The 144,179-nt window shown below is 35.7% G+C and overlaps 1 protein-coding gene and 1 non-coding gene across 2 annotated transcripts; both read right to left on the bottom strand.

Moving 5' to 3' along the window:
* Positions 1-10,952: 10,952 nt before the first annotated feature.
* HGF (hepatocyte growth factor) lies at positions 10,953-106,230 on the bottom strand. Its single transcript, XM_043968974.1, is given in 20 exon segments — positions 10,953-15,751; positions 16,476-16,621; positions 16,740-16,846; positions 16,990-17,136; positions 18,447-18,521; positions 19,964-20,060; positions 26,528-26,566; positions 32,848-32,981; positions 35,985-36,087; positions 40,180-40,307; positions 45,316-45,490; positions 65,008-65,126; positions 66,803-66,842; positions 66,845-66,922; positions 73,299-73,441; positions 83,242-83,356; positions 85,984-86,096; positions 95,966-96,128; positions 105,738-105,879; positions 106,118-106,230. Coding segments are annotated over 19 exon segments (2,187 nt in total). The 5' UTR covers positions 105,826-105,879; positions 106,118-106,230; the 3' UTR covers positions 10,953-15,574.
* On the bottom strand, positions 36,913-37,016 carry LOC122730180. The gene has a single exon (XR_006353394.1). It is a non-coding gene; the product is annotated as a U6 spliceosomal RNA (small nuclear RNA).
* Positions 106,231-144,179: the final 37,949 nt, after the last annotated feature.

A 144,179-nucleotide genomic window follows, 5' to 3' on the forward strand; every position in this document is an offset into this window, starting at 1 on the left:
CTAAATTAGCTATGGCAGCAGCAGATTCTGGAGTTCTCAGCCCACAGACAGTAAGGGAGTCAAATAACTGGTAAGAAGGAAATTGCAGGAGTCCCTTTGCTGGCACTTGGTTCAGGACTTTGTTGCATGACCCATACAAGCATCTAAGTCACAGTCCTGGGTCATGGTCCCAGGGCAAGGAGGAGTACTAAAACACCAGACTATGAGGATACAGGAGAGTGGAGACCCTGGACACAGTTCAAGGATGGAAAAGAGTCCTTGCGGTCCCTCACAGACCAGAGCAAAGGCCAGGAAAGTAGTAAACACACCTCTACTTAGAATATACCAGCTTAGAAGAACTGAAAATTTACATACCACCCCCACAGAACTACCTCTGAAAATAGCTGCACAAAAAACCTGAAGTTTGTGACAGTTCCCCCTCTACCCTAGAGTTCCCTGGTCAAGGAGAAACTATTGCAGTTGACCAGAAATAGTTCAAATATAATGGAGGAACATTCAGGATAACACGATTTAGTGGCCTCCACATTAAAGGATTGAGATGCCTTGGAAAATAATATTCTAGAGGGCAAAACAACTAGGATTACAACCAAGAATCACCTACCCAGCAAAACTGAGTATATGCTTCAGGGGGAAAATGGTTATTTAATGAAATAGAGGACTTCCAAGCATTGTTGATGAAAAGAGCAGAGCTGAATAGAAATTTTGACTTTCATATACAAGACTCAAGGGAAACATTTAAAAGGTAAACAGGAAAGATAAAACATGAGGGATTTAATAAGGTTAAACTGTTTATATTTCTACATGGAAAAATGATTCTTAGAACTCCTAAGAACTTTCTCATTATAAACACAGTTAAGAGTGTACATAGACAAAGAGCATGAATGAATAGGATGATATATATTTAAAAAATTAAGGGGTAACAAAGAGGAATGCACTGGGAGAAGGGGAAAGGGGAGTGGTAGAATGGGGTAGATTATTTCACATGAAAGGGCTTTTACAGTGGAAGGGAAGATGGGGGAGGTGAAGGGGAGTTCTTGCACCTTACCCTCATTATCACTGGCTCAACAAGGGAATAGCATACACAATCAGTTGGGTATAGAAATATATCTTATCCTATAGGAAAGTAGGAGAAGGGAATAAAAGAAGGGGAACTTATAAAAGGGAGAGTAGATGAGGGGAGGAAGTAGTCAGAAACAAAATACTTTTGAGGATGAAGAGGGTGAAAAGAGGAGAGAAGGAAAGGGAGAGGAGAGGGAGTGAGGGAGGAAGAGAGAGAAGGATAAATGGTGGGAAATAGGGTGGAGGGAAGTACACAGTAATAACTGAAAAAAATTAAGCAAGTTACTCTGATAGAGGCCTTATTTCTCAAATATATGGAGAACTGCATCAAATTCATAAAAATAGAGCCACTTCCCAAATGTTAAATACTTAAAGAATATGAATAGGCAGTTTTCAGAAGAAGTAATCAAAGCTATCTATAGTTATATTTTTAATGGTCTAAATCACTATTGATTAGAGAAATGCAAATTAAAACAACTCTAAGCTTCTACCACATACCTATCAGATAGGCTAATATGACAGTAAAGGAAAATGACAAATGTTGGAAGAGATGTGGAAAAATTGAGACACACTGCACTGTTAGTGGAGCTGTGAATTGATTCATGCATTCTGTTGAGCAATTTGGAACTATACCTAAAGGACTATAAAACCATGCATGTACCCTCTGATGAAGCAATACTACTAGTAGGTCTGTATCCCAAAGATATAAAAAGGAAAAGGAACTGTATGTACAAAACGATTTATAGCAACTCTTTTATTGGTTGAATAGAATTGGAGTTTAAGGGAATGCCCATCAACTTGGGAATGACAAGAAGTTGTGGTATTTGACTGTGATGGAATGCTGTTTTGCTATAAGGAATAATGAGGGGGCAGCTAGGTGGCGCAATGGATAGAGCACTGGCCCTGGAGTCAGGAGGACCTGAGTTCAAATCCATCCTCAGACAGTTGACACTTAGTAGCTGTGTGACCCTGGGCAAGTCACTTAACCCCAATTGCCTCACCAAAAACAACAAAAAAATGTGATTTAGGAATAATGAGTAGGATGCTCTCAAAAACAGCAACTAGAAAGACTTAAATGAACTGATTTGAAATGATCAAGACCAGGATAACATTGTACACAGTAACAGCATTATACAATGATCAACTCAGACTGAGTTGGTTATTCTCAGAAAGGACTTATGATAAAAAGAAAATGTTGTCCATCTCCTGAGAGAAAACTTATGAAGTCTGAATGAAGATCAAAGCATACTTTATTTTTTTCTTTATTTTTCTTGTGAGTTTTTTGGTTTGTGTTTTCTTTCAATTATAAAAATAAGTTTTTCATAACTGCACATGTATAACCTATGTCAAATTGCTTGCTTTCACAATGAGGGGAGAGGGAAGGCTGTCTTGGTTCAGTTCACTTTATTTTGCACCAGTTCATGTAAATCTTTCAAGGTTTTTCTGAAGCCATCCTGCTCATCATTTCTTAAAGTACAATAGTATTCCATCACAATCATATGCCACAACTTGTTTAGCCATTTCCCAATTGATAGGCATTCCTTCAATTTCTAAATTTTTTCCATCACAAAAAGAGCTGCTATAAATGTTTTTGTATATATACCCCTTCTCCCTCTTTATTTCTTTGAGATATAGCTCTAATAGTGGCATTTCTGGATCAAAGGGTATGCACAGTTTTATAGCCCTTTGGGCATAGTTCTAAATTGGCATCCAGAACACTTGGACCAGTTCAAACTCCACCAACAGTGAATTAAATTACTATCCCAATTTTTCCACAACCCCTCCAACATTTATCATTTTCCTTTTCTGTCATGTTAGCCAATCTGGTACCTCAGAGTTGCTTTAATTTGCACTTCTCTAATCAGTAAATTTAGAGCATTTTTCCATATAACTATTGATGGCTTTGATTTCTTCTTCTGAAAGCTTCCTCTCCCTATCCTTTGACCATTTATCAATTGGTGAATAGCTTGTGGTTTTACAAATTTGGCTCAGTTACCTATCTATTTGAGAAATAAGGCCTTTGTCAAAGAAACTTGCTAGAAAAAGTTCCCCCAGTTTCCTGCATTACATATAATTTTGGCTGCAATGCTTTTGTTTGTCCAACTCCTTTTTAATTTCATGAAATCAAAATTATCCATTTTTCTTCCTTGAATACTCTATGTCTCTTATTTGGTCATAAACTCTTCCCTTATTTGTAGATGACAGGTCAATTTTTCCATACTCCCACAATTACTTATGTTATCACCATTTATGTCTAAATCATGTACCCATTTTGACCTTATCTTGGTATACAATGTGAGATGTTGGTCTATCCCTAGTTACTGCCAAATTGCTTTCTAGTTTCCTCAGCAATTTTTGTCAAATGATGAGATATGCCTCCAAACATCAAATCTTTGGATTTATCAAACAATACATTTGTGGTCATTTGCTAATGTGAATTAGGTACCTCAGAATCCCAGGTTTTCTCTTTTAATTGTGTCTGTTTTGGCGTTTGGTTTGTCTGAGATCATGATTGCCTCTTTTACCTTAACTGAAACATAATACACTCTGCTCCAGACCCTTATTTTAAGTCTGTATGTGTCTCTCTATTTCAAGTGTGTTTCTTGTAAATAACATATTGTTGTATTCTGGTTTCTAATCAATTCTGCTATTCACTTCTGTTTTATGGGTAAGTTTATCATCCCTTTCACATTCACAGTTATGATTTTTATTGCATATTTCCCTCCACGCTATTTTCTTCTGTTTATTCTTCTCTCTTTTTACTCTGTCCCTCCTCAGAAGTATGTTTTGCTTCTGACCAGTCTCTACTTTTATCCACCCTCTATAATAATTTCCTCATTTCTTTTTTTCCTCTTCCCCATCTACTTCCATATTGGGTAATATAGATTTGTGTATATGTATACAGACACACACATGCACACACACACACACACATTCTTTCCTCTTTGAACAAGTTCAGATGAAAGTGATGTTTGAGTATTCCCTTAACCGCCTTCTATTTTCTTTTTCAATGTAAAAATTCTTTCTTATGCCCCTACTTTATGTGAGATAACTTTCCCCATTCTTACTCTCCCTTTCTCCTCCTCTCAGTGCATCCTTCTTTCTGGTCCATCCTGTGTGTGTGTGTGTGTGTGTGTGTGAGAGAGAAAGAGAGAGAGATCATCCCCATATTATAAACTCACTCACATGCCTTCTATGTAGAATACTAACAGCATTAATAATGATAGAATTCTTTAGAGTTACATATATCATCTTCCCATATAAGATTGTAAACAGTTTAACCTTATTGAGTCCCTTATAATTTCTCTTTCATATTTATCTTTTTATGCTTCTTTTGAGGCTTATATTTGAATGACAGATTTCCTATTCAATTCTGGTCTTTTCATCTAGAATTCTTGAAAGTCTTCTATTTTATTACCTTTCCATTTTTTACCCTGAAAGATTATACACAGTTTTGATAGGTAGGTTATTCTTGGTTGTAATCCTAACTCCTTTATTTTCTGAAATGCCATATTCCAAGCCTTCTGCTCCTTTAACGTGGTAGCTGCTAAATTGTATATGATCCTGACTGTGGCTCCACAATATTTGAATAGTTCCTTTCTGTAATCTTGAAGTATTTTCATTTTGACTTGGGAGCTCTGGAATTTGGCTGTAATACTCTTGGGCATTTTTCTTCTTGAGATCTCTTTCAGTAACTGATTGGTAGATTCTTTTAGCTTAATTTTTACCCTTTATTCTCAGATATTAGGGAAGCCTTCCTTTATAATTCTTTGAAATATGATGCTGTGGCTCTTTCTTTGCTCATGGCTTTCAGGCAGCCCAATAATTATAAATCATTTTTCTTTGATCTATTATCCAGACCAGTTGTTTTCTTTTATGAGATATTTCACTCTTCCATTTTTTTTCATTCTTTTACTTTGTTTTATTGTTTCTTGATGTCTCATGGAGTTGTTAGCTTCCACTGCCCAATTATAATTTATAAGGAATTATTTTCTTAGGTGAGCTTTTGTACCTTTTTTCCATATGGCCTTTTTTTTTTTTTTTTTGCAGAGCAATGAGTGACTTGCCCAGGGTCACACACAGCTAATTCTTTTTTTTTAAGAAATTGTGTTCATTATTGAAATTTTCTACATCTTTTACCATTTGGTCAGTTCTGTTTTATAACGTAATATTTTCGGAAGTATTTTTGTGCCTCTTTTAGCAACCTTTTAATTATCTTCTCACAATTACTTCCCTTGCTCTCATTTGTATTTTGCGACTTTCCCACTACCACTCTGATTTTGAAAATCATTTTATAGCTCTTCCAAGAAATGTTATTGGGTCTTTGTCCTATTCACATTTTTCTCTGAGGCTTTTCTTTTAGTTATTTTGATATCATTGTTCTCTTCTGCGATTTTATCTCAATCTTCTTTGTCACCATATTAGATTTTTATCATCAGGTTCTTTTTTTGTGGGTGGTTGCTCATTTTTCCAGCCTATTTCTTGACTTTGAATTTTATGCTAAAATTGGGCTCTGTTCCAGGAGTAGAGTTGGAGGGATAATGTCTCAAGCTTCAGGATTTCTTTTTCTTCCATTATTGTTTTTAGGCCTAGTTCTGGGGCTTTGGAAGTTTTTGGTACTTCTAAGGTGGTGTGACACAGGGAGTGATGTGGTTACTGCTTCCCTATTCGGTATTCAGTTCCTTACCTATAAAGGGCCCCTGATCCCTTGTGATTATAAATTATATTGGACCTCAGGGCCCCTCCTCCCCTGGGATCAAAAGCATTCCTCTCTGTCCTGGAACTGTGTCCCATAAGTAAGTATATGCAATGGAATTACCCAACTGTGTCCTGTCCTAAACCCAGTGCTAGGTTAGGGTATACTATAATCTTTTTTTGATGAGTTTTCCAATCCTGTTATCATCTCTGGCTTGAGAGTCCCTGGAGTTGCTGTTGCTGCTGCTGTTTTTGCTGTCTCCTAGGCCTACAGTTGGTATTACTGCCCTGTGGACACTCGGCCAACCTGCATCCTAGTATCATAGATCTCTTCTTCCAACCTGCTAAGTTGTCTTGGTCTGGAAAAATGTCTTGCCCTGATGTTTTATTGGCTATTTCACTCAAGAATTCAGTTTTAGGCATTATTTTAAAGTTATTTGAAGGGGAATGTTGGGAGAGCTAAGCAACTTTCTCTACTCTCTCATTTTGGCTTTTCTCTTAGAAGTCTAAATTCATTTCAATTGTGCAGATATTTATTAAGTGCCTACGATGTACAAAGTACTTTTCTAGATATTAGGTATGCAAATAATAAAATGAAACAGTCTTTACCTTCCAGGAGCACACATTCTCCTTACATATATATGTTAGTAAACATAAGGTAACTTGAAAAAAATAGGAAGAATTAGCTGGGGATATCAGGGAAGGCTTCATGTAGGAGGTGTCACATCAATTGATTTTTGAAAATAAGGATTTTGAGAGGCAGGGATGATGTTAGAGTGCTTTCCAGGTATTGTGAATGGCTTGTAGGAATGCAGGGGATGGGGTATCAAGTTTGGGGAACAACTTTAGTCCAGTTTAATTAAAACATAAAATTCATGAAAGGGATTATGATGAATTAGCCTGAAAGGGTCAACAGGAGACAAAATGTGGAAAGCCTAAATGTCAAGCTAAGGAATTTGTATTCTTATAATATAAATGATCGATAGCCATTGAAGGGACATTTAAACCTTTAAATCTTTAAACCTTTGTCTAATGAACACTATTTTTACCACTTTCTGGAAGTTGGGTTGGAGATTAGAAGCAAGAACACCAAATAGGAATCTGTTATAGCAGTCTAGCTGAGAGGTGGTTAGGACTTGAGATGAGATTGTGTCTGAGTTAGTGGAAAGAAGGAGACATATTCAAACTGTGTCATAAAGGTAAAATTGAAAAGATGTGGATTAATATTTGGTGGATGAGGGAAAGAAAATCAAGAATTACTCTGAGGTTATCAGTTTGAACTGAGGAGATTATGGTGCCTTTAATGGAAATAAGGAATTTGTCAGAAAAATGGCATGGGAGTGGGGGCAGTGATAAGGAGCTAAATTTTAGATATGACAAGTTTGAGTTTGAGATTCCTATGGAACATTGAGTTCATGCTGCAGATCAGGTACAAAAAGAGAGAATACTTACATTTGGGAATTAGCTGCATGGAGATAATACTCGAACCATCGAAGTTGACAAACTCTCCAAGGCAGCACATTTAAAGAGAGAAGAGAGCTCAGGACAGAACATTGACAATATCTATGGTAAGAAGGCAGGATGTAGAATATTTCATTTCTGGAATTTTAATCTATACCAAGCTGGTCACCAAATTTGTATGTGAAGTAAAATCTCAATAAATAGTGGTTAACTGACTATGTGTTATTGAATTTTTCAAAATGCATATAAAACATGAAATCCAATCTCTTTTCTATCACCACAAATTGCAACATACTTCCAATGTTTTCCCTTTTAGTAAAAAAAGGAAAAATCCTTTTAACCAATGTATTGAGCAACAATATTGTGCAATTCCTCAATGCACAGCAGATGGCACATTTGCACATAAGTAATGAGTGTCCTGCTGTTGACGCATGATGTTTTAGCAAGAGTTGATGTGATACTTTTTTTTTCTTCCTTTCAGTGTTATGACATCAGTTCTCTAGGAAAGAAAGCCAGCTGGGAAAATGTTCAACTAGCATGAACTAAACTATATTAGGTTCCATAATCTAAATTCCCTCATCTTTAGTAACTAAAAGCACAGTTTTGCTTTAAAAAAAATCTTTTGAATATCCATAATCAACCATGTAAATTTACTAACACTTTAAACTTCACATTTCCTATCTTATCCAGCTGCATGGTCTATGTGTACCCTATAAAGAATCTCAAAATAACTACATCCACTAATTCAGACTTAAGCAACAAAATAAAAGAAAGCTCCAAACTCGTCAACTTTTCATAAGAGATGCTCATACACACCAAAATTGTATCTTATAGCACAAGTACTCTACTCTGAACAGGCTTTCAAATTCTCAGCGAACTATAAAATCATATTTTAATTTAATTAATATTTATCACTAAAATTTCTATAATTATTTATAAGCCAAATCTTTTAAAAATAAAAAATATATGAAACAATTACATTTTGCTACCAACAGCGTTTTATAATGAGCCATTTTTAAATGATTCTACTATATTGGCATATAGTTCTACTCAAAGGTATGATATTGACATAATATAGCCTGGATCTTTCCAAACCTCAAAAGGTCAGGACTTCAGTATTGTACCCCCCCCCCCAATTCTCCAGCTTTGAGTATTTAAAATATTATATTCAGTGGTCAGCAGTGGAAAGTATATTATACTTGAAGTTGAAAGAGTGATGGGTTTAAAATCTACCTCTAACACTTATTGGTTCTGTAACATTTAACTTCTTTGTAGCCCCTTCCCTTTCTTTATCTGTAAAAGGAGAATGAGATGAACTATACCTACTTCATTGGGTAATTAGGTGGATCAAGTGAAATGTATGTTTATAAGCAGTTCAGAAAACTGTTAAGTCCTAAAGTAAATGCCAGGTATTATTATTATTAACAGTAAATTAAAATGTAAGTGCAAAGGCAGTCAATCAATATTTGCACAATTAAATCACTCCACCCAATTAATAATAAAATGCTCAATTAATCAATCAGCTGTCAGCTTTAGATTGTGTCAAAAGTCTTTCAAACTGGAGGCTAAGTAACCTTGGCCATGCACAAGGAATCATCTAAAAACTATCAAGTTAGTTAAGACTGGATACAATAAAGAAGATAGAGCAAGTATGATATTCCAGTGAACCCTCTGAAAAGGAACTAATTAGTGGAGTCAGGAGTGGTGAAAGGAGGAGAGGCCTTGTCTCTGGTTTCCTTTCTTTCTACTCTCTTTTCTCAAAGGAGGACCTAATAAGCTTCAAAGGATCCAAAGGATTTTGGACTTCACATCTTCCCATCAGCATCCTAGCATCACCTCCCCTCCCCCAAGACAACAGCCTGGCAGTAGTGTCAGCATCAGAAGCCAAAGAAAGATTGGATACAGATTCCCCATGCTTAAGGGTAACTTCTTGAAAACCTCACAAATTATAGAAAAAGGCTTCCAGAAACCAGGAACTATGAATTATCTCTTTGCCACTTGTGTTCTCTAAGCTTATACCAACTTAGAGCAAGCATTTTTAACCTTTTGTTAATATCGTTTTTATTTGCTTTGTTTTGGCTTTGAGAAGCCAATAGTATGCACTGAGTGAGGGAACAGAGCATCGCAAATAGTAAACATTTTAAGAAGCTGGCTCCCCAAGACTCCACATCAGTATTCAGTAGGCAGAACACTCTCCATGCTCCAAAGACTAGAGTCCCCATTGGTCAGTCCTCCACTACATTCCAACCAATGCAAGCATGTCCATATAAATCCCTTCTGGCAAAGAATGGGTGGAGCTCCCAGAAAGATAAGATTTGCACTGAATTGTACATCAGAGGGAGGCTGTTTGGTGAATGTGAAATAGGAATCTCTTTGAGATATATATCTATGATAACACATGACGTGTATGGGAGAGTAACAAAGCAGACTAAGAAGGGAAGTTTATACTGAGATAAAAAAATGAAAGACTCAAAAATGTAGTAGCATAGATTTTCTTAAAAAATTATATGTGTATACACATACTCATATATGTGTCGATTAGACCACCCTGAGGGACAAAAAAAAAAAATACACAGTACAGTGTTCCTAGAAGTATTCAGGACTTTTCTGATATGTTGGAATCATGTAGTTTGAACCAGGGATTTGGATCTGGGGTTGAAAACAAATGAAGCTTCAGAAAACCTGAAAGAGAATTTGAAGAAAATTTATGTACATATATTTCTATTCATGACAAGAGTGGACAATGAGAGATGGATAGCCAGAGTGTTGCAATGTTGGGAAAAATTAAATAAGATTTCTAGCACACTGGTTAAACCCTCGGTGGCAAACTTTTGGGAAGATATGTTTCATTAGCCAAAGGAATGGAGAGGGATAGATGAATTTCAATCTGTATTGCTGGAGGAAAAGTCCCTAAAACAATGAAGTAAACATCTATTCCAGTAAATTTTTTTTGGATTTTGAGGCAAATTATTAAATGGTACAATGACAAATGCAAGATTGTAAACTTCCTTTTATTAATAAATATTACTAAGTTCAGATTAATTATTATATTTAAACATAAAATTAGATATGTTATGTGCCACCTGTGATCAAAATATAAATTTGAAATGACAAACATTTTTTTCAGAATATAATCTAAAATTGAAATAGTTCTTTGTTATTGAAATGGCTGGGCATTAATAGTTTAGGCAATATTAGTGCTCCCAATTTCCAAATTGTAGAAAATTGACTTTCATTTAGATTTTTCATTAATTTTTTTTCATTGAATCTTTTAAGAAATTCATAAAGTACAATTATATATTTATTTTGTGTGGAAATTTGATTGATGACTTATTACCAATATCTTGGCAACAATTTTAAAATATCAACTAAATAAAACACAAAAATCTTAAGAAGTAGTGAGCATGAATATCTTTTACACATTTACAGAGAAAGAAACTGAAATCCAGAATGTTAATGACTTGCCCAGGGCAATAGATTGTGCTGAGGAGAATAGGAAGATAGTAAAATTTCTGTATTGAAGCTCTAGATGAAGATCACATTACTTTATAATTATGTAGTATTCAAAGTATGATGTTTATCAGTGTCTGATCACAGGTGAGAATTTGGCCTCAATAGATTTTTTTTTCTAGAATTAGAAGCCAAATGTCCAAATACTGTGACTTATTAAAACAAAAGACATAAAGCATCTAGATAAAATATTTTATTATTAATTATAATAATATAATAAACAAGGTTACAAAAATAACTTTATTAACTAATAATGATGCCATTAATTACAGAAAATTTATAATACAAGTTATAACCACAGTGTTCCCTTGTTTGGGTAAGCTTCTAGCTACACCCATTCAATAGGCAGCATTATTATTTTCCTATTTACATACAAGACAAATGGTCATAACATCCACAGTATTCCACTTACGGGTTCCCAAAGACAAACACTTTCTGTGCAAATGTAAATAAGCCTATTTAAAAGGCACACTGTCAAAGCTTAGTTCTAATGTCCAAAAGGTTTCCCATGGCTTATATTTCCTTCTTGAAATTCCAAGAGTTATACCCATTTTAAAAGACTGAAAATTGACTTTGGTTTTGGACTTTCTCATGGAAATATATACAAAGGCACAAGAATTGTTTCTTTGAAATGAAACTCCCCTTTTCTCAAATAAGCTTATTTACAAGATATACTGAATAATTAATTTATCTTCAAAATGGCTACCTTCACAAAATACAGAGACCTGCAGAAGGATTTTTTTTTAGCTGCATCCTATCATAGGTTGTATATTATTATAGTATCACGTATTCTCTCTGATACATCATTTATTCATCATGAATATAATGATTCTCTAAAAGTAAATTGCACAGAAATATTAGGAAAGTGCTGGATGCAGACCTAATTTTTAACAGATAAAATGTTTTCATTTCTTGACAGTGTTCCTTTTAAAGAAAAAGCTGTGGCTATAACATTCACTTTGTACAGTACCATTGGTACCAACAGGAAATATTCACAGGAATAAGTGAAATACAACTTTGCTATCACATCATTATTCATCTCTTTTCTTGCCCTCCAGTGTCTCATGTTCCTCCTTCTATCTTGAAATCACTTGAACACTTGGATAGCAAGCCCTAGCCTGTTATAGAGATTTGACTCCATATAAACCATTTTACTGAGGCACTGCCACAGAAAACAGGTAAAAAAAAACCCTACACATCATATAATAACACCTCCCCCCAATAAAAGTATATAAAAGGTTGTATGCCTTCTGCCCAGCAGAGGGATAATAACATATTTTAGTTTTTTATCATTATTCTCAGAAGAACAGAATACCTACAAATATATCTAGGAAATATCCACTTTAAAAAATTTTCAAAACAGAAATCGATTGCAACCTTTTCATCTATTCTTGATAAAGATTCTTTTAATCTTTCTTGATAGCTCAAAATAGTTTCATCCTAATTAACTGTTCATTTGGTTTTCCCCCAAAAGTCTTAGAGTTGCAAGGAAGATATATACATTTTTAGTGTTTTGCTTTATTCAAGATAAAGAATATTAATCAAAATAGATTTTTATGTATTTTACCCAAAACTATCAAACTGTCAATGTGATTACACATTATCATAATCTCTCTCTCTTCCTATTATACCTTCCAGAGTTTACTTTAAACCAAATGGAAGTGGGGACAGCTAGGTGGCACAGTGGATACAGCACCAGCCTTGGATTCAGGAGGACCTGAGTTCAAATCCAGCCACAGACACTTTATACTTACTAGCTGTGTGACCCTGAGCAAATCACTTAAACCTCATTGTCCAACAAACAAAAACAAAAAACAAATGGAAGTTTTCTAAGAATTAGACTGAGGGAGCAAATAATTCCAATTTTTGTTGGGGGGAGGTCAGTTTTAAGAATAAAGAATACAGATTTTTAAAGAGATATAGAGTTGTGTCGTGTCTCAAGGTACATCTGCTTTACCCATCTATTCTTCCCATTCATGGGAATGTATAATAATTGACAGTGAAATGTTTGGGGGTTTTTCCTAAATATAGGGGAAAGGATTTTTAAAATATCTAGTTATTGTATAATTTATAAAAATATTTTTAATATGTGAGCTACAGATGATACCGAGGCCATGACTATCTAAATGAAATGCATTTAAGCATATATTATGTATTCTTTCCCACACACTCCACTTTGCCTGACTAAAATGGCGATCAGGAAAAGTGAATGAAGCCAAACCAAGAGATTTGGGATGGATTCATCCTGCTTTACAGATAAATCATTGACAAGTACTAAATCTGCTGGTTCTTATCTTGAAGGATCTCAACTAGCATATCTCTCTGGGTTCTAGCATCCTTTGCTGAATGGGTTATCAAACAACCAGTTTTCTTTCTTTCTTTCTCAGTCCTATCCCAAACATTTCAATATCATTTCAAAGTTGTTTGTCCTTCATTCTCAAAAAGGACCATGACATTGGGGTGATGTCATGACTTCCACTGAATTAGAAGGAATGAGGAACGGCGGTGTAAGGTCACCAACCTCAGTCTCCTCCAAAACCATCTGGGTCCAGGATGGGTCAGGATGACTGGAGATAACCCTGAATGTTTAAGGCAATTGTGGTTAAGTGACTTGCCCAGGGTCACATAGCTAGTAAGTATCTAAGGTGAAATTTGTACTCAGGTCCTCCTGATACCAGGGCCAGTGCTTTACTCACTGCACCATCTAGCTGCCCCAATAGTTTCAAATAAGGTTAAGTTAAAGATTTAAAATTGCAAAAACTATCTATAATCTAGTTGTGGTTCAAGGTTTTAAGAGAGAGAGAGAGAGAGAGAGAGAGAGAGAGACATAGACAGACACACATACCGCACACGCGCGCACACACACACACACACACACACACACACACACACACACAGAGTGCAGTAAAATTTCATAGGGACTATAGTTTGCCAGAACCAAATGAGCAAATTAGTATAGCTCCCTATGATCTCAAATTCTGAAGGATTATTTGGTTTTTTGAGAGAAATTTGCCACATTGCTCATTAACAGAATATACTGCAATCAATAAGACAGAACTCAGATGCTGAGTTTCTAAGCAAAATTTATAAATGAACATCCAGGTCAAAATACCTCATTGGTCTTTATTAAAAACTAACAAAAATGTTCATCAAAAACCTCTTGTAGGGCACCTAAGTGTGCAGTGGATAAAGCACCATCCCTGGATTCAGGAGCACCTAAGTTCAAATCCGACCTCAGACACTTTACACTTACTAGCTGTGTGACCCTGGGCAGGTCACTTAACCCTCATTGCCCTGCCAAAAAACAAACAAAAACAAAACCAAAAACCTCTTGTAATTTTTGAATAGATCACTTCAAAGTAAGCAATTCAATGCTGTAATATATTGATCCTGTTTCATTAAAGGTGGCTTTCTGTATAATTTTGTTATAGGATCATAGTCTTAGAGCTAGGAAGGACAAAGAGGTCAGCTTATCCAACTCTATTATCTTACAAATCAGGCACTGAAACCCAGAGAGATTAAGAGCGTCACCCTTAACACACATTTTATAAATGGCAGAAACAGAATTTGAACGAAGGCCTTCTGCCTTAAAATCTATCTCTTCATCCCCCAAAGCGTATTGGATCAGGAGAGGGATTTGCCATCCAATTTCAATAAGTCCATATTGTGTGGTGACTTGTAAAATTGAGTTACATGATGAAAATAATATTTTTCAATACCAATCAAATCATTTCCATTATTGTTCTTCAGGTAATCTTGTTATTCATCTGACACTATAACTCATCTGACACTTGTTTTATTGCTTAAATGTAAGAAAAGGAATGATTTATTTAGAGTTTCTTTTTAGTGAAAGAAATAATAACTTTTTCCCTCTTATATACCTACGTAGAATCTGAAAGATTCTTTAGGTAAAGAGATATGAATAATTTGCATAAATAAATGGGCATAAATTTAGTAGGGAAAGATTATATGGATGTCCCTTCTACCCTCCCTTTGTGAAAAGAAACAAAAAGCACTAACAAAGCACCTAACATACTAGGAGTTTGCAAATGCCTAGAATAGGGCTTCTTAATCTTCAGTAGGTTATGGTTGCAAGGATACCAATCAACTTTTGGTAGCGGCATCACACTGCATTATTTGAACAAAAGCTAAGTTAATTTCTTTTATTTCTGGAACTTTTCTGTATTCCTTCTCTAGCCTTCAGATCCTGCTATACTGCCTGACAAGAGACCAGAATTACATGGTTCCAAAATGATGGCTATCATAAAGCACATGCCATGACTCTGTGTGTGGGTGTGGGTGTGGGGGTGTGTGAGCATGTATATGCACATGCACACATAAGGGTGTTAGAGGGTATGGAATGAAAAAAATAAATGAGAATGGTTATCTTAAATGACACAATGGAATGTAATTTAATTTAAAGGAACTGATTAAAGACAGAGGATAATATATAATGGTGATGAGTTTGAGATAATATTTTTAAATTATGGTTTATTATTAAGGTACTAAGCTTGGAAGGTGGCATATTAAATTTAGCTGATCCTTAAAAAAACCTTTTATCATCTACCAATAGTAACTTAAATTTTTTTTTAACCCATTCAAGTATCTTCAGGAGATATGTTACTATACTTGCATATACCTTAATTCACTTCAACATTTACAAAGTAACACTGACAGACAGAATGATAAAAAACACTCATAAATATCAATGAGTATCTTAATAAACTTGACAATCAAGTAGGTGGTATTTTGTTTTGTTTTGTTTAAGATTTTTATATGTGATATTTTAGTTTCATGCGCTCTGTAAGAGGAGCTATAGTGGTGGGGACTTCAGCCATACTTCTTTCAGCTATGACTGAGGTACTTTGTATGTCAATATAATTTTGTGAATCCACTTTGCATAATAAGCTACTCGAACAAAAATTCCAGGGCGGTTTGGAATGGCACATCCACGACCAGGCACAATAACACCAATGACCATTCTCATTTTATGTTGTTCACAAACCAGTGGGCCACCGTAATCTCCCTAGGAAAAGGACACGTATAGCAAAAAGCATTATTTTAGAGACAAGAAGATAATTCTTTATAGTTTAATAAAGTCCATTATAGTCATACGAGGTTATACACAAGCATTTATTCTTAATCCCATACAAACAAAAATAATTCTATCCTCTAACAGGAGGGTATGTGCTGAATAGAGGTTTGGAAAGCAGGAGAATAATCTAATTTGTGGAATATCTCATACATTTGTGGGGGATGGGTTAGGGGAGAGGTAAGATATTAGAATTTGCCTAACCTTAGTTTTAAGTTTTCTTCCAGGTTAAGATGACATTCTTTTTACTTGCCAAATATTTATAAGATTTCTACTAATGTGATCAGTCATAGTTTATCTCTTGTTTTATGGTTGGGGAAAGGGGATAAAGCATGCAAACAATTACTATGAATAACACCATTTCACAAAGCCTCCAATACCATAAAATCACTGCATACCATAACCTTGCAAAGTCTGTAGAAAGGACATTCAGTCACACACACACACACACACACACACACATTTCCCTTTGTAACTTAGTTTAATAATGTCATGTTTTTATGGAGTCATTTAATGAAATGGGATGGATTATTTTAGTACAATAATATAGTATATTTACACAAACTTTTGGGGTTTTTTTAGTACAAGAAAAATACAAAGGAAATACAGCAGAGAACATAATTCCTATTAGACATTCTAGTGTTATCAGTCTTTTTACCTCACATGGTCCTGTTCCTATTTTTTCAGTCCCAGCACAGATTTCAGACTCATTCAGAGTAATCTTTCCTTGGTGATAATGACTACATTTCTCATTTCCCATGATAAACAAGTGTGCTACACGAAGGAGACCATCAAAGTTGATTACTTAAATGAAAAAGAAATTCAAATCAAAGTTATAAGTAGAGAAATAATAGAAAAATAAAAATAGAAATCCTCTTTAAAAAAGCAACATAGCATTTTTATTGAAAATGAAATATCTTACATCCAGTGTATCCCCATCCATATACACTACAAGTAGTCTTTTCAGGAATTGTGCAGCCATAATTAGGTAAATCAATTGTACTAACAAAGTCATCCAGTACTGCAGGCCTGAAAAAAAAGAACACGCTTGATTTTATTCAACATATTTATAAGTTTTACTGCAGAGGAAGGCAAAGGTATACATTTGCATTATGAACCATCAGCTTCTTTCTAAATTAAGAAAACATAATCTTCAAATTTTAAGTGCTAACCTTGCAAGCTTTAGTAAAACTAGGTCTGATCCTTCAGGTCCATATACTAATTGAGAGATATTTAGAACTTGTCTGTGTTTTTCTTCTCCTCTTCCATGGACATCATGAATTCCAAGCCAAGCTTCATAGTCTTTCAAATCCTTAGTTCTAAATAAAATATTGAAATGTAATATATAATTTTAGTATGTCTTTTACTTTACATGTGTGTTCTTCTTGGTCTATTTGCATAAAAAGTGAAAATCAAATGAAATTCAAAATAACTATAATCTACAACACAACAATGTGGGGGACAATACATTTGTGGGTGGAGATTCTGATAAACCACGTTTATGTAAAGACAATTCATAAAATAATTATATGTTTCCCACAAATCCCTGTACCCTGTAGGGTAATGAAAGGAGCACTGAAATTTAAATTCAGGATCTATCGGCTATTTCGTCTAGTCAGTTTCCCTCTCTGGGCCTCAGCTTCCACTTTTGTCAGATTAGGAGCCTGGACAAAATTATAGGTAAGGTCTCTTCCAGCTGTACATCTTATGTTCTAGGTGTCCCACTTATGCACCACAGTGGACTTTGAAGGGCTATGTGAATTCTGTATCTCTAGAAGACCTGGTTTCAAATCCCCACACCTCTGACACAACCAAGTCCTGTGACTCTGAGCAAATCACCAAAACCCTCAGTGCTCCAAGCAGCTTTTTAAGTTTCAGATATGCATTAGTCTAAGAATTTTTCTCACCATAGCTAACCTCCATCTTTTTTTTTTTTTACATTGCGTGATTTTTTATATAAGTTTTAAGTTAGCTTACTTTAACAACTTGAAATTGCACAATTCTTTTGCCAGTATAAAAAGAGTTTTAACACAAGTCTGAATAAAGAAAAATCAGTGCATACATAATTTTGATATATTTAAATTTGCAATGAAAATAAACACTGACAAAGAAGTTTACTAGTTTAAAGAAAAGATAAAGGATCATATCTACTAAGAGCTGGGTGAGGTAGAAGATTTCTTAGCATATAAAATACTGTATCTCTGCCTTTCCTAAGGTTGATTTTTTTTTTTTTGCAGGCTATGGGGGTTAAGTGACTTACCCAGGGTCACACAGCTAGTAAGTGTCAAGTGTCTGAGGCCGGATTTGAACTCAGGTACTCCTGAATTCAGAGCCAGTGCTTTAACCACTGCGCCATCTAGCTGCCCCCACCTAAGGTTGATTTTAATAGGAATTTGTTTGAAGGATAATGCATATGCAGGCTTACAAATGCCAAGTGAAATGAGGCCAAGAGTAAAGTCAATGGATTAAGATATAAATAAGAGCAGTAAATCATGTATTGTCTCCTTGATTTATATCTCCAAACAATAAATAGAAATGAATGGAATTAATAACAAAACAAAACAGCAAAACAAAAACTAACAAAATTGAAATTATGCTAAATTAATACTTTATTTTATAGATATCTTACCGAGAAGGGAAACATTGTCTTGCAGTTAAAATCCAACTTTCTTTTATTAATGAACCTCCACAGATATGCCTGTTTCTGTGAGGAAAGCAATAAGAAAATGTAACAAGTAATATAACAAGTTTGATTCAACTCGCATTTATTAAAGCACATGCTAAAAGCTGTCAATTGTCACAATCTTTACAGTAGCAATGAGAGTACTGATATGTTTATTACACCCCATGCAAGAGAAGAGGTGGAAAGCCAGGTGAAAAGGAAAAGAGGGCAAGGTGCCTCCTAGTGCCTTGGTGGATGGCAGGATGGACTATGAAGTATGGTCTATGACAGGTTGGATATAAAAGGTTGAGGTGAAGTTGTACTCAACCACCAATCTGATGACTTCAGACTATATTTATTTCCATATAGACATTTCTTAGTAACAAAATTTGTAGATGTAAGAATTATGGATGGATGGATGGATGTGCATGTTACATAGCTGTAACATACAATGCAATTTAAACACTATGTACTAGGGCAGGGGCTGTTTTTAGGGTTTTAAAAAAAATATTGATTTTTTTCTTTTACAACACCATTATATCCAAATGTATCCATTTTCTTCCCCTACTTAGGTTAGAAAGGAGGAAAGCAATTCAGTAAAACTACCAAACATATTAATCTATTCTGACAATAAATGTAAAATTCTCCCTACATAATCCTGCAACTCTGTTTTTTTTTTTTTAAAAAAGGAAACAGAAATACATTTTCTCAGCTTTTCTTCAGGAACAGTCTTGATCATTATAAATGTAAAGTACTCAGTGTTTGTGGTGGTTGTGCTGGTCTACATTTACATTATTGTAGGCACATTGTATAATGCAGAGACTGTTTTCCATTATGTCTTCATATCTCCTCACCTAGCCCAATGCTTTGGCTTGTATTGGGCTTTTAATAAATATCTGCTTAATGTACTTAAACGAATAATACATAAAAAAAGAATGTAGTCTGCAAGTAAAAATACATCTCCCCTGGAAAGTTACACAGCACCTGCAGTTCCCTCTCCTTCTAATTTTGAATGTTAGATTCTGATGGCTATTGTTTTTTCTCAACCAGTTTGATTTCTATAATTTTATGAAAATATGAACAAAACAGATTCTCTACTCATTTTACTTTATAAGATTAGCCTTCCACAGAATCATGTTATGCCATTCATTTTCTAGAGATAAATCCCTACAACCAAAAATATTTTAAACACTGGATATGATAGCTGACATAAATGGATTTATAATGATAAAATTGATGTGCTCTAGAATGAGCAATTGTGTAGATCATTTTTATGAAAGGTTCTATATAGAGAATACACAAATATATAAACATATATATATATTCATACATATAAAGAGAAAAATGGCTATTCTTGGCATATATACATAAATGTATTTATTTTATATACGTTTGTATATAATAGAAAGGGAAGTTAGAGTACCTTTTAAAAATTCATAAACTGAACACATATTTAGACATTCTGTTTAAAATATAATAATTACCTGTATTTCAAACTAACCATCCAGCCCACATTTGTTTGTGTTGGAATTCCATTTACTACTCGTAACTGTTTTGTTTTTGCACAGGAAATGACAGGATCTGAAAATAGTCCCAAATATAGCATTAAAAAACAAAACATGAATGAAGTCCAAATATATCCAGAGGTTATGTTCCAAAGTATGATTTATAAATTGATTACTTAAAGCTGGGTATGAATTTTTTTCATTGAAAAATAAAAGTTTACCAAATTGTGACTTATAATCTATAAGGCAGAAACCTACTATTAATAATATAATGGAACCTTTTCACCATATGCAATACTGTTTTTAAATGAATAAAATTAAATACCTGGGATTACAAAGGAAGCAAATTATATTGCAATAGTTAACAAAATGTTTAAAAAAACCCAACAAGTTATGGGGGCAGGTATGTGGCACAGTAGATAAAGCGCTGGCCCTGAATTCAGGAGAACCTGAGTTCAAATCTGGCTTCAGACACTTGACATACTAGCTGTATGACCCTGGGAAAGTCACTTAACCCTCGCTGCCCTGCGAAAAAACAAAAAACAAAACAAAACAAAATAAAACCAAAAAAACCAAGTCATATTGTTGTGCATATATGAGTTATTTAGGTCTTATTTGTATTGTAATTATATTTAAACAAATTTGTCATATATATTATTTATATAAATTGATATGTGTATGTTATTTATAAAACAGCTATTTACTCATATAAAAAAAGAAAACTGCCTGTTTATAAAAAAAGGAAGAGGAAGGATGTAAAATACTAAGTTATATGTACTAGAATATATGTAGATATATTTAAATGTAATACATTATATGCATCATATATGTATATGTATATTATATCTATGTTTGATATAGGGATAAAATTTAATTATATCACAAATAAAATTAAAAAATAAAAAACCATCTAATTGTGTGGTGGGGGAATAAAATAAATACTTTTAAAAAGGAAAAAAAAAAGAACAAGTCATGGACCCCAAGTTAAGATAGCCTTTGCTCTAAGACACATCAGATAACCTCTAAAGGATTTAATTATTGATGGGTTGATTTTTGGTTACTCTAGGGCTAGGAACATGCTGATGAGACCAATTCTGGGGCTGAGGGACTGGTATTTCATTTAGTAACTCTAGAATTGGTGTTGGGTATAGGGGAGGGTTCAGAAGAACAGAAATGGGTGCAGTTAGAGTGGCCTAAATTCTATTCCTTCCTTCCCTTCCCTCTGGTGAGTATCAGTCCTGTTTCTCATGCTCTTATTCATCACCAGTCTTAGAGTGAGGTAAGAAATAAGGGTGGGGGTGCAGAGGAAGGGGATGTCCCAACTAATAGTAAATGATAAAGGAGAGGGTAAAATGGAAATAAATCCTAGACATAGACTGTGGGGAAACAGAGTTATTCTGTACTCTTCTCTGGGACAGCTATTCATGAAAATCTGTTTGCCCAAAAAGGGCAAAAATGTGTTTAGATTATGCAAATTAGTAACAATTAATCCAGTAATTACAAAGCAAATAGGTGAATATGGAATGTAGGGTTCATGAATGATGATCCACAGTGCCAAGAAATTTGATACCAAATCCCCAAGAATTTCATGTTGTCCTCCCCCTCTCACTGTTATGTAGGGACTGGGAGAGGGCAAAAGGTGTGAAAAGCTAGTTTATTACTTGGATCATAATCTGTTTCAATTGTAGTAGAAACTGATTGTTTTGGCATTTGCTCTAAATTCAAGGTCCATCAGGATTTCATAGCATGATAAATGCAAACTTGGAAATGGTCTGGGTGGTTACAGAATCTTACTCCCTCATTTTAGAAACATGGAAAATGGAACAGAGAAAAGTTAAGTGACTTGCTCAGGTTAACACATCTAATGAGTATCTGAGATAGGCCATGAACCCAGCACTGTCCTGATTCCATGTCAGTGTCCCCTCCCCTATACCATGCTGGCTCCCACACATGTAAACTCCCAAAGACTTATTTTGAATATTACTGATAATTAAGTGATTGGAAATATATTTCCCTAGAGATATAGTATGATACCCCCCCCAGATCATTGCCTTATCATGGTAGAGGGGCTTGTGTAGCTCAATGAAACTATGAGCCATGCTATTCAGGGTTACCCAAGATGGACAGGTCATAGTGGAGAGTTCTGACAAAAGATGATCCACTGGAGAAGGAAATGGCAAACCACTCCAGTATCATTGCCAAGAAAGCCCCATGGATAGTACTGAAATGATAAAAGATATGATACTGGAAGATGAGCCTCTCAGGTTGGAAGCTGTCCAATCACTACTGGGAAAAAGTGGAAGATGACTACAAGTAGCTCTAGCATTAATGAAGCAGCTGGGCCAAAGCTAAAAGGAAGCTCATCATGAATGTGCCTGGTGATGAAAGGGAAGTCTGATATTGTAAAGATCAATATTGAATAGGAACCTGGAATGTAAGACCTATGAACCAAGGTAAGCTGGTTGTGATCAAACATGAGATGGAAAGATTGAACATTGACATCTTGGGTGGCGGTAAACTAAAATTATTGGAATGGGTCAATTTAATTCAGCTGAACACTCCATATACTACTATGAGCAAGAATCCCTCAGAAGAAATGGAATAGCTCTCATAGTCATGAGTCATATCATATGATAGTGAGAAAAGCAGTACTGGGGTAAAATCTCAAAAATGACAGAATACCCGTTTGAATCCAAGGTGAAGCATTCAATATCACAGTAACACAAGTCTATGATCCAACAACTAATGCCAAAGAGGCCAAAATTGATCAGTTCTATGAAGACCTACAATATCTTCTAGAAATAACATCAAAAAAGATGGCATAGGGGCAACTAAGTGGCGCAGTGGATAAAGCACCAGCCCTGGATTCAGGAGTACCTGAGTTCAAATCTGACCTCAGACACTTAACACTTAGTAGCTGTGTGACCCTGGGCAAGTCACTTAACCCCCATTGCCCCGCCAAAAAAAAATAAGATGGCACATTCATCACAGGAGACTGGAAGGCTAAAGCAGGAAATCAAAAGATAATTGGAATAACAGGAAAGTTTGGCCTTGGAGTACAAAATAATTCAAGGCAGATACTAATAGAGTTTTGTCAAGATAATTTGCTTGCCATAGCAAACACTCCTGTTCAGCAACCCAAAAGGCACATGGACATCATCAAATGTTCAATATTGAAATCAGACTGATTATATACTTTGCAGCCAAAAGTGAAGAAGTAATATACAGTCGGTTAAAATAAGACCTGGACCTGACTGTGACTCAGATCATGAGCTTCTTACAAAATTCAGACTTAAATGAAGGAAAGTAGGGAAAAACATAAGACCAAATAGCTATAACCTAAATAATGTTCCTTTTGAATAGAAAGTGGAGGTGATGAATAGATTTAAGGGATTAGATCTGAAAAACTACAGACAGAGTTTGGCAATATTTTCCAGGAGGCAGGAATAAAAAAAAATCCAAAGCAAAGGAAGAGCAAGAAAACAAAATGGCTGTCTGATGAGACTTTACAAATAGCTGAGGAAAGAAGGAAAACAAAAATAAAGGAGAAAGGGAAAGATACACCCAACTGAATGCAGAATTTCAGTGAATGGCAGAAAGATAAGAAGGTTTTCCTAAATAAGCAATGCAAAGGAATAGAAAAAAATAATAGAATGGGAAAGACAAGTTATCTCTTCAAGAAAATTAGAGATATAAACGGAATGGTTCATGCAAAAATGAGCATGTTAAAAAACAAAAATGGTAGGGACTTAACAGAAGCCAAAGAGACTAAGTGGTGAAAATAACTATATGAGGAAGATCTTGATATCACTAATAATCACAATGGTGTGTTTATTGATCTACAGCCAGACATCCTGGAGAATGAAATCAGGTGGACCTTAGGAAGCATTGCTAACAAGAAGGCTAGTGGAGGTGATGGAATTCCAGCTGAGCTATATAAAATCATAAAAAGTGATGTTGATAAAGTGCTGCACTCAGTATGCCAGCAAATTTGGAAAACTCAATAGGGACCACTGTATCAGAAAAGATTACTTTATACCCCAGTCCTAAAGAGGGGCAATGTAAAATAATGATTAAATTATCAAATAAATGCATTCATATCACATGCCAGCAAGGTTGTACTCAAGATTCTGCAAGATAGACTTCAGCAATATGTGAACTGAGAAAAGCTGGCTTCAAGCTTAACATCAAAAACACTAAAATCTTGGCAACTGGTTTCATCACTGCCTGACAAATAGAGAGAGAAGAAATGAAAACAGCATCAGATTTTATATTCTTGGGCTCAAAGATTACTGCAGATGGTGACTGTAGCCATGAAATTAAAAGACATTTGCTCTTTGGAAGGAAAACTATGGCAAATCTATACTGCATACTGAAAAGCTGAAATAGCCTCTTGTAGACAAAGGTCCATATAGTCAAAGCTATGATTTTTCCAGTAGCAATTTATGGCTGTGAGAGTAGGATTATGAGGAAAGCTAAGCACCACAGAATCAAGACTTTTAAACTGTGGTGCTGGAGAAGACTTTTGAGAATCCCTTAGACAGCAAGAAGATCAAATCAGTCAATACTTAAAGAAATTCATGTTATTCACTGGAAGGCCAAATACTGAAGCTACTCTGGCCACATGAGAAGATGGGATTCATGGAAAAAGACCCTGATATTGGGAAATATAGAAGACAAAAGGAAAAGCAGATAGCAGAAGAGAAGATGGATAGAAATTGTCATGAAATGATGAACATGAACTTGGACAGAACTTCAGAGATAGTGGAGGATAAAAGGTCCTGGTGTGCTATGTATGGTGCCTAGGGTCATGAAGAGTTGGACACAACTGAATGACTGAACAACAACATAGTAAAATAACTATCTTTGAGAGACTATTTTTTCTCAAACATTGAAAAGACCAAGTGCTTTATTCCAGTGGTTGATCACTGGAACACTGTGTCCATTTTGGGGCACCATATGTTATGAAGGACAGCCACAAAATAAGCAGTTCCAGAGGACCAAGTCAAAGATGATGAAGAGACTTGAAACAATATCACTTTATGACTGCTTAATGGAACTGGACATTTTATCCTGGGTAAGAGAAAACAATTACAAAGGCCATGCTTTCTATCTTTAAACTTCAGAGCCTGTTACATTGGAGAGAGTTTAAATCAATCAAATTATATTCAACAGCCAGGCATTATGTCAGAGCCCAACAGAGATAACTCTCAAAAGAGCATCACCTCCTTCATAAGATGAAAAGCAGAGAATAATTCTGAAGAGGATACATATATTTGGTTCATCTAATAATTCTTTAGGTGAATTTTCATAATGTAGCATTAGGTTATATGACTTCTGAGATCCATTTCAATTCTAAGATTCTTGTTATTGTAGGGTGAGCACTTAAAAGTTCAATTCAAGAAACATTTATCAACTGCCTACTGTGTGCCAGGCACTGTGCTAAGCACTGCGGATACAAAATGAAGCAAAAGACCATCCCTGACCTCAAGGAGCTTACGATCTGTATTCATAATGCACTTATAAATTAAAGATCTTAAATGGTGTTAGCCTTTTACCTCAACCTCTATTGTTTCTAGTTGACCTCTGTATTAATTTTTGTTTTTATGTTTATCATACATGTCCAGTGACCCAAGTATTTAAGTTATTTTCCCATGTACTTTGGCATGGCTCACTTGATTTGTGAAATCAAAATAATCCTTTACCTCCTTCAACCTAAAGAAAATGTAAAACTGTATAAGTTTTTATCCATTTTTCTGTACTTGGTGCTTAGTAGACTCCTTTAAATGATTTAAATAATCTTGAATAGAGTAGGAAACAGGTGAGGATAATATTTTGAACATGAGAGATTAGCCACTGAATAATTTTAAATTATTTTTTTTCTCAGGGCAGTTAGGTGGCACAGTGGATAAAACACCGACCCTAGATTCAGGAGGACCTGAGTTCAAATGTGACCTCAAACACTTGACACTTACTAGCTGTGTGACCCTGGGCAAGTTACTTAACTTTCATTGCCCCACAAAAAAAAATAAATTAAATTTTTTAAAAATTATTTTTTTATGCTTCCATGAAGTCAAATTTCCATAAGTTCAGTTATACTTACAACTAAATCAACTCAACAAGCATCTGTTAAATGCCTATTATGACAAGAATATTATGCTGGTTGCATTAGTTTATATCTCCAAAATGAGATATAAACTAAGATAGATGCTGGCTCTTGTGAATCTAGTACTCATTCAAATTAAAATACAGAAACACACATCCAGAATGGAATAATACCTACTTTACATGATCTTATTTTACATGTCCTCCTCTCTTTCTCTTTCCTTTACATACACATATAATAATACTCTAATAAAATAAACAAGTACATTCGGAAGAGATATTATTTATCTCCCTATTACATGAAATTAAAGAATTTTAAATACTTGATCATAATAAAAGTCTTAGGAGGAAAACTTGTGCCTGATACAGGCACAAAGAAAATAAAAATGTATGTATGTATGTTTGTATACATATATTTTAAATGCTTATATTACTTACGGTCTAAATTGACTATCGTAGGTGTAGTATCACCTTCACCTGTAAAAGTAAACAAAACATTTTAAAATTGATGAGAAAGTCCTAAAATAAGTAGCTTTGTAAAGGAAACAAAATACTTCAAGATGCTGCATATTACTGTAATTACCTTCCCTCCCCCCCCTTTATACATACACACAGATCTATCTATCTATATGTGTGTGTGTGTGTATGAATGGATGTACATAACATACATATGTATGTATATATGAAAATGCATATATGTAGCAGAAAGGTGTGTGTATGTATAATACCTCCAAAGTTTAAGAACTAAGGTAGAATTCTTCAAGGTAATTATAAACTGCTTACATTGGTAGAAATTAGATTGCTGTGCATATTGGTACTAGATAAAAGAAACAATGAAAGGATATATATATATGTATATATATATGTGTGTGTATATATATATGTATATATATATATACACACGCACACATATACATATATGGAAAAGAAACAAAACATATGTACACACACATATATACATATATAGAAAAGAAAAAATATATATGCTTTCATAGTTTCTTTTATAATTCTTTGGTAGGCTATCAGATTTGGGTTTTTATGCCAGTTGGAAACTAAATTGATGGCAGTTTCAGTTATATTACTAACATTAAATTAATGGTAATTTCTATTGAGATGCCAAAAATTTCCCAGTAATGGAAAACACATTATCTTGAATGGGACTACGTTATCTTAGAAGAAAACTATAGATAATACTGAACTACTCCTTCCTGCCTTGGTTTCAGTTATTTAGATAAACTATTTTAATCTCATGGCTCATAATTTTTCCTTGAAAAAACTTTCTTATTTAGCCTGAATTTTAAACTAAGAAAGGTGAAAAACCATAGGAAATTAATATACCACATATATGTATATAGGAAACTCTAGTGGTTCTGAATCTGAGCTACTACTATTGTAGGTATTTTGTTGCTGAGTGGAAATTTAAATTTTCATTTCATGTTTCTAGGATGGAATGCTACAAAATGGTGAGAAGTTAAAGGTGGGGATTTCTCTGGTAGCAGTGTAGAACATTAATTTCAATTTCAAAAGGCACTCCTTTTCACAAACCCCCTACCGGGGTTAAGTGCAGCAATAGAGATAGGCCAGGAAGATGCTTGGGATAGGGAATAATTAAGCAGTAATGAATGAGGCACAAGACATTTCCTGGAGCTAAATGACTAGCTGTTCAGAATTGATGGCCTATAGTGCAGTCAGGCACAATTAACACAAGCTGGCTGTTAATCCCAGGAATTGCCCTGAACTCAAATAAAAGCAATTTGGGGGGGGGGAGAAGGCAGGGAGACATAAAGATTTCTTTTTCAGGGATGCAAATTTGGCAGTTATTTATTTTAAGGTATTTCTAGGCAATTCGTTTTTATAAAGGACTTATTCTCTAACATTTAATTTAGAAACATAGGAAAGATTGGTAAAAGGGTAGGAATATGAATTTCATCATTCCCCTTCTCTCCCCCCATCCAGTTTCCCATTAGCTTATTTTGAGGTGGATTTTGTCTTTGAGTCAGCTGCTGACAGCTTATTAGTTGGTATGGATAGGATTTCTACAAATTGGGAGAGGTGCAGACTAGGGAAATTAAAACATCAAGGTTATTGGTTTCTCCGCCCAAGTCAATTACTTGCAATTTTTAAAATGAATAGCTTTGTGCTCCCTTGGTTGCTTTGATGTGAAAGACTGCAAGACAACAGAATGCTATAGCTAGCATCTTGTGAAGAAGGCATGATTTGCAAGGCCTGTGGTTCATTATTGGGGTTGGAAAAGATATTTTATAATGTGGAAAGAAGCTTTTGTTGATTTAACTTTTTTATTTGATTAACACTAATAAACAAGGTACATTTTTTTCATGCTCTTTACCTCTTGAAAAAAACTTTTGTGTTATTAAGGGTTAGACTACTTTTCTTAAAGAAAAGGACTGAAAATATATAATAACCAATTTCTTTCTTAATGATGAAGATATCACATGTCAGTTTCTTAAAATGTCCAAGTAAAATCTAAGCAAGTAAGGCAGACAGACATTTGAACAACCTTGTTTTTAAATGACCCTCAAGTATGCATTGACATTGGAATAAAACTTAGCATTTAATAATGCTTTAAAAACATTCCTCCCACTTCCCCACCCCAACCCTGTCAGGTCATATAATCTAAGAAATATTATTCTACGTATATGATTTCTTTTACTTTTTGATAGTTTAAAAGCTACATGTAATATGTTTTGGAGGCCAATTAGGAAATGAAAGTCAAAAGCTTGTCTTCATATTACAGTAGAAATTCTAAAATTAATTACATATTCTCAATTCCTTGTTAGGCCATGCAGAGTCATCTTCAACTGGATGTCTTTCCTGTCATTTCTGATCCTACCTCTTCCCACCTTGTTCCATCCCCAAACAAGACCAAAAAAGACCATGCCAGGGAGGAGGAAAGTCACTAGGTTCTTAAATTATTGAAACCATGAAACCTCATCTTCATGCTGGCCAGCATCTATCTTGCCCTCTAAGGATGTGCTGGTAAATGTTTAACAACTGGTTCTTCAAATACATGCATATGTATATGTAAGTATACAAACATGTTCATTTAATCTACATTGTTTATATTTTTCCAATGCTTTATTAAAGTAGACAATAAACAAACAAAAAAAATCAAGCCTTGATCTGTAGTTTTTGCCAATTTCTAGGATGTAAATAAATACACAGACTGCAAACTGTAGCTAGCACCCCATCTCTACCCCACTTTCCACCTTTTGCTTGAGAACTATAATGAAATCATGAAAACCATTGTCCCTGGACAGTTCTTCCACTTAACCACAGTATTATTCTAAATGTTTTAGGCACTTAGTATCCAATACAAAAAGTATTTTTTGGGAGAAAACATACAAATGTAAATATATACAGAATAAATCTATACAAAACAAATACAAGGGAGGGAGGGAAGGCAACTGGAGTAGAGGAGAAGGGCTAGAAATGCCTCATATAGGAATTGGTTCTTGAGCCATATATTGAAGAGAGAAAGGGATTCTACAAGGCAGAGATGGATCCAGAGTGCATTCAAGAGATAGAGGATTTCCAGTGCCAAGGTTTGTAGATGAGTGATGGAGGACCCGTGTGTGAGGAAGAGAAAGAATCCAAACAGAAAGTCTGGCTTAATTGTAGAGTGTAGGGAGGGGAGTAATGTATAATGAGCCTAGGAAAAATAGGCTGAGGGCAGGTTGAGAAGTGATCTGAAATCCAAAGAGATGAAATTATAATTTTTTCCCAGAGACAAAAAAGAGGTGTTTTTTTTTTATCAAGCAGAGGACTTGCATGGTCAGATCTATATTCAAGGGAATTCACTTTAGTAGCTTTGTGGGAGATGGGTGAGAGAAGGGGAGACTTGAAAGAGAGTACAATTAGGAAGCCATTGCAATAATCCAGACGAGAGGTGATGAGAGCATGACCTAAGGTAGTGGCTCTGTGAGTAGGGAGAATGGGCCAGATGTGAGAAGTAATTTAGAGGTAGAAATGCTAAGATTTGTCAACCAGGATTTATAGACATTGTCTCCATTCCTATGACCATGAAGGTATCTAAATACCGTATGTTTTGTTCATTCATCTGATCACTGACATATACACACACACACACACACACACACACACACACACACATATATATGTATATATGTGTGTGTGTGTATATATAAGTTTGGCAGATTTCTTTAAGCTTTTGCTTGGAAATTAATCTGAAACTTCTGGGCTGCTATTAAAGTTTGCTTTGCAAACCTTAAAGTTCTATATAAAATGTTCTATAAGTTATTCTTACTCCTCTACTTTTTGCAGTCTGTCTTTTGACCTCATTACTCAACTGAAATTGTTCTCTCCAGGGTTACCAGTGATCTCTTAGTTGACATATTTGATAGATTTTTCTCATATATAATCTCATTTTAACTTCACACGTTAAACCTGGGAACTAGATGGTGACAAGCATTCTGGCACCATTGCCCTGTGCTGCACAATCACTTCATCTCTCATTACTCTAGACAGCTCTCTAAGACTGATTGTTGCAAAATAATACTGATCTGAACTAGTAGAAAGTTGCCTTCCTTGCTTATTCTCTATATCAGTGAAATCACAGGTGTAGTCCCCATCCTCTATCCAGACAGAGGTGGTACAAAGTATGGGCAAAATAGAGGACTGCCCAGGGTACATACAACAAGCAAGGAAATACAATAAAATATACTTAAATATTACTTTTATGGGTGAAGATATTTTTTCCTATCTAAAAAAGCACAAACAATTTTCCTTGATACACACAGGCTTTATTTTATGATTTCATGTTGCATGTTTTACAATGAAGGATATACAAAATCCTCCAGGGGATAACAAAGCAGAGGAGGACAGCACACATGAGTAACTACAATACCTAGGAAACACAAATGCCTTTTAGAAAGATCTGAGATTCTGAATCTTACTAAAACATGAGAGGACCCCTGAAATTGAGTGGCAATAGTGTATGTCTGTGATATTTGTGTCCATGGGAATACATCTGGGTAATTCTTCTGTAGCTATAGAAGACTGTGTTATATTTTTGTTGTTGTTGTTCTTTAGATGTTTTCCAACTCTTCATAACATCTTTTGGGGTTTTCTTGGCAAATATATTGGAGTGGTTTGTCATTTCCTTCTCCAGCTCATTTTACCAATGAGGAAACTGAAGCAAACAAGGTTAAGTGACTTGCACAGTCACACAGTTATCAAGTGTCTGAAGCTGGATTTTAACACATCTTCTTGACTCTAGGTCTGGCATACTATCCACTGTTACCATCTATCTGCCCTGTGTTATAGAGATGTCACATTCAGGCCACGTATGAAAGAAGAAAAGAAAAAAAAAACGGAATGAGGACAGGGAGATAGAGAAAACTATATTAGAAGGAAGGACAAAAGAAAAAGAGAGATGGAAACAAGTTCTGGTTTTAAACTTATAAATTTCATTAGAAAGTCATTTTTTATTGATACCAACATAAAGAATTTTGATTCTTTTTGCAAACACAAGATACTTTGTTCAATAAGAATTAAACTGACTCCTGAAGATAGAATTTATAGAAGATATGCTACTGGGGGCAGCTAGATGGCTCAGTGGATAGAGCACCGGCCCTGGAGTCAGGAGTACCTGAGTTCAAATCCAGCCTCAGACACTTAACACTTACTAGCTGTGTGACCCTGGGCAAGTCACTTAACCCCAATTGCCTCACTTAAAAAAAACAAGAAGAAGATATGCTACTAAAAATGGGTTATCAAATTTACAAGTAATTTTCATTTTCTTTAGAATTTCTATTAACCTATATTTTAAAACATATCCCACAAACCTGAAGCTTATGAAGTTGGTCTGTTTTTTTGTCTGTTTAAGCTTCCTTTCTTTTTTAACCACAAGGTTGTGAAATATAGAACATTTTGTTTTGTTGGATTATTTAAAATGCATCTGGCCTCTCTTGATATCCCCAGCACTTAGCCAGAGCCCAGCAAGCAGTAGGCACTTAAAAAATTATTCTTGACTAGACTACCATGATGTGTGATCTCATCCATGTGCATAAGTCAACAATATGCAAACTGTAACCTATCCACAGTCACCTGTCCTATAAGACTCTTCACAGCATCATAAAAAAGTCCTTAGGACATGAAAATGATCCTGCTTTATTGAAAGCTATCCCAGTACAACCCAAGCTTTGGAAAGTTCTTTTGTTGCTGTTCAGTTATTTCAGTCATGTCCTACTCTTCATGACCCTATTTGGAGTCTTCTTGGCAAAGATACTAGAGTAGTTTGCCATTTCCTTCTTCAGCTCATTTTACAGATGAAGAACTGAGGCAAACAGGGTTAAGTGACTGACCCAGGTCACATAGCTAGTAAGTGTCTGAGGTCAGATTTGAACTCAGAAACTTAGTCTTCTTACTGACTCTAGTCCCAGCTCTCTATCTACTGCACCACTTACCTGTCCTGGAAAGTTCTACTATGATGGAAAGTTTTCAGGTATATTCCTAGCAAGAGACTTTTTTCCAAGGAACAACCTAGTTAAGTATTCATAGCCTGACCACTTGGTGATGAACTTTTGTGCCATGGAAATTAATGAGGAAGAAAACTCCAAAATGGCCCCCAGTACTATACATTTCCCCTTCTACTTCTGCAACACAGTGGTAGAGTGATGGAACAAATGTGAAAAATTACACCTATAAATATTACTACAATGGACACAGTATAGTTAAAATAGTTCAACTGGAAAAACATTAGAAGCAAGCACACTTACAGCGAGAGATTGGGCAGTAATCCCAAGGAACTAGTGGATTGCCTGTGTAACACCAGGGCCCATGGGCATCATCATCAGGATTACGGCAGTAATTCTTATTTAGTTTACTAGCATCTGGTTCCCAGAAAGTATGCCTGCATCAAAACATGTTACAAACATCATAAGCTGTTCACTCTAAGAAAACAAAATGTTACAAAGAAGACGGCCCATAGTTTGCATTATAGCTCTTATGCTCTCACCACTTCTATAAAAGTGTATGTATGTTTCAATGAACCCTTCTTTAGAACCTTCCAACTTAAATTAGGGACATAAAGAATTCATAAACTTTCATTTTATATGACTGGAGGACTGAAGGGCTCTTCTCTTCCACTGAAATATTTAGTCAGAAATGGAAAAAATGTAGGACAGATATGTAACTTTTTCTTTGATTATTTTGTTATCTATTCCATAAGTGCTTCTCTGAAGTGAAGGGAGAAAGGTAAGGCATTCCAAATGCAGAACAAGAAAGGGGGGGGGCAGCTAGGTGGTGCAGTGGATAAAGCACTAGCCCTGGATTCAGGAGGACCAGAGTTCAAACCTGGCCTCAAACACTTGACACTTACTAGTTGTGTGACCCTGGGCAAGTCACTTAACCTCATTGCCTCACCAAAAAAAAAAAAGATGGAAAGAAGGGGGGGTTTATGTTTAAATCCACATATGGATGTATGTTTATCTATATGCCAGTGTTTGTAGATTTTGCATCATTTGGAGTTATCAAAAAATATGAGCCTAAGTAATAATGGAAACTGAGCTCCAGCCCTCAAATTAGAAAAAGTAAGTGATATAAAAATGGAAAATATAATCAAAATATAATAGTTATATCCTACTTTTTTTTTTAGTGAGGCAATTGGGGTTAAGTGACTTGCCCAGGGTCACACAGCTAGTAAGTGTTATGTGTCTGAGGCTGGATTTAAACTCAGGTACTCCTGACTCCAGGGCCAGTGCTCTATCCACTGCACCACCTAGCTGCCCCCTATATCATACTTCTTAATGTTCATGTGTATTATTACTGAGAAGCAGAAGAAGACCTACTGCAAAGTGTTGACAAAGACATGTAGAGAGGCTTATTTCTAGTGGTGTCTTTAGTTTAAGGCCATTATTGGGCGGGGGGGAAGATACATATGTTTTCCAATAGCTTGCCTCTAAGCATTACCTCTCTCCTAAATTTTCATCCTTTCCTTATCCACTACCTCCTTCCCTGATATGAACAAACATGCCCATTGTCTTCCTGGCCCTTAAAACTTTTACTGGATTATACCAACCCCTAAATATATCCTGTAAATCTGTCTTTTTCCAAACAAAAGAGACTCTATGCTCATTGTCTCTATTTTATCACCTCCTACTTCTCAATTCCACTGAAACTTCTCTTTTCAAGGTCACTAGTGAAAGAAGGAAAGAAGTATTAAATGTATAGACTTAAAAAACAAAAACAAACAAAAAAAACTAGGAGTTATCGTCAGCTCTTTCCTCTTTTTACTGGTCCCCTTAGATCCAGTCAGGGTCTGGATCTTGTTAATTTTACCTCCACAATATCCCATCTTCTTCACTTGTGTGTCTACCATATGAATTCAGGTCTTTATTTCTCATCTAGACTACTGAAAATAGTCTCCGAATTGATCTCCTTACCAGACTCTCCTCTCTCCAATCTATTTTCAACATAGCTGCCAAACTAATATTTCTAAAGTCATTAAAAAATTATTAATTATCCTCTTATTATGTGTTAGGTACTTTGCTGGGAATACAAAGAAAGTAAAAAATATCGCCTCTGCTTTCAAGGAGCGCTTGTTCTAATAGAAGAAATGATATGCAAAAAATCTGTGCATACAAGATATAGACAGTGCAAAGGAAAAATAATCTCAAAGGAAAAGCACCAGCAGTGAGGTAAGGAAGGAAGGATTGGGGAAGAAGGGTTCCTGTAGAAGTTAATATCTGAACTGAGTCTTAAAGGAAGCCAGGGGGTGGAGGTGAGGGAGGAGAGCATTCCAAGCATGGGAGACAGCCAGCGAAAAGGCATGTAATGGTTCCCTATTGTCTTTAGGGTTGGGCAACTAGGTGGCACAATGGATAGAGTGCTGGGCCTGGAGTCAGGGAGGCTCATCTTCCTGAGTTCAAATCTGGCCTCAGACACTTACTAGCTGTGTGACCCTGGGCAAGTCATTTAACCCTGTTGGTGTCAGTTTCCTTATTTCCTTCTCCAGAAGGAAATGGCAACCCATTCCAGTATCCTTGCCAAGAAAACCCCAAACGGGGTCACAGAGAGTCTGACACAACAGAAATGACTGAACAACAAAAATTGTCTTTAGGCTAAAATACAAATTCATTTGTTTTGCCATTTAAAGTTCTACACGGTCTAGCTTCGGCTAGACCAAGTTCCCCATCAATCCCCCTAATTTACTCTATGTTCCAGACAAATTGTTTTGGTGGGTGCTCCTTAATATAGCATTCTGCCATCTTCATTCCTTTATACAAGTTTTTCTGTGCCTGGAATGCTTTCCCTTATCAATTGCATCTCTTGGAATATCTAACTACATTAACAACTGAACCAATGTGTCAGTTCCTACAGAAGGTCTTTCCTAATTCATCCCAGGTGTTAGCACTTTTTCACCTCCTCCCCCCTCTAAAATGTAAACTCTCTGAAGGCAGTCTCCATTTTCATTGTTGTCCTTTTATTCTTAGTGCCTAGAACTGTAGTTGGCATGTCATAGGTACTGAACAATATCTCCTGATTTGAATGTAAATGGCCACACAAAGTCTTAAATTCTATATATCTTGCCAGAATCCTTTCCCTTCTCCCATTCCTGATGTTCATATACCATGGTATTCTTTTATGTGTAGTCTCTGTCCTATGTACCCAGGGATGTCACTTACTAAATTTCTTGATAATGGGAAAATATCAGTCACCTACATATAAATAGCAGAACTAGCATCCAAACCTAAGCCTCTCTGACTCCAAACACAGTCCTTCTTTTCACCTTATCAAACCAGCTCTACATTTATACTTTTCACATTTCAAAGCACAGAATCACTCACACTATATATTTAATACATGTTTGTGTTGTTACCATATGGTGGTTACTCCATAAATAAAATTTACTCACCTGTGTAAGTCTTCCATATTCTTGTCCCACATGGAACAAGTCATCCCAGATCTTGTTTTGGATAAATTTCCCATGTAATTCTTTCCATTTCCACGATAACAGTCTAAATTTTAAAAAACATAAAAAGTATGGGGAGATAATCATTGAAGAAATTTATGGCAGGATGTAAGGGAAATTGTTCCTTTACAAACACTAAGCCGAAATCAACAAAATAAAATAAAAACTATTTAGAAATAAACTGTTTACAATATAAATGACTCAAAATATAAAATTTCTACTCAAAGCCCAAGTTCTTTAAATGGGAAAGATTGTGTGCTTCTTTCTTTTTTTAAAAAGCTAAATTGAGGGCCTAAACAAGTTCACTGATTTCCTGTATTAAAAATAAATAAGGGGGCAGCTAGATAGCGCAGTGGTAAAGCATCGGCCCTGGATTCAGGAGTACCTGAGTTCAAGTCCAGCCTCAGACACTTGAAACTTACTAGCTGTGTGACCCTGGGCAAGTCACTTAATTAACCCTCATTGCCCTGCAAAAAAAAAAAAAAACAACAAATAAAAAAATATAATTATCATTAAAAAATAAATAAATAAGGGGCAGCTAGGTGGTGCAGTGGATAGAGCACTGGCCCTGGATTCAGGAGGACCTGAGTTCAAATCCGACCTCGGACCCTTGACACTTACTAGCTGTGTGACCCTCGGCAAGTCACTTACCCTCATTCCCCCACAAAAACAAAAACTAAAAAATAAAGAACAAAAAAACATTGTAGCAATAAAAAATAAAAGTTTCTAGCATAAATTTTTAAAAATATAATTATTTTAAGAACTGGAAAACCTATAGTAGAAAGAGCTCTAGACAAGGAATCTGGACAACAGGCTTCTAGTCCCCTCTTTGTCATTAGTTTTTGTTATTTTTTAATTTAGAATTTTATTTAACAATACGTAATGCTTCATAAATTTTGCGTGTCATCCTTGCACAGGGGCCATGCTAATCTACTCTGTATCATTCCAGTTTTAGTATATTTGCTGCAGAAGCGAGCACTTGTCATTAGTTCCTTGGGCATATTTGGGCAGGTCACTCTATCTCTCTGGGTCTTAGTTCCTGCATCTCTAAAATTTCCAGATTCTTCTAAGCCATCGATTCTTAAATCTTTTTTCTGTGTATCATGGACCCCTTTAGCTCTCTGGTGACACTTATGTTCTCTTCAGAGGAATGCTTTCAAGGAAAAAAAAGCATAATTGAAGGAAATGATAAGGTAGGTATATATATATATGGGATGTGGGTGGGGGTAGGTACGGGTGGATATGGGTGTGGGTGTGTATATAATACATATACACATACACATACACATACATATATTTCCTATCCAAGTTCATTGATAAGCGCACACACACACACACACATACACACTTTGCCCCCACAAAATTCATTTTATATATCCTGGGGGTATGGAGTAGAATCAGGGTTAAGAACCTCTGATCTAGTTAATCTCTAATATCTTCTAGGGCATTCTAAAGCATTTTTCTAACATTTTTAGTTGTGGTCAAATGAGTGGTATGTTCAACTTCAATATTTGTCTGGACATTTTTCTGAATGCCACTTATTAACTTTTTTATGTATGTATCTGCAACTAAATTGTAAGCTCCTTGGGAAGAGGGAATATGTCTTCTATGTTTTTTTATCTTACACTTTACTTATCATAGTAATTTGGCCCATGTGCTTAATGCAAATTTTATGACTATTTTATTATTATTATTAATAATAATAAAAATAATAGCTAACATTTCTGTAGTGCCTACTATGTGACAGGCACTGTGCTAAGTGCTTCACAGATATTTCATTTCATCCTCACAACAACCTTGGGAAGTAGGTGCTGTTATACCCATTTTGCAGATGAGGAAACAGAAAAAAATGGACAGTTAAGTAACCTTCCCAGAGTTACCCAGACAGTATCTAGTCCAAATTCAAATTCAGGTATATGAATATGTCAGACTCAACACTCTGTGTACTGAGCCACCTAAAATAAATTCTTTATCTTATATTTACTTACTGTGTACTTCTCTGTGTATCCATCCTACCTTCCTGTGTAGGAAGAAGGCCAGGACTGTTTAATTTTTTTATCTCCAACATCTAGCACAGTGCTTTGTATGCAGTGGGTCCTTAATTAATATTTGCTGAATATAATATTTTCTACAACTTGATCTCTCCATCTTTAATATCCTTTTCTGTTTTTCTTGAAGCATTTCTTAGATCATTAACTTGTAAAGGACAAAGATTTTATACGTCTAGATCTCTTCGGGGGGCAACTAGGTGGCATAGTGGATAAAGCACCAGCCCTGGATTCAGGAGGACCTGAGTTCAAATCCGGCCTCAGACACTTGACACTTACTAGCTTTGTGACCCTGGGCAAGTCACTTAACCCTCGTTGTCCTGCCCCCCCCCCCCAAAAAAAAGACAGCTAGGTCTCTTTGTCCCATTTCTAACAGTCCACACATTATACTTAGACATTCAATATCAGAAAAATTTAATTCTGACTGTTACAGGAAATCGGGTTCCATTTAACTGAATTTTAATTGGAAAATTTTTCCAATATTATTGCCGAATTTTTTTCTTAAATATACTGTTAAAACTAATGGAATATATAAAAATAATCTAATCTTAAAATTAAATTATCTTAGAGTGATTTAGAATTATCATTAGAAAATGAACTATCATTACTTATGTTACAGAATCAGAAACCATGAAATTGGTCTCTACAAACCCTAGGACATATAATTTAAATAAAAAATCAAGGATACCAACTTGTTTTATTATAAATGAATATAATTTAAAGGCATTTTGATGACAATTAGATATTAATTTATAGGAGATAAGTACTTCTAAACTTTGCATTTAGTCACAGAGGTTTTCTTTCACCTTTATTTTTCCCTATAGAGGTCTACTAAGAAAGGTTAAGTGTGTGAACTTGGCTCACTGATAATTATAATGAAGCTTTTTATGAAAATTTCCCTTCAATGTGACAGAAATTTGGAAAATCAATGCTTTTCCTTCCCTAGCAGAAAACTGTTTTGCTACTGTTTAAACAGTTCCTGAGTGAAAAATAAATATTTGGTACAAATCTTATTTGGGGATATCCCAAATAATTCAAAAATAATAATAATTTCAACATTGAATCATAATATTTTATATAATATAACATGATTTTATATTTTAATAAAATGTAAGTTCTAATTATGATAATGAGAAGAAAAATGTATATCTCTAGCACCTCCATACAGATCTTATTTTCCAAATCTATTTTCCCAACTTCTTCCTAGAATTCCATTCAGTTATTTATTTACTCAATCAACAAGAATCTATTAAATACTTACTATGTACCTGACACTGGGGATATAAAGCATAAGCAAAAAAGAGTCAAAGAAGTCAGACCATATCTAAATGAGACCTTTTAAGATGAGTGCTGATGGAAAGTAGTAACTCATGTTTTCAGTTGCCTGTTGAATGCTTTCTCCTGAATGTCATATTCCCCCATGCCCATTTCATTACACTGTATAAACTCCCTGAAAGCAGTGTCATTCTTCTCTTTGTATTCCCAGTGCCTAGCACAGTGCCTTGAGAGCAGTAAAGGCTTAATAAATGTTAGTCACATTGAATTGAATATACTGCATATGTTCCTGAAAGCAGCTTAAAGCAAATCCAAGACTCATACAGGAATAATACAAATTTCACCTTAGCTACCAGCCCCACTTTCAAAATCAATCTATGTGAATAACACAGATGTTTCTAAAGCTCCTTTTAGTAACTAGTTTTAACTTCTTGTTCTGACCTAAAAAGGGAGAAACCCCTCTGCCAGTGTATATTGGTATCTTTTCTGTAATTATAGTCTTAGAGAGTTGCCTAGAATATTAAGAGTTTTGCCTAAGACCACACCACCAATATGTATTGAAGATGGAACTTGAACCTAGAATCTTCTTGGCTTCTAAACTGCCTCTCTATGCACTCTGCCATCCTGTAGATAGACAGATAGCTACAGATGTATAGATTGATGGTAGGTGTATAAGGAGACAGATCAATATAAAAATATAGACATACACTTTTTTGAATAGACAGATATATTGAAGCTCCTGTCATCAATCTTGTACTTAATTTACTAGCTCTTCCCTAAGTTAGTTATGCACAGAATATGTAATAATCCTGTACCTTGTTGACTTGAAACATCACACTTTGGAATCTGGGAACAATAACCAATCCGAATGTTTGGGTCTGTTGTAAAACACCAGGGTGATTCAGCCCCGTCTGGATTTCGACAATAATTTTCTCGAAGGTCTCTATGAAAAAAAAATCATGTCAATGTAAACTGGAAGTTTCATGTTCAAGAAATCAATACTATACATAATACTTCTAAAAATACAAATGTATATAATAGACAAATCCAATGTGTTTCAATTCATGAGATATCATTTATAGTATTTTTAAGACAAGTATAATTCCGTGTCAAATATAGCTTTATTTACTTTATGGTAAGCTAAGGAGGGCCATAACATTAATGGTGATAATGGATTTGATGGGTAAGGCATATTATTCCTTTAAGCATGTTTTAAGAAGCAGTACAATATAGAAAGAGAATTGAATTTGGAGTCTGCATATAGTTTCAAAGTAGGTTGTAATAGAATATCTTCAAAAGTTCCTTCTAACTGTACACCTATGACAAAAGAACACTTACATTATTCATATGGATACTTCATCTACTGATACAGATCAAAAATCTTACATGTATTAGTGAATGAATTGTGGACTAAAAAAAAAGTCATCACCAGTCATCAATCTTCTGTGATGAGCCTCTTCAAACTTAACTAGATTAAGTCTCCAAAATACAGCAACAGGGATCCATCTTTGAAATCTTTACAGACTGGTAGAACTTGCCAGAGTTTGTGTTCCACAGGTATAATTCATAAAAATTCAGGGTGAAATTCATACCATGATGAAGCATTGAATTATCCTTAGTAGATGAAGCTAAACTATATTCTGCATAAATAAGGGGTTACTTTCTTGGATTTCTTGCCTATCTTAATTTTGCTATAGAGCTTCCATCCAGTTACACAATTAATTGTTCCATTCTTGAATCAATAGATAGGTTTGAAATTATTAGGAATGTTTTAAAAATGGACATCTAAATATAACTCAGTAAATTGAACAAATATATAATTGAGCTTACATAATTCTACCCTTTCAACTTCTGTACATTTTCACAGATAGCATTCCATACCTAGAAGAGACTCCTTCCATATCTATATCAGTAGCCTTCCTTTCCTTCAAATCTTAGTTCATGTGCCACCTCTTCCATGAAGTCTTTCAGATTCTTTGAATTAGAAGTAATTCTTTCTTTTTGAAACCCACATGCATCTTTTCTTTACTTTATCTACAAATTTGTCAAAGTTTAATTTGTTTTATAATTTTGTGCATGTCTTAATCTCCCATTAGACTATTAGTTTCTTGAAGGCAGGTGCTATCTTTTGTTTTATTTCTATTTCCAATGCTTTATGTATACTTATATTTTGATGGATCTATGAAAACATTAGAATCACTTATATCACTCCTTTAAAAGCTCTGTATATGATCTAGCCAATAGACTGCATGACTTCCTTATTTTTGTTAATATTAATGGAAGCCAATATAGCATTTGCACTGTCCATCTTTTGACTGTAATTCTCACCTACTACCTTTTCTGGTCATACATATCCTTGATGGCATTTTTATATCACATATACCATATACAAGCTATTGTTAGTAATATTCCTGCTACCAGGTATCTATTCACTGTTCTTTGGGACTCCTGAAATGTTGATTTTTCTCAGATTATGGTTTTCTATAATTTGTAGAAATAAAGGGATTCTTAGTCTGATAAGGATTGAACTAGATGGCCTTCACATTACCTTTCAACATTTATATACTGTGATATTGGTGGTGGTACAATATATAAAACACTAGGCCTAGAATCAGGAAGAACTGAGTTCAGATATGGTCTCAGAGACATACTAGATGTGTTACCATGGGCACATCCTTCTGACTCAGTTTCCTCAACTGTAAAATGTGACTCATAATAGTAGCTGCCTTTAGCAGTGTTGTTTTGAAAATCAAATGAGGTAACATATGTGCTTCATATAGTGATTGGCACACAGCAGATGTTTAAAAATGCTTATTCCTATTACCACGGCACAATGGGCTTCAACAGCAAAGAGTAGCTTGGCATTACTAAAAATGTAACCCTCTCCCATTTATGAAATATAATCCAGCTTCCTCTCTTCTGCCTATCCAAATCTGGGGCCAACTCATGGTCCATCTCTAGAGTCTCTTCAACATATACATCCATATACATTTCCCTATGAATGTTATAAGCTGAACAATATTTTCATCTAGTTTGGTTTTTGTCTTCTAGTAAGGATGGCTAGGCCATTTCTTTTAAGTGAGTGTTGAACTCATTTATGAGAACCTTGAGTGTTTCAGAGCTCTGTGGAATCACTGAAAGGTCATCCGTGATCAGTAGCATCTAGAGAACCTCATAATCAATGTGGAATTACTATTTTGTCTCGGCTTTGTGTACAGACTCCTCCATGGCGGATGGTGAATGCCTTTAGAGAACAGATTCATCCCTGTTACCTCTCTAATGGTAGCTACTTTAAAAATGTTTTTTAATATACTGTTCTCTTTATTTTATCAGTGATTTAAATAGGAAAACAGATATTGTAATAAATATAGAAAAGATGCTGAAATCCTAAATGGGTGAATATACTTTTAGATAATTTTTCTAAAAAATTATTTTCAAAATTATTTTCAAAATTGTCATTAAACGCTCAGCAACCAAATGTGGTTTTGAAAATGTATACTTCTGGGAATTTTTGCCTATTTCTTTGTTTTCTTAAACATCATAAATCAGTGATAACTAATTTTATTATAAGATTTCATATGTTCTTATTAGAAAAGGAAATAATTAAGAAGTACTTCAAAGTTTATTGCAAAATAAGATTTTTTTAAATTTTGGTGATTTTTTTGTTGTATAATCACTCATTTACACCTAAGAGGCCTACTTTTAAAGGAAAGAACATGCAGCTGGCTACAATACACAACAGGGAAGCTACCATATCATCAACCCAGTCTCAGGTTGGCAACCACTACTATTACATCTCTCATTTCATTTCTCTGACTGCCTTAAGTCTTCTAACAGACTGTTTCATTTAAGTATGTAAGAACATTGATTGCCAAAGTTTCAAACTCATTGAATGGCATGTGTTCATAATTTGAGACCAAATTCAAACCTTTGGCTGCTTGAGCCCTTATGAAAAAGCCAATTATTAAGAAAAAATTAATAAGAGTGAAAGTCTCTTTCTCTGTGACACCACATACTTACATTTTGATAAATTATGTGTGAGCATGAAATGTGTATATTAAATTTCACATAAAATGTGCTTAGTTTACAATTTTAAACAAATAAGTATTTGGTAAAATAAGATTTGTTTTTTTTTTTCCAATTTGACCCAAAATAACTAAATGAAAGCATGAGGTACACAGTAACCCTACATATCAGCCAATGCCAAATTTTGAATACTGTCTGAGGTGAGTGTCTAAATCCGGAAACACCTCATTAATCTGGTTGAACTAGAAAAGAAGACTAGACTCACCCTAATGTTCTTACTGAATTCTTTCCTCTCTATTGAAACTGAATTGTTTACAATTGCTAATGAAGTGGGAATAAAAGGAAGAGGTAATTATGTGATTCATATTGCTTTATCTCAGTCGGTATCATTAAATAATATACCTTGGCAAAGCTCTCATTTAGAAAAAAAAGATTCAGCATCTGGAAGAGTGTTTTAATGGCACTGAAATTTGATGTAAAGTATTTCAAAAGTAATAAGAACGTTACCAATGTGCCATATTCTGCCAGGTAAACACACAACTAACAAATGAACTCATGAATACTCCATGGCAAAATCTTAGGCTAGACAATATGGTTTTCATTCTTTATTTTAATTTTTTTTTGCATTTGTCTTAGTAAATTAAAGGATAATTCTTCATGAAATAATAGTTCAAAGGAAAAGAGTCTGACTTGAATTTCTTAGACCCCAATTACTACTTTGGCCTTCATAATTCACATGGATATGAAATATATGCATTCAGTTCATATGCTCGTTCTATTTCCTCTGAAGGTAAAGTTAGGTGTTTATCACAAAGTCTAAACAATAATCTCATATATAAACATGTATATATGTGTATATACATACATACATTTTATATATATATCATAATCTAACATTTATCTGGCATAATTTAAAGTATTTTTCCCTCTTCCCTTTTGATAAGTATATTTTTTTCTTTCCATTTTGACTTTAACTTCTAATTTTGTGACATCTTGATCAATTATAATGTATTATTCATTATGAAGACATGGAGTGGGGAAAAGATTGTAGGGAGAGGAATAACAAGTCAACAATAACAAAATAATAAGCTTAGTATGAGCTCTCTACTCTACATAGGCAAATTGTCTTTAAATATATATATATAATGTGTATGTAACATGTGACATCTCTACTACTTAAACCTTCCAGTTTAAGCTCAAAGATCTATTTCTTGAAATACTAGAGTTGAAAATGTGTCCAAAACATTTAAGTTTAAGGCAAAAAAAAAAGATCAAAAGTATCCTTAATGAAAATTTAATTACAAAAAAGTCAAAGAATTACTTACTGACATTATATTTAATAAAAAGCAAGACAGTATTAGTAATATATTACATTATCAAAAGTAGTCATTTTATTTTCCAGTAACTAAGTGATCAGTTTAAAGATACAAGCATTATGGTATATCTCATAAGAAAAGGGAAGTGGAATATAATTTCATTTAACATTATATCCATATCATAGCAATTAATACTAAAACTAGGTTTCTTAGCTTAAATTGTTCAGATAATTACTTTAGTTTCCCACTTTAACATGGCTTGCTTGGATTTACTCTGAGAAATTTATTTGGGCTTTAGATAAATTTGTATATACTTAATTTTTAGCATGGTAAATGCTTCCCATGCTACAAATTTACATCTGAAAAAAAGAAGTCCCACTCTCTTTTGTGAAAACAACAACAACAACAATACTCTCTTCCAAAATCCATTTGCAAATTCAAGAAAACATCTTTAAAATATCATTCTTGACATCCTTTCATTATTATCGAAATGTGTATACAGGGGATAAAAAAGTTTATCAGCAGAGATGTTAAAATTGACTACCTTGTCTCTTCCTGTTCAAAGGACAAAGTGGCATGACTAATATTGTTTCATCAAATTATACATACTTGCACTTGAAGTTCTCAGGAGTTATATCATGCTGATGAGGATATTGGGAGTCCCAGTGCTGGCATGGAATTCCATTCCATATTGTGTTCACAGTACCTCGATAACCTTCTCCTTGACCTCTGACACAGTGGGTTGTTTCCATAGGAATATCACTGTTATTCATAGTACTATGAGCTATTTAAAACAAAGGGGTGGAGGGAGTATGCTTGTTACACAGCATTGCCTTAGTTGCTATTTCAAATTCTATTTATATTTTTGGAGTATTCTTATAATTTTAGAAAGTTCTTAAAGTGTTTGATTTTATTCATGATACCAAATAACAGTTATAGAGAGTATCCTGCATTCGTGTTTTCCCATGAATCCAAATCCTGGAAGGCCTACCTAAAGTTCCATGGTAGGAAAAAAAAACCAAAACAGTTGGCAACTAATAATTTAAAACAACACTTGGTAGATCAGTCTTGGCTCCAGACTCCTCAGTGAGGGACAAGGATAAGAAGAGAAAAAGCATTCTCACCTGAGATACCCTGAAACTTACTTTTAACCTCTCTTTAGGGATCCCATTACTCATCTTATTAGTATGTATAATAGGAACATTTGCCAAGTACCACCCAATGCCATGCAAAATGAACCATTGCAAGGTAATTCTGTGGTGAGCATGGGCTGTAAAATTGGTACAAGATTCCAGATATCAAAGGAGGTAAAGAAAGGGTCTCCTCCATATATAGGGTATCTATTCTGGTGATCACAAAAATGTAAATCAACACGCACATACAAATTCAAAAGTATTACTTTCATATATCCTGATTTTACCTTCGTAAGATTTCTCTTGTATGCCCCCATCTCCCCTCTGCCACTGCTACTAGCCTGGTGCTGGTCCTCATTAGCTCAAATCTAGACGACTGCAATATCATTCTGCCAGGTCCCTCTGCCTTTAATTTATATCCATTCCAGTCCAAGCTTCACATTCAGCTCTCAAAATTCTCTTTTTAAAACATGAATCTGACCCTCTCAACCCATATCAGTATCAATTCAATAAACTACAGTGACTCTCTTATCACCTCCAGAAACAATTTTTGAAAAATTATCTGGTTGGCTTTTCAAGCCCTTCATCATCTGACCCCTTCCTACCTTTCCAATCTTCTTATCTCTTATTCTCCTCCATGTATTCTGCAATCCAATGACATTGACCTCCTTGCTGTTCCTTGAACAAGAAAGCCCATTTTCACTGGCTGTTCCCCAGACCTGGAATGCTCTGTCACCTGGATTCCTTAACTTCCTTCAAGCTCCAACTTCTTTTTCCCCTACCCTTTTATTTTTAGTGTCTTCCCTCTGTTAATGATTTCCTACTTAACTTATATATATCTTCTTTTATTATAGTTTCCCATGCATTCCTTCCCCTGTTAGACTGTGGACAGCTTGAAAGCAGGTACTGTGTTTTGTCTTTGTATCCCCAGTGCTTTGTAGAGTGTCTGGCTCATACTAAGTACTTGATAAATGTTTATTAACCAACCTGACCAATGGTAGATATTCAAAATAGCTTTATATCTTAATGATTAGGAACCAGATGTGTGATTTCATTGGTAGAGGGAATAGGATGTTTTCTGCAACATATAATCTTAGAATGTTGGTAGACCACTGAACAATTAAGTAATTTGCCAAATTTACAGAGTTTACATGGCAAAGGCAAGGCCTGATCCTAGGTGTTCCAATCAACTCTATTTCGCTGTCTCTTAAAATTGCATATTATTATTACCTAAAAGCATATAATTTTTTAAAATCCTGAAAAACTTTCTCTCTCAAATTCACGTCTGGTTAGTAAAAATACAATGAGAAAATAAATGAGGCCGTATGAAGGGAAATCAGAAAATTCAAATATTAATGTTGGGTGACATTTTCCATATGTTAACTACAATGGTTCTCTTTTTAAAGTACAAATGGGTAAAAATAAACCATACATATTACTTACATCTTAAGTTGAAGAATAACCATTCGTATTAAAAAAAGAAAAGTTGAAGAAAGTGCTCCAGAGCGAGGTGCTTTACCCATCCATATTAAATATGTGACCTGTAAAGTGCTGACAAGGTCAATACTAAGCACTAGGGAATGAAAACTAAATGCTGATTATAGCATTGAGATGATCCAGGGCAGATTTAAATCATGAAACACATATATTTTAAATGTTTCAGGAATCTTGATGAGATAATAATTTGGGTCATTTACTTCACTTTCTTTTGACTTAATTGCTTCTTTTCAGTATGTGTGTTTTTCTTAAACTTTTCACAGTGCTTGTTGAGACAGCCACTGAATCCTTCAGGGGAAAAAAATAACAAAAATACAAAAACAAAAGCAAAAATCCCTAAACCACACAAATGTAAACAAAAGAAAAAATAAAACTAACCCTCATATTTCCAATTTACTCAATGGTTCCTTGCTAGTGCAAAAGGTACAGAAGAAAAAAGTTTATACAAACTCTTTGGATTCAAAAAATTTAGAACAGCATAAACGTAACTAAAATATAGTGATATGCATTTTGTATGAGGAAATATCAGGGTCTTATTGGGCTTCATCTGAATATACAGTTAACTCAAATATTTAACAGTATTTTCCTACTGACAATTGATATAAGCATCCTAAGCCACTAGACAATTTTACTTATTTCTTATTTACTTATTTCCGTGTTTAGTTCAATGAAACTGCTTCTCCTTATATAGACCCACAAGCTATCAGTATTTTAGCCAGATTCTTTCTATATAAAACAAAGGGAAAAAAACCTGAAGTTGACTAATTTATATATGTGCTTTTTGGTCCTCAGTTCCTAGGAATGACACTCATAATTAAATGCTCCCAAACACATAATTCTATTGTTTATTTATAAGGAGAGGAGTTTAGCCAAGAACATATTTATTTGTAAGAGAAATAAATGGCTATTAAAATTATTTTTCTAACAATGAAGGTTTTCCAAGTGGTGTGCTAGAGCCAGCTCAAGATAGCTGATTATTAAATTTTCAGTGTGAGCATTTACCACTCAGAAACTGGCAAATGCTACAAATAAGGGTTTGATTTATTGTTTTGATTGTCTAGGCTTAAGAAAATGATGGATAAAAATGTGGGTATGAAGATGTACATACATATTCATATATATGTAAATATATATCACATTATTTGTTGTTGTTTCTAGAGAGCAAGTTGTTAAAAATTTATCAGGTTGTCCCTGAACAAAACCTTAAAAAATGTATCCAGTAAGTATCAATTCATTGTAATGATAATGAGTGATCAGCCTACTAACCATTGAAGGGTAGGGTAGCATGTTACTGTTGCTAATAAATTATTTGTTATTAAAATAGAATTACTTCTTCCTGAAGTATAAAAAATAGACCTATTCCGCTGTCTTAATACAAGTTGCCAACTATATCCCAGAGGCTTGGTGCAAAAAGAAAACAAATGTTTCACGCCAGTCAACTTGGGAGGGGATATAAAATGTTGGGAACGTTGCTTCTTTGGAGAACTTCATTGAATTAGTGAACTAAAAGAGCGACTCATTGTCCTTAGCTGCCAAGCAAATATCCCTGAAAATCAGCTGAAGCTGAACAACTTTAGCCAAGTAAGCATGTTTATAAAACACTGCCTCGCCACATGCAAAGAGAGTTTTTGAAGATATGTGCACTAAGCCCACACTGAAAATAATGGGCATTCTTTTGAGAGTTTCTCACAAATAGCAAAGTATGATGAGGGGGGTGTCAATGTCAGCCACTCTTGAAACAAATGCAAAGGCATTATTACATGATACTCACTGGCCTAAGAGCTAAGGAATGTTTTCCTCTGATGATTCAAACAAACTTTTGTGTTTGGAAATGCTTTTAGGAAAACAACATTTGCTATTGAGATCTCTCCCCAGGCTATTAAAACATGATCAAGTAAGTACTTCTTGGAACATCAATTTAATTTTATTTAGATGTGTCCTCTTGCAAAGACCAAAGATAGTATTTGGAAGTCAGGTCAAAGGCTTGTGAAGGAGGAAATATTAATACCAGGGGAAGGGGCATTAAGTAAATCTGAATTCTTGAAACAATCACTCCAGGCCCATTGGTTTACAGAGAAAACAGTAGAAGAAGCTGGACCTTCAAAACTTTCCAACTTCTGTTAATAAGACCACCACCCTCCTAGACACCTAGGCTCAAAACCTTGGTGTGGCATTTAATTGTTCTCCTTCTCTCATTCTTCACATCCATTCAGTTGCCAAGATACAACCTCTTAAGTATCTTTCACATCTCTCCCCAGATCTTTACTCAGACAGCACCACACAGGGCCTTATCATTTCTCTCCTGGACTTTTGTAAAGGGCTCCTACCTAGTCCCACTGCCTCTAGCTTTTCATCTTCTCCAGTCTAACCTTCAAACTGCTGCCACCTCCCAAAGTACATCTCTGATTACATCATTCTTCTCCTTAAAATTTTTCCTAGGCCCTCTATTACCTAATAATTAAAATGCAAACTCTTAAGCTATCATTCAAGGCTCCACACGTTGTGGCTCCAATCAATTTTTTCAGCCTTATTTTAAACTGCCCCTTCCTCACACACTCTATGTTCCAGCCCAATTGGTCTTATTACTTGCTATTTCCCAGTATTCTCCTACCCACTCCTGCTTTTGTGGCTCTATTCATATTGTCTCCATTGTCTAGAAAGGACTCCACTATTTTAAAATTTTTGAAATTCTTACTTCAAATTCCAGAAATTCCAAAACCCATATCAAGTGCCATCTCCACAAAGCTTCTAGCTAGAAGAGATAGCTCAAATCATTCATATTAATTTGTTTTGAACTCTCTTTTGCACTTCTCATGCTTTGGCTTGTTTTACAGTTATCTGTATGGCTCTCTCTCCTGATAGACTTCATACTTCTTAAGGAAAGGAATTTATAAAAAACTTTATTAAAAACTCTTTGTATATTAAACACAGCACAGTGTCTTGTACATAGTATTTAATATTTCTTGAATGAAAGATTAGACAGTTGTCCTGCATGAAAGGTAACTGAAGGAGACAGGTTAAGTGACTTGACTAAGGTTACATAGCTAGTAAATTTTTGAGATTATATTTGAACTCATAATGAAACCACAAGGCTTAGGGAAGTTGGAGCTAAATGGAAATAAATATAGTAGTTGGTGGACTTCATTTCATTATATGTACAAGGGCAATAATAAATGTCATTTTCAGATGAGATGATATCTCAATCTGAGATATTTGATCATCTCATAGGAGGATTCATGGTATTTGCAACAACATTTTTATGAAAATAATTACAGATTATACATTAATATCTATTGCAGAGGTTAAGAGGCAGAGAAATTCTATGAAGAATTCAATGGCACCCTCCAAATTAAGTCAACATACGCTTTCATGCTTGATGGATTTTAACATAGAAGGTTATATCCTAGAAATATTCTGCAAACTATGGATCAGGCCTAAGGAATGAGAAAAGCTAAAGATTTGTAAGTTACATAGGATACTAACACCAACTAATCATGTCTAAATGATAAATATTAGTAAAATGTCATGTGAGTATCCCTCCAGCAGTGTCTACTCACATCTTTATCAAAAAAAAAAAAAAACAACTGTTTCCTTATTGAGCTAGTTCATTGATAAGCATAGTTCTCTGATAAGGGCTACTCATGTTTGTGACTCTCAACCTGAGTCATCCTCAGGGTTGAATAAGCTTCTTAAAATAAATCACTCAAACCAGCTAAGCAGACTTTTTAGGTATTAAAGTCACTTTCCACTCCCTTTCCACCCAGAAAATTACAGATTACTCCATAGATCACTGGGCAAATGCTTGATTGTCTTATGAGTATAGTCTAGCTCTTACTTTCAGCCATAGCATAGCAATAAAACCTTGATCTTTCTCAGTTGTAATTTCTGGAGAAGTACAGGACAGTGAAGCTTTTCTCCTGTGAGCTTTATGAGTAACCTCCTGCTAACAAAGGGCAGAAAAGAGCTTCATTATAAATTTAAAATGCCTCTCTCTATAAACTGACATGGGAAAGTAGTAACAGCTTCTAATGTACAAACCTCAAATTGCTTGCACGTTTGCTTTGGATATGAAGCCAAGATTCATATCTGAATTGTTCACTGGACTCTATCCAAGCTTGTATGGGAAGCTCTACAAGACTGTCCTAAAACGTCTTCAAAATTATTGGTTTATTATTTGGTACATTGTTTTGATAGGACCTCTCAATATATTCTCAGTCCCTTGGGGGTCTGTGTGGGTGTGGGGGCACAAGGCTAACATTGTATTTCTCTGAGTTAGAATACAAGTAGACAACTGATGTAGTATCTCTGTCCTTTGTTGAATTTATGAAATGAATAAATGTAATCAACATACTTCAAATATGAAAACATCATTAAACTTACCTTTCCTAATCACATAGAACAAACTATTTTAAAAATTTAAATATTATATTGATATTTAGTTTTTACATATAGAATTTTAATATTAAAATGCTGCATAATATTTACAAATGACAAAATTTACCCTAAAAAGGAAGCTTGACAACTCTAAAGAAAAAAAAAACTCAACTATCTAGACACCTGCCTTTTGGAAACTTCAATTTTTCCAAAAAACTTATTGATTTGAAAGTAGATGGGGGTAAAGAGCCCAAAGAAACAAAATCTTCTTTTGCAGCAAAAAAGCATTCAATGAGAACTCAGAAACATTGAGTCCTTGACATTGTCCATAAAAAACCAGCCTTTCTGGACAGAAAAAGGGAAGAAGGTATTAGAGAAGTGATGGGAGACAGAAGAGACAAAAAGAAAGAAAAGCAGGGAGAAGAGGAGGAAAGCAAACAGCCGTGAAGATCAGCAGCAGCCCTGTACAGGTGGTGGCAATTAGAAGCCACAATGCCAACAACAATCAGAAAACATGTTGAAAGGAGAGAAGAAAGCCAGAGGTAAGGAGACAAAAGATAGAAAAGCTCTGCTTACAGCCTGAGGGGAGAGGAGAGGCTAAGCAAGTATTCATCTAGGCTTTAGCAGCCTGAAAAGGTCAGTCCTTTGACATGCTAGAGGCACATCAGACATGGAACAGCTATTCTATTGCTAGATAATTGTAGGGCTCACCCTGGGGGAACAAGGTTAGCGTCTGGTAATATGTTCACCATCTTTAATGAGAATAACTGACATGTATAGTGCTTTAAGGTTTGCACAGCACTTTGGCCACTTTATTCTCATTGAGACTCAACCCAATTCCATAATATTGATCCCTTTTCCAGAAACTGACATGTAGAGAGATCAAATAAATTACCTTTGCTCACATAGCTAATAAGTATCATAGGCAGGGTATGAATCCAGGTACTCTGACTCAAAGTCTAGCACTCAACACTATGCTGTGTTACTCATTGATCCACTTTAGAGACCATGGAAAGAGCACTGACCCTGGAGTCAGAAGTGGGGTCAAATCTTGGCTCTACTACTTACTAGTTGTGTGAACTTGCACAAATAATTCCCCAAACCACATTACACCTCAGTTTTCTCATCTGTAGAAAAAACAATAATAATGTTTGCTCTACCTATTTTTCATGATTGTTCTAAGGAAACTTTTATAAAGTGCTCCATAACTAGGATAGGGATATATATCATTGTTATTATTCAGAATATGAAATGTAATAAAAGAGATTAACTGAGACAATTGATCCATCCTGAAGTCATTATATATTACAAAATTTGATCTAATAACCATATCAAAACACAGTTTTAGTGTTGCCGAATTCTGTTTAAAATCAAGTAAGAAGGACTTTAAGAATACCATCGCCTAGTGTCACATCTATAGAAATGTCATTTTCTGCTGATAATTAGTTTATAGGCTTTGGAATAAGCCTTTACAAAAATGTCCTAGAACAAATTCAAGTAACCCCAAATATTGAGGTTTGATGGGTCATTAGAGGTCATTTAGCTTAATACATAGCTAAAAAAAAATAATCTGGTCTCCAAATTTTAGACAAATTATACAACTTCTTATGGATTCTCTCCAGTGACAGGGAGCTGATGACCTTACGAGGCAGTTGATTCCGTTTTTATACTTCTTTAATTCTTAAGAAGTTCTCTTTTATCTTGAGTCAAAACCTGCCTCCCTGGCAAAATTTCCCAACTCCTAGTCCTACTTCTACCCTTTGAGAATAAACAGAATATGTCTAATGCTACTTCCAAGTAATATGAAAATCCTTCAGACATTTCAAGCCATTGGTTCTATCTCCAATGAGACTTTTTTCTGAAGGGAATTCTTACTGGTGTCTGAAGCTTGGACTATGGATTAATAATAATAGCTAGCATTTGTATAGCACTCGAAGGTTTTCAGAGGATTTTACATGCTGTCTTATCTGATGCTCCCAATAGTTCTGTGAAGTAGGTGCTATTATCTCCATTTTATTTGAAGATAGGAAGTTTACCTCAGTCTACATCACACTGCGCCACCTGGCTACCCTAGCTGTAGTATGTGAAACAGAGAAGCAAGGACAGAAAGAAGACTGGACATGGTCACATCTGACATATGTGCCTAATATCAAGCCCTTCCCATAGAGGGTAAAGTTAACCCAATGAAGAAGAAATAGCTGTTCATCGGAAAAAAGAGACACATATGGGCAAGTGGTGATTCCCTGCTGGGTAGTACCAACATAGCTATTAATCAAACTTATATAAATATGATTAGCGAGATGCTATCTTCCCATGCTCTATATCTGACATATGCTAGAGAGTCCCTGAGGATCATAAAACCTAAAGTACATGCTGATTAATGAGAAGGCAAATTCTATGTTCTGAAGAAAATAGAATATTTGGGACTAAATCCTGGGCAAAGAATTAAAATCTTTAGGTGTATTTGTAGGGACTTCAAGTGAGGTAGACTGATTTTCCCTATTAGATACCACTGAGATATAATGGAATATGATCCAGGGTTGGAATATGACTCTAGAAGCATAGAGCATGGTCAAATGGAACATAATCCACAAAAGAAGGTGAAGTAGAATTGTACATTTAGAAGATCAATATTTCATGTAAGAAAACTAAGGAATCAGATGGGGAACATATGGTAGAGGGTTCTAAGTGAAGCTCAATGGGGGAAGAAAAAAGAAAGGCTTAATATATATACTGATGATATATAACCTTTTCCTATGACTTTCCTTATTGTCTTTTTAATTTTATCTTACTCTGAGCCTAGATTGAGGGTAATTTGGGGAGAAACTAGCAGAGTGGTTTGGGATAATAAGGCAGCCATGAGAAGATGACTGCTATCCCCCTTTATTAGGAGTTTTTAGAGACATTCTCAAAAGAGAAGTAAGGGAAGATTTTATGGCACATTCCTAGAATTCAAGGTATAGGGGGTGTCTGAGGTTTGTGTATCTCTTTAAGAGAGCTCAAGAGTGGGGCAGGTAGGTGGTGCAGTGGATAGAGCACCGGCCCTGGATTCAGGGGGACCTGAGTTCAAATGCGGCTTCAGACCCTTGACACTTACTAGCTGTGTGACCCTGGGCAAGTCACTTAACCCCAATTGCCTCACCAAAAAAAAAAAAAGAGAGAGAGAGCTCAGGAGTTTTGAGCTGCACTGAGGTAAGCCAAACAGTTGTCCACACTAAGTCCAGAATGATTACAATGAACCCCTGGGAGCAGAGAACCACCAGTTCGCTAAAGGAGGGGTGAACCAACCCTCATCAGAAATGGAACAGGTGAAAACTCCAAAATTGATCAGTAGTGAGATTGGTCCTATGAATAGCCCTTATATTCCAGCCATGGTAAGATAGGGCCATCCATTAGAGAGAGAGAGAGGATCTTTAATTTCAATACTGAAAGCTATTTTGATGCCTGGTAGGCTGGAAGTGAAAACTGATTTCTTTCATTGTTGTTCTTCTGTTTTCTCCTGTGATACTGATGTAAAATCCTTGATTCACTCCCTTCTCTTGTACCACAAGCTTTGGGTTCAGGGAGTCCCATGACCCCATAAAATACCCTGGGAAGGCAGTAAGAGGGGTTTTAGGAGACAGCTAGAGAAAAATTGTTATGTATAGGAGCACTTGACCTATTTCATTCCATTTTTGTTATGTAAACTATATGATTATACTGTTAATTAAGTCTTATGAATGTGGAGGAAGACAACAGCAATGGAGAAGACAGCACAAAGATAGTAGGGAATTTAGAGCTATATAAGTACTGTATATTTTATATTTTTGGTATTTTGAATAGTTTTGTTTTATCTCCTGTAGCTGGACCCACCTATTATCACTGCTAAAGCCCCAGTGTAGGTCTCTGAAATCAGAGAGGGCCATTTGGTATAAAGTAGCATTTTAGGAAAGCACATGAGCCAGTGAAACTCTAATAAAACCACTGGATTAGTAGCTCAAGTGGTCTATCAATTGGTAGGCAACTAAAATTGGACTTCCTTGCCAGATAATTAATACAATGACATCCTGCCTCCCTTTAGGATAAAGAAGGGTGGTAAGGTTATAAACACTTCAATCCAATGACCCAAAGATACTTGGTTGGCTATACTAGGTCAAAGATATAGTAATAATAATATGACAAGGAGAGGAAATATGGTATGGTAGATAAGAAAAACAGCTTCAACATTGGGAAGATCTGGTTTAAGTCCTGTCACTGACACATACTAGCAATGTTACCACAAGCAAGTCACTTAACCTCAGGGTTCCAGGCAAATCTCTGAAACATAAATAATATAAACATATAGATCAATTCATATATCAATATAATCCACAAATATAACTGTAATATATTTCAGCTACCTAGATATCTAGCACATACTCTCAGAAAAAAACAGAGCAGTAGATAAGAGTTTTAATTTTGCTTAATGATAGTTTTCATTTTTCAAAGAATGAAGAAGGCAAATTGAACTGCTATTCTAAATTTAATCTGGACTGACAAAGATGAAATAGCTACAAAAGTGGAAATGATAGAAACCTTGGTAAGAAGCAACCACTCTATTTTGAAATTCTTGACAGAAGAGATGAAAGCCAGACATGCACAAGAGATTTGGGAAGAAAGGATTTCAAAGAACTAGGAGAAAATATAGATAGAGTTTTATGGCCTAAAATGCCAAATACTAAGGCAACTCAAGAAGTAGTGGAAGCTCTCAAGAATAAAATACGTATGGCACAAAAACAAACAGTTACCATCTGGAGGGGGTGTATGGTTGAAGGTAACAATGCATATGCATAGGCGACTCATCAAAAAGTTGTATTTGTATTTTGTATTTTCAAGACATACATGCATACACATATATGGAAACAAAGGCAATTAATGGAGTATGAATACAAAATAATGTGATGGTCCTATAAGAATTATGACAGTGATGATAAGGCACAAAATGGGCATAGATTGGGTAGAATGATTACAATGAACCCCTGGGAGCAGAGCCACCAGTTTGCTGAAGGAGGGATTAACCAAGCCTCATCAGAAATGGAACAGGTGAAAACTCCAAAATTGATCAATAGTGAGGTTGGTCCTATGAATAACCCTTATATTCTAGCCATGGTAAGATAGGACCACCCGAGAGACAGAGAGAGAGAGAGAGAGAATATGAACTGTTATGAGACCTATACACTGCCAAAAAGGATTAGCTTATTTTAATTTGTTTAAATAAATATAAATAAATAAATGAGAAAAAAGGATTTCTAACTATTTCAAAAACTAGAGGAAGATCAAGGAAGAGGTTCTCATGTTTGAACTGGAAATGATAAAATTAAAGGTAGTGTAAAAGGGCTGAAACTCAAGAGAAGTGGGGAAATTGCAAGAGAGCACCTAACTACCTTTAATGAGTTCAAGTCATCAGGCCCAGATGAATTATATGTCAGGATAAAGACACATATGATTCCTGTACAGCTTTCGGTGAAATTTGAAAAATCTAGGAGAACAGAAGACATGGCATAGGTCTATAGAGGAGTATATTTTGTCTAGATCTTCAAGGAAAAGAAGAAAGTCAATTTCAACAAACTATAGGCTTGTTGTTGATTTTCTAATATCTTACAAAATCCTACAATGTAATATTTAGAGTTCTGTGAACATGTAGAAAGGAAAGCAATGATCACTGAGAGCCAGAATGGTTTTATCAGAAACAAGTCATGCCAGACTAATAACATTTTCCTTTTTGGCAGGAACACTAGTCGAAGCTTGATAAGTAGATTGGGAAAAAGTGTCGATATAATACATATGAATTTCAGCAAAGTGTTGAAGGTTTCTCAGACTGATCTTGTAGACAAGAAATGGAGGTGTGAACCTGAGAGTTGTGTGGTTGCTGGTATTATATGGATTTGGAACGTTATTGAATGCGTTCATTTATGGGTCAGTGTCAGTTTGGAGCAAAACCTCTAATGGAGTATTCCAAGGGTACTTTGACCTTGTTCTGATGAATATTTTCATCAATAGCTAGAATAAAGTAATTTTGTCAGTAATTTGGCTAAATACAGCTATCTTGTTTAGCAAGTTTCGAGAAGAAACAAAACAGCAAAGGTTAGCAAATTTATTGGGTGAGGAAATAAAGATCCCTTCCCCCCCCAAAAAAAAAAATTTACCAAGTTAAAATGACAGGCCAAATTGAAATAGAATTTAACAGAGATGAATAGAAAATCTGACACTTGGGCTAAAAGAATCAACCACACACACATAGGGTTAAGGCTATGTGGCCAGATGAGTTTTTGGAAAAAAACATCAAACCTTTGGGTTTTATTGGAATTGCAAGCTAAGTATGAATCAAAAGAATGATGTCAGCCTAAGAAGCTAACACAACTTTGTGATGCATTAATAAAAAGAACAATAACAACAGCCACAATAATAACAATTATATAATGTCATTAGGTTTGCAATATGCTTTACATATGTTATCTCATTTGATCCTTACAACAGCTTGGTAAGGTAGATATTATTGATATTGATATTGTATAGATAAAGACTCAGAGGCAGACAGAGGTTAAGTGATTTGCCCAGGATCACACAGTTATTAAGTATCTGAGGAGAGATTTAGATTCTATACTGTTCTTGAGTTCAAATCCAGTACTCTATCCAATGAAACACCTTACTGCCGCATTTAGAGAAACACAGCATCTAGAAGTAGGAAGTATGCTCTAATTCAGGGATTTTAATCTTCCCTGGACCCCTTTCTCAGTCTAGTCAATCCTCTAGAGGTCTTTTCAGAAAAAAAAAAAGTTTTTAAATGCACAAAATAAGATATATAGATTTATAAAAGAAACTCATTACATTAAAATACAGTTATCAACATTTTTTAAAATAACAAGCCCATAAAGCCCAGCTTAAGCACTCCTATCTAAACCATTAAGAAAATCTTAAATTAAATAATATATACCGTATTTTTAAAAACTGTAATGAACTTTAGAATATTTCCATTAAACTAATAAAAATATGGGACAATCATCAGATTATTAGAAAACTTAGCTTTCCAAAACAAGTCATTGCTTGAAGAGTGGAGTATGGATGTAGATACCTAAGCTTTTGTTACGTTTATAATATTTGCCTTAAGAAAGGTCTACTCTGATGCCTAGTTGTGGCATAGAGATGAATCTAGGTTCTTCAAGAGGAGTCCAATACAACCTAGTTGGAAAGGTTTTAAGTATAGGCCTGGCAACAGATTAGATGTCTGTTGTCCAAGGATAAGTTGTATTAAGTATGGCGAAATAAAATGGTGTAGCAAAAAAAAAGAACAGAACATGGAGTTAGAAAAGACCTGGGTATAAATCCTACCACTAAAACTTACTAGTCATGTGACATCATGAAAAAGTCATCTAACTTTACTCTTCTTTTCCCAAATATGTTTTTTTTTTAAGTCAATGTCCTTCCTACATAAATTATAAAAAATACACAATAGGAGCAGCTAGATAGAGCACCGGCCCTGGAATCAGGAAGACCTAAGTTCAAATCTGACCTCAGACACTTGACACTTAGTAGCTGTGTGACCCTAGGCAAGTCACTTAACCCCAACTGCCTCACCAAAAAAATTAAAGAAACAAATACTCAATAGCCATCAGATTAAAGAGGTCATCCCTGTTTATAATTTTTAAATAATTATTATTCACATACTTTTTTGTCTTCTTCCATCAGAATATAAAGTCCTTGTGATTGGGAATTGTTCCATTCTTTGTATTTTTGTATCTCCAGTGCCTAGAACAATGACTAGAATATCGTATTCATTTAATAAATGCTTGTTGACTGATTGGTTGACATATCCTAGTCTTCTCTATTATTATTGGTTCAACAAAATGCTGCTTCTCCATGATTTGTCTTTTCTTCCTCTGGCCTCTACTTGGATAATCTCTCACCTGATGGTGCTGTAGAGCCACTTTATTATTCATTAGATGAAAAGGAGCAACTCCCTGTTTAGTGAGAAGGGCCCATGTCTTTACTTAATTCAAAGCTTTCAGTAATTCTTCTTCCCTTTCAGAAATCCTCTCTTAATCTTCATTTCTGTTTTCTTCTTTGTTTACACACTGAAGTTCTTCTGCTTCTTAAGGAATATTTCATTCTCCCTGCTAACTTGGAGAACAAAAAGGTGTTCTGCCTATTCCTTTAAACTGTCTTGTAGGAGGGACACTTGAATGAACTTTGGACATCAAGAGATTTTCAGCCTCAGTTTCCTCATCTCAAAAATGGGGATTGTAACACCTTCCTCACAGGGCTGTTTCCATGATCAACTGGAATAATATATGTAAAGCACTCTACAAGTCCAAAAGCACAATATTAATACTAGCTAGCGTTATTGCTATAATTACTATTATCATTGTTGTTGCTACTATATCATTGTAAATTTTTCCCTATTCTCCACATTTGCTTGAAGTAAGGTTTTCAAATACCTTTGTCTTATTTGCTGGAGTAGGTCTTATGGCCTGCTTCCATGGAAAATTGGTGAGGCCGACTCTCTGTGGTAGTCTTCAACTCTGGAGTCTTTTTATCATTTAGTTAACACTTTACCTTTTGAGTATCTTGATAGGCACATTCATTTTCTCTTCCCATTCTTTCCATATTTTCCCCTTCTTCCTTTATCTTTTGCTTTGAAACCTTCTTAAGTCATTTTTTCTTAATCTTGAGTGAATCCCTCTTGGTCTCACCCAGATTTCTTCCACCAAACTCAGAAGTCAAAATATCTCTTCCATGTTAGTTGCATAACTCTGAATTTCGAGTCAAATATTAGTACAATGACTGAAAGATATCTAAAACTTTTTTTTTCTAAAAGAAAATCTAGGTCTTATTCAGAACCACTTCTCAAATCTACTTTGATATGGCAATGGATGAGCCTTTATCTGGGTAAGAACATGTCAGGTATCTAAATTATCACAGTATACACAGCTCTATAGGGTCTTCTGGAAGAGATCTCTAATCATTCAAAGGAGTTTGGCCTGACAGTACACAGAGGGAAAACTAAAGGAATGAAGAATGTTGGTTGACCAGATTTCAACATGCATTTAGATGAACATACTATATAGAACTTGTCCTTCAATATATTTACCTGGAATAGACAATACAGATAGCCAACACAAAAGCTGGGCACAAACTTGAAAAGGAAGAATAGAGTTCCATTGGGAACTACAGATTTCTTTTAATGATCCCCTTCTTTTCATGAAAGAAAAGACCCATCTTTTCAATGCTAACATTTTACTGGTGTTAAATGGCAGGGTACACCATTACCTGCGAGGAACTAAAAATAAACATATTCAAAGAGCAATAGATCAATGGTAAATGTGAGAAGGCTGCAAAATATGATCAATGAAGAACTCTGAAGGACAGAAGTAAAGGATGCCATAAGATATTGTATAATACAAAGAAAAGATGGGATGGTTTCATGAGTAAGGGATGAAAGGTAGAGTACACCATTGGTATGGTCAAGATATTGGGAGAAAGTCAGGGACCCCACATACTGAAGTTTTAGGAGAACAGACAAGTTACCCAGGTTGAGAATAGGCATAGATAGGTTGTGATTTGCTTTTTAAAGGAATGCCCTGATGGATGAGATCTCAAGAACATTTAAATATCAATTATTGTTGACTTTGAAGAGAGAAGTTTCAGTGGAGTGATGAGGCTGAAACCAGATTACAAAGGAAGTAAGGAATGGATAAAAGGATAAGTAGAAGCAACAAACATAGACAGCATTTTCTCAAAAGGGAGGTAGAGGTATAAGAGAGCAGCCCATGATGATGGCAAAATCTAGGGTGTTCCTTATTTTAAGAATCAGAGAGACGGGCATGTTTGTAGGTAGCAAGGAAGGAGCCAGTAGATAAAGAGTGCAAATTAGCAAAAAGGAAAGGATAGTAGTGGGGGCAGTCTGATGGAGAAGACATGGATGAGGTCAAGGGCACATGTAGAGGAATTAATCTTGCAAAGGAGGAGGGCCACCTCATTAAGAAACTGATGAAAATGGAGGAGTGAGAGATGTTGGCAGGGATTTCTGTTTAAAGAGAACAGACAAGGGAGCTCACAGAAAATAGCTTAAATTTTCTCAATAAAATAAAAGCAATGTTTTCAGATAAGAAGGTATGAGGAGGCTTGTGGAGGGAAGTTAAGGTTTGGAATATCTCCTGTGGGGAGGGAAATAGGGAATCAGGGAGGAATAAAATTATTGCCTTGCTACGATGACGGCACAGTTGTTAGATGACATAAATTTGTACTGTACTGAGTCACCTTAATTACATGCCTTTCTACAGGATTTATTAGTAACATGTAAATAGTAATCCAGGAATAAAGTACATATGGTAGGACAAGGGAGGAAAGGATTCAAAGTAGCAGATGGAGTGGCATTGAATTAGTTAACTATAGGAATGAAATTGAGAAAGGAGGAAATGGAAATCAAAGCATTGGTAGAAGCCAACAAAATTAGGAAGGGAGTCAGTCAGTCAGTCAGTCATCCAGTCAGTTAACATTTATTATGTTCTTGCGGTATGCCCAGGGATTCTGCTAAGCATCTGGAAATATAAAGAAAAGCAAAAACACCATTGTTGCTCTCAAAGGGGTCCCCATGCTAATGGAGGACACAACATACAAAAAGATATGTACATACCTACATATATAAACATGTTCATATATGTGTGCTTATGTGTATATGTATCTAGTATACACATATTGTATAATCTTAGGGGAAAGGTACTACTTGCAAGAACAGAGAAAGGCCTCCTGTAGAAGTTGGGACTAGAGGTTGAAATAAGGACAAAGAAAAATTGAAAAAGAATTAAGGCATAGGGAGACAAGGAGGTTCTGGTCATAGAGCAGGGCTTCTTAAACTTTTTACACTTGCAACCTAGGGTATCTAGGTATACATCAATAAGCTTTTACTGTTGCCAAATTTGTCACAACCCCCACATTCAGTTATGTGACCCTATATGGAGTCGTGACCCATAGTTTAAGAAGCATTGATACAGAGGAATGTCATTTTATTATAGAAGTGGAATGTTTGTGTGTAATGGTGAGGTGTAAGGCATGATCATTCTGTGTAAATATGAGGTGAAATAGAGTAGTCACTGGATTTGAGGAAATCGAGAAAACCATTGGACTAAGGTTACCAACAGCTCATTGACATGACTGTTGAAGTACTCTAGTAAAAGGGTGGGAGTTGGAAAGGTAATGAAGAGAGTCATTCAGTTAATAGATTTATTGTGAAAGAGGAGAGAATTATAATGGGGCATGTAGACAAAATTATTTTTTTCTGAAATAGGTTAAGAACTCAGGGTAATTTGTTCAATATAAATCAGCTTAAGTAGTATAGTAGATAGAGTGCCAGGCCTAAAGTCATGAAAATTCCACTTTGTAAGTTCAAATCCAGCTTCAGACATATACAAGCTGTGTGACCATGGACAAGTCACTTAATTCCATTTTCCTCAGTCTGTAGTCATCTGTAAAATGAGCTGGAGAAGGAAATGGCAAACCATTATTATGCCATGAAAATCCCAAATGGGATCACAAAGAGTTGGGCACGACCCAAAAAAAGACTGAACAATTTGGGACAGCTAGGTGACATAGGGCTAGCTAGGTGGCACAGTGGATAGAGTGCTGGCCTGGAGTCAAAAAGACTAATCTTTGTGAGTTCAAATCCAGATTCAGATATTTACTAGCTGTGTGACCCTGGGCAAGTCTCTTAACCCTGTTTGCCTCAGTTTCCTCATCTGTAAAATGAAGTGGAGAAGTAAATGGCAAACCATTTGAGTATCTTTGCCAAGAAAACCCCAAATGGGGTCACAAACAATTGAACATGACTGAAAAATGACTCAATGTAGATCATTAATCCCACAGTGCAAAAAGAGATGAGTTAGAATGAGACATGGGAGAGGAAGGGTTAAGGTGTATGAAAGTTAATAGGTTCAGGGTCATTAATTCTTAGCCTCTCACTAACTCCAGTAGTATTTGTGGTGTGTGTGTGTGTGTGTGTGTGTGTGTGTGTGTGTGTGTGTGTGTGTGTGTGTGTGAATGTATACATGTATGTATTCACATGTGTATGTCCACAATGCCTAGTGGGGGAGGGAGGAGGGGGCCATGTCAGAGTAGGTAGTAAGAAGCATCTAGATATGTGCTTTCATCCATGTTGGAATCTCCATGATAGGGAAACTCCCTCCACTAATGTAGATAGGTAACTCCTATGTGAATAATCATCTTGAGATAATTGAAAGTTGTGACTTACTCATGACTATTATGTATCATAGAGTTTTAACTGAGATCCTCTGACTTTAAGGCTGGCCTTCTATTTAGTATAGCATACTGCCTCTCACCTTGTACATAGCAGACATTTAATCTTTTAAAATTGGCAGAGTTAATCAGAGAAAGTCAGACATAGCCAAGAACTGTGATTTCAAGAAAGAAAAAAGAAGGGAGTTTTTTACATAAATTCTCCATCTTAAAATTATATTTTATTCTACTTTCCAGCACAAATAACACAGCTCCCCTCTTCCCCCTCAGTCCTCCCAACCTTAAGGACAGAAACTTACTTAAATCTTTCTGTTTCCAGTGTTTATCACAGCACTTTGTTAACAGTAAGTACTTAATGAATGCTTTTTTAAGAAATTGAATTGAGTTATAAAACACCCTGTTTAAACTTATATAAGCAAAGGAAAGGGTATACTGAAGGCAAGAGAGCTGCAAAATGGCAGACTGAACTGGAATTGTCTGGTATAAACCACATATGAGAGCAGACAGCTAGGCTAGGATTAGCTAGTGGTATATTGAAGGTGTTAGAAGTTTCTATTATGCTTATTATCCTTAATTCCTATATATGTCATTCATCAGAGTGAGCCCAAGGTGCACTGGCAACATACAGATTTTCTCTGGGGAGAAAATGTTCTCTAACAGAAAGAGTGCAGGACCAGAACTAGAGAAACAGAGGTCTCAGTTTTCACTTCCCCATTGACTCTGAGACCTTGTACATGTCTGTTAACCTCAATTTCTGTCCATATGTTCTTCCTCTTGATACCATGAAGAACATTACCTGTCTCTGTACTTTGCTTATGAAATTATATGTATAAAGTACTTTGAAAAGAATGATACTATGTGAATATAAAAGAGTGAATACTATAATGACAACTTTTTAAAATATATATAAAAAAACCTGCAAAATTCAAAGAATGGGTGGAATGAGCTGTTAACCTATCTCATGGATAATTGTCCATTTAGACCCAGCCCTCAAGAGGAAAAGGAAGCAATAAATTTGTCTCTAACTCACCACATGTTTTAATTGCACAGTACTCCCAAGGGGTGTCAGGGTCAAGAGTATAGCACCATGGCCTCGGCTTGCCATCAGGATTGCGGCAATAATTATCATCAAAGCCCTTGTCAGGATATCTGCAAACCACACCAAGAAACGTGTCATGTAAATCTGCCTGGAATCACCACCCAGCCCTCTGTTTAAGGAGTGCTTTTCGACTAAGCACAGATCCTGTGAGCCAAGAAAAGAGAACTTTCAATGAGGTTGTGCCTTTTTAGAATTTGTCACCTACCAACCATGAGTTTGACATGCATGTGCTATCGAGTGTGGGGTGCCAGATAGGGTTAACTCTGCTAATTATTTAAGGCCTTTATGGTGGCCCAGAACCAGAGACAAAACTGAATCTCTACCTCATAGAACCCAATTAAAAATGGATTATATAAACATGATCTGCCATAGAATGCTCTTTAAGAAAACTGGTTGTTTTTTAGGACAGCTTTCTAAGTTTAAAATGAAAATTATGTTTCAATAGCTCCATTATTAATGACAGCTCTATTCTGCTAATAGAGTATTTCTAGGTCATGCCTTCACCATTCCACTAGTTAGAAAGAAAAAAAGAAAAGTCTGAAATTGTTGCTTCATTTTAATTATTACCATATTCCCTGTGATATTGCCTCAGAGAGGTGCCATTTTTTTTAAAAGCAGAGGTTTAATTAGAAAAGAACCAAACAAATATCCTTATAAATGCCAAACAAAAAGGGGGGGTGGGAAGGATAAGGTTTCTCTACAATTATTTGCTTGCATTTTTTCTTCACATATTTAAAATTGAAGAAACTTATTTTTTTTAAAAAACATAAAATTTCAAGACAAAGTGAAATGGATAATGGAGACAATTATTGGAATAATTCAGGCCCAAACTGACTCTTAGGGGGGAAAAAAACAGATTGGGAGTTTGGATGTCTCTACATTCACTGTACAATTTCCATATAAATGTTGACCTGGCTGATTCATGTGAACGACACTATGCTTTAGTTTTAATTCTCTACTTCTCATCACCTACAGAGATGTAGCCTATGTTAAAATATATGTGACTCAGAAAAGGCACATGTCACTAAAAAGGAAGGATCTTATTTCAAGGGATGCATAAATTTAGAGCTATAAGCTACATAGAAATCATTAAAGTCCAGACCTCTCAGTTTATAGATAAGGAAACCTAACCCCAAGAGAATGTAGCTCGCCCAAGATCACATAGGTAATAAGTTGAAAAATTGTGATTTAAACTCAATTCCTCTAACTCTAAATTTAGCATCCTTTTCACTGTACAACACTGCTCTAGAAAGGAGTAAAGGCCAATAATTAGCACTATTAGCCTATTTCTTCTCGGCTTTTATAGTTCAAACCTGCAGTACTATTAGGAATCTTCCTCTTCTGCACTCAGCCTCTCCCGCAAAGACTTGCAAGAGCTAGAGAAATGAGTCATGCAAATAAATATTCTATCGTACCCTGTCTGATACCTTGTCCTCAGAACTATCCTGATGGCGAGAATTCCAACCACTGGGGGCTTGATTAGTGCCAGATGGAGCTTTAACTGTAATTATATCTTCATCATGAACTTCTTTTCCCAGAACTGCTGATGGTCCTGAGAACTGTGTCAAAAGTATCATACATATTAAGGGGAGGTTTCTAACTCTATGTTTATTGGCCCTTCGTACAGTCAATATCATCCCAAAGTGGGGCTTGAATTGGGGATGTGAGAAGAACTTTCAAAAGTTCGTCTTTCAAAAGCCAGCACAAAAATCAGAGACATCTTTACCTCTCTGGCAAGAATTTGTGTCGGTGTGGTGTCTGATGATCCAGCGCTGACATATCTTGCCTGATTCAGTATGATCCATGGGACCTCGGTAACTTTCCCCATTGCAAGTCATACATTCAACTACCAAAAAAAATAAATATTAGCATGTTAGTAGCCTAAGATAGCACAAACAGGGACATCCACTGCTGTATTAAAACATCAGTCTTTTCAACCATGAAATTTTTTAAAATTATACTTGTATACAGTACCCTAGATTATGGTGTTATAAAAATGGTTGTTTGGTTTTTTAGGGTTAATGTAAAAATCTCCTTCAGTCAGGTTGGAATAGTGTAATAGTAGATGGTGTATTGTGAAATCATATTTAAAACCTTAAATTTGAAACATATTTAGAATGGCGTCAGGTTACTCTGAATATGAAGCTATCTACAATTTGGTTGTTTCAACCAGATCAAGAACAAAATCAGAACTTATTCACCATGCAAAAAGCATGTAGAAGCTTGAGTATTTCAGCCTCTTCCAGGGCTACTTTTCCCGTAGTAGTCCTAAAGCCACTGGTTTTCAGTACCATCTCAATTATTGACAGAGCAAGTTATTCACCCTAAAATGATCCAATAGGTTATAGGTAGAGTAAAAGACAAGACACCCAGGGAGAGGTCACAGGAAGGTGACCAGCCAATCTAGGAAGTGGAAATACTGTCTTCTATCAGGAACTATGAATTATCCGATTGATATATTTTTTAAGCATCCCATTGATCAATGTTAACCAAAATGGTATTTCTCTGAAATTTTTCTTGTATGTAGATATTGTATTTAATTGTTATTACAAAATCACATAATAGAAACTGCCCTTTGTTTAATTCATGGTACTTCCTCCTCTTAAAAGGTATAAATTGAACCTGTGAGCTAGCCAGCATCTATTAAGAACTTGCTATATTGCAGATGTTGTGCTAGGTGCTGGTGACACAAAAGACCAATGATGAAATAATCCCTGCTTATAAAGAGGTTGCCTAGCAAACGAACATATCTGCTTTGAACAATGGAGTTGCTTCATAAAAGTTATGCTGAGAACTCTAAATTCTGGCCTTCAGTCTTGATCATTACTTACTGAACATGGAAATCTTCAAATGATTAAATGATGCTGTGGTATACTATGCATACGGAATAAAAACCTCAATTTTTATCTTTCCTGAAAATTAGATTGTAACTATTACATAACTTGCTTGGGGTCTGCTGATATTATTTCAGGTGAATTTGTTGTCATTTGATATTAGGCTGAAGAGACCATCTTCAAATTTAATCTGCCCCAGTGATTAACTAGTAAAGCAAGGAGGTTAGAGGCAGCAACATAGGAGCTTTTATTGAGCATTGTATTAAATAGTGTTTCAGGTATAAACACATAACCACTTTGTTTCCCCTCTCTGCTTCCTTTCATTGTTGACTAATCTGTACACCAAGACAAAGCATTGATTCAGTGTTTCCTTCACCCTTACATTCTGTAAGCACCTACTATGCAAATGGAAGGGGGGCTAATAGTGCACTACTGGAGGCATTTGGATTAACCTAAGTCCTTTATGTGGTTCATTTTCATACTGATACTGCTCAGATAGGTCAGGTGTCAGCACATTTCAGCTTTCCATATGAATGGTTCACACAGTTGTTTGTTCCAATCCTATACTTCACTGGGAATTTTTAAACAAAATAAAATTTAAAATGAAATTCTCTTTGTTCCCTCCTTTTCTTAGACTAGACTATTAGAAAGTTCCATCATCACATGTAAGTGATATGTATATAATACTCAAATATAAGTGTCTCCTCTCTCTTCCTCCTACAGTTGTAACTTTTCCATAATAACACATTTTAACACAGTAACAAGAATTGACCTTTACATTATAATTGTGATGATCAAAAATGATTATAAGTATAATGCAAACTCTAAAGCACTACATGCAAGTTGGCTATTACTATCAATCTCATTATTATTTATTGAGTATGTGCTTTGTACAAAGCACTATAGTTAAGTGCTGTGGGAAATGGAGAAGAGGTATGGGGAAAGGGTACAAAAATAGATACAAACATAGGCTCCTATGTTTATAGAGCCTATAACCTAGTTGGAGGAGCAAGATAGACAAACATAACAAGAGATATGTGATTGCTTGTCATGATAGTTTATGATTACATGCCAGAAGATGTTAGACAGGTAAGTTCTGCAAGACAAAATGGCCAACTGACATCCGGAAAGGTATACTAGTGGAGGTAAGACATAAGATGTGTCTTAGAATATGGACAGGAAGAGAGGAGTCAGAAAAACAGGAGAGGGAGGGAAGCAAGGAGGGGGCTGGGGGAAACAATATGATCAAAGGTGCTGAGAGGGAAACAACCTAAGTAAATGGAGCAAACCTACCGAAAGAACAGACAGGATTAATGACTATGGGTTCTAAGGGGGAAAGAGCGAGAGATGTGATTCTTTGGGTAGGGTAGCATCAGATTAAAAAATTAAAAGTCTTAAAAGTCATACTAAGGAATTTGGTCGGTACCCCTGAGATCTAAGACCTAACTGCAAATTCACATACATGTATATTTACATATGTTACATATAAACATACATACAAAAATGTGTGTGTATATATATATATATATATACACACACACACACACACAATCAGAATATAATATTCATACCTTTCAGCATTTCCCTCTCTTCTTCCCTTTCTAAGTAATGATAAGGGCCCTCTACTAGATACTTACCTGGCTGATTCAAGAGGAAGAATAGGAGGGATAAAGGGAAAATGGCTTGATCATTTACCCAAGGTAAGTAGCTTGGATTATTTGGCGCTTTAGGAATCTTTCCCCCTAACCCATGTTTCTAGTCAGGCACAGGACCTTCAGTAATCCAATGCATGGCAAAAAAAATGAGAGAAGAATAAACCCAAGGAGTATCTTCTATTCCCCATTCCAAATTCACACACACTTTTCAAAACTTCAGAATTCCAAGTCCTCAATCAAATTTGGCCATAACGGCATGGCCCAGGCAGCAAAAATTTTGTTCTGAAAGGACTTACTGCTAAAGGACCCAGCAGATGGCAATAGTTCTGTAACACTGAGAAGGATAATAAGTATGGGCCAGACACTTGCTACTAGTCCTGCTCCAATTATTTTAGTAGCCTCCTTAAAGGTGTGGATAAAATCTTTATTTCCATAGCAGCTACAATGAATCCTTCACTTTAAAAGATTGAAATAAAATATAGTACTCAGCCACATAGACACAAGCCAAATAAAGTGTTCTATTTTTAAGTAGCCTTCTTTTGGTAAGAAAAGACATGCCCTAAATGATGGGCATAAAGTACAGGAAAAAAAAAAGACCATAAAGACTGATGCAACTTTAACATCTTTCTGATGGCAGCAATAAACAAAAAATAAACTGATTTGTTTCGTGTTTTGATTTTTTTACTGTTTAGTTTTGTAACTATGCCTATGGGATTTTTTTAATCCCTTTACTCAGGTTTATTATATTGTGCTAGGAAAGAACATCTTCAGGTAAATAAAATCATTCTGATGTTTATTTGTGTAAAGCTCATGCCAGTTTCTCTCAACTTGTTCTGAGTTAACATCATTTTAAAAACTTCATACATAAACATAGAGTTAACTTATTTATTTCCTTAAATGGACTACCCAATTGAATAGGGAATATATACATACATACATATATATATATATATATATATATATATATATATATATATATAAATGAGGAGCATTAGTAGGAATTCATGGGAGGAGGGGGGAGGCGGTACAACAGATAATGTTGGAACTCTTTCTTTTGGAAAACTTTTTAAAAATACATTCTAATCATGCTTGTGATTTTATTTTTAGTGCTTAATTATTTTCTAAATCAAGTTTTCTGCATAAAATTTTGTCTATTAAATAAAAGTTGTGGGTTTTTACATCATGTGGAACTTAGTTCTTAATGCTCAGAGAGAACATTTGTCATTTCAATTAATAGAATTTATGTGTTAAAGATTCAAATTTGAAAGAAAACAATAATTGACACCTAATGTTAAATATTTAGTTTATAACAGATTTCGCTTAAATTTCAAACAACTTTTAGCTGACTATTTAGTAAGTTAGTCACTACCATCTTAGAAGTTAAAATCGCAAAAGCTATATAAAATCATTTGTCCCAGAAGAGTTTAGTAGAAAGTGATGCCTCATGACACAAAAGTCACTTTGTATATTAAAAGGCTATACTATCCAAAAATAAGCTTAGGCAGGACTTAATAAGTTGGAAAGGTTTCAAGTGTAGTCCCAGTGACAGATTGTATTTGCTATGGGGACTAGGCTTGCTGAATTCCATGAGGTTAGGTCAAGAGTATTTTGGTGATAGTGGCCAATCCATGAATCAGAAACATAAATACAAACCTTGTATTTTAAATGGTAAAACAACTATCCTGCAAATTTCAACAATGATTAACAGGTATCTTTGGATTGGTCCTATTTTGTTGTATTTATAAAAATAATAATAATAACAGTAATGATATTCATACCTGTGTAGAAGACTTTCACCACAGGTTCTAGTTAAAGATTTTTTATTTGGAGCTTTTCTTCCCAGATACTAAATAAATCTATAATGTCCTCTATTTGGGGGTTTTTCCACAGAAATAAACTAGAATATCCTTTTGTAATTGGAACTGCGCCACCACCTTCTTAATGCATGGTTTATTATAGCAATAATTCAAATAGCACAGGTTCTTCAAGTCACATGATTAGTCTATAAAGATAGTCCAAGCTCCCAAATATTCTATTGTATTTCCATTTCATAGTTATAATAATTTCCAAATAGAGTGATTGTAAGCTGTAGTGCTATGGAGAAGGGGTATGGGGGGCAGGAGACAAGTAGGGTCATCTCTTAGTGTTCTCTTTAGTCTTATTTCTAATTTTAAGCCTTCTTTTCCGAGTGGGTAGGAATAAATGCAAACAATTCAGAGACCAAAAGTTCATAGGCTAATAAGATAAAGGAAGCTGGAAAAGTGTTCTTTGCTTTCACTTCCCTTCCAACGCTCTGTGTTAGTCAGTCAGTCAAGCAGCCAGCCAGTCAGTCATCTGACTGAAGTCAGTAGATTTGGGGGACAGTTCAGAACTTTCCCACAAAAACTGTAGCAAGTAGAGACCCTCTAAAAATAGGAACTTCTGTCCCATGTGTAAATTTACTTCAAATGCTTCGTTATACCCTTGTTCATACAAAACAGACTTGTTCATAGTTACCATAGATAAGTTTATTATTTAAAAAAAAAAAAAAGAAAACATGGAGAAAGTTATAATGAACAGAATGTGATACGGAATGGAAAGTGATACTTTACAAAGCAAAGATGGGACTGGCTCTAGCACAAAGTTAAATTAACTTTAAATCAATGAACAATAAAAAAATTAGTCTATAACAATTATCCAACAATGATAGTGATGAAAATTATCCTAATATGAAATGAATGCACGTAGAGGAAGATTGTCAAACGAAGCCTTTGGTTCACAGCAAACTAATGAGACATCTTGCTAGAAAACATGGGCACCATTCCAGTAAACCCCTGAGTACTTTTTAAAAAACAACACTGAATTCCTAACACAACAGAATTCATGTTTTGAACGCACGTTTTTTTTAAATGTTGAATTTCTGACAAAACTCAAGGTTCTAGCTATTTAACAGCTGGATTCACCTAAGTAAATAAAACCACAGACAATGCTGAAAGGCTTATTCTTCCATCTTGTGAGTCATTCAGTTTTCCACTGCAATAGTACGGACAATGCCCATTTATGCTGCAGGGGGGAGGTAAAAAAATGGATCTAGGGTGCCTTCAATCAAGAAAGCTTGGGAACCACTGCTGTAACCTCTCAGTAATATTCTGTGTTGTGCTCATGTAGCCCATGTGTCCAGTAAAGCACAAGCACCGTGTCCTCCAAAGCACACAGAGTAAAAAGGTTTGCATTGTCCCAATCCTATATTCTTCTCCGGTGTCTTCCAGGACAAAGCTTCCACAGAAGCAGCTGTCTGGTGAGTGGAACCGATACGTGACTAACAGGTCTACTCCCTAACCTGCCCCTTTGGGAGTTGTAAGGAAGGGGCCGAAGCGAGGAGAAACAATGTGTATGTGCACACACGTGCATGCCCCTGAATGAGAGAGTTTCTCTCTCTCCTGTCCTCCCCCTGAAGGGATTCCTGAAGCTACCTCAAGGCTCTCTCTGTGGGGTTTAACTCAGCCAGCTCCTATTGCCACCTGCAGGAGAGAACCACGTTCATTATTTTGCATTCGAACTAGAATATATTCCCTCCATAGTTAACAATCCTTTTAAAGATTAATCTCCAAATCAATCACATAGAACAGGACTCCACTTCTAATGCCCATTTTCATTGGTCATTTGATTAGTTACTATTAACAGTCACAAGGGTTAGACTTCCACATTAAAGGGAAACATCATGTCCCACCATGCGTTAATGTTGTTAATTTACCTTCTGAACACTGAGGAATGTCACAGACTTCATGGCGTACCTCTGGATTGCTTGTGAAACACCAAGGTCCCCCTTCTTCCCCTCGAGGATTTCGACAGTAATTTTCCTGTAGGTCTTTCCCCCGATAGCTCGAAGGCAAAAAGCTAGTTTTAAAATGATAATCATTACAGTATAAGAGCATGCAAATCTTATTGTAAATGTTGCTTTATTATTCACTAGGTGCAGGGGTATATCTTATGCACTCACCCAGACTCATCCATTTGAAGAGAAATATAACATTCTTACCCTTCCTTCTTTTGTTTTAATCAAATCAGAAAAATGCTTAACCTTCATTTTTTTACTACACTGCTGTCACATTATACACATATAAAACTTTAATGATTTGAATTACAAGCTCAGCGATATTACTAAAATGTGTGTGTGTCTGTGTGTGTGTGTGTGTGTGTGTGAGAGAGAGAGAGAGAGAGAGAGAGAGAGGTGGGGGAGGGAGAGAGGGCAAAGTAATACTTTAAATAATAGAAAGAATCCTAAATTCTATTTAATAGGCTCAAAATAGATGAACTGTATTGCTGTCCCTGTGCTGAATCGAATTCATGTTCTTGTCTAATTCAGAGTTGTTGTTTAGCTTTTTCAGTCATGTCCAACTCTTCATGACCCCATTTGGAGTTTTCTTGGCAAAGATACTAGAATGGTTTGCCATTTACATCTTCTCCAGATCTTTTTACAGATGAGGAAACTGAAGCAAACAATTAAGTGACTTGCTCAGGGTCACACAGCTAAAAAAGAGTCTGAGGCCACATTTGGACTCATGTACTCTGGACTCCAAACCTGGCACTCTATCTACTGTGCCACCTAGCTGCCCTCTACTTAGAGTAGAGCAGCTAATAAGAAGGCTAGCCTTCTTTGTTAGTCTTTTTTCATAAGCTAGAATGCCACTGTGGTGTTGCTTTGATTTCCTAGAGGGCTCTCTCTCTCTCATAGTGAAGCACCAAAGCAGCAAAAGTTCTGTGGATGAGATGCCAATCTCATAGATGTGTAAAGTACCTAAGATCGGTAGCATATATGTAGAACTCTTTCAAGTATTTCCCCCTAAATAATTTTCCTGACAGTAAAGTCTTTTACCTTTTTTTCCCCCTTCTCCTTAAAGAATTGATTCTTCTACCTTGATCAATAGCTTAACTGGGTTTAGTGAAAAATATAATTTATATTCAGTTTCTATAACAAACAACTCAGGTATTTGGTTCTCTGATACAAATTACCTTCCTTTAAAGAGATTTCAGCTCCTTTTCAACTATAACTTTATATATATATATATAATGTTATAAATTATTACAGGTGACTTAAAGGATTTCCAAGGATAATTTTAACTATATCTGGTTTTCACTTTATTTTCACTTTTGGAACCTCAGTGCCATAATATGTGGCTACATTGGTTTTTCAAAAATCTTCATATATTATGGAATTCACTTTTAAATGATTTTTCCATAAAAGAAAACAACTTATATTTTATTAACCTGATCCTTCAATATTAGATTTTAATTCATACTTTTTTTTTTTTAGTGAGGCAATTAGGGTTAAATGACTTGCCCAGGGTCACACAGCTAGTAAGTGTTAAGTTGGTGGGTTTTTTGCGGGACAATGAGGGTTAAGTGACTTGCCCAGAGTCACAGCTAGTAAGTGTTAAGTGCCTGAGGCTGGATTTGAACTCAGGTCCTCCTGAATCCAGGGCTGGTGCTTTATCCATAGCGCCACCTAGCTGCCCCCCAGAAGATTCATTATTTACTAATTTGTCCAATTCTATTAAGTATATCACAGAATGAATCTGAAATGAATCCATTATAACAAAATTGTAAGTTCTGCACAAGAAATCTTTTTAATGTTAAACATTTTAAATATTTTCACCATTTATGTATAATGAGCCATTTAATAGCTGTATGACTTTGAGCAAGACATTGAACTTCTCCAGGCCTTCATTTTCTTGTGTGTAAAATAAAAGGGTTGAACTAGAAAACCTTTAAAGTCCCTGTCAGCTCTAAATCTGATTTTGGGAGCCTCTATGTGTCACAGGGCTTTTGTGAGGAAAATACTTTTTAAAATGTTAAAGCTTTCTATGCATGCAAATTGTTACTATTATTATTGTTGAAATAATAATTACTCATTGCCTATGACAAAAAGATTTTGTTTCTTTGAAACATTAGCCAATTTCTCTTTTAGTTGCAAATAATCCCCCATAGTATGTTCCTTTTTGATTAGGTCATGGCAAAAAGAGAAGTTTCCTTTTTTTAAAAGAACAGTTCCCAGTCATTTTTCCCTATTTTGGGAAATTGGTCACTGAATAATACCTGCTTAATCAGATTTCTCATGATGAAAAGTCAGAAGACTGTGGCACTCTAGAATAATGGAAAGAAATCCTGTGTAGGTTCAAGTTCCTCCTTTGATGTATGTGACTCTCTTACCCTCAGCAAGTCATTTAAACATGCAGTTCCACAGGAACTTCATTAAGAATATACATTGATGACCCTTTATCAGTTTCACTCCTTATTCTATGGCCATTTCTTCAATACCCTCCCCAACCGCCTTGAAGCCACAGCAAAGATATTGCCCTGGGATCTTTCCCCTGGGGCCTCACTGTCCAGGTTGGTTACTACTTTTCCTTGCTTACTAGTTTTATGAAAGCCTATGCTTTCACTTCATTCCCTATTCTCCACCCATTTCCTTCTGAGCCTTGCCACTTTCTTTATTGCCTTCTCTTTACCACCATCCTCTCATCTCCAGTTCTGTAAACATGATTAAATCAATGCTATAATTGTTCCTGGGTGGGGTGGATCAGTTTCATCCCTTGTGGTCCCAGCAACATCTGTAACTTTCAGTGACAAAGTGACTGGCTCTGGCCATCACTGTCCTAAGCCTTATTTCCCCCATTGTGAGTTCTTTACTTGGCATTGTTGAAGTGGGGTGGGAAGGAAGGTAAGGAGGGAGGGAGAGACAGAGGCACAGAGAGAGGGGGGGGGTGGAGACAGAGAATGAGAACTATGTTTCACTGCCATTGATTTCCTTTGTAACCCTACAGATTTTTATGCATTTTAAAACATTATTCTGAGAAAGGGTCCTTAGGCTTCACCAGTCTGCTATCACAAAATAGGTTAAGAATTCTTGCTGCATCAAAAAATAGAAACTGTGAGGTCAGGGACTGGCTTTACTTTTGTATTTTTATCCCCAGAACTTAGCATATTACTTGGAGCATAGTAAGCACTTAATGTATTTTTTTCTCTTCCCCATGCATGCACAATCATTCATTGTTAGAATTTTTTGTTTGTTTGTTTATTTTTCCTTCCTGGAAGGAAAAGAAATACAAGAATTAATGCCATTAGAGTTTGGGGGGGGGAAATGAGGGAAAAAGGGAAGGAGAAAGAAGGAGGAAAGGAGAGATAATGAAAGGGAAAAAGAAGGAAAGAGAGTGAGAGCAAGAGAGAAACAGCAGGAAACCTCAGGGAAATTTTTGTGGCAAACATTGTGCAGCCAGGAAGTTTTAAAATTCCATTTTGGTTATCCTTGTGAAGCACTTTCAAAACACAAACTAATGTGTATTTTTATATTTCTTTTCAAATTAGTTATATTTTTCTTAGTATGTTAGAACTGAAAATGCATAAATAATACATTCACAGAATGTATCAACCAGTGCTGTAAGAAAAGACAGCTATATTATTAAAATCAAATGTATATTTATCTAATAATGATTATTTCTATCAATGCTGTTTTATGAAAATGAGTTGTTTTTTGAGATAAGACCTAGGGATCTGTTTCCTACTAATGGAAAAAAAATTTAAATGTCCTGGTATTTTTTAGTTCTTTGCCCACTCAAGAATGAGCTCATAATTCTTTCCTCTGTTATTAAACCAATGAACATATCATTATTTCACTTACTAAATGACCTTTTATAATGTGAAAGTTTGCATCAGAGCATGAAATAGGTCATCAATTAAACGTGTACCTTCAGAAAACTGTATGAGTCAAGATCTAAGCCATTCATTCCAATCAACTTACTTGTTCATCTTTATGGAAAATCTGTCTTTTAAAAACAGTATGTGCCAAATATCTTTATACATGAGTTCACATCCTTATATCATCTTTATTTTAAATATGGAAAAACAAAAAAAAAATGTGGTGATGATAACGTAAATTTAGCAAACTAATGTGTTTCATTTATTAGAAATTTTGAGTCTATGACAAATGTACAGTTTTAACTTCTATTACTTGATAATGGAGTTTTGCAGTGTGTTGTATCAGTGTGTGCATATACACACATCATACATACATGCAGCTATATAACCTTTAACCTTCCTTGGTTTTGTTCTCCTCACTGGTAAAATGAAGGATTGAGTTCTAAATCCATGTTCCTATGAGTCTAGGCATCTCTCATGGCTGCTGTGAGGAAAGTATTTATAAGCATGTATGAAAAATTAATCTTTTTAAACTAATAATAATACCCATTTCATTGGTACAGGGAAATCCAAATAAGGAAACTCTCTACCAACGAATTCAGGAATACAAGGAATTAAATACTTTAGTGGATAAAGTGGTGGACACGGAGTCAGGAAGACCTAAGTTTGAATAATGTCAAGTGCTTACTAGCAGTGTGACCCTGAGCAAGTCACTTATCCTCACTCAGTTTAAGTTTCTTCATTTGTAAAATGGGGATAAGAATAATTCCTACTCCATAAAGTTGTGGCAAAGATCAGTGAAAAATACTTGGCAAACCTTAAAGTCCTTGGGAGCGGCTAGGTGGCGCAGTGGATAAAGCACCAGCCCTGGATTCAGGAGTTCCTGAGTTCAAATTCGGCCTCAGACACTTGACACTTACTGGCTGTGTGACCCTGGGCAAGTCACTTAACCCCCATTGCCCCCCCACACACACAAAAAAACAAAAAAGGAAAAAAAAAACTTAAAGCCCTCTGTAAATGCTAACTATCATAATCATTATTATTATACATTACTGACTGTATACATGTATACACTTCATAATTATATATATGTATATGTGTATGTGTGTGTATGCATATACATCACATACAGTGATATATATAACTAGATTTTTGTAAAAGACATACCTGCTGGGTCACAAAATAGAAGTTAAAAGGGACCCAAGCATTCATTTAGTCTCCCTGTTCCCTAATGGAAGAAATCCCTGTCAAAAGGCTGACTCAGAACCTTTTAAGATACTTGCTGCTTCTCCAGGTTAAATAGACTTTTAGACTTTCCTCACAGGTCCTGTTTTCCAAGATTTTTTTTCCTTTTTGTATTCTAAACTCCTTCATTTTCAGTTTTTGGAATTCACAGTTCATCATAGGGTTCTTATTCTCCAGCAAATTTCATACTAACAGAATAATTCACATTCCTTATATGTTATACTTGCAAATTGTGGGCCGGAGGGTGGGGGAAGGGGGAATGCAAAGAGAGATAGGAACTGAACCTTTGATTTCAATGGTGGATAAGGAAACACCCTCTACAGGTGAAGGTTGGTGTCTCCTCTGTCAAGTTTTAGGGAGTTACGGATACCACTGAGAAGCTGTGACTTGCCTAAAGTTAAACAGCCATTATATGTCAAAGGTAAGAGTTGAATCTAGAACTTCCTGGCCCCCAGCCAGGCTCTTTATCCTCTATACCCCACTGCCTCTTACCCTGGTAAGTTTCCTGTTACCATTGTGAGAAAATAATTTCACAGTTTCTATATAATATACTTTTGAATCTTCATATGATTTGTTTTTATTTTGTTTTGCTTTATTTTCTATTTTTTATACCGTTGCCTAAAAGTTAGTTCCATCCTAAACTGTTTTAGGCTATTCTTTAAAAAAAAACACAAAACGGTATTTTCCCATTTTATGCATTGCTGGACTGGAACCACAAATGTGTCTTTCTGACCACTCTTCCACGTTTTCATTATGACAATAGCCTCCACAAACATTTACCAATGTACATACACACCATATGTATGAATGTTATAATAGAAGAAAAGGCAAGTCGCTTTTCTCATGCAGAGTGCATTCTAAAGTGGACATGTTAACGGGCTTCTAAAAAAGCAGGGCAATAAGTGGGTTTACATGTTGGTATACTTCCTTTTGGATTGGAACTACTGTGTATTCTAAAAGACATGTAGAAACATTTTTAAAAGTTTTAGTAGAGCTTTCCATTTCAAGAAATACAGGGTATCCCAAAAGTCCTAGTGCAGCTTTAAACTTTAGCAGATTAAAACTCCACTAAGACTGTTGGAACCCATATATTGTGATTCTTTCTGAAAGTAATGGATGGGCCACCTTTGATATGGCAAATTGACTGTACAGATAAGAGTGATGGAGTCCAGGGATCTAGTCCTGTCTCCTCTGCTGCTAACTTATAATATGTAGGTATGTTGCCTAATGTCTCTGGGCACCACTTTCCTTATCAGTAAAATTATGCAGTTAGGCTAATCTACAAGATCATATCCAGCTCTTTAATTCTGTGGACCAGGTTTGCTTAAAACAAGGTGCATCTTATCAAATGCTGAACAGAGGCAAATAAATAAATAAAGACTAGTATTTAAAGAGCATTTTTGTTCCACCTTGTCATCCCACCCTAATATATGTAGATTTGGAGGGAAAGATCATTACAAGTATAGATGTAAATAGGCAAAGGTGTAGAAGGGAGAGTTTACATAGTGAAAAAAGAAATAGAATAAATTCTCCTGGATGTAAAAAATGAGGAGAAAATGAAAAGTCAGCTTATTAGTAGTATTGACCTTAATATAGTAGAGTAGCAGTTTTCATGTGCAGTCATCTTTTCTATTGTACTACATTATGGAAATGCTTGCTTTGTTCCATAAATTAGAAATAATTAAAAAAAATATTCTATAACAAGTTTTCCAGGAAACCAAGATCAAAAGATTATTTTTATTTCCCCTTTTGTCTTTCTGGTGTATCCAGTCTTCAAGGTTGCTCAGTGGTATAGTTAATAGAGCACTGGATCTGGAGTCAGGAAGACCTGAGTTCAAATCCTACTTCAGCTATAATAGTAGTGTGCACCTGAGCAAACCACTTAATGTCTATCTACCACAGTTTCCTCTTATGTAAAACAAGGATAACAACAGCTTGTAACTCCCAACTTCAGTTGCTTTTTGTTTTTTGTTTTTATCTTTGTTTTTGATCGTGTTGTAGCCAGTCAGGTGGCCCAGTGGATATAGTGTTGAGCCTGGAGTCAGTAAGACCTGAATTCACATGTGGCCTCAGACAATGAGCAAGTAATTTAACAGCATGTACTTCACAGGGTTGTGAGGATCAAATCAGATAACTGTAAAGTGCTTAGCACAATGCTGGGCACAAAGTAGGTACTATATAAATCCTTATTCCCTCTCCTTCCCCATTATGTTGTAGTCAGTTTGTTCACTTTGTGAACTTCTGAATATAGGATAAAGGCTAACCGACCCTAGTGTTTTTCTTTGATCCACTCATTCGTTCGTTCATTCGTTCATTCATTCATTCATTCATCCATTCATTCATTCATTCTATATTTATGGAGCACTTCCTATGTGTGAGGCTTCTCTTATGGATGATAGCTTTCTGCTTCTGTTCATGGAGTTTCAGAGCATAGATTTTGACATACAAAGGACAATGACATTATCTAATCCATACCCCTTTACAGATAAGGAAAATGAGGCAGAGTTGAAGAGACTTCACACAGGTGCTTAAGAATAGAGACAGGATTTAAACAGGTGCTCTGACTCATCCTATCAAAACTTTTAAGGGGATGAAAAGGGGCACTAGAAAAATATCTGAAACAGAATCCTCAAATTTGTTTTTAAATTTAGGTCAGACCTTCAAAATGCTACCCTTACTTTTCTTCCTGACTATCTTATGTGGATGCAGAAAAAAGGCATGATTTTTATTCATTAACCTCATTAATGAAAATGTTGAACAGCAAGTAAAGAAACTTGACCTATATCCTGAGGTCACCTGATTTTCTGGTTTATCTTTTCTATTCATTTTACCATCCATCATCATGAAGCCATTAAGTCTATTTATAAAGTATTTCAATTTAAGGAGTCAACAATAGATCATTACTTGAACCAAGGACAAATTTCTTACTCCATCACCCCTGAAGTAAGGTCCAAGAATCAAGCACTTTACTTTAAAGTGTTTGTATATACCAGACTCTAAAAGGACAACTAGTGGATGAAGGTCATTTCTTCCTAAAATAGTGTAAGCATGAAGAGCTTGCAAAAACTGAATATGAAAATCTCTCTGTAGTAAGGCTTTCTATCACAATGAAAATTTAGTTGATATAAGCAGCCAATTGGATTTGACAGTAAGTTCCCAGGAAGATCTATTACAAATTGATCTCCTTGAGTTCTGTGATGCTTCACTATCAAAGAATTTTGGAGTTGAAATAAGATCTCTGTTGGGTCCAATGCACATCCTGGCACTGTGGATGGATCAATTTCAATTGTTATTCCTTTGTTCATGGAAAACTTACATCACTTTCTGTAAGGGCAGGATCTATCTATTTAAATGTAATTTTATCCTCCTAATGTAGGTAGTGAAACCAAGCTAAACTCTGATAGAAGACAAAGCCAAATTATTTTCTCTTTATTTTAATTCAAGGAAAACCAAATATCATTTTTATTTTGAAAATTACTTAGTTGGAAAATCAGTTGTAAATCTCTGGCACTGAAATGTTTGCAGCTGCTTAACTCAATTGCATAACTTACTATGTTAATGAGAACAAGGTCATGAGTACTATTCTTGTGTTGGTCACCAGTTACCTTCCCTCTCTTCTTTGGTCAGAACCTATACTCCTAATCCAAATTAAGTATCTTGAAAAAAGAGGCCGTTGAATATAACATGAAAGTATGAAAGTATGAAAGTATGGATGGATTAGTACAAATGTGTTACCACAACTGAGGGTGGAGGGAAGGGAATAGGATAGACCATTAATATTGCCATTTTTTGATGGTTAAGCATTGATGGCATTTTATATTACAATAAGTCTGATTCTTAAATTTCCATTATATTTCAAAGAGATATACTATATGCTAGTTGCTCATTCAATGAAATTAATATCTGACATTAATCTTGGAAAATAATGTGATTTCCCCTCCAAATCTTGGGAGTTATTAGCTATTTAAGAGTGAGCAGGGACTTATGTCTCATCCTTTAACCACACAATCTAATAAATCTCTCCTTAAATCTCATTCATCTTTAAACGGAAGTAATCACTCAGTGTAATCCTAAAAAATAATAAATAGTATTTCCATTAAGGGGGAGATTTTTTTTCCTCCTTGCATTTGATGGCTGCCATGACTAAGGACAGCATCAGTGAGGAAGGAACAATAAACACTTGCTCAGTAATCCACAGAGCATGTTCATTAGACTCCCTGAACCTATCTGAATCTAAACATGTCTCCTATTGCTATTTATATTCCAAAAAAGGACTATCACAGATAGACAGTTTTTGCATGCTTTGGAGTCAGTAGGCCACTGGCACAAACAGAAAAGGGACTCAGTGGTAAAAAATCATTTCAGCTAACTCTCCAACATATATACATTATACTATGTCCTCATGAGTTTATAGGGATAGTTTGTATCAGTTATATTTCATAATTATGAAGTCATAAACAATCAATATTTTAATTGAACAATTGAGTAAAAGCAATTATAAAATAACAAGACCAATGACATTATTATGCCAAATCTTTAAGGATAAATTGGCTTATCCTTTGTCAAATATCCCATATTTGCTAACTACATACACACACACACACACACGCATACACATGTACAAACTAATGTGATGTATTTTATTGAATGATTTACAGTATGGTAGAAGTATACTAAAATCTGGTTAAGTAGCTTATTGTCTTAAATTATATATTTTTTTAAAAGTCTAGATTGTTTTTTCTTCATACTATTCTTACCCGTGTTCATGTGGTATCATTGAATTCCATGGCTGACATTTGATACCACTTTTAGTTACAGATATGGTTCCCTTGTAGCTTCCCCCTTTACCAATGATACAGTTCCTAATGTAGTCTATTGGAAGAAAAGAGAGAAAATATTAAAAGCATTTGAGACACATGCTTTACTTTTTAAAGATAGAAATAAAAATTCAATTCAAACCTGTAAGTAATTAGCTCAGTCTTATATATTATTTTAATTAACAGAAAAAGTTCTACTCTAAGGACTTCACAAAAGCATTGAGAACATTTATGACCTAGAAGATTCTGAGGTAGTTAAAAAAGCAATGATATTGGTTAAACCTTTTAAAAACATGTTAAATAAAGCAACAAAAGAGCTTCTTATTTAGATAAATGAATATGATATTTGTGAATATATGTTTTACTGTCATCTAGATTGTTTTATAAATGTTGACTTGAGATTTTCCCTATTCTTATGTGGGTTTTACTTGCCAAATCAAAGCTAAGATAGCCAGAATTCATTATGAATGCACAAGTATGTATGTGTCTTTGGAGAACCAATCTCATCTTCTGTTAAATGCATAAGACAGTGAGGCCAAATTCAAATAGAAAAAGGGACCACTAATAACCCTACCCAATATGTGGTTGTCAGTTGGCCACATATTGACTTAGAAAACCACATACTAACATTATCTAGGTTCCACTGTATTTTTATTTACTTTGTTAAATATTTCCTATTTATATTTTAATATGCTTCAGCCATATTCAGAGGTACATGATTTGACACCTCTTATGAAAGATACTTATTCTTCCTATTTTATGGAGACAATATATACAAAATTACTCTATAACCATGAAATATTTTATAAATATAAATTCAGCATAGTTGTCTTAGAGCGTCTAGCCTATGATCAGGGAAATAATTGAAGTGCATATACAATTTACACACACAATCCTTGTGCCTAAAAAAATAACAGTTCAATGTCCTAACAGGTTTTATTAAGCATATCTTGAAAGTTCTAAAAGTAAATGTGCACTATTCATTGTCATTAAAAGAGGCTAAAAATAACATACTTATATTTTATAAACTTTAGCTCTGATGATTTCAACCAATTTGAAATATTATTATAATTAATATTCTTTGGCTATTTACAATTTAAGTCATATTTTGGACATAAATAACTTTAAAAACTTCATGTTTAGGGGCGGCTAGGTGGCGCAGTGGATAGAGCACCAGCCCTGGAATCAGGAGTACCTGAGTTCAAATCCAGCCTCAGACACTTAACACTTACTAGCTGTGTGACCCTGGGCAAGTCACTTAATCCCAACTGCCTCACTAAAAAAACAAAAAAACTTCATGTTTGGTGATTTCAATCCCAAGTTAAAATTCAAAATTTACATATGGAACAGAATATCTTTGTGCTCTTCTTGGAAAACATGCCAAAAAATCAACCTCATAATGTGGATTTTTTTAATCATATGTAGTTATGTTTCAGGGATATAATTTAACCCATTTGAATCTACTTAATAAAGAAGCATGGTTATAACAGTATTTAACACTCTTTATATTAGTCTTATAAAACATTTTGAAATAAAAAATGAATGTCATCTATACTAGCTTTCAGTACATTTCAAACTTGGCACAAGAGAAAAGGAGCTTTCCTAAAATTTCTGACATCTTTTCCCAGGAGCTGATGTTCATTTTACTAATGAGCTTTTGAGGGTTATGTTATGCTGCTGTTCTGTGAGGTGTCTACCCAGTGTGGTCAGGGCATGCCAGATGTAAAAACCAATTCTGTCGTTTGAGGAAAGATTGCTAGCTTCACTTTTAGGAATGTTCTTCAAATACTTAGCACCTGTGGCTGTATGTATTTTACCAAACCAAAAGTCTTTCATGAAAAAATTGTTCAGTGTAGAACCAATGGCCATCATGGAAAGGACTGTTGTGCTGCATCTGAATAAAATGGATTAGCCACAGCAAAACTGTTTTCTTTAATTCTGCTATATCAGGTCAGGGACTTTTTTACCTTGAGATGTAGAGATTTACAATGAATCTTCACAACTGAAATGGTTATGAATGTTTTTTGTGTGTCTTTATTAGTTATTGAGTCATTGTTCAGTCATCTCCAACTCTTCGTGACCCCATTTAGGGTTTTCTTGGCAAAGATATGAAGTAGTTTGCCATTTCCTTCTTCAGCTCATTTTACAGATGAAGAACCAAGACAAACTGGGTTAAGTGACTTGCCCAGGGCCACACAGCTAGTAAGTGTCTAAGGTCAGATTTGGACTGAGGAAGCTAAGTCTTCCTGACTTCATGCCTGGCACTCTATCCACTGTGCCACTTAGCTGACGCTCTCAATTAATTAACTGACTACATAATGAATCCAATCAACTGTAAAAATCAGTTTTTAAGTTATTCTGGTGGAGGGAGTACTAATGAAGCACTGATTTGTTGGTAATATATTAACACAGCCTTAGTAATTTTTAAAGGAAGTTTTTAATCCAATTGTTGCCCTTCTGAGAGGTAACTGGGGCACAGAAGAAGGTACACTGGACAGGGAATCAGGACACCTGAGTCTCCCACTGACCAATAAGCAGTGAGGACTCAGACACATCTCATGACCTCTCTGGACAGGCTTTCCCATCTGTAAGATGATGATATTAGACTAGATGATCTCTCAGGTTGATTAAAGTTCTTAAAGTGTTTGATTTGGGAATAAAATTTAAGGAGATTCAAGTTACCTTTGTTTTCATAGAGATCAAATTCATGGTCATGCTTCTTTCTCACTCCATTTGACATGCTATTGAAAGGGAACCAATGACATCGTTTTTTTGCTTTGTCAAAAGCAAAGGCCCTGAAAAAAACATCTGAATGAAAAAAGGAATACCACTTTTTATATAGCATTTACAGTGGGAGCATATGGTATACCAAGGAAAAAATGACAGTAAATACATCATTACATAGGCACAAAAGAAAATCTAATGACATTCAAACCCTCTCATGTGATCTTTACAATAAAGAGAGAATAAAATTAACTTTCTGTGGTCTTGGCTTAAAATACCAATTTTCTCACTCATGCATTTTCACTTTTAGTTTTACATTTTTCATGCAAAAATTTTAAAAAGAACATTAAGCCATTGTGTGAAAGCACCAATCTAATCTTGTTTATTTTCTAAAATCACCCTTCTTTCAACAACAGAACTCAACTAATAGGAATAATATTTAGAGAAGAATGATCATTTATATGCTATCATATTGCATTATATTATAAAGTTTTCAGGAGAAAAAAATTAATGAAAATGCTAATGAAAAACATTACTAAGATATCTGTGTAGTCACTGTTATTCTAGAAAAGACTACAAGTGAGATTTTGTTCACTATTGTTCTTCCAAGACAAACCTCTAGCAACCTAAGTACAGTGATATACACACAAACATCATTTTAATAAAACAATTAATTTTTATTTACTTTGATCATATGTAGATATTAATATTCCTTAAGTTAGCCTCATTACCAAATTGAATTTTTCTCCCTTTTGATTCTTCAAAATTGTTAAAATTCTTCTAAATGGACTTTCATGAATATTTGCCTATTTCTATAGGTAGGTATGCAGATATACAACCAATCTAAATTTCTATTCCATAAGACTTTCCCTTTTAATTCTCCAAATGTGTACTTTAAGTAACTTTGGGGGGGGGTGAGGCAATTGGGGTTAAGTGACTTGCCCAGGGTCACACAGCTAATAAGTGTCAAGTGTCTGGGGCCGGATTTGAACTCAAGTCCTTCTGACTCCAGGGCCAGTACTCTATCCATTGCGCCACTTAGCTGCCCCTTAAGTAACTCCTGATACCCAGTTTTGTGCATTATTGATCTAACCACTTTCAAGTGAATTAATTATAAAAATCTTGAAAGATAGCTAAATGGATTTTGAAGAAGTTGATGAAAGAAAGCCTCACATGGCATCCACTTGCCCAAAATTGATTTAGAGTCTTTCATGACTATTTAATAAGTATGTTATTTTATTATATATCTATATTTTCTCAAAATATGGCATTTGTTTATTATTGCTGTGTGCATTATGCATATAAGTATTTTTGAATCTATTTCCCATTTGAGAAAGTAATAATGGGAAATAAAGTTCTTGATTTTAGAACTTCAGACATTGAACTGAAAAAAAAAACACTAAAACTGATTTTTTTTGTACTTGTCAGAAAATTACATAAGAGAATAATATATAGAGAAAGACTTTTAATCAATTAGAAGTTAAGAGTATATAAAATATTGCATAATGAATTATAGTTAGTGACAGTAGTTTCATCAGGTAGGTCTAGCATAACAACATTAATTTTTAATTAATTACATTAAAACCACTCCATCATTCTTCCTCTTACTGCATCTAATTAGGATTTTTTTTCCTTCTTCTCAAGATAATGTTAACAAACTGGCATTGTTATCCCTCTACAAAACTCCCTTTTAGTTCCCCAGTCAATTAAAATGTCTTGTAAAGGCCATCTATTCTGATGTTGTCATTGTTATCTTAATTTTTCTCATCTTCATTCCTTTCCATTTATTATATAACCTCCAACTACGTGCCTTGGTTATCTCTTATAATATCTGCTCTATGTAATCCTCCAGTGCTGAGGGGTGATGTGGAAAGAGCAATGGTCTTCAAATAAAATTATCTGAGCTAAAATTACAGTCATCCTTGTGACAATGGATAAGAGATATGATCTCTCAGTGCCTAATGTAATGGGAGACAGGCTGATGAGGTCCTAGTCCTTAGAGTCTACATGGCTATGTCTTGCCTGGTGGATTGTATAGATCCCATGCACTATTACTTCCCTGGCTCTAATCCAAAACATAGAGCAGTGAACCTGCTTTTAAGCTTGTATATTGGAGAGACTCTTTGCCTTAATTCAGAGCAATCACAGGTATAGTTTCTTTCCTGTCAGGTCACTGCATAATTATAAGACTTTTCATTCAATTTAATAAACATTTATTAAGCACCTAATATGTGCCAGGCACTGTGCTAAGAAGTAGAGGTACTAATAAAATAAGAGATTGTCCAGAAGCTTATAATCTAATGGGGGAAGACAATACACAAAAGGAAGATGAAAAGGGGGTGGTGGTTGGGATGGGTTACCAGCCAGGGATGGGGAGGGCTGAGTGGGGGTGGAATGGAATTCTGTGAAGTTAATGCCAAACAGAATTGCTGTTGGAAACTGGCTGCTGAGATGAAACTGAGTATACATTTAGTAGGTTAGAGGAAACTCACTCAAGAAACTCTCGTCCCTGTTAACATTTAAGTGAAGAGGAAGAAATGCTCTGGGCCCCAACATGGGGAAAGAGGTAGCAACGTCAGTGGAATGTCACAGCTGCCTTATCTTCACTCTTGGGCACCACGTGGCTTTGAATGCACAGTCTCTCTATTTCCTTTGCTTCTTAATGATTATTCTTTTGATTTTATTTCATCTTGGGTAAATGAGTATCAGAAAGGGAAGGGATCAGGTTATGACAATGTGAGTTTTTCAAAAATGTTTGAAGAACTATCAAAAGTCCCCTCAGCAACAGCATCCAATACAATTAATAGTTGAATTCAGTGAGAAGACAGCCCTGACAAGTGATCTACTTAACTCATCCCAGCAATGAATTGACTAAGAATCCAAGATACCATGTCTTGTAAGTAAGAGATTAACTCATCCAATTCCACAACAACAAAAGATGAACGTGTTGGGGACATCTTGATGGAAGAAAAAGATTTCCAGAGCAATCAAATGACTTTTGCCCTAGTAGGTGATAAGGATATGTGCTAATTTCAATTTGGGTTAGTTCTCCTGTTGCTATACTTCAATCACTGCTATACTTTCTCAGTAAATAATGCTTGGCAAAAGCTAATTGATATTTATTGATTAATTGGTAGTTGGCATAAGTTAACTAAGTGATATTGAACATACCAGTAGAGCCTTTTGAGTGATAACAGTTAGGGACTTGATTTGCTAATTTGAGTGATAGTTCAAAGAGTGAGCCCATAGTTGGTGCTACACAAGATTATTTTTAATTAAGAAAATGTATATATTACAAATTATACTACTTAACTCTTGGGGGCTTTTGTGAAGATAGGTCTTTGTAAACTTTTAAGTGCTATATGTATATGTCAGCTTTGTTGGACATATTTTATCTTATTTATCTATCAAATTAATTCAACCTTCTTTCTTTAATTTCCAGACCTAGATACATTTCATCTTGGAAAAATCTTAATAAAAGCCTAATTATAAGCAAGCCATTCAGATTCCTTGAGTATTTATTATATTTAAGATGCTGTGGAGATAAAAATTATGACACTTCATCTAGTGGAACAAGTATTTGGAGACAGAGGACCTACATTCAAATCTTGTTTCATTGCCTCATTGTTTATGTACACTTTTACAAATATTTTAACCTTCCTGTGCCTCAGTTTCCTCATCTGTACAATGAGTAGGTAATAGGTGACATGTAAGGTTTCTTTATCTCTGTGATTCTGTGATCTTATAATCAATATATTCTGTAGTCCAATACCTCTCCTCCATCTCTTGGAATTGCTCAGTTTTCTACACTGAAGTCTTTTGTGATCCCACCAGATACTAATACACACCTTACTAAAATGACCTCATATTTAATTTGTGTATGTGTATGGAGAGAGATAGATATAGATATATGTTCTGTATATACATATACATACACATACACATGCTGTCTTCCCATTGGAATGCATACTTTAGATCAGAAACTGTTTCGCTCTTGTCTCTGTATCCCTAGCACATCACTGCCTAGCACATAATGTTGTTGTTCACTCATTTCAGTCACATCTGACTCTCTGTGACCCCATTTGGGGTTTTCTTGGCAAAGATACTAAAGTGGCTTGTCATTTCCTTCTCCAGCTCATTTTACAGATGAAGAAACTGAGGCAAACAAGGATAAGTGACTTGCCCAGGGTTACATAGCTATTAAGTGTCTGAGGCCAAATTTGAACTCATGAAGATGAATCTTCCTAACTTCATGGCACTCTATACAATGTGCGACATAGCTGCCCTCTACCACATAATAATAAGCACTTAATAAATGCTCATTGATTGCTTGAAAGTAGGGATATGGTAGGTCAGACAGGCAAATGAAATGAATACTCTGATTAAAATGTAACCAACACTGAAGACATGATGACAGTTTAAATTGGTAACCTGCTCATCAACTTATAAACCTAAGAGATCTTAACATAGTAATTTTTCTATTTGCATTGTAATTATGATTTTAGGTATAATTTCTCATGGTTGCAGATGATATCTTTGGGGTCTTATTTGTACTCTTCAATAACAGATGAGGTCAATCTAGAACACACAAGTTTTGCCAAATTTACACAGATGTTTCCACATGTGGAGGTTGGCTTTTTATTGTTGTTGTTATTTCCATCATCCTTTTTTCATTATTTTATTACAGTAAAATATGTTCTGAATGTGTTGTACAAGCTTATACTATGCCTCTCCTTGAGTTTATGTCTTCAATGACTTTTTATCTTTAATAATTTTTAAACTTGATCTTAAGAATACTCCTTTTATTTTAACTCTTTCTTTGAAGCATTTAGTTATGTTTTTTTTTCCCCTCTCTAACCAACTGAGAATTAATCAATTAGCATTTATTAAGGGGCAGTTAGGTGGTGCAGTGGATAAAGCACCAGCCCTGGATTCAGGAGGACCTGAGTTCAAATCTGGCCTCAGACACTTGACACTTACTAGCTGTGTGACCCTGGGCAAGTCACTTAACCCCCATTGCCCCGCAAAAAAAAAAAAAAAAAAAAAAAGATAATCCCTGCTCTCAAAGAACTCACAGTCTAATGGGGAAGATAACAAATAAATCATCTGGTCATATTTCCTACACAGAAAAGATGAGGCTTAATAATACTTATATTCAAGACCTTTCACATTCTGATCTCAACCCACCTTTCTAGTTTGATTTGTCAATATTCTACAACTCAATGGTCAAGCCAAAATGAACCACTAACCATTCCCCAAATCTTTTTCCTCCCTCTTATGCCTCTTTGCCTTTATTACAATGCTCTCCATGCTTACCGAAAATGCATTTTCACCACCTACTTTACCCCCCATCAATTTTTATTTCTTTTCCATCCTCTAAGAGATGGAGTAATACACAGAACAGAAAAGGAGAAAAGACAGAATGAAGAGTAGTTTCAGATTCTAGTTCTAACATTCATTAGCTATATTCAAGGACAAATCACTTCAACTAAGTTTGATGAAAAGAAAACAATACATAAACTCTAGCTATCACACATGGATGTAGTGAGAAACATATTTGGAAACCTTAAAGTACTATTTAAATATGAATTATTGTTATTATTTAAAGCCTATTTCAGAAACCATGTTCTCCAGATCTTCACAGCTCAAAGTGGTATGCTTTTCCTGGAAATTATCATATCACTTTGTTTCTATCATTTTCATATTATAATTTATATTGTGATTAATATATATCCTTGGCTTATCTTCCATTTTAGATATATTCCTTGATGTCAGGGAACATCTTACGCATTTTTCCATTACCAAGGGAATGGTGCCTTAAGTTACTATAGTGCTTTATAATACCAGGCACTTAATAAATGTTTTATGTAACAAAGTCTATAATAACAGCCAAAATGCTTAGTAGTATTTTCTTAAGGCAGAACACTAATATTTATGTATCTGTGTTCCCACTTGGTTCAAAGATGCTTTGGCAGCCATGATGGGTTTTTTTTCCCTCCAGAAGTTCAATATGACTTCCTTGTCTCTGGTCCATTAAACAATGGGGATAATATATAATTTCTTAATAAGCTGTGAACTAAATTCAGAATATCACAATTTTCATATACAAATGGAAATTATAAAATTGGCAAATCTGACTAAAGCAGAGAATTCACATTGAAGATATAAAGAGAATAGTATCTCATCCCTGTATCCAGGGAGACATTTGCTATTCGTAACTCAGCCACAAACTAGAAAATAAAACTAACATGATTTAGAGGAAAGATTGCTGATTTAGGAATGAGAAAATCTGAGTTAGAGTCTGAGATCCTTTACTAGCTATGTGATACATGTGACACTGGACCTCAGTTTCCTCATCCTTAAAATGAGGGCAATAAAGTCCTATGTCAGGTTCTTGATGGTTCTAGGTCTATGATAATGGAAAATCACCACCATTTATGAAGAACTTTATATTCTGCAAATCATTTCACGTGATGCCTGATATTTTCTCACAACAATCCTTTGAGGTTGGTACTATATTATCCCCATTTTACAGAAGAGGAAGCTGAGGCTGAGAAAGGTTAAATGACTTGCCCAAGGACACACATGAGGTAAATGTCTGTGGCACTATTTGAACTCAGTTCTTCCTGACTCCAGGTTGAATTCTCTTATCTACACCTCTATTGCTGATAACAATAATAAACAGTTTGATTTACTATATCCTGAAAAGACTGAAAAAAAATAGTGCCCATTGAGTGCATGGCTTATTGTCTGAAAGAAGAGGTATGCCTTAAAGAAATTATTCCCTTTAAATTTAAATTATTCCCTTAGAACATCTTCTGACAGCCAGCTTCCAGTTTAGACCTATTGTTTCACTCTGCCCGTGTTTGGGTAGTACTTCTTCTGAAAAAGACTTAGGGGTTTTAATGGACTACAGTCTTCTTGTGAGTTTACAGTGAGACACGACAGCCAAAAAAAGGCAATGAGATCTTGGACTGCAGTAAGAGAGTAAGAGCTTCTAGGAATAGCATAATGAGAGTCCCACTGTAATGTTGCCCCCATCAGAATTCATTTGGAGGATTATGTTGAGTTCTGGGTCCCACACTTTAAGAAAGACATGGATAGGATAGTGTCTAGAGGAAGCCAGTTAAGATGGAGAAGGGCCTTGAGTTCATACTATATTTAATCAGTTGAAGGAACATGTAGCCTAAGGAAGAAAAGACTTGGATTGGTCATGATAGCTGTTTCTAAGTATTTGAAAGACTATTATGTGGAAATGGGACTAGACTCATTCCTTCCGATCCCAGAGGGCAGAGTCAGGAATAAAGAGTGGAATAAAGATGCAAATTTAGACTTCATGTCAGGAGAAAAAACTTCCTAATAATCAGAACTGTCCAAAAATGGAATGGGCTATCTCAAGAGGTAGCAGATTCCTCTTCTTCAAAGATCTTCAAGGAGAGACTAGACAACCACTTATGTGTGTTATACAGGGGAATCTTTTCACAGGTGGATTAGACTACATGGCCTCAGAAGTTCTTTACTGGCAAATCTCAGATTCAATAATTTCTGGGATTCAAATTCTCTCCCCTGGTGTATTAACTATCTCTTATAGCTTTATGCTATTCGTAAATTTAGGAAGCATAAAATCTATTCCTTCATCAAAGTCAGTGATAAAAATGTTGAACAAAACTGAGCTAAAGATAGGATCATGAAACTCCATATTGGAGATGCATATATTGGAGTTGGCACTGGTCCCTCTCTCCGACCACTTATTTGGACCTATCTTCTTACGTATTTATATCGTATATGCAGGGCATTTCAAAATTTAGTGCAGTTTTAAGCGTGAGTAGCTTAAGACTTTGGAATACTGTACACATATCATATAAACACACATATATATATGTACATATTATATATGTGTTCTCCTCTTTTAGACTTATTACCTTGATGACAATCTATTTCATTTTTGTATTTGTATCACTAGTGTCAAGCATAGGGCCTAATGCCTTGTAGGCATTAGTTAATAAACACTTATTGTTTGATTAATGTGCTTATAACTTTCATTATAGTTAGTAGTTTACATGTCTTATTCTCCAACTAGGTGGCAAATTGCTATCTGTTGAATTTATTAAACTCCTCTCTTCTGACTTGGTATGATGTGACAATGTGCCCACATACATTTCCAGAGTAAAGTTTTCATGAAATTCACACCCCCCTTCCCCAATAACTAGCTTGCTGAAAATAGTGACTGACAGAGGTTAAGTATAAACAAATAAACCACCAGACATTTATTTAAATGATGTGTTAGGTTAGTCAGGGGATAAGAAAGCAAAATTATCACAGAAGTCCCAACACAATTTCCTCCACAAATCCCCACTACATTTCTTTGCTTTTGCAAATGTCCTTTAAAAAAAAACACATTGAAAAACCACAGTCTTTGTAGGTAAGAGGTCCAGAAGGAAGGAATCCTGTGTAACCAAAGCTTTCATTGATATTACACTCTGAGGTGTACAAAAGGATTAAAATCCATCTAAATAGTTTGTACAAGTATTATTTTCCTCATTTTATAGAAGAGAAAACTGAGGGGCAGCTAGGTGGCGCAGTGGAGAGAGCACCAGCCCTGGAGTCAGGAGTACCTGAGTTCAAATCCAGCCTCAGACACTTAACACTTACTAGCTGTGTGACCCTGGGCAAGTCACTTAACCTCAATTGCCTCACTAAAAAAAAAAAAGAAGAAGAAGAGGAAACCGAGCCTAAAAGAGGTTAAGTGACATTGCCAAGGTAACAGCACAAGTAAGTACCATAGATATGACTTACTCCTGGATTTGCTGACTTCAAGTAAACCCCTCTTTCCCAGGAATACTATACTATGTACATGGAGAGTTCTCTCCCTTCCATATACATAAATGTACAAAGACTCCCTGAAAAAATTTTACCAGCCTCTCTTCTGCATCTCTGACTAATGGTACTACTGAGAGGGATTCTCACTAGATTTTACCCCTCTATCCCTAACTCAAAAAGTCCATTGAGTTCTATATTATGTGGCAAGGTTACAGACTATACCTCTGATTTCATTAGTTTATGGAACTACTGGAAGATGAAACTACATCTATACTTTCAGATAGGTACTTTCTCTACAAATTTGTTTTAGAGTTGCTTAGAAAACTGAGAGGTTAATTGACTTTCTCAGTCACACAGCCAAGAGTGCAACTTGAACTTGAGTCTTCCTGACTCCAAAGTCAGCTCTCCCACTATAATGCTACTTCTTTCCTGAGGGATAGAGTAATTTTTCATTGTCAAGTCACATAAGAACTGGCAAAGGATAGCAAGCCCTTCATTTGACTCTTCCGATGCCATTTCTAATGACCTTATCACTTTTCACCTAAACATTTATCATGTCTCTCTGCTAATGCCTTTTCAACATCCTCTTTTGCCAAAGCCAAGCTCTGTAGATATTGTCTGAGCCTCTCAACACCTTCTATTCTCAATCTCCTGAGCCTTTGACACAAGTTCCTATAAATCCTGGCTGTTGCCCAATTCTGCAGTTCATATTCTCAAAATTCCTTCTGCTTCTGTTACCAATCAACATTCTGAATACATGGCCTAGAAGTTTAAAAGGAATTAAATAAAATCAATCCAAATGAATTTCATTTTTAATAATCAAAGCTGTATGCATAACAGAGGAAATCACAAAACACATCATAAATTTAAGAAAGATAAACTTTTTTTGTTAGTTATTTCTAACATCCTGTTCTCCACTCTCATTTCTCCCTAGCGTTTCCTTCAACTGTATCATAAGGCTCCTGTGACAAGAAGTTTAAAAGATGCAAGTCTAGATAGCATAGGCCAACTACATCCTACCTTGGACACCATTTAGAAGCATGATGTAGTGTGTGTATAGGCCATGTGGGTGTATCCTATTAGTAGAAAATTCCTATCAGAGCAATAAGGAGGAACTTACTTGCAAGTGAATGGAAGACCTTTATTCCTAATACATCTCTTGGCGCATTTGTCCGTTGTGTTCAGCCTTTTGGTTTTAATATTCAGTGATGAGTCTAGTCTGATTAGGGTAGTCTTTGCAGACTTTTTGAATTCATGTAGGGTGTTTCTTTTCCTCTGGCCCTCTATGAGTAAAAACATTCAAAAGAAAAAAAAGCCTTAAAGGATAATTTTCAAAAAGAATAATTTTACCTGACAATGTCAACTTCTGAAAACAGTCAGTTAGATAAATTATTGTAAGGGAAGAAAAAGTTAGGCGATAAGGGCAAAGCAAGGAATTGTCGTCATGCCTAGTCACTAATCTACAGTCTTTCAGAAAGAGGATGCTCTCACAAAGTGGGACAGAGTTCATTCTGAAGAAATAAATAGCATGCTCTTCTCCAAACAGCATGAAAGCAAGAAACAGTGCCAGGAGCAAATCATGTCATGTTTCATATTGTATTTTTGCATTTCTTCCTGCATTTTGTCCTTACATAAATTAGAATAACTAGCAAAAGCCATTCAACCAAAATTTGACAGGCCAGAAGTCACTGAAATCTGTACATGGGACACATAGGCTATATTTGTTCTACACAACAATTAGGGAGAGAGAAAAACTATATTACTTAAAAAATTTCTCTCTCATTTATTATATGAAGTCTTTCTTCCAGATAATATTTTTTTCTATTCCTGCATTGTTTCTCTTGATATCCAGCCAAGTGTGGTTAATCAAAACTTCATCTTTTAATGTGTCTCATTTTTCTTTATAAAAGAGTCTTCGAGGCTACCAGATAGCACAAAGTTTCCCATTAAAAAGCAAAATAACCCAGGAGGACATGATATTCATTCTAAAAGGGCTTAATTTCATGTAGTCTTGGAAGAATTGAAAATGTTATCTTTCACTTAACCATTTACCTCAATTGTACCAACTACTAATTACTACCATTACTCGACCCTGCACAGTTAAGCCTGTTAATAGATTGCAGCTACTGACTGGGCAATCAGGGTGACTACAGTCTATTAAATGCCTTATATGGGAGCCATTTCTGAGACAAGAAAGCTTTCTTTCTTCTGCTTTACTATTTTCCCCTTAGGACTACAGAAACTGTTTCCCCCCAGGGTTTGGTGGAAGGACTATGTGTGTCCTTTATGTATTTAATAGCCAGAATAAGAGAGAAGTATTTATAAGAAGTCAGAAGATCAAGAAAGAAGGTAGGGAAACTGAGGAAGGACAGCCAAAAAAAACTCCAACAAACAAAAAGCATGAAAAGTTCCAAGGAATTGAGGTCTAAATAGGAGGTGGGACTTCTTTGAGATGATAGTAGAAGAAAATATAGAAAGAGAAGAAAAGAAGGATGTGTGTTTGTTTTCTTTAAATTTTGTTTTTGTTTTTCAATTAGCTAGTAGTGCTCTTCTCCCCTTTTCTTCTTCCCCCATGCATTGAAGAATTAAAAGAAATGAAAATCCTCTCAACAAATATGTATCATGAAGTGAAAGAAATTCCCCACAATGACTCCAAAAATGTGCATTTCATTCTACATATTAGTTCATCATCAGCCCTAGCATATGGAAGCTTTGTGTTATTTTGATCTGTTTTAAGGTATAACATGTATAAAGGTAACTTGTGGAAGCATTCCCTATGAGTTAAATTTGCAGACATACATGAAGAAGCAAGGCAAACTGGGACTGCAACAAGGAGGGCATTAAACATGCACAAAAAAGTACCCAGTGGGCAAAACTCCATGTTCATAAAACTTAGAAATATGGGGTAACACAATGAGAAGTCAGACATGGCATGATAGTTTGCCAGCAACCACTGGCTCCTGTTGCTTTATTAAACATTCAGGTTTCGTCAGCTTCTGCTCAGACCTGAAGAGTACTATAAATTAAAGAAATAAAGCATTTTATTCCTTGTTTTTATATGTCTCCAGAGAGTATGCCTTTCAAAACCTTCATGTTCATTAAATAATGATTTTTCACTCTCTAATATGTATAGATATACTCCTGCATATATCAATATATCAAGGATCCATAATTTCATCAAAATGGATAGCCCATTAACTAATGCAGATTTCAACCCTTCTGTGCTTTTATAAATGGCCTGATAAATTGTTGTTGCCCAAAAAAAGTTCATCAACTAATAAATAGCCATTTTTGATGATGGGCCAATCCAAACTAGGCCAGTCTTTTGATTATAGACATAGAGTCTATCCTATATTAGAAACTTTTGTAGCTTGATCAGACCTTCTAGCCCATGGGATTTAGAGCTATTTAAGTCCTTGAAATCACCCATTCCAAACCACCATGTTTTACACTCAAAAAACAAACAAACTAACTTTAGGCACAGATAGTTGGAATTATTTACCCATGGTCATATAAACAGAAAGCAACAGAACTCAGGTTTTCCGATGTCAAATCTATGCCTTTTCCATGATTTCCTAAGAATTATAGCGCAGGGTTCCTTCACTTTTTGAGGAAGCAGCTAAATAGAATGTTAACAGAAGAAAGTCCCATGTGGAGACTTGAAAAGGTAAGTTTAATCAAACAAAGCACTAAATCATTAAGTATCTGAGTGAATACTATGGGCCTAGCACAACACCAGCTGCCAGGTTATAACTATCTCTCTTGTCAAACAACACTGGCTAACTCACATACAAATCAAATATCTCTACCACTTATTCCTAGCTGGGAAGTTGTTTTAATGAGCATTAAAGAGTGAATGTTCATTACAGTTTTTAAAATCTTAGATAAAAAGAACTATGTGATTTTGAAGTCTTAGGATCCATAGTTCCATTTTTGTCAGAGAGATTCAGAAGAAAGCATCATTTTCTCAAGTGAAAGATGTGCAAAGTTCTTCAACTTCTGGCTTCTATTACAGTATTCTATTAATGAGAGATAAGTTTTTCCATCAGGAGTTTCTACTTCCTTTGACCTCTGTGTACTGTTTTCCAGCTGTCAGGAGTCATCCTAATCTTAAATATTTTGACTTCATTTTTCATTTTGTATATTTCCCAGAAAATTGTGGAAGTTAATGGAAACAGAAAATCTATTAAAATAGGGTGACTTCCTTAACAACAGCATGAGCAAAGTATATGACTATTGGAATGGTTTTCCAAATGAATCATGTTAAAGTAAAAGGAAGATGGTTCTTAAAATTGGCACAATATCATCTGGTACAGCTGATGTGAAATGATTATGTGTAGCCAGGGGCAGGAGATTGCATAAAGACATTGGTGAGTCTGAAGGGAAAAAAAAAGTCAGAAGAATGATATGTTTGTAAATGGTTTTCATTAGAGAAATAAAATCAAACAACTTCATGTTTGCACTGAGATTTTATGTTCTTTTACTTCTTTCACATCATGAATAAAAAGAAGGTTAATAAACACATTTGGTTTAAAGTGAAGACATCTTTGTTGTAAATGCCACTTTGTTGTGCACTGTGGTCTTCAGATTATTGGTTGTTTGGATTTTTAAATTTTTTGTCATATTCTTATTTGTTGTTTTAGTCCTTTTATTTTAATTTCAGTCCTTTAATTTTAATAGGTCAGTGACTCATTACTCAAAACTCAAATTTTAAGCAGTGCCTACATCATATAAAACTTCAGAACTCATAAACCTAGAAAATATATCTTCCCTCTAATGAAAAAACTAAATGCAAAAAAGATTTCATTCAAAAATGACACTAGAAATAAAATTCTTTGCTACAAAATATTGCCCCAGCCTCTCTCTGTGTATATATGTATACCTATATATTTATGTTTGTGTACATGTATGTGTAAATCTGTACAACTGATTTTGATTGCACTGAAAATACCCAAGATTAAATCTGGAAGGATCTTATTACTTTGGGGGGGTGGGGAAGAGTTGAGGAATTTTGAGTAGAGCTTTAAGATTTCAAAACACTTATCCTGCTTAAAGCCTCTTCACCTCCTCCACCCCTAAATTTATATATGTGGCTGTATATATACTTTACATATATACTTCATGTGTACTGTATATATACTTTGTATAAACTGAATGCATTATATATACATTATATAATATAATATATAATGTTATATTATATATTATATATAATAATATAATATATAATACATTATATATACTAGGCTGGATAAGTGTTTAGAAACTTTAATTGAGAGCTCTACTTAATATTGTTCCACCCCCCTCAAAAAAGTCATAATATCCTTCCCAACTTAATCTTTAGTATTTTCAGTGCTATAAGAATCAGTTGAAAAGATATACACATAGATGTGTGCACACACATAAAAATAGATAGATGATAGATACATATGTGGGAAGGGAGGAAGGCAGAAGGAAGGAAGGAAGGAAAGAAGGTTGGGACTATATTTTGTAGCAAAGAATTTTATTTTTAGATGTCATTTTTCACATACATATATGTATGTGTGTGTATTTAAGACAGGGCTTCTGGGGCAGCTAGGTGGCACAGTGGGGGCAGCTAGGTGGTGCAGTAGATAAAGCACTGGCCTTGGATTCAGGAGGACCTGATTCAAATCCAACCTCAGACACTTGACACTTAACTAGCTGTGTGACCCTGGGCAAGTCACTTATTCTGCAAAAAAAAAAAAAAAAAAAAAAAAAGACAGAGCTTCTTAACCTGTGTTCCACAGACCTCCAAGGGGTCCCTAGAGAGACTTCAAGGGACACATGAACAGGGACAGGATTAAAAAAACAAAAGAATCTTTAATTTCACTAACCTTTAGTTTCCTTTATAATTTTATATTTTTTATTTTATGCATTTAAAACAGTATTCTGGGGAGTGCAGAAGATTTATCAGGCTACAAAAATGTTCCCTGACACAAATAAGGTTAAGAACCTTTGTTAAAACAATAATTAAAACAATGTATAACTGTGTGGTCCTGGACCAGTCACATAAAGTCTTTTAGTCTCAATTTCAACTTCTGTAAAATGAAGGTGATATCAGTAGAACTTACCTGACAATATTGTTCTGAGGATTAAATCAATTGATATAGTGTTTATTTAAACACTTTGCGTACCTTAGAAACTATATCAGGTTTTTAAAATTATTTACTACTACCACTACCATTACCACCACCAATACTACTACTACTCCTACTACACCACATCTGATTATGCTGTGTCATTCCCCTGTTAAAAATCTGAGGGGTCCCCTATTGCCTATAAAACAAAATACAAACTCCGCAGCCTAACATTTAAGGTTTTTTACAGTCTGGCTCCAGCTAACCTTTCCCAACTTATTTCATTTTATCACCATTCCTGTACTCTAAATTCAAACCAAATTGTACTCCCACATGTTCCTCAAATTCAACATTTCACCTCTCACCTCTCTGCTTTCCCATAGGCTACCTCATCCCTTCAGGAGATTCCCTTTTTATGTTCACTTCTAATAACCTACATCAAGAATCAGCTCAGTTTTCACCTAGTCCGGAAGTCTTCCCTGATCTCCTCAGTCACATGTTATCTTCTAAAATTATAACCATGCTGTTTGTTGTCATTTCAGTCATAGCCAACTCTTTGTGACCCCATTCTTGACAAAGATATTGGAGTGGTTTGCCATTTCCTTCTCCAGATCATTTTACAGATAGGGAAATTGAGACAAATAGGGTTAAGTGACTTGTCTAGGGTCACACAGATATTAAGTGTCTGAGGCCAAATTTGAACTAATGAAGATGAGTTTTCCTGATTCCAAGTTCCATGCTCTATCCATTGTACCACCTAGCTGCCCAAAATTATAATCATAGCATCATAGATTGGATTCAGAAGGGACCTCAGAAGCCATCTAGTCCAAGACTTCCATTTTATAGATGAGGAGACTGAGACCCAGAGAAGGTAAATTATTTGCCTAGTATCACAGAAGTGACCTTATGCACTTAGCACAGTGGCTGACATTGAATTGGTAACAGTAGAGCTAAGTTTTGAATCTTGGTTCAAATCCCTATCATATCTACACCACACTGCCTTCTATATTCACTTATCCATGTACACACTGTAGCCATCCTCCAACCACATGGCAAGAATATAAGCTCCTTAAGAGCATGGATTGGAACCAGTGCCTTGTACATAATCAAGGTTATATAATTGTTTGTTGAACTGAAGACAGCTTTGACTGAAATAAAAGGGCTGAAAAAGCATCCCTGAAAATCACTATCATTCCTTCCCACTCTCAACACCCCCCCAGGGAAAGTCTCTGGGTAATGGAAGAATATGGGAGAAATATTTTGGTGAATATGTTTCCTATCTAGTCCCTTATTTAATTTACTTATTCGAGACTTAAGATTGTTAGGAACCTAGCGAAAAGTAACAGCAAATAGTTCCAAATGTATTGAGTCCAAGGTGCTTTAAGAAAGACGTATTTCTCCCTTTGGTCCCTGGGCCAGATACTCATTTCTCTTAGTACCTCATATATTTTCCTCTATGTGGGAGCTCCCAGTGACTTCAAAGGGAGGTCAGTGCAGGAAAAGGATTTGCAGAGTGTGGAAAGAAACAGGAATCTGGCTCCATTCACTCTGAAAAGTCTGTCCACATGATTAAGGATTAGCAAGTATGAAGTGGTGAGATGTTAAGATGACAATAAACAAATAATTAAAAGGAATGGAGAACAGAAGATGTGAGACTCTGGAAAGAAAGGCTCTGTAGACAAATTTACCATTTTATAATTATTTTCATAGATAAGTAAAATTTATGAGACCAAAAGAAATCTATAAGATACTAAAGAAGCTATAAAATCACAGTTATGAAAGATCCATTGATCTACTGATAGAAGAAAATAGTTCAGAAATTATACACAGATTACAATGAATACTTTCTGTTTCATAAATAGCTCACAAATATGTCCCAGTTTGGTTTAGAAGGTAAAATCATGCTGTTCTATATAAACCTAATAATCCCTTAAAATAATAAGATCATAGATTTAGTGCTGGAAAAGCTTTTAGATGCCATCTAGTCTTCTTGTTATTATTGTTCAGTTGTGTCTGACTTTTCATGACCCCATTTGGGGTTTTCTTAGCAAAGATACTGACTGGAGTGGTTTGCCATTTTCTTCTCCAGATCATTTTTTGAAACTGAGGCAAACAGGGCTAAGTGACTTGCCCAGGGTCACACAGCTACTAAGTATGTGAGGCTAGATTTGAAATTAGGTTTTCCTGAATGCAGGCCTGGTGATCTAGCCACTGCAACATCTAGCTGCCTGTAGTCTATCCCAATAATTTTATAAGATGAAGAAACTGAGACCAAGAAAAGTTAGGTGACTTCTCTGAGGTTATACAGGTTATAAATGACAGAGTCCTAATCTGAACCCAGATTCTCAAACTCTAAAAGTAGTTTTTCTTTGAAGTTGTTATTGTGGGGAACTTCCTTCCTAGTAAAATTGCCTCTGTTACTGCCAACTCTCCGCTGATTGGTTGTCTAGTAAACCTTTTCTTAAGGTTCACCTGGGTACCCAGTATCATAGATCTTTACAATTGAAAGTGACCTTAGAGATCATGTCTTCCAAACTCTTCACTTAACAGATAGGGAAACTGATACCTAGAGATAAAGTCACTTGCTTATAATTACTGAAGTATTATAATGGAAATTGGTGATCTGAACTGAGGTTTTCTGGCTCAAAGTGCCATGTTCTTTTACCAAAAAGCACTGTTATTATTAGGTTTATAAATTTAAAATTCAGTCTCAGTGTTACTGTTGTTAAACAACTAGCTGACATTTATATTATACTTTGCAGTTTACAAAGTAGTTTCCTTGCAACAATCCTGTGAAATAGTCCTAACTGTCCTCATTTTTGAGATGCAGAAACTGAAGCTCACAGAGATTAAATGACTTTCATGTGATTACCCATGTAGAAAGATGCAGAGGTCAATAACTTATGTTTTCTGACTCCAAGTTCAGAGTCCTTTACACTGTATCAAGATGTCTCTAATCCATAATTATAGCTCTACTTTCAGTTGTTATAAGAACAAAGAATAAAATAATAAAAACTGAAGAGCTCTGCTGTTAGATGACAAGAAAAAGAAACATCTTTTTAGTGTATTTCAAAATGGTCTATCAATTTTACACTCATTGTATTGTCCACAGTTCCAAAGGGAAATTATACATCAGAAATTACCGAGCTAAACCTGCATCCCAAGCAAGGTAGTATTAACTCTAAGACATCCGCTTCATGAATTATCCATGGCAAATTTTTAATTCCCTCTTGGTCTCCCCCTACTAGCCAACACACTTCTGAGAATGCAAGAGCATTTCAGCATTAGCCAAAGTAAAATGTAATTAAGAAGGTGAATCCCCTGCCAAAATCATATATTGTAATTCATTCCAAAAACAAAGTTGTTCTTTCAATTATTTGCTGTGTGGACTTACATACAATTGAGAGGAAAGTATGGTTAACAATACTATGATATTTATTTGAACCATATTTTAAAACTTCCTACAGGTGTTCCTGACCTATAAGAAACCACCACAATAAAATTATCCATCATCATAATTTACCTACATAGTAGAGTATACTTAGACATATCTGGAAGAAGAGAAGTCTACTTTTTCCTTTCTCCAGAAGTCTCATCAAAAAAGCATTTTAGTTGACCATTCTCAACCTAATGGCTTCCCTCCATAAAGGACACCACAAAATAGATGCACCAAAGAGAAGTCAATTCCCAAAGATTGATGATTTTCTCTCCTATCTATTTAGCTCATTCTTAGCATTGTCAAACCCTGGATTTCATCAGAAACTGGATCATGAATCTGATTATTCATACCTAATTTAGTTCAAAAGATATGGCCAATTCTTTGTGTTGGACTTGGAAAAGGCTACATCTACCATCTGGTCATTCATTCCAAGCTCTGTATTCCCCCATGCCCTACATGTTCACTGCTTTCTCACTTCAATATTCTATCTAGCCACTACAATGATAATACAACCAAATACAGATGTTTCCTCTTGTCCTGATAAGGACTATAAATTCCTAGGAGCAGCAAATGAAATATTCTCTAAACTACCCAGACAATAGCCATTCCCAAATGACTCCTTTAGAACTCTGAAGTTTGGGGTAAAAAGTGAGAAAAAAAAAGTGAAGCTGCTCTTGAGCCTAATCAAAGCCATATTCTTACCATTTATGCCTTCCATGCATGGCAGGATGCCATGGACAGATACCCATGGATGGAGGGGAAGAGGGAGGGAGGGAAAAGGGAGGTGGGACAGAGAAGAGAAGAAAGAGGAGGAAAAGAGGAGAGAAAGGCAGAGTTGAGAGAAGAGACAACACGGTTACATTTTTCTAGCATGCACACATCCGGTGTTTGATTTATATTTCTCAAATAAAAACATCTATCTATATATCTATAAATCACAATTAGAGGCTGAATCTTGGATTATAAAATGGGTGCACAGACTGTTTTGGAGAGGTGTCATATCTAGAGAAAGGATGAATCTCCACAATACTGTCCATCACTTAAATGCACTCCTATTCAGATCCTCTCCCCAGCTTTAAACTTCCCCAAACAGGCAAAGTTCCAAACCAGTGTTAGCCCTTTATTTCTATCCCACAATTCATACCCATTAAGCTAGTGAGGAAGAGAGGATGGGGTACTGATGATCCCGTTAATTATCCTTTAAAAGGCTTTTCAACAGAAAAGAAGTTAAAAATGTACGAAGAGGTTTTTGTTGTTTTTTTTTAAGACATTTAAACTTGGAGGAGAAGAGATGGGGAAGGTAGGCTGTTGTTTTTTAATGAGTAAGGAAAAAGAAAAAAAAAAAAACAACTAACCTGCAAAGGAAATGGTGATGGGAAGAAGAAGGAGATGTTGAAGGACCTGATGTAGCACCAGTATTGGCAGAAGTTGGGTCACCCACATGGTGCTGGTCTTGCTGGCAGATCACACAGAAGGAGATGCCTGCTTGAAAGGATCCTGTGTAGAGGCAGTTACTAAAGGAGCCAGCCTGCACCGAGCTGCTTTTTATTACGATGAGCTAAGTTTGTTGTGTGATTAACTGGAAAGATCTAGGTCTGAACTCCCTCTTACGGTAAGAAACTGTTTAACAACAGCCCTTAACTCTTGTCCAACCTCCCCCCCTTCCCCCCACCTCCCCTCTAAACAACACCAAACAGATTCCAGCCCCTTTCCCTAGCTTAGGAAGGAAACTTACAAAAGAAAAGGTCACCTGGCTTGAGGCCAGCTTCAATTTGGAAGCATAAGCACCAGATCCCTGTGACTCGAATCAGAATAGGGAAGAGGAGGAGGAAGATGCAGATCCGCCAGTTAAAACTAGGCAAGGCAATAAGGACCAAGCCTCTCGATTTTAAAAGCAGGCAAATGCGAGTGTTCAAATGCCTATTTGGGAAAAAGAGGAAGGGGAAGCAGAAAGATCTGAAACCAGAGAGTTGCCCTCCAGCAAAATGTGCCCTAAGCTACAGATCCTGGGTGGTTTCTCTGCTAGAACCACCTGGGGATTCCAGTTAAAGGTATTCATTCCCTGGGGTTTTAGAGAAAGGGGGAGGAGGGAAATCAGCCCAGCCTGGGGTCCGACCTAGCAAAGGGTGGGGCCAGAGCAGGTAGAGAGAGGAATAATTAGAAAAGAGGTGTTGTCCTGGGGAAAACGGCCATGTTCTCAGGTGGAAGGATTCCCTTTTAGGTTTGGGCCAGAACACACACGTGCACACGCACACGCACACGTACACACCTCCAGGTGTTTGACAGACGCTACATCAGAAACTCGCTTGCTTGGGGGACTGGGATAAAATCAGGTGGCATTATCTCCAAAAATCTCTACAAGACTGGAACAGAAGGAAGGTATGTCCCAACGCCACCTCTTCCCCTCCTTACTCCGCAAATCAAGGTAAATAGAACACAATATAAGAGCAAATATTTCCTGTGACAGAATTTTCTCTTTAAAGAGAAGAGGGGAAACCCCCACAAATCTTAGGTTTTAGATCATTGTGCTGACCTCAGAGGCAGTACATTATATTGGAAAGAGAACTGGATCTCGGGTCTGGGGGAACTGGGTGCAAATTCCCAATCCCCAGTTGCAGCTTCTTGTCGCCTGCTCCCCTGCATTTGGGAATTACTGTGTTTGGGAGGTTTTGTCAGCCGGTTGGCAGTCAAACGTTTATTAAGCTCCCAGGACACATAGAAAACATAATGTATAAAGCATAAAGTGTAAGGAGCGGGATTCACATGTTAAATCACTTCCCACACCCTCTCTGGATAATTCTCTGGGGGCTTTCTTTGCTGCTAACACTGGTACTAGGATTTTAAATACCACTTTAGGAAAATCTCTGAGGATTTTGTGGGGAGTCCCTGGCCCTGGGGCAACTTTGAAGTAGCCACAGGCTTCACTTAGGTGCCACGAGGAAAACAATCTTCTCAGCACTTTGACCAGCCTCCTACTTGCCCTGCATACCTATGGGAAGTGGTAGAGTAAGGAGGGACGGAAGAAAGAGGAAAAGATAATTAGGGGAGTAGAATTTGGACATAGTGTTATGAAGCAACCTGTTTTCATTCAGAAATGGGGAGCAAAATGAAAGTCACTCACACACCGCCCCCCATCCACTATAAGAATTGATCCCATGCCTACTCCCAAGGATCTCTTCTTCCTTCCACTGACCCTCTCCCTTCTCCCTCCCCATTATCAACCCAACTCAGTTTGTCTTATTTCTTCACATGTTCAGGACTGCAGGGGAAATTTAGGAATTAAAAAATTTGCATCTAATTAGGTTGAGAGAATTCTAATATTACCATGATTACTACCGTCCTCTTCTCAATAAGAAACAAACAAAAATAAAAGAAGACAAAAAAACCCTCTAATAAGTACTTCATCAGATCATACATGTAGAGTTATAGGAACCTCAGTTTTTCTAGGTACTCAAATAGCCACCTTGCCTCAACAAATGATCTCAAAATTCTTATATCCCATGCTCTGTCCACTTTGGCAATATGCTTTTTCCAAATCATCTATGCTCTGGCAGAAGGACTCATTGGATTTGCTAAGGAATGATTTTTTTTTCCCCTGGGGAAGCAATTAAAGTATTTAAACATCTTCTGTGAGAAGTGGAAGATACTGTATCAACTGAGTCGTGTGTGTGTGTGTGTGTGTGTGTGTGTGTGTGTGTGTGTGTGTGTGTGTGTGTGTGTGTGTGTGTGTGTGAGAGAGAGAGAGAGAGAGAGAGAGAGAATGGGAGGCGGGGAGAGGGAGGAGAGCATGAGAGCAAGAGCGCCAAGCAAAGGTTATAACATGAAAGCAATTTTCATTAATTACAGTGGCAAGCTTAAATTATGCTGAGTTGCAATCAAAAAGCATTCATTGATCACTATGAGTCAGGCTCTGCTAAGCATCTCATATACAAAGAAAGGGTAAAAACAATCCCTGCCCTCAAGGAGTTCATATTTTAATGAAGAGACAGCACATAACAAGCTACATACAGGGTAGATAGGAAGTCATCAACAGAAGGTGTTGAGATGGGGCTGGAAAAGGCCTCCTGCAGAAAGTGGGATTTTAGCTGAGATGTGAAAGAAACCAAAGAAACCAAGAGACAGGGGTTAAGAGAGAAAGATTTCCAGAATTGTAGAGACAGCCTGTACATGGAAGAGCAAGTACACCAGAGTAAGTGTGTGGGGGGCAAGTAAAGAAAGCATCAGATTTTGAAGTGTCTTGATCCAATAAGTAATAGAGAGCCACTGGAATTTATTAGGAGTGACAGGATGGACACAGATAAACCTGTGATTCAGGAAGATCATAGGAGAAACTGAGGCAGGGAATATCTAGTGGATCACATTTAGTAGGCCAAAAGGTTCAAAATTTTTGAATATCAAACCTTGTTATGACAATAAAAAATAACAGACATTCAATGGCTTAATTCTGTAATTCTCCCCTCCCCTTTTAGCAAATTTTTTTTTTCATTGTGCCTTTTAGATTAGGCATCTTCATTCTACCTGTTTTCTCCACTCACCTTACACATTTCTTTTGGCTGAAAATTGAAATGAATGTATGTGTGTGCAAGTACCTTGAGAGCTGTTCACTCATATAAAGAGAACCCTAAAAATTTTAGAGGAAGACTCCACCAATGTAAAACAGCGTTATCATTATAAGCCCTAACAAAACATTTTTGTGCCTTTCCAAATCAAAGTCCAAAATCCCTCCTTGCCCTCTTCCTTGTTTTTGTCTTCCTTTGTTGAAAGTAAAAGCTAGAAAAGTAAAATTAATGCCTACAGTCAAGTAGTATGTTTAACTCAGCAGCCAGGACAGATTTCAGTTACAAGGGGATTTTTAAGCCGAGTGGCAACACATTCAAGAATAGGATAGTAATTTATCTGCTTTGGAAACTGTAGACAAAATGTTGCCTAGAGCAAAATGACAGATAACATGGTTTCCAAAGGTCCTTTCCAAATCTAGTATCACGTTTGGAAAGTACTACCTTCTTTAGAAAGTTCAATCAAGAGGCCTTCAAATGTATATATTTGAAAATGCTAAACCCAGTGAAAAAACTCTGGAGATGGATGGATGGATGGATGGGTAGATAAGATAGGTAGATATAGATATACAAATACTTGTATATAAATACATATACACACATATATACATATATACACACATGCACATGAAAGAGACAAGATGGCCTGGTAGGAAAGAACTACCCCGCCAACAATCAAGAAACCCGGATTCTAGTCCCAGCTCAGCTAATCATTAGTTGAGGAATTTGGGTCAGTCACCCAAGGTCTCTATATTTGACTTTTCCCACTTGTAAAATGAGAAACTTGGATTTTTACCAAATTCTCTGGTCTTTTCTATATTCTGCTTATTTTGAGAAACTTTAATAGATTGGGTTTTTTGTTTAGTTTTTCTAATTCTATAGTCTTTTTCAGCTATAGCTTTCTGGAAATATTTATCTCTTTTCTACACTGTCATGTTTTCTTACCTAGCTTTTCTCTCTCTCCCTCTCTCTCTCTCTCTCTCTCTCTCTCTCTCTCTCTCTCTCTCTCTCTCTCTCTCTCTCTCTCTCTCTCTCTTTTGCGGGGCAATTGGGGTTAAGTGACTTGCCCAGTTTCACACAGCTAGTAAGTGTTAAGTGTCTGAGGTCGGATTTGAACTCAGGTCCTCCTGAATCCAGGGTGAGTGCTCTATCTACTGCGCCACCTAGTTGCCCCCCAGCTTTTCTCTTATTCCTCAGAAAACAAAAATACAGAGGTATGCTAGAGTCAATTTATACCTATAGGAGAACTAATTGTTAAGTTTTCCATGTGAGCATTTACAACTGGAAAGTGACAAATGTTACCAATCAAGGTTTTGTGTATTGCTTTGTTGTTTGTTTAAACTGAAGAAAATTAGGGGAAAATTTCATAATCCAGATTAAATTTAAAAGTTCGTTGTGCATGTTTTAGGGCTGCTTTTTAAATATATACCAGCACATCCCCAAATTATCCTATCTTGAAACCACAGCCTTTAATGATTCCATAGACTGTCTTTAAAATATAAAGCATATAGGTACTGCATAATTTGTTGATTGTACGAATTTTTCTGGAATAGTAGTTACTGTCTTCAATCTGCCTTCAATTCCAATTAAATTAATTTACCAAATGTTTATTAAAAATCTATTATATGTCATACACCATGCCAAATTCTGGAGATAAATAACAACAAAAAAAATGCTAACAATCCCTGCCCTCAATTATTTTGCATTCTACTGGAAGGAAATAGAATGCATACAGATAAACAAGTACAAAATCTATTCAAAGTAATTTCATGGGGAGGGGAACACTAACGGTTGGTGAGATGAGAAAGGATACTAATTTTTTATAGGAAGAGGCATTTGAGTTTGGCCTTGAAGGTAAATGAAGTATTCATGAGGTGGGAAAGCCTTCCAAGCATGTGGAGATGCTTGCAAAGGAGATGGAATGCTGAGTTTGGAAAATGGAAACAACAATTTGGGTGGGGCATAGGTTGTGAGGGGAGAAATGGGAAATCATTCTCAAAAGAATGCGTTAAGTGTTAAGCTGAGGAGTTTGTCTTTTATCCTACAGGGATTTGAAGAACACAGAAGTTACTGGACAGAGGTGTGACATGGATAAATCCTAGCCACCCAGCTGTTCACCATTAATTCAAATTTTGAGATCATTTGTTGAGATGAAAGTTGAGGTAATGGAGCTATTAGAGTATATGGAAGAACTGCCAGTTTTAGAATTTATCAATTATCCAGATATACATAGGATGGATAGGAGAGAGGAGAGACTGCAGGCAGCAAAAACAATTAGGAATCTGTTATAATAGCCCAGGCTAAAAGAAATCATAAAGGCCTTAACTACTAGGGTATTGACCATTGACCCTTGTGACTGGAGAAAATTGGGATGGATGTAAGATGTATTTTTGTGGTAAAATTGACATGCTTTGGCAACTGATTGAACATAAGAGATGTTGAAAAGGAAGAGTTGAGGATGTCTCAAATGCTATGAACCTGGGTGACCGGAAGAATATACGGGAAGGAATAAGGAAGATTGGAAGAGGGCTTGGTTTTGTGGAGAAAAGATCATGAATTCCACTTTGGATGTTGAGTTTGAGATGCCTGCAGGATATCTAGTTGGAGATGTCCAACAGGAAGTTGGCAATGCAGACCTAGAGCTTGAGAGAGATGGAACGTGAATATTTGACATAAAAACTTATGTATGGGGGCAGCTAGGTGGCGCAGTGGATAGAGCACCGGCCCTGGAGTCAGGAGTACCTGAGTTCAATCCGGCCTCAGACACTTAACACTTACTAGCTGTGTGATCCTGGGCAAGTCACTTAACCCCAATTGCCTCACTAAAAAAAAAAGAAACAAAACAAAACTTATGTATGGAGTGAGGTTGTTTTCTACTATCTGCCAGGGAATCTTCAATAGGAATCCTTTAAAAATTACATCAAAGATCTAAAGACAAAAAGTCTGGGGAAAGGGGAAAAGTGATTAAAAAAGGATATCTGGCCCTTTCCTCATGTTCTTTCCAGAGGTCATCCATTCAAAAGTATTCTTAAAGCTAAGCAGATGACCAGTTAATGTTAGAGTTAAGACATATAAATAAATGGATCCGTTTGTTAATGCCACTAACTTCAATACTTCAAAGATCACTGGTTTCATTATAATTTTTTCCCTCCGTGCAGATTGCAATTCTTATCTGCATCAATAGAGGATCTTCATGAGTTTAAAAAAAACCAATCATCAAATCTTGTGATGAGAACCTTCTGAATTTATCTAGGGTTGGCTTCAGACAGTAGACATATGACACAGTACATCATTGAGATTATATTCTAATTTTCTCCAATTTGGTAGAACCTAACAGAACTCAAACTCCATTGACAAGCCTTTGGAAAACCAGAATTGCCTTCATTCCATAGATAAGCCATCAGAGTAGAACTTTAGTTGAGAAACCTTAACACTAAAGATGTATAAACAGATGTTATCTGTTATCAGTCTCCTTAAACAAATAAAACAGAATCAGGGAACAGGATTGAACCATAAGCAGGCATGGTTGGCATGTTCATTTGTAAAATAACTCATGAGAGGCAGCACTATGGATGGAACAGATATTCTAAATCAAGACTCCATTAATTTAATGACATTAATTCTTCTATTATTAGCTAATTATGCAGTACAACAGTAAGGAAATCATTGTTAACTGCCTAATAAACCAATTTAAAACTATCTGCAAATTGATGAGATTACAATTTGGAAAGACCCCCAGTTTCTTTCCAATAGTCTCTCTTGAATGCTGAAAAATGAGATCAATCCCTGCTAAATATCTCAAATAATGAAGTCATTTGCACACACTATTAGATCTTGGAAAAATTAAAATGGAAAATACCTCATGATAAGAGGAGAAATCTAGCAGAATCCCCAAAGAAAGTGATAATGAGAGTAGTATTGTATTTAAACATATTAACTTATTTATTATTTTTTTCATTCATTCATTTGTTTGCTTGCTTATTTATTTGTTTGTTTATGCACATTTATACACTAGAAGATAAATATCCACTTGGGAAAATGATAAATCAGCTGAAGAGTTCTTTGAAATTTGTCAAAGGTATCATTTGTCTATAACAGTCGTAACCCACCTAAAGTGGGAGCAAGGAAAACAAGACCTGTGGTCTGAATGAAAGGAATCAGTCTGATGCCAAAAGGTATTGTCAGCTAATTGAGTAAAAAGATAGCTTGTATCCAGCATGAGCAAGAGCCAGGTCCTACCAACTTGAGAGAGAACTGATTGCTAAATTTTCAGTGTGAGCATTTATTTATACCTAGGAAATCAGCAAGCATCAAAAACCTAAGCTTCATTACTTTTTTCATGGTTGTCTAAATAAGGACTTGTTAAACTTTTTCCACTTTTTGACCTAAGACATTTTTATGCTACCCCAGGTATATAGGTTTATAAAACAGGTATACATAACCTTTTACTGTTACCAAATTTTTCGCGACCCCCCCATACTTAGTTACACAACCCCATATGGGGTCATGACCCACACTTCCAGAAGCTAGGATCTAACTAAATTAAGAAAATGATGGAGAAAATGCAGATTAAATATAAAAGTATACTCTGGGTACTTTTTTTTGAGAGCTGATTGTTGAACATTTACCAGCATACCACTTTATCCCAACCTCCACATAATAACAAATCTTGAGACTTGTCTCTAACACAGCCATACCCACCGTTGACCTCCAACAATTGCCCCCAATCCACATTCTCCCTCTACTGTACATGTTTCTAATATAAGGACTATATGTGCCCAATATGTGATAGAGCCTTCCAAGCTCATAATGGTCTGATCAATCACAGTCAGACATACTATACCTTAATCCCAACATAGTGAAGCCATTTTGGTCCTCTTCAAGAATGAAGAACAATAACCAACCAACATGTTTCCAACCTTTCCCACTTCTGTGCCAGGAGATGGCTCTTCAGGGCAGTTATAATCTAACCACTACTTAAGGTGAACAGAGCGATAGCTGCATTTATGCCATTGGAGAGAAAGATTTCCCTTCCCTCATCACCTTTTTAGTTATAGCAGGCACCTCTCAGAAGATAGCTCTGGCCCCTGAGACAAGTGCAGGTGAAAGACCTGGTTCCTCTTTTTCAATTTGGGTGGGACAGAGTGAGCTGCCCAGGAGGAGCAGGCATGGGTGGATTGTAACATACATGGATTGCAATACAACAAAAATTACATCATTTCCCCCAAAACATACCCCTCTTAAATATTTCTATCTCTGTTGATAGCACTATCATAGGCTGTCACTTTTCATGTTATCTTCCATGTGACATCTTCTGTCATTTTAGACTCTTCATTTCTCTTATCCCAATTATCCAAGTTGACAAATTTTGTCATTTCCAATGCCACAATATCACATATATCCCTATTCACTTGACTCACACAGTCATTGCCTGAGTTCAGGCCCTTTTCACTGCTATTCTCCTGTACAATAAACTCCATTGATTTCTTGATGACTCTTAAGATCAAATATTGTTTCCTTCAGTAATTTATCTTATCTTTCTGTCATTTCTATTTCCCTAAATTCATATTTGCATAGTAATGTAACAGTAGTTGTACATTTGTTTATGCATAAATATATATACATTATAAAGTATATGTATATATATATATGTAAATCTATTTGTATCTAGATAGATTGCAAAAAACTAGATATTCAAAGATTGTCTTGCCCATTAGAATGTCTGTGTCTTTGCAGCAAGGACTTTTTTTTTTAATTTGCCTTTCTTTTTATTCCCAACACTTATTACACAGTAATTGGTCCATAAATAGTTGTTGACTATTAGACTGGTTTTATATATGTATGTGTGTATGTATGCATGTATATATTTATAAACAAGTAAATATGCATGTATTGGAATTGTATGCACAAAACGTTTTCACTGATAGGAAATATGATCAAAAAAGTTGGAGGGCAATGAGCTCATAGAATCATAACAGATTTTAAATAGATGATTTAGAGCTGGGAAGCCAAATCAGATCAACTTCATGGCCAGTAGGATCAGTTATGTATGAACCAATCACTGAGATAGCCAAAGTGAATTATTTAGCCTAGCATTTACAGTCTTCTACATTATGGGGCCAACCCTACTTTCCAGCAACATTTTATATACTACTTCCGGAAGCCTAGAGAATGTGGATGTTCCCATGACAGCCTCTCCCCCATATACAACCTTTGTGTCTTTTTCTAATGTTATTTCCTAAGTTTGACATACTGTTTTACCTCTCTCCCCCCAACACAATTATTACCCATTCTTTAAAGCACAACTCAAAGCAACCTTTTTTCTCATCCCAATCACTCCTCAGTTCTACCTAACATAGCATTTTGCTTGCATCTTAGGTACTTTTAATTTATTATCTCACCTTAAAATTTTGAGTCTGTAATATTCCCTTATCAACTGTAAGAGGATGAGGACTATGTCTTAATCAGGGATTTCTAGTCCCCTGGTTCACTTCCCTATGGACTTAGTAGGCACTTAATGAATGTCTACTTGAATTGAAACCAGATCAAGTGACTTTATATACACAATCAGATTTTGCCACATACCCCAAAGAATGACTTTTTAGTAGAATATTGTGGAATTTGTGGTGAGTGCTGTATTCTCCTGAAGCAATACTCAGGAAAAAGAACAGTAACTTTTAAGAAACAACATAACAAGGAAGAGATTTATGTTTCAAAATAGCAGAATTGAATTTTGTCACAGAATTAAGTCATGCCTATTTAAGCAGAAAGTCACTTCCTTGTGTGCACCCTCTGATGTCAGTAAAACAAGAAAGTCCTGACTCTTCAGAAAGTTCTTCAGAAGCTCTAAGAATAGTCATTTGATTACCACATAGCTGTTCTTTAATCTCCCCTCCCCCTTTTTATTTAATCTGTGTGAGCATAAGAAAGATACATATTGAAAAGTCATAGACAAATTCAGGAAATTCTAGCTATAGCTGAACTCTATCATGTTGAATTTTCACTTTAATTTCAGTATTCTTTCCTGAGCCACAAGTGGCCCTTCTCTGAATCCAGGAGGGCCTAGTTAACTAACACTCATCACTCTGCACTTAAAACATAGCTTTTATGTATTTCCAGGTGTTAGCTGCTTTGTTAAAGCTGGAGTGCCCCCAGAGTTATAAAGCCTAAGCACTCCACACCTGGTATGTTAGTCACTGACATATTAGGGAAAAGGCAAGAATTTGGGTTAATCTAGGAACTTTCCTGCATTTAGGAATCAGCACTGAGTAAAAATCATTAGGGAAAGATTGCAGAAATATTTATTTTGAGGTTTTTCTTTTTTTCAAATGACTGTTTAACCCATTTATTTTGCATTCTTAAAAGGTATGTAATAAAGCTGGGTTTTCCTTTTTACTGTATGTACATGTCGTGTGTTTATTGTGGTCTTGGGGATATCACAAGGGCAACTCCTTTTACCAGATGGTAATCAGTGACAAGGATTAAATTTCAGACTTACTTTTTAAAAGTTTCACCTGGGTACCCTCTTTTTTGTAACTTGTATATAAACATGTAGAAAATACCTGATACTGACTCTTTACAAGAATATATAATTTAAAGTTCTATTTGACTCTTTGATTTGATCATTTTGTCCCATATAAAATTTAAATCTTAGTCAAATGAAAACTGTTTATTTCTTTGTTTGTTTGCTTTGGTAAGGCAGCATCATCTGTGCTTCATAAGAAGCTTACACTTAAGTTTCTAATCTATGACCTGATAATTCTGCTCCTAAATTACTCCATGATCATGCTGTATTCTTTAGAAGGCTCATTAACTCTTCCAAGACCATAGGCATAGGACTCTTGGTTTCCTAGTGACCTGAGTCAAGACAAATTCTCCAACTCCAAAGTTTTTATCTTGTGATAAAGCAAGTAGCCTTGGAATTGGAGGAGCTAGCTTCATTGTCCTTTAAAGCATCCACACCATAGCCCTGGGTATTTGCTTCATTTGTATATGTATTTTGTAAATAATCATAATAATATTATGAAATACAAACAACAAAAAGCACAAAGTTATGGGGAACAGTCAGGAACGGGGGACAGATGGAGTACCTTGTTCAATATGTTCATCTGCTCCTAAATGGAGGGAGAAAAAAATAACAGTAGTGTGAGCCAAAATTTCTCCACCATATAACTCTACGAGAGAATTAAGCCTACTATATTGACTATGTGATGACATTCTGCAGAACACCCACTATGCAGAACATCAATCTACAGCTGTTCTTAAACAACATTTTTTTGAGTTTTAAAAGAAAAAGTTAATAATCATTTTTTTAAAGTTCAGGCTTTCTCACAAATAGGATATGTTACAGTTGAAGTTTTGAAGCATGAAACTAGCAAAGAATGTTGCTTTCTCGACATTAGTGAAGCAGTGTATTTATTCTAACAACTGTTCCCCTTCAAAGAGGGATGGTTTTCTTCCTGCTCCATACGTCTTTTCCCCCTTGAGATGAGTGCTCTACACATTTTTACTCATAGGTTTATTCTGCATTGCTAGAACCGGTTACTTAGAAACAAAATTCTGGCTTCCCTATTACTCTTTAAATTCTGAACATCATCAAATAATTATAGCTTTTAACACTTAAAATTCAAAACAAGCAAAATTTTAATGTCACACTTTTAGGAACAAGTTCATAAAAAAAACCATTTTGAGCCATTAATTTAAATGATTAATTTAAGAAAGAATATTTAAATTTAAAAGGTGGAGTGTTGTCCTATCATTTATATCAGAGATGTCAAATACCCCTACTTGAGCAGCACACAGCATATGTCTCACAAGAATCTTGCATGCTGCTAGAGCCATATTAAAATGTAATTGGGGGGCAGCTAGGTGGTGCAGTAGATAGAGCACCGGCCCTGGAGTCAGGAGTACCTGAGTTCAAATCCAGCCTCAGACACTTAACACTTACTAGCTGTGTGACCCTGGGCAAGTCACTTAACCCCAATTGCCTCACTAAAAAAGAAAAAAAGTAATTGGAAAGTATTTAACAAAATAACTAAAAATACACTAAAATGTCGATAATGTTAATATTTGGTTTTCTAAGTCAATATGCAGTCCTAAGGGATTCCTATGTAGCATTTACTGGCCCTGTGCCTATTTGAGTTTGATACCACTGATTTATGTAATAATATCAAAAAGCTATTCTGAGCATCCCTTGACATCTTTCCAATAAACTGTGTGCATGATCATCCTGTTTAAGGAAGTAAAATGCCTCTAGTAATGTGTCTCCATGCTGTAGTTTTTCAGAGATAATAAAGCATACCTAGCCAAGATGGGAAAAATAATTCAAGAATGATGTCAAGAAGATTGTAGGAGGTAGAGAATTGAGAGCAGAGTTAAGGTCTTCTCTTACCATGTTCTATGTAAGCATTATAGTGATTTGTATGTGTCTCTCTCCATTCTAGATTCTAAGCTCCATAAGGAAAGGGACCAGATGAGAAAGGAAAGAGGAAAAAGTAAATCCTTAGAACTCTAGTAGTCAATTAGGTTATCTTCAAAGAAGATGAATCTACACTGAGAACAAAGCACCCTGCCATATCCCATAGATTGATAAAGAGGATCCCCAGGACTCCCCAAAGAAGACACTATGGAACTTATCAGGTACACAACATGCAGAAACAAATAATCCTAAAAGCTTACTGTTCCATAAACATAAAGACCCCAGCTACTAGGGTAAAGATTCACTATTTTGCTAAAAATTTCTGGAAAAACTGGAAAGCAGTATTGGTAGAAATTAGATTGAGACCAACAATCCTACGTTATACCAAGATTGATTTTAAAAGGCCTTTAGATTCAGAGGATCTAGGTTCAAATTCAGCCACTGTGAGATCTCAAGCAAAACAATATTCCCAGGCCTCATTTTTATAATTTGTAAAATGAAAGTTGAACTAGTTCTAAAATGCCATGAAAGTGGTCTCTAGGCCTAGGAAGAAGAAGAAGAACAACAAAAACAGGTTATTTATGGTAATTAGTGAATTTCTGCTTACTGATCCAGAGGAAACCATACCTGCCTAAGAGGAAGCCAGTGTAGATTAAAACTCTTATTTCTGCATAGGTTATTAGGTAGTGGGTGGTTGCTCCCTATTTCAGAGGGTCCTGGTAGAAGAGAGGGTGTGGTAGAAAACTTCAGGACAGGTAGAAAGGAGAAGAGGCAAATGATGTACATATTCCCTACCCTACTGCCCTGATTCTGGGGATGGTCACTTATTAGGAAGAGAAAGAGGAGGAACTTCCTACAATGTCTACAAATATTGGCAAGTTGGTCATTCTGATGCCGCTGGAGGGCTAGGAGGAGAGGTTGTGGAAAGAGCCACTAGGCAAGAAGTTATTGATAATCAGGGGCAGCTAGGTGGTGCAGTGGATGAAACACCTACCCTGGATTCAGGAGGACCTGAGTTCAAATCCAGCCTCAAACACTTGACACTCATTAGCTGTGTGACCCTGGACAGGTCACTTAATTCTTATTGCCCTGCCCCCTCCCCAAAGTTATTGATAATCTCTCTCTGAAGCATTTGTTACTATTGATCATCTCCTTCTGTATTCTTTATAAGTTTTTTCTGAAATTGCTGTTTCTTGGTTCTCCTGACTATCTGAATTTTCCTTTGCTGTTTATCCAAATCACACCCACTAATCATGGCTTTTCTCCCTTCCCTTAAGCCAAGGGTCTGTCCTTGGCTTTTCTCTCTATTTCCTGCATATTTCTTCACTTGGTGGTCTCATCAGCTTTCATGAATTTAGTTATCATTTTTATGCTTGATCCCCAGATTTACATAGTCAGCTCTAGTCTCTCCACTGCGCTCTCTCTCCCACTACCCTTTGAACCTCTCAAAGTGGATGTTTTGTAGGCATCTCAAATTCAACATGTCCAAAATAATCTTTCTTCCCAAAATGTGGTTTCATCTTTTTTTCACCTTAAAGTTGAGTCTTTGACAGAGAAAGATGACTATAGGAAGTGAATAGTTAGACATGTAGATAAGTATTCAAAAGGGGGATTTTGTTTATAGAACCCTGTCTTCAGATATCGGAATGATGGTCTCTTGGATAGGAAAGGAATGCATTTCACAAGAAGTGCATGTTTGGCCAGAGATTTGCCCCTCTACATAAACCTGCTTGAGAGGCAATGTGAGACAGTGGGAAGGGGTATTAGACCCAAAGTTAGTAGTGACGGGTACAAATCCAACTTCTGGCCTATTATAACTTTCTGGACATGAACAAGTTTCTTAAGCCCTTGGAGCCTGTTACCTCAACTGCAAAATAAAGAGAATGCCTACGTTACTTCCCTACCTCCTAGGTTTGTTGTGAAACCCAACCAGGCCAATGTATGAAAAAGCATTTTGGAAACTGTTTAAGAGCTCAAGAAATATTAGCTATGACTTTCAAGACTTTAATCCAGAAATGGAGGTGGAATACAAATATGCAGATCTAATCTTTTCTCACTACTGGCTGTTTCTTATAACTTATTTTTTGGCAGTGTTAATGTTCATTTTAATAGTAGGCAAATAAATGAAGAATATTAGGTCTGACATGGAAGAATAACAAAGGGGTGCACAATAATTCACAGGAGTACAAAGCCAGGATATGAGTCAAAAGCAAGCGTATAACATTGGATAATTATATTATAATGCCAGAGGATGGTTAATTTTGGTTAAAGGGAACTTGGGATTTTAATACAGAGGTAAATAAAACCTTACAGATATAATCAAGACTGAATGGTCTGGGACTCACAAATGGAATCTAGTAATTAGAGTAACATATAAAAAAGTAAAAGGCATATAAATAAGTATATATATATATATACACACACACATATGTACCTGTACATACACATACATATTCACACTTCTATAGATATGTATATATATGTGTGTATGTGTATACATATTAGTGTATGTGTATACATACTGGTATATATGTACTGTTCAAAATGAAAATACCATTTTTATCTGCCTGTCTCCTATAAACAGAGAAATTAATTTTATAATATTTCCTACAAAAATTAATAATAATAAACAGAGACATGTCTCCCACAGAACAAAACCAGATCAGAGAACATAATGTCTCCTACAGGATGAACCAGATCAGAGAAAGACAGGAAAAACATAACACCAATTTATTTTGTCCCGAGAAGAAAGAACATGATTATGTGGAGAACTTTCCCAAAAGAGCTCAGAGACTCCCTCTTTTCTGAGGGTATATAAGGTTTTTTGTCCACTGGTTATAGGGCATTGTCAGTTTCAATAGTATGATACAAAAATCAACCCAGAAGCAAAAGCAGTTTAACAATTTCAGTTATAATGAGTATGAAGGAAATACAGAAGCATCATGATAAGATTACAGGATTCCAAAAAAGGGTTTGGCAAGGATGAGGATGCCCAGATGTCCCCATAAGATAGGGACTTGCTATCCTTAGGGAAAAGAAGTCACCAGGTAGGATCTTTTATCTGATAGCTATCTTGGTTCAGTTTGGGGTTCAGTTGAAGGATATTTTGCTCCTATTAACCTAGGATTTCATAAAAAATACTTTTGGATAATAAGGCACCTCCATCAAATCTAGGTGATTCATACATTCATATTAACAATACACACACATTTTATATCTCTATACACACCAATGTGGAAGTCAGAAGACTTCAACAAATATTTGCAAAATAGTTAACAAGTAGAGAATGACTAGCACAAGAATAAATATGAAATGATCCTTGCTTTTTGGGAGCTTATATTCTCTTTGGGGAAAAAATTATTGTGGAGAAGAATATTTGCATGAGGACAAAGGAAAGGAGTGAAAGTTTATTAGGGACTACCCACAAAATGAAGGAAATAGAAGATACTTTGTTATTGTAAAATTGACTTGTTGACAAGATAGAGATGAGAGACTTTAAGTAGAATTTTGTGAGAATTCTCATATTTTTGAGCCATAAAATATGAGAAATTCTCGACTGATCTTTCTGATAATTTTATCTTTTCAATAATGAATGTGATGATGGAAATTGGTCATCTGAACCTAAACTGAAGCACAAGAAGAAACTCATTTTTTATATGGAAGGCATAAGATCCATGAGAGATAGTGATCATGTCATTATAAAATTTATGATTGACAAGGAGGGAAATTCTGGTAATATTCAGAGGTATATGCTAGAGAAATTATGTCAAATACAAATAGAAACAGGGGCCACTAAACCTCACATAAGCATCCTGCAGGACACATATTGACTTAGGAAAAACCATATATTGATATTATATGTTTTATTCTATTTTTATTTATTTTGTTAAATATTCCTTATTGTATTTTAATTGGGTTCAGATCTCACTTGAGAGTGTCTGAACTACATGTGGCCCACAGACCACGTGTTTGACACTGCTGGATTAGACTCTAAGAAAACATGGTTTTTTTTTAAATTTAGAGAAAAACTAAATATGATCCTGTGGCCTGAGACTCTGAAAGAGAACATGAACTGAGAGGGCTAAGTCTCTCCAAAATGGCATTTAGATAGTACTATATCACTACATCCCTATGGAAACAAAAGGAGGAAGTATCTAAAGTGGCATGTAATGTCAAAGAAATTCAAAGAAATAGAAATTACTTCATTTTAAGTCTTTCTTTGATTCCCATTCATTTAATCCAATCCAATCCTTAAACATTTATTAAATACCCACTGTATGCACAGCACCCTGCTAGGCTCTAGAGATAGAAAGACAAAATGAAAATAACCCCTTTCCTCAAGGAGCTTATATTATGATGTTCTACTGGGGTTATCCAATATGTAAGTGACTAAGTATATATAGAATATCATGAAAATGAAGGCCAGAGCATTAATACATCAGATTATCAAGGAATTAGGACATTTCTTCTGTATAGGAAACAGCATATGGACTAAGCCTTGAAGGGAACTATGGATTCTCAGAGAATAGGGTAGAAAAAGGAGTTCATTCTAGCATCGGTAACATATGGAGGCAGAAAATAGAGTGGTAAGTTCAGAGAACCTTTAGTAGGCCAGTTTTTCTAGCATGTAGAGTGTGTGATGAGGAATAATTTACAAAAAGATTGGAAATGTCAGCTCTGATGTTAAAATCTGCAAATGAAGTCAAATCAATAAGAATTTATGAAGTGTCTACTGTTGTTGTTCAGACATGTCTGATTCTTCATGACCCCATAGACCATAGCATGACAGACCCTTCTATCCTCCACTATCTCCTGAAGTCTGTCCAAGTTCATGTTTTTTTGCTTCCTTGACACAGTCTATCTATCTCTTCCTCTATGCCCTCTTTTCCTATTGCCTTCAATCTTTCCAAACATCAGGATCTTTTCCACTGAGTCCCATCTTCTCATATGTGACCAAAGTATTTAAGCTTCATCGTCAGAATTTGACTTTCCAGTGAAGAGCCTGTATTAATTCCTTTAAGTATTGGCTGATTTGATTGCCTTGCTGTGACTCTTGAAAGTCTTCTCTAGTACCACTATTCAAAAGGTGGCACTGTGGATAGAGCACCAGCCCTGGGGTCAGGAGGACCTGAGTTCAAATCTGGCCTCAGACTCTTGACACTTACCAGCTGTGTGACCTTGGGCAAGTCACTTAACCCCAATTGCCTCACCAAAAAAAAAAAAAGCATTGATTATGTGACACTCAGTTCTCCTTATAGTCTAGCTCTCAGAGCCATACATTGCTGCTGGAACAGCCATATCTTTCAATATATAGATCTTTGTTGGCAAGGTGGTGTCTCTGCTTTTTAGTATGCTATCTAGATCTGCCATAACTTTCATTCCAAGGAGTAAGCATCTTTTAATTTCATTGCTGCAAATCACTGAATTTCAGTGATCTTTGAGCCCAAGAACATAAAATCTGACATTGCCTCCATTTCTTCATCCTCTATTTGCCAAGAAGTGATGGGACCAGCAATAGGCACAGATTAACAGAAATAGACATCTTCCTCCCTTACTTTCTCCATAATCCAGCGAATGTTGACAATTTGGTCTCTAGTTCCTCTGCCTCTTCAAAAACCAGTTGCTCTGCTAGTAATCCTCAATTCATATACTGCAGCAGCCTAGCTTGAAGAATCTTACGCATAATCTTGCTGGCATGTGAAATGAGTTTATTTGTTTGGTAATTTGAACATGCCTTGGCCTTCTTTAGGATTGGGATGTAACCTAATCTTTTCCAATTCAGTGACCACTATTGAGTTTTCCAAATTTACTGGCATGTTGAGTGCAGCACTTTAACAGCATCATCTTTTATGATTTTAAATAGCTCGGCTGGAATTCTGTCACTTCCACTAGCCTTATTGTTAGCAATGCTTCCTAAGGTCCACTTGATTTCATTCTCCAGTATGTCAGGCTCTAGGTTAGTAAACACACCACAGTAGTTATTCATGATGTTAAGATCTTTCTTGTGTAACGATTGGAATAACGCCACCTGCTGGAGACTTACTGTAGAAGAGTTCTGCCCATGAAGCGAAGGTCTTTGAGGGCAAGACCAGGAGTCTTTTCTTTGGCATCAGGAAGTGACGCGGACTAGTGGGAGGAGGAAGGAAGAGACTGGCGCTCACTCTCGTGCTTTTTCCTTGGGACTCTGGTGGAGAGCAGAGCTAGAAATGTGCTCTCCCTTTAATAGATAGGAATCTAGGCCTTTCTCTCTCTTTACCAAATTCTTATTCTCCTTAATAAATGCTTAAAAGTCTAACTCTTGCTAAAGCTTATAATTTATTGGCGACCACTCATTAGATATTTTAGACAGTTTAGCTAGAATTTTAGCCCTTAACACTTGTTATAGTTCTTTTGTGTATTCTTGCCACCACTTTTTAATCTCTTCTGCTTCTGTTAAATTCTTACCACGTTTTGGTTTTTGTCATACCCACTCTTGCATGTACTATTCCTTTGATGTTTCTCATTTTCTTGGTGAGATCACTTGTATTTCCCATTCTATTCTTTTCCCCCCTATTTCTTGCATTGTTCATTTAAGAAAACCTTACTATTCTCTAGAATCCTCCATTCAATTGGATATATCTTTCCCTTTCTCCTTTCCTTTCATTTTCCTTCTTCCATTGGCTATTTGTAAAGCCTCATCAGACAGCCATTTTGCTTTCTTGCTCTTCTTTTTCTTGGACTACATTTTGTTGCTGCCTCCTGTACCTACTGCAAACCTCTGTCCATAGTTCTTCAGGCACTCTATCTACCAGATCTAATCCCTTAAATCTATTCATCATTTCCACTTCATATTTACAAAAGATGTTATTTAGGTCATACCTACATGGTCTGATGGTTTTCCCTACTTTCTTAAACTTAAGTCTGAATTTTATAATAAGAAGCACATGATCTCAGTCACAGTCAGATCCAGGTCTTATTTTAACTGACTATATATTGCTTCTTCAGCTTTGACTGAAAGGAATATAATCAATCTGATTTCAATGCTGACCATTTAGTGATGTCCATGTGTAGAGTAACCTTTTGGGTTGTTGTAAAGGAGTATTTATCTTGACAGAACTCTATTAGTCTCTTCCGCGCTTCATTTTTGCACTGCAAGGCCAAACTTGCCTTTTGATTCCTTACTTTAGCATTCCAATCCCTTGTGATGAATATGACATCTTTTTTGATGTTATTTCTAGATGTAGGTCTTCATAGAACTGATCAACCTTGGCCTCTTTGTCATCAGTGGTTGGACACTTGTATTACTGTGATGTTGAATGGTTTGCCTTGGATTCAAACAGATGTCATTCTGTCATTTTTGAGATTATACCCCAGTACTGCTTTTTTCACCCTTTTATTTTACTTTGAGGGCTATTCCTTTTCTTGTAAGGCATTCCTGCTCACAATACTATATGTAATGATCACTTGAATTAAATTCACCTATTCCCATAATTTAAGTTTACTGACACGCAAGATGTCAATGCTTAATCTTTCCATCTCCTTTTTGACCACATCCAGATTACGTTGGTTCATAGGTCTTACATTCCAGGTTCTTATGCAATATTGATCTTTTAAATGTTGAACTTTCCTTTCCACACCTGAGATTTCCTTTCAGCTCTGACCCAGCTGCTTCATTAGTACTGGCGCTACCTCTACTTGTCCTCCATGCTTCCCCAGTGTCAAATTGGACACCTTCCAACCTGAGGGGTTCATCTTACAATGTCATCTTTTTTATTATTTTAGTTTTGTCCTTGGAGTTTTCTTGGCAAAGATACTGGAATGGTTTGCCATTTCCTTCTCCAGTGGATCACCTTTTGTCAGAACTCCACACACTAAGACCTGGCCATCTTGAATAACCCTGAATAGCATAGCTCATAGTTTCAGTAAGCCCCCTGCCACAACCAAGCAGTGATAGGGGAGTAGTGTCCTGTTAATTATCTCCTATTTATCTTGCATATAGTTTGCTTTCTTTTAATCGTTTGTATTTTGTCTCCCCCTATAGATTGTAAGTTCCTTGAAGACAAGGACTGGGTTTTGCCTCTTTTTGTGTCCCTAGTACTTAGCACTGGCTAATTAAGTGGCCCGGGGGATAGAGCACTACACCTGGAGTGAGAAAAACCTAAGTTCAAATCTGGCCTCAGCACTTACTAGCAAGTCACTTAAGCCCATTTGCCTCAGTTTACAATATATATAAAATGAGCTAGAGAAGAACATGACAAACCACTCCAGTATTTTTGTCAAGAAAACCCAAAATGGGTCACAAAGAATTAGACACAACAGAAACAACTGAACAATAACACAGCACAGTCCCTTGAACATAGTAGGCACTTAATAAATATTTATTGATTGATCTATATGGCAAAGAGGTAATGACAAGGAGGTAAAAAAAGAAAGTCTACCTGACTTTAAGTCTAACTCTGTTCAACCCTCATTTGTCACGTGATTTTGTGACTGAACAAATGAAAAAGAATTTATTATATATTTACTTCTTTTCAAAACATTGTTCTAAGTGCTTGGAGATAAAAAAAATTTTTTTAAAGTGTAACTGTGCCTATTTTCAATAACAGACACTATACTACCTCTTTCTACCTCCCCTTTCAGAGTTGACTTTGGCCATTAGAATGTGAGGTCCTTGAGAATAGGAATGATCTTTGTTTTGTTTTTTTGTTTGTTTGTTTGTTTTTGTTTTTATCCTCAGCATTTAATGCAGTAACTACCACATAGTAAATGCTCTCTCCTTATCCTTCTCCCTCCTCCTTTCCCTCTCTCTCTCTCTTACACACACACACACACACACACACACACACACACACACACACACACACATACACACACACATACACAAAGTACGGATATAAGTAAAAAGAAGGAAGTGATTTCTACTTGCAAAGAAACAAATACATCCATGAGTGTGTATGTATATATTTTTTGTTCAGTCATTTTTCAGTCATGCCCTGCTCTTCATGACCCCATTTGGGTTTTCTTGGTAAAGCTACTAGAGTGGTTTGTCATTTCCTTCTCCATCTTATTTTACATATGGGGAGGCTAAGGCCAACCAGGTTAAGTGACTTGTCCAGGTTCATACAACTAGTAAGTATCTGATGCCAGATTGAATTCACAAAGATGAGTCTTCTTGACTGTAGGCCCAGAACTCTACCCACTATATCACCTAGCTGCAATATAATATGACATACATATATATATAACATAATTAATATAAATCACACATAAAACAAATCTAAATTGAATAAATACAAAAATGAAAAGTAGTTAAATACAAGGTAGTTTAGGGAGTCAGGCAATAGCAGTTGAAGGAATAAGTCAAAGGCTTCATACAAAGGATAATACACGAGGGTGTAAATCCCAGGCATGTCAGATTGTTCAGTGCAAAGGTATGGATATGGGAAACAATATTCTGTGTAAGAAACAGAGCAGGTCAGTTTTGGGATCAAAATATGTAAGAAGAAGAGTAATATCCAATGAGGCTGGAAAGATATTAGGACTTTGTTGTGGAAGGGTTTAAAAAGCCAAACATAGGAGTTCAAACTTTATCCTAGAGGCATTAGAAGTCACTGGAATTGATTGAATAAAGAAATTACCTGTTTAGATTTGTACTCAGGGAAAATGACTGGCTGCAGTATGGAATGGTTTCAAGTGAGGAAAGACATTTGAGGTAGGATGTAGAATTAGGAGGCTGTTTCAATAATCTAGGCCAAAGGTAATAAGGGCTTGAAGTAAGGTATGAATGGAGAGAAAAGATGAGCAGCAAGAGATATTGTGGAAATATAAACAAATTATTGCAACATAAGATTGTTTAATTTTAATAATTTATTACCAGTATTGTCTCTTTTATTTGACCTGAGTTACAGCACCTTTTAGCATTGTTTTAATGTTATTGTCATTATGCATATTATCTTTTTGGGTTTGCTTTCTTTAGTATGCAAATTCCATACAAGGTATCCCTATGTTCTTTAAATTCTTCATATTTATCATTCCTTACAATGAAATAACATTTGGTGCAAGATTCACCCCACCCATTGATTAGATATGCAGTGGGAAGAAGAATAAGGAGTCAAGGATAATGCCAAGATTATGATCCTGGGAGATTGGAAGGAGGGTAGAACCTTTGACAGAACTAAGGAATTCCATTTAGAAGAGGGGAGGGTTGGGCAAAGGGAAATAACAAGTTCAGTTTGGAATATATTTAGTTTAATATGCCTCTGGGATGCCCTTTTTGAAATGTTCATTAGACAATTAATGAAGACTAAAGTTTGGAAGATAAATTGGGACTTTATATGGACATACAGACAGACAGATATAACTATAGACATTGATGAGCTAGATCAGTCATCTGCATAGAAGTGACAGTTAAGCCTTAGGGGAAGAAGAGAAGAAAAGAAAGGATAGAACCCTTTGGGGAATGCCCAGTTAGGAAGTGTGATATGAATGATGAACCCACAAAGGAGACTGAAATGGAATCTGTCATATAGAAAGGAGGAGAACCAGGAGAGAGAGAGAAGAGAGTATATCTAAGAGAAGGCAAATAACCATTTCAAATGCAATCTATAAATTGAGAAACATAGTTTAAAGATGAGCAATGAGGAAAGACTTGACAGTTAAAAAACATTATTACCTTTGTAGATAGCAGCTTCAGTTGCATGATGAGGTCAAAAACTAAATTGCAAAGGTCTGATGAGTGAGTTAGAGGAAGGAAAGTAGAGACAAAGAGTGTAGACAACTTTTTCAAGGAATTTGTCTGAGAGCAAGAGGGGAAATAGAGAACTATAGCTAAAGAGAATGGTGGGGTCTAGAAAAGATGTTTGTTTTTTGTTTTTGCTTTAAAGGTTGGATTCTCTTGGACATGTTTGATGGTAGTAGGAAAGAAACTAGTAGACAGGGAAAGGTTTAGAGACAAAGAATATTGAAGGAAATAAGTAATGGAAAAATAAGCTAAACCAAATGGCAGATGATCAAGGACACAAAGGAGTTTGTTGTTGAAAGGAGATGGGTCACCTCATTCTATGAGACTAGGGGAAAGTTGGAGAGAGTGAGAAATGAAGTCAGGTACTTTTGAAATGAAGAGAAAGGGAGAAGAGGGAGCTCACTTTGAGTGGCCTATTTTGTTTTTGTTTTTGTTTTTGTTTTTTCCAGAAATGTGAAAGGCAAGTCCTCAACTACAGAAGATAAGAAAGGGAAAGTGTGGGAGCCTGGAATAGGGAAAAGAAAGATATGGTAATATTTCTTCTGTAATATCATTTCTACTAGTAAAAGCATATATGTTTCTAATGCTGAATCATTTGGTAGCACCAAGGATTTTGCTGAGGAAATCTTTCTTTTCCTGATTGTTAGTAGCTATATCCCCTGAGGAGGGAGGGGGTACAGTCCTTGGGGAAGTTGTTGGCATAATGGATTGGGAATATGGGCTAGAAGCAAGGCCAATGGTTTGGGGAGAAGGGTGTGGTCACTCCTGGGGTCCTTGGACTTACCTAAGAATAGCAGCTGGTTGAAGGTTGACAGTTGGAGTTGGTTAAAGGTGATATGGGGGAAAATGGGGTACGGGTTAGATCAGGGGTAGGGGATGGGGGTGGGGTTCTTGGGAATTCCTCTTTAAAGAATTACACCCTCTTGCACACAAAAAGTAGTTAGAATAAGGTCGTAGTTTATTTAGGAGCAAGGGATGGGAAGGGTGGGGGGAGGGAAACCATGAAAGAAATCCTTGGACTTCTCATGGGGAGATTAGCACAAAGCACATGGCTCAGAGGTACCAAATCTCCGCGAACAGGAGACTGGAAGGTACTTTTATAGAGGACTGATGGGGGTGGCCCATCTGCCCTTGAAAAGTTCCTTTAGTGAGAGAGGACCATCCCCCATTGGTGGTAGCTGGGGGAATTGGGTGAGGAGTGGAGGACCATCCCCCACTGGTAGTGACTAGAGGAATTGGGTGAGGGGTGGCTACAGATCCCTCTTCAGAACACAAAGGCCACAGCCACGCCCAAATTTATCTCCCCAGGGTAAGGGAGACCAGAAAGAAGGGTAGGAATCCGAAGCTAGCTCAGTCCGATTTGGTTCAGTTTATCTCTCTAGCCGTTATCTGTCCTCTGGTTTAGTTTCTCAAGGAGAAGGTTCCTTGATGTACCCCAGAGAATTTCTGGGGTGCTCTGCACCCCATGACAAAGGCATTGCCTTACTTAATTTAATGCTCCTAGCAATGATGGCTGGGGACACTGGGCAGAAAGATGAACTAGTGATCTCTTTGGCAATGCTATTCCCAGGGCTCTTAGGCTCTATCATCCTGGGCTATCAGAGTCAGTAGTTGAGGTGGTAGCAATTGTTTGGCATAACCTTTGTCTCTCACTGAGGGTGCCTTGCTACTAAAGTTGGTCTTGTTAATTGGTTTTGGGGGGATTTGGGAGGGAACGATTGGCCTCTTTTCTATAAGGATATCTTTCCTGGATGAAGTATGTAAGGGATAAGGTAGGGGTATAGAGGGTGCTATTCCTGGAGTAACTTACCTAGATTCAGGAAGGCCTGAGTTCAAATTACACCTTAGATACTTCCTAGCTGTGTCACTCTGAGCAAGTCACTTACCTTCTTTTTGCCTCAGTTTTCTCAGCTATAAAATAGTAACTCCTAGGCTGGTTTTGAGGATCAAATGAGACAACATTTGTTATGTGCTTAGCACAGTGCCTAATCCATGATAAGCACCATATAAATATTAACTGGTCTTGTTGTTGTTGTTGTTGTTGTTGTTGTTGTTGTTGTTACCTTTCCATTGATGACAGTTGGCCAGTGGTTGGTATTAGCAGAGATGAAGGTTGGCCCATTCTCCCTAGGGATTGCTCCCCTGAAGTAAAGTTGTGGGAGTCATCGTGGAAGCAGGGCAGGTCATCAAAATGTACAAGTATTCTCAGGGCTCTTGGGTTCATGTGTCTGAGTGGAAATGGTATTCAAGGTTTGGGTGGTGGTTTGATTCAACTAGCATATGTCATTTTATGGTCAATTTTCATACACATACACACATGCATATGTGTGTGTGTGTATGTGTGTAAAATCCTTTTCCAGAATGTAAGGTCTCTGAAAACAAGAACAACTTCTTATACTTCTTCCAATCCTTTATAAAAGCACCTTGCATTGCATGTTTTAAGGGTTCAAAAATCTTTTATCACTGAAATTTTCAGCCCTGTTAATTCTGAAAGTGGACTAAACATGATGCTATGTTTTTCAACTGTACAGTAACATTTGCCTCACCTTATGTAATAAGTCTGATTATCTTGGCCAAACTATTCTCCTAAAAGATGCATTTTGCAGTTAATAACTTATTCAAAGAATCAGGAAAGAATACTGAAATTACACTTGACTGTGGAGGAAGATTAACAAACAATAGCACTATTTTGAAAGATAGAGAGATCTCTATCTTTTCAAAGGGGAAGTTGCATAACTGTCTTTAACTTTATCTCATCAGATTCCCCAGGAAAGATAATTCTACAATGGTAACAAGCCTGGCATTGCTCCAGAATGGAGTTTATCTTATGCCCTAAAGCAACAAGGAGACTCCTCTGGGAAGCAGATGCCATGAAAAAGTTGTTTATGACCAAAAAGCCTCTGCAAAATGAACAGAGCAATGCAGAAAATTGCCAAATCATTTATTAAAAGAGGAACAAAGGGAACAGAAAAATGGTAAGAGTAGTTGCAAAAAGTCTGTCAAACACAGATGTCTTCAGCTGAAAACTCAGGCCACATCCTCTAGGACTTAGGGGTGAAAAGTAAGTTTTAGGAAGTCTCTTTTTTTTCTCCTGTGCCTAACAATGCTTTGGATGGTTGCCTTATGTACATTTGTAAAGTTCCTTTACAAATATTAATCATATCTAAAACCTTCCCCAATTCTTGCCCCTGTAATTGTCTAAATGACATTTATTTTTTATTTAGTACTTCACCAAGAACTATGAAGTTACTAAAAAGAAAGAGAAGAAATAGTGATTTGGGGTTTTTTTTTTTAGTCCTTGATTACCATTTTCTGTAGATGTTGATTAGTGTAGTGATTTTTGTTTTTTTTTGTTTTTTGTTTTTTGTTTTTAATTTTTTTTTCAGGGCAATGAGGGTTAAGTGACTTGCCCAGGGTCACACAGCTAGTTAAGTGTCAAGTGTCTGAGGTTGGATTTGAACTCACATCCTCCTGAATCCAAGGCCAGTGCTTTATCCACTGCACCACCTAGCTGCCCCTAGTGTAGTGCTAATAGCTTGGTAAAAGGAGGTGTTAGATGGTGGTGCAGTAACACCAACAATTTGACTGGTTGTAGTGAAGTTGTTTTTTTTTTCTTCTCAATCTTAATAGTATTTTTTCTAGTTATATGTAAAGATAGTTTTCAACATGTGTTTTTATGAGATTTTGAGTTCCAAATGTTTATCCCTCCCTCCCTTCCTTCCCTCTTCCCCAAGACAGAAAGTAATTTGATATAGGTTATATATGTGCAATCACATTAAACATATTTCCCCATTAGTCATGTTGTGAAAGAAAAAGCAGAACAAAATCTTTCAAAAAACAAACAAAAAACCAAAAAAAGTAAAAATTGTATGGATCAATCTTCATTCAGATTCTAAAGATCTTTTTTTAGTTCCTGGAACTGTCCCCCAAAACCTCTCTAAATTCCTTCAAATATGCCATAGGACAATTCTAGGAGCACCAAAACCCACAAAACGATGGGGTGAAATCATTTTCCAACCAAAGACGACTTAGAAGGTTGGCAGGAAAGATCTGTTGTGCTGGAGCGAGAATGGAACACAGCCCCATAGGTGTGCAGATCCTGCCCCAGGCCACGCTGCACAGATCCAGCACCAGGCAGGCCACTCCAGAGGAGCCTCTCAGCTGTGGTTGCTCTGTTATTTTGCCTTTTTTCAAAGCCAGGAAGCAGTCTTGAGTGGTGTCAGCCTAGGTGGGGGAAAGGAGCATGGACACCCAAGCTTGCAACCAAAATGAAACAGAATTCTCTTCTCGGGTTAAAGATCAAGTAGTCCCATAGTTACTTACAAATCAGAGGACAGGCCAGGGGAGTATACAATGTGCCTCTCCTTAAATTGTACCACCTGGGACCCCCTGAGGCCTGGGACAGGGTGCCCTAGAAGCAGTGCCCCACTTTAAGGAGTTAAAAGTCAAGAAATAGGCTGGCAAAATGAGAAGACAGAAAAAGATGCCGACCCTAAAAAGTTTCTTTGGTGATAAGGAAGATCAAAATACACCCTCAGAGGAAGATAGCAAAGTCAAAAGTCCTACATCCAAAGCTTCCAAGAAAAATATGAATTGGTCTCAGGCCATGGAAGTTCCCAAAAAGGACTTTGAAGATAAGGTAAGAGAGGTAGAGGGAAAAATGGAAAGAGAAGTGAGAGTGATGCAAGAAAGTCATGAAAAAAAGTCAACAGCTTGAAAAGCCAAATGGAGAAGGAGATACAAAAGCTCTCTGAAGAAAATAATTGCTTAAAACTTGGGATTGAGCAAATGGAAGCTAATGACTTTATGGAAAATCAAGACACAATAAAGCAAAACCAAAAGAATGAAAAAATAGAAGGCAGTGTGAAATATCTCCTTGGAAAAATAGCTGACCTGTAAAATAGATCCAGGAGAGATCATTTGAAATTTGATTGAACTACCTGAAAGCCATGGTCAAAAAAAGAGCTTATACATCATCTTCCAAGAAATTCTCAGGGAAAGTTGCCCTGATGTTCTAGAAAAAGAAGGTAAAATAGAAATTAAAAGAATCCACTGATTACCTCCTAAAAGAGATCCCAAAGTGAAAACCTCCAGGAATATTATAGCCAAATAATTCCAGAACTCCCAGATCAAGGAGAAAATATTGTAAGCAGCCAGAAAGAACCAGTTCAAGTGTGGTGGAGCCATAGTCAGTCTAACCTAAGATATAGCAGCTTCTACATTAAAGGATCAGAGGGCTTAGAATATGATATTGCAGAAGGCAAAGGAATTAATATTACAACCAAGAATACCTACCCAGAAAAACTGTCTATAATCTTTCACGGGGAAAAAGTGGCAATTCAATAAAAGAGAAGACTTTCAGGCATTTGTGATGAAAAGACCTGAGAACTGAAAATTTTACTTTCAAGTACAAGACCCTAGAGAAACATAAAAAGGTAAACAGGGAAAAGAAAGCATAAAGGTGGAATTGTCTTGAATCATTGTATTGCTGAGAAGAGCTAATTCTATCACAATTGATCATCACACAATGTTGCTGTTACTGTGTTCTCCTGGTTCTGCTCATTTCACTGAGAATCAGTCCGCTTAAGTCTTTCCAGGTTTTTCTGAAATCTGCCTGCTCATCATTTCTTATAGCACAATAGTATTCCATTACATTCATATATGAAAACTTGTTCAGCCATTCTCAAATTGGTGGGCATCATCCCCTCAATTATCATTTTTTTGCCACTCCAAGAGAGCTGCTATAAATATTTTTGTACATGTGGGTCCTTTTCCCCTTTTTATGATGTCTTTGGGATACAGACCTAGTAGTGGTATTACTGAGTCAAAGGGTATGCACAACCCCATAGCTCTTTGAGGATAATTCCAAATTGCTCTCCAAAATGCTTGGATCAGTTGATTATAGTGAAAGTTTAAAAGTAATATCTTTCTGTGGTTTTTTTTAAACTGATATATGCTCCTTCTAGGCTTATATTCCTTGTGAATATCTTCATTAATAGAGAATTAACTTCTTATGATGGAAGGCTTTATACTCAATAGAATGCAGTACCCATAAGATGTATTTCTATTGTAATAAAAATGGTTATATATTGTAATTGGAGTCAGTTTACCTATATTACTAATGTAATGTGAACATATTCACGGGGCCCAATTCAATACATAAAGAGACATTCATACTGGCTTCCTGACCATTAGGCAATGAGAAGAAGAATTTTTCTTGTGCTTTTAATTTATACTTCTTAATGCTCTATGCCTATTTAGTATCACTCTTTGCTCTTTAGGTGGTCTTTGCTATCTTTTCATTTTCTCTTCCCTACTCACCAGAGTGTGGGTATATATAAAATAAAAATCTCAGTTCAATTTACTCTAAAGTACTGTTCCACCTTCACACCAGCAGCCTTGCCCACCTCCACATGTAGTCACATATAAAACTACATTTATAACAACAGAAGTAAATAAAGTGTGTCATATTAGCTACTTTTCCTTATCTTTTTTTCTTCTGAAGTTTTATTTATTGGAAAATTAGAATTATATAATTAAAGCAAAAGAAATACCATTAATATTGAAAATAAAATGAAATGGTGAATTAACAAAAACCTTTCAAGAATTAATATATGTATGCATGTATATATGTATATTCATGCATATGCCTTTATGTTCTACATGTACATACATACATGTATATACCCAGATCTATATAAACACATAAATGTTTACTAACTGCACTTTTAAAGAATGAAAACAGTTCTACTTAATCAGGATGAAAATTAAATACAAGCATTTACACATAGTATATCATAATATTTTTTAAATTTCAAATTTTCCATTGTGATTTATTCTTTGATTTATAGTCTTATGGTTATATTAGCTAATAAATCCATATATTCAGAATGATAGTTTTAACTTGATTTTTAAATATATTTTTTCAATAACTTTTTCTAAGTTGAAATGCATTTATAATTTAAGGAAAAAACACTAGATGGATTAAATAGTGGAGAAAACATTTTGTGGATGTGAAAAAAATGTGACAGAGGTTGCTGTTCCTTGCACAAAGAAAACTTTGAAAGACAAACACACCAAAAAGTTTCATTTTAGCAGGAATAAGATTTAATCATGATATCTTTAATATCAAGAATGACTCCCAAGTAATATGTTTTATATTAACCAAATGACACCTTACACATTTTTTTACAACCAGTTCAGCAACCCCTGATATTCATAATTCAAAAAATATAAGCAGACCTTTCAGACTTCACTGAATTTATTAAAATTTGGCAGAATGCCTGAAAAAAGTTTCAAAATGAAGTTTAAAATTGGAAAGAAAAATAACCTCTTGAAATGAATCAGCAGAGCACATGTAGGTTGTGTCTACACTGGCAAAATAAAGCCCTTTTTGTGCTTATCTATCATCTAATACTTCTTCCTTTCTTTTTTATTATTTCTTTAAAGCAAACAGATTTATGGCACTCTCTTTCTGTTCTTTCTGGCAGATTTACCTAAATTGTATATTCAATGTACACTATGAAATTTTAAGGTGAAGATGGTAGTTTGGCTTACTTTTAACAATATAATTCGCTCTAATGTGTTAATATACTATTTTTATCCATAAGGTTACATCCAAAACTTAATTCTCATTTTACCATGTATCATGCTGACTTCCTTTACTAAAACTCTACTCTGTGTTTGATTGGAGTGCGGAGATGGCCCTGGATTCATGGATATTATGCAAGAAGAATACAAGCTCTCTTAGGTCCTACCAAATTGGAAAGATTTCTAGTACAGGCCCAGGGATAGACCATATCTGTTTTCCAAGGGCCAGCTCTGTTCAGAAAGCTTCAGCATCAGGCTATCCCCTGAGCAATGAAAGTTTCTGACCACAATGACTTTCAAAGACCATCTTCTAGGCTGTAGAATGATTCTAAAATGGGTTGGTGGAGTCTATATCCACACCTAAGAAATCACATGTTCTTGAACTATTATATTTTCGTACTAAAAATAAAAGCAACTGGTAAATTAACAAGTATCTTTCATACACTAAGTTGGAACCTTTCATCACCTAATTTTGTTCACTCATAGTTCTATTTAATTTCATTTCAACAAATATTTATTAAGTGTACTATTTGCAAGGCAATATTTTTGGTGCTGCTGCTACAAAGATAAATATAATACATGTAAATGGAGTCTGGCACATGCACAGAGCCCATTGACAGACTCGGATGATGCAGTTCCCCACATGGAAGGTAGCTGCTTCCAGAGAAGTGATGATGTGGAATGGAAGGGCCTTGGGGAAAATGGAACATGTGGAAAAATTCTATAACTTGTTCTGGACTACTAACCACAAAGTAGACAGTAGTCTCCTTGACTGCCTGCAGTCAAGAACCAGGGGAACCTTAAAAAGGTCTTAGTCCTCCTCAATCAATCTCATCTCTTTGGCCTGATCTAGGACAAAGTTTTTTTGCCCCCCACCCCAAATAAGTTATTTAAGTTCCTGACCTGGGTCTTTGAGAAACAGTGGATCATATTGGACTCAGCCCCCACCAGCCAAAAAGAAAGCTCTGCTGGTTCAAATGATGGAATTGTATACCCCCTTTTGATCTTAGATTCCTGCCTTGGTTTTTCTTCTGCAGTCTGGAACAGTTGCTGGAATTTAGACCCAATTCTCCTCCCAGGGTCTGAAACAAATCTCTACTTTTTTTTTCTTCTGAACTCCCTCCTTTCTCAGAACACTGTCAAGAGCCTCCCTACCAAGGAATAACCTCCATGTACAGATCCCTTTCTTGGTCTGCTCTGTATCTGTGACCCAGAATTGGATAGTGGACAACAAAGGCCCTAATTGGCGCTTCTCCCCATTGTGGTGCCCTGGTATCATTTTGTTGGCCCCTAGCATAGGTGTAGGACCTATGTGTCTCAAGACAAGAATCTACTTGCCCTGGTTCACAGGCTTTCTTTGGGCACTAGAGTGATACCCATGCCATGTTCCTGGCCTAAACAAGTCCCCAATATTCAAATACCTGTCTCTTTTTGCTCCACTGGGACTCATTATGATTTTTTCTGGATTTCCTCATCAGAATTGGGTCTGATGCATTTTCTATGCCTGTTTGAAGGAGTTTGGTAGAGGATAGCTTAGCTCTATTGCTTTCTACAGCTCTGCAGTCTTAGTTTTACCTGGAAGAAAATTTTGGAGGGCCTTTAATGCTTTCCATTTTCATTCAAGAATCAGGAATTTATACTTTGCTCAATAGGAAATAGGGAGCAATTAAGGTTTCTGAGTAAAGGAGGGACATAATCAGAATAATTCATGAGTGCAAAGGCAGGATACATTATGAAAGATGAATACAAAGAGTATAGGATAAAAACAGAGATGAGTTATGAAGTTACTATATAAGAATAGGGGAGGAGAGATAATACTCTGAAATAGAATGGCTACAGTGGGAATGTAAATCAAGGTATATATACAAGAAATATAGAGAGATGGAAGAGAAAGCATGTGGCAATTGATTGGATGTGGGGAGTGAGGGAGAATGACTGAAATATGACTAACATTACACATCTGAATGATAGAAATGTCTATACTGAAAATAGAGAAGTTATAAGGAGAAACGTTTTAGAGTATAGATTAAGTTAATTTCTGAACATGTTTATCCAGAAAAAAAATGAAAATATGGTTAAGAAGTTCCTATTTTGTTTTTAATTCCAATTTTATTTTTTAATTGTTAAAACATTTATTATCTTTCCCTTACACTTCTCCATCGCCATTGGAGAAGAGAGGAAGGAAGGAAAGAAGAAAGGAAGGAAGGAGCCCACATAAGAAATATGCGTAATCAATTTGGAACCATGCCCAAAGGGCTATAGAACTGTGCATGCCCTTTGATCCAGCAATACCACTGATAGGTTTATATCCCAAAGACATCCCCCAAAAAAGAAAAATACCAGTTTTTACAAAAATATTTATAGCAGCTCTTTTTGTGGTGGCTACGAATTGGAAATCAAAAGAATGCCCATCAATTGGGGGAATGGCTAAACAAACTGTGGTATATGATGGTGATGGAATATTATTGTGCTATAAGAAATGACAAGCAGGATGATTTCAGAAAGGCCTGGAAAGACTCATATGAACTGATGTATAGTGAAGTGAGCAGCACCAAGAGAATATTGGGCACAGAGACAACACTGATGAAAAACTGTGAATGACAACTATTCTCAGTAATATAATGATCCAAGACAATCCCAAAGGACTGATGATGAAACATACTATCCACCTTCAAAGAAAGAACTGATATTGATTGAACACAGACTGAAGCATGCTATTTTTCACTTTTTCATTTTTTTCTTTTATTCAAGTTTTCTTGTACAAAATGGAAATATTTTACATAATTACCAAAAAAGGAAATATGCATAGTCAAAGCCAGTTTAGGCATTGACTATATTATATGTGTGTGTGTGTGACATAAAGTATGTGTTATACGTATGTTACATTCAATATTTTTATTTCTTTACTTCCCTGTCAAGAAATGGATAACATGATTCATCTTCAATCTTCTGACATTGTGATTTGTCACTGCATTGATCAGATTTCTTAGATTTTTCAAAGCTATATTTCTTTATAATTTAGTTATTAAATAAACTGTTTTCCTGGTTCTGGTTATTTCATTTTGCATTAATTCATATAGGTGCTGTCAGTTTTCTCTAAAACCATCCATTTCTTAATTTGTCATGCAATAATATTCTATTACATGTGTATGCCAATAGATGCACATCTCCTTAATTTCCAGTATTTTCCTACTACAAAGAGCTGCTAGAAATATTTTTGTACATGAGGCCTATTAGTAGCATCACTGTGTCTGTAGATAAGCAACTTTTGAATTATTGCTTTCCAGTGTTGATTCAACAGCAACAAAGGTAACCATGCTTTATAATTAGATTTTGTCCTGTATCTTCACTATTTAAAAAAAATGTTGTTTAGTCATTTTTCAGTTGTGACTAACTCTTTGTGATCTCATTTGGGGTTTTCTTGAAAAAGATACTGGAGTGGTTTGCTATTTTCTTCTCTAGCTCATTTTACAGATGAGGAACTGAGGCAAACAGGGCTAAGTAACCTGCCCAATGTCCCACAGCTGGTAAAGTGTCTGAGGCTAGATTTGAACTCTTTAAATATATATATATAATAATATTATATATATATAAAATATAAATATATTATATATTTAAATAAAATATATTATATCTAAATAAAATATATATTAAATATATATTAAATATATATATATTTTATATGTATGGTGGCATGATGAATAGAATGTTGAGGTTGGAGTCAGGAACACTCATGTTTAAATCCAGTCTCAGAAACTTACTTGCTGTATAACCCTGGGCCAGTCACGTAATCTCTGGCTACCTAAATTTCTTAAACTAGAAAATGGGAATGGTAGTAGCATCTACCTTGCAGGGGGCAGCTAGGTGGCCCAGTGGAGATAAAGCACCAGCCCTGGATTCAGGAGGACCTGAGTTCGAATCCAGCCTCAGACACTTGACACTTACTAGCTGTGTGACCCTGGACAAGTCCCTTAACCCTCATTGCCCTGCAAAAAATTTTTAAAAATTTTAAAAAGGTTGTTGTAAGGATCAAATGAGATAATATTTGTAAAAATACTTAATATAATGCCTGACACATAGTAGGTGCTTTATACATGTTTTATTCCCTTCTCTTTGCTTTCATTGAACCAAAATTAAAACCAAAATAAGACCCTCATCATAAAAATTTATAATCCCACAAAACAAATTCCTACGTTGGCTGTGCCTGAAAATGTATCTGTTTTTCTGCATTTTGAGTTCATCATTTCTCTCATGGGAGACAAATGATGTGTTTTACATTTAGTCTAATGAATTCATAGTTTATTTTTGCATTGATAAGTTCTAAATTCTTTCAAATTTTTTTTCCTTTACAATGATGTCATTGTATAAATTGTTCTCTTGGTTCTGCTCACTTCACTGCTTTACTGTGTGGTTTTCTTCCTAGTTTCCTCTGAGACTGTTTCACAATTTCTTACAGAACTATAACTTTTCATTACATTCATATACCACAGCGTGTTGAACCATTCCTCAGCAGGAAGATAACCCACTTAGTTTTCAATTTGAGGCAATGATAAAAAGAGTCACTATAAATATTTTTTGTACATTCGATCTCTTCCTTTTTCTTTGATCTCTTTGGGATATAAGCTTAGTAATATTAGAGCTAGGTCAAAGGGTATGCCTAATTTAGTAACTTTTGTGTATAGTTCCAAATAGCTTTCCAAAATATCTAAACCAATTTATAGCCCCACCAGTGGTATATTAGTGGGCCTTTCCCCACTATAGCCCTTCTATCATTTGTCATTTTTATTTTTTATCATCTTTGCCAGTCTGATAAACATGAGGTGAAATCTCAAAGTTTCTTTAATTTACAGTTCTCTACTTATTAGTGACTTAGAGCATTTTCTTAATATGATTATTGATAGCTTGGATTTCTTCCTTTAAGAACTACCTATTCATATCCTTTGGCCATTTATCTATTTGGGTAATGTCTCTTACTCTTGTAAATGTGAATCATTTCCTTTTACATCTTGGAAATGAGACCTTTTCTTAGAGTAATTTGCTGCAAACTTTTTTTTTTCTATTTACCTGTTTCCCTTCTAATTTTTGCTGCATTTGATTTGTTTGTGCAAAAAAATAATAATAATTAAAACTGTCCATTTTATTTTGTGTGATCCTCTCTATCAAGTATTTAGTCAGGTTCTCTTCCCCTATTCATATATATGAAAGGTGATTTCTTCCTTGTTCTTCTAATTTGTTTATTAAGGTGACTTTTTACTTCTAAATCATGTATCCATTTGCAGCTTATCTTGGTATATGGTGTTGGTAACAACTTAATTTCTCCTAGACTGCTATCCAATTTTTCCAGCTTTTTTTTTCCCAAATAGTGAGGCTTTCCCTCTGTAATGGGTTTCCAGGGTGATCAAATGCTGCCATATCTGTTTACTTCCATGTATTGTGTAACAATTCATTTTAATGATTCCTGATTTGTTCTGTGGAGTAGATCTCACAGCTATGAAAAGTTTCTTTGACATTTGTTAATGAATCAGCTTTCCATTTAATGCTTCAAAGGAATTTTATTTAAGATTGAAAAGTGAATTTTTCAAAAACACAGAATATGGTTTAGAATAAATAAGAACAATGCACAATAGTTGTACTTTACTACTTGTATACATGTTGTGTCCTCAACAATACAACATTACCTTCTTTAGAACTAAGGCTGGTTCATTTTTATCTTTGTATTCCCAGATTCTAGCACAATGGGGCCCCCGTGGCAGGTATATACTAAATGTTTCCTGATTGAACCGTATGCTAATGTTTTTAAAATGAAATGTCTATATGTGCAAGATAGAATTATTCTGTACATTTTAACCTGGATCTCCATTGCCATAGTCTCATTTCTTCAGGGCCTAGATGAATAAAAAGAATGTCCCGACAATCACAACTTCTGTGAGAACCATAACTAGCAATTTTGGTACTAGAGGCAGATTTCAGGAAACATATCTTGGGAAAGCAGTACAGAACACACTCTTGAAAACCTTTTTTTAAGACAAATTTAATTGAGGTGAAGAGAGACACTGAAATACCATCAGACCCTTGTTGTGAAGGACACTATTTTGGGAAAAGAGAAAAGAAGGGTGGGCCACGCCAGTGAGGAAGTCACCTGAGGCACGCCATTGGGAAAGGAAGGGAGCTACCTAGTAGTTTTCTTTTTTTTTAAATTTTACTTTATTTTTAATTTATAGGATAAAACAAGTATTTCTATAACATAGTATAATTAAAAAGATGATTGCACACGAAACTCCACATCTGTTATGTACAACTTATTCCTCTTAAAAATATAAGAAAGTTATCATGTAGATTTTTCTTTTTTTCTTACCCCCACCCCACCCCAGAGATGACTACCATTAGACACAAATGGGTATATACGTAAAATTAAAATACATACTTCTATTTATCAGTTCTTTCTCTGGATACAGATAGTATCTTTCTTCACATGTCCTTTAGAGTTAATTTGGGCATTTATAGTAGCCAAAATGCCTTATTCACTCAAAGTTGTTCTTAAAACAATATTGCTGTTACTGTATGCAGTGTTCTCTTGGTTTTGCTCATTTTGCTCTTCATTATTTTGTGCAAGTCTTTCCATGTTTTTCTAAGGTTATTAAGTTCATCATTTCTAATTATTCTTGCTATTTAGGTGCTAAGAGCTATTACTTCTAATTGTTAAGGAACTTTAAGTATTATTAGTGTTCTGAGTTTTGGTACCAACTGCCTCAGATGCCCCATATTATTTATAGCTCCAGATACTGTGATGGGGACTAGGAGATGGGAATGCTTAGAGATGTCAGTTATATGTAAAATTTAACCAGATAATTGCGTGGAAAGGAAAAGAAAAGAGAGTCCTAGGTATTCAATATCTTTATTTCAGCCTAGTCATTGGCAAAAGAAACAAGTCTTTCTCCTCTTACTGGCTCTATGATAAAAAATAATATTTTATTTTAAAAAATGCTAGAAAAATTAAAAACATCTGGGGACTATGTTAAATATTAGACATATCTTTTTTTCTACTAGAAACATTGAACATTAATTATAATTATATATATGTATGTATATAAACAATCAAATTGACATTTTTAGCCTAGAGAAAATTATTTCAGTCCTTTCTACCACAAAAGTAACTTCAAAATGACCTGTTTCTATGACTGTTTGGGAAATAAATATATTGGCCTAAGACTATGATCTTAATGAGGATGAAAGGAAACAGTATGCAATGAACTTTCTCAAGTATATAAACAGTTTTGTTTAAATATCAGTTTTTAATCTATCTCTACATATATATGTATAAATACACACACATGTGTGTGTATATATATATATACAAACACACATACATAATAGATATTTTACCTGTAAAAAAAGAAAAACCAACAGTTATTTTTAGTTCATTCAAAATCTTTCCAGTATAATTTTGGTGGGAGAATATTTGTTCCTAATTTTTTCATCTAAATTACATATACTTCAGAGTGAAATCTCATAA

The sequence above is a fragment of the Dromiciops gliroides genome, chromosome 5, assembly GCF_019393635.1.
Source record: "Dromiciops gliroides isolate mDroGli1 chromosome 5, mDroGli1.pri, whole genome shotgun sequence".
Lineage (NCBI taxonomy): Eukaryota > Metazoa > Chordata > Mammalia > Microbiotheria > Microbiotheriidae > Dromiciops > Dromiciops gliroides.